The sequence below is a fragment of the Physella acuta genome, unplaced genomic scaffold (assembly GCF_028476545.2).
Source record: "Physella acuta isolate Inbredline_101_S28 unplaced genomic scaffold, ASM2847654v3 ptg001070l, whole genome shotgun sequence".
NCBI lineage: Eukaryota > Metazoa > Mollusca > Gastropoda > Physidae > Physella > Physella acuta.
In genome coordinates, this window is record NW_026732587.1 from 18,347 (window position 1) to 160,301 (window position 141,955).

The 141,955-nt window shown below is 37.8% G+C and overlaps 10 protein-coding genes and 1 long non-coding RNA gene across 15 annotated transcripts in view; 8 read left to right on the forward strand and 3 right to left on the reverse strand.

Moving 5' to 3' along the window:
• The first annotated feature begins 4,689 nt into the window (after positions 1–4,689).
• LOC131955506 (interferon alpha-inducible protein 27-like protein 2A) lies at positions 4,690–6,916 on the forward strand. The gene is made up of 2 exons (XM_059319652.1): positions 4,690–4,958; positions 5,682–6,916. The coding sequence occupies exons 1-2, from the start codon at positions 4,802–4,804 to the stop codon at positions 5,873–5,875; spliced, it is 351 nt and encodes a 116-aa protein (XP_059175635.1). The 5' UTR covers positions 4,690–4,801; the 3' UTR covers positions 5,876–6,916.
• Positions 6,917–8,157: 1,241 nt separating this feature from the next.
• On the reverse strand, positions 8,158–14,207 carry LOC131955511 (uncharacterized). The gene is made up of 4 exons (XM_059319658.1): positions 14,141–14,207; positions 10,881–11,081; positions 10,636–10,773; positions 8,158–10,294 (listed from the first exon to the last, which is right to left on the reverse strand). The coding sequence occupies exons 1-4, from the start codon at positions 14,204–14,206 to the stop codon at positions 10,160–10,162; spliced, it is 540 nt and encodes a 179-aa protein (XP_059175641.1). The 5' UTR covers position 14,207; the 3' UTR covers positions 8,158–10,159.
• Positions 14,208–14,418: 211 nt separating this feature from the next.
• Positions 14,419–37,404, forward strand: LOC131955505 (intraflagellar transport protein 172 homolog). 2 transcript variants are annotated; one of them, XM_059319650.1, is made up of 50 exons: positions 14,419–14,593; positions 15,168–15,311; positions 15,649–15,761; positions 15,871–15,976; positions 16,231–16,310; positions 16,457–16,544; positions 16,730–16,944; positions 17,079–17,202; positions 17,555–17,650; positions 17,842–18,054; positions 18,296–18,399; positions 18,530–18,615; positions 18,796–18,860; positions 18,996–19,043; positions 19,199–19,264; positions 19,483–19,584; positions 19,744–19,880; positions 20,125–20,232; positions 20,342–20,426; positions 20,553–20,645; positions 20,766–20,843; positions 21,053–21,133; positions 21,283–21,378; positions 21,605–21,676; positions 22,547–22,625; positions 22,916–23,036; positions 23,149–23,293; positions 23,523–23,612; positions 24,410–24,507; positions 24,996–25,131; positions 25,331–25,447; positions 26,476–26,618; positions 26,962–27,120; positions 27,500–27,680; positions 28,064–28,173; positions 28,686–28,700; positions 29,909–30,044; positions 31,031–31,129; positions 31,241–31,350; positions 31,459–31,522; positions 31,737–31,826; positions 32,033–32,149; positions 32,489–32,599; positions 32,763–32,978; positions 33,546–33,605; positions 33,983–34,081; positions 35,491–35,644; positions 36,743–36,834; positions 36,987–37,064; positions 37,101–37,404. In XM_059319650.1, exons 1-50 carry the CDS (start codon positions 14,555–14,557, stop codon positions 37,110–37,112), a joined length of 5,271 nt encoding a protein of 1,756 aa, XP_059175633.1. In that variant the 5' UTR covers positions 14,419–14,554; the 3' UTR covers positions 37,113–37,404. The 2 variants fall into 2 exon arrangements, with proteins under 2 accessions (XP_059175633.1, XP_059175634.1); XM_059319651.1 differs by lacking the exon at positions 28,686–28,700 and having other exon boundaries at positions 36,987–37,404.
• A 9,622-nt stretch (positions 37,405–47,026) lies between these two features.
• On the forward strand, positions 47,027–53,016 carry LOC131955510 (uncharacterized). The gene is made up of 9 exons (XM_059319657.1): positions 47,027–47,127; positions 48,699–48,798; positions 49,386–49,599; positions 50,079–50,169; positions 50,528–50,576; positions 50,803–50,931; positions 51,524–51,604; positions 51,983–52,073; positions 52,724–53,016. Exons 1-9 carry the CDS (start codon positions 47,118–47,120, stop codon positions 52,850–52,852), a joined length of 894 nt encoding a protein of 297 aa, XP_059175640.1. The 5' UTR covers positions 47,027–47,117; the 3' UTR covers positions 52,853–53,016.
• Positions 53,017–56,064: 3,048 nt separating this feature from the next.
• LOC131955492 (poly [ADP-ribose] polymerase tankyrase) lies at positions 56,065–81,985 on the forward strand. Its single transcript, XM_059319622.1, has 57 exons — positions 56,065–56,149; positions 57,672–57,740; positions 58,927–59,146; positions 59,281–59,646; positions 59,762–59,916; positions 60,043–60,175; positions 60,496–60,579; positions 60,715–60,792; positions 61,176–61,284; positions 61,493–61,610; positions 61,934–62,106; positions 62,270–62,357; positions 62,545–62,667; positions 62,855–62,980; positions 63,716–63,793; positions 64,144–64,307; positions 64,619–64,728; positions 64,918–65,021; positions 65,168–65,324; positions 65,533–65,741; positions 66,131–66,230; positions 66,498–66,625; positions 67,083–67,133; positions 67,701–67,814; positions 68,039–68,200; positions 68,342–68,437; positions 68,563–68,676; positions 68,862–68,937; positions 69,080–69,285; positions 69,417–69,514; positions 70,462–70,625; positions 70,842–70,938; positions 71,217–71,345; positions 71,484–71,658; positions 71,996–72,072; positions 72,375–72,505; positions 72,931–73,010; positions 73,164–73,256; positions 73,532–73,696; positions 74,016–74,133; positions 74,382–74,487; positions 74,704–74,829; positions 75,009–75,153; positions 75,268–75,487; positions 76,278–76,540; positions 76,874–77,046; positions 77,290–77,395; positions 77,656–77,825; positions 78,242–78,386; positions 78,533–78,657; positions 78,859–78,955; positions 79,058–79,235; positions 79,800–79,913; positions 80,249–80,436; positions 80,593–80,676; positions 81,099–81,243; positions 81,342–81,985. Exons 2-57 carry the CDS (start codon positions 57,729–57,731, stop codon positions 81,461–81,463), a joined length of 7,488 nt encoding a protein of 2,495 aa, XP_059175605.1. The 5' UTR covers positions 56,065–56,149; positions 57,672–57,728; the 3' UTR covers positions 81,464–81,985.
• A 3,328-nt stretch (positions 81,986–85,313) lies between these two features.
• On the forward strand, positions 85,314–93,481 carry LOC131955493 (uncharacterized). The gene is made up of 14 exons (XM_059319624.1): positions 85,314–85,503; positions 86,685–86,880; positions 87,492–87,562; positions 87,829–87,918; positions 88,278–88,487; positions 88,704–88,819; positions 89,317–89,437; positions 89,785–90,010; positions 90,467–90,531; positions 90,886–91,020; positions 91,584–91,829; positions 92,101–92,207; positions 92,349–92,487; positions 92,930–93,481. Exons 1-14 carry the CDS (start codon positions 85,383–85,385, stop codon positions 93,085–93,087), a joined length of 2,001 nt encoding a protein of 666 aa, XP_059175607.1. The 5' UTR covers positions 85,314–85,382; the 3' UTR covers positions 93,088–93,481.
• On the reverse strand, positions 86,747–95,489 carry LOC131955494 (uncharacterized). 2 transcript variants are annotated; one of them, XR_009388865.1, is made up of 8 exons: positions 95,388–95,489; positions 92,974–93,093; positions 92,092–92,251; positions 90,830–91,055; positions 88,729–88,796; positions 88,255–88,460; positions 86,996–87,066; positions 86,747–86,863 (listed from the first exon to the last, which is right to left on the reverse strand). It is a non-coding gene; the product is annotated as an uncharacterized LOC131955494 (long non-coding RNA). The 2 variants fall into 2 exon arrangements; XR_009388864.1 differs by having other exon boundaries at positions 86,996–87,936.
• A 1,032-nt stretch (positions 95,490–96,521) lies between these two features.
• On the forward strand, positions 96,522–104,055 carry LOC131955498 (uncharacterized). 3 transcript variants are annotated; one of them, XM_059319632.1, is made up of 9 exons: positions 96,522–96,682; positions 96,754–96,969; positions 97,206–97,398; positions 97,837–97,907; positions 98,959–99,042; positions 99,701–99,778; positions 100,230–100,368; positions 100,848–100,967; positions 101,142–104,055. In XM_059319632.1, exons 2-9 carry the CDS (start codon positions 96,912–96,914, stop codon positions 102,346–102,348), a joined length of 1,950 nt encoding a protein of 649 aa, XP_059175615.1. In that variant the 5' UTR covers positions 96,522–96,682; positions 96,754–96,911; the 3' UTR covers positions 102,349–104,055. The 3 variants fall into 3 exon arrangements, with proteins under 3 accessions (XP_059175615.1, XP_059175613.1, XP_059175614.1); XM_059319630.1 differs by having other exon boundaries at positions 96,789–96,969; XM_059319631.1 differs by having other exon boundaries at positions 96,536–96,644.
• On the reverse strand, positions 104,005–110,145 carry LOC131955497 (26S proteasome non-ATPase regulatory subunit 1-like). The gene is made up of 5 exons (XM_059319629.1): positions 110,001–110,145; positions 105,756–108,256; positions 105,184–105,336; positions 104,940–105,077; positions 104,005–104,827 (listed from the first exon to the last, which is right to left on the reverse strand). Exons 1-5 carry the CDS (start codon positions 110,029–110,031, stop codon positions 104,624–104,626), a joined length of 3,027 nt encoding a protein of 1,008 aa, XP_059175612.1. The 5' UTR covers positions 110,032–110,145; the 3' UTR covers positions 104,005–104,623.
• A 9,446-nt stretch (positions 110,146–119,591) lies between these two features.
• LOC131955504 (neurogenic locus notch homolog protein 1-like) lies at positions 119,592–126,166 on the forward strand. The gene is made up of 7 exons (XM_059319649.1): positions 119,592–119,666; positions 120,486–120,655; positions 121,952–122,142; positions 122,998–123,193; positions 123,652–123,747; positions 124,020–125,879; positions 126,127–126,166. Exons 2-7 carry the CDS (start codon positions 120,594–120,596, stop codon positions 126,164–126,166), a joined length of 2,445 nt encoding a protein of 814 aa, XP_059175632.1. The 5' UTR covers positions 119,592–119,666; positions 120,486–120,593.
• An 870-nt stretch (positions 126,167–127,036) lies between these two features.
• Positions 127,037–141,955, forward strand: part of LOC131955496 (uncharacterized) — a 15,052-nt gene continuing 133 nt past the window's right edge. Inside the window, exons 1-16 of the mRNA XM_059319628.1 lie at positions 127,037–128,602; positions 128,729–128,815; positions 129,219–129,279; positions 129,434–129,687; positions 130,102–130,162; positions 130,785–131,047; positions 135,129–135,207; positions 135,780–135,985; positions 136,486–136,537; positions 136,684–136,913; positions 137,027–137,093; positions 137,263–137,513; positions 138,559–138,631; positions 139,055–139,214; positions 140,664–140,749; positions 141,876–141,955. The exon at positions 141,876–141,955 is cut by the window's right edge and continues 133 nt beyond it. Coding sequence (XP_059175611.1) covers positions 127,051–128,602; positions 128,729–128,815; positions 129,219–129,279; positions 129,434–129,687; positions 130,102–130,162; positions 130,785–131,047; positions 135,129–135,207; positions 135,780–135,985; positions 136,486–136,537; positions 136,684–136,913; positions 137,027–137,093; positions 137,263–137,513; positions 138,559–138,631; positions 139,055–139,214; positions 140,664–140,749; positions 141,876–141,955 — 3,562 coding nt within the window. The 5' untranslated portion in view covers positions 127,037–127,050. The remainder of the gene's footprint in view (positions 128,603–128,728; positions 128,816–129,218; positions 129,280–129,433; positions 129,688–130,101; positions 130,163–130,784; positions 131,048–135,128; positions 135,208–135,779; positions 135,986–136,485; positions 136,538–136,683; positions 136,914–137,026; positions 137,094–137,262; positions 137,514–138,558; positions 138,632–139,054; positions 139,215–140,663; positions 140,750–141,875) is intronic.

A 141,955-nucleotide genomic window follows, 5' to 3' on the forward strand; every position in this document is an offset into this window, starting at 1 on the left:
ATCTCTTTACATTCTGGTTCTTTACATGACGTATAACTGATATTTGATTTCAGTTTTTTGTCTGTAAGTGGGGCATTGGGTTTTAACTGGGGCAGTGGGTTTTAACGGTGGGTTTTAACTGGGGTAGTGGGTTTTAACGGTGGGTTTTAACTGGGGTAGTGGGTTTTAACGGTGGGTTTTAACTGGGGTAGTGGGTTTTAACGGTGGGTTTTAACTGAGGTAGTGGGTTTTAACGGTGAGTTTTAACTGGGGTAGTGGGTTTTAACGGTGGGTTTTAACTGGGGTAGTGGGTTTTAACGGTAGGTTTTAACTGAGGTAGTGGGTTTTAACGGTGGGTTTTAACTGGGGTAGTGGGTTTTAACTGGGGTAGGGGGTTTTTAATGGAGTAGTGCGTTTTAATGGTGGGTTTTAACTTAGGTAGTGGGTTTTAACGGTGGGTTTTAAATGGGGTAGTGGGTTTTAACGGTGGGTTCAACTGGGGTTGTGGGTTTTAACGGTGGGGTTTAACTGGGGTTGTGGGTTTTAACGGTGGGGTTTAACTGGGGTAGTAGGTTTTAACGGTGGGTTTTAACTGGGGTTGTGGGTTTTAGCGGTGGGTGCCCCAAAAGATTTTAATTTGACACTAGATTTTTGAAAACTTTTTAGAAATGTTGAAATATTATAATACGTGTAAACATTTTAACACTAATTTTAGGAAAAGCATTTCGGCAAGTAAAATATAAAAGTTGTAAAAATATTTTCGCAACGTGTATGAACACCTAAGCCTCTCGTTGCTAGTAAGGGTGATTATTAGGAGCCTGATTAGATAGAATAAAAGGTTTATTTTAGAATCGTAATTAGCATCGGTGTAGTAGGCTACATGTTTAGAGTTGTAAATGTAATCGTATTGTCATTTGTGTGTATCTATCTATGATTCACAGACCCCTAGTGGTAAATAAGGTTTTATTTCAATTCTCAAAATATCTGCCCAGTGTCATTTGTTGATTATATCAAACTGAAACTCTTAAACTTATCTGGGTTGGCTTTGGTAGAGAACCGGACATTCTAGGGTTATAAAATGTACGGAGAGAAGTTTTCCAACAATCCTTTAACACAAAAGACTGTGGAAAATGGACAAATGCTCGGTAAACCATGTTGAAAACTTGGCCTCTACTAGGTAAACAATGTTGAAAACTTGGCCTGTACAAGGTAAACAATGTTGAAAACTTGGCCACTACAAGGTAAACAATGTTGAAAACTTGACCTTTCCATGACCTTTGAAGTTGTTATCAAAGAGGAAGTGAGAACGTAAAGAGGAAGTCATAACGTAAACGGATTAACGTGGGCTACATAGATCTGATTACGGTATCTCCTATCAAAATCTACATACATCTGTCAGTGGTTGGGGTTTTGGACAAATCTTGTTACTCTTTTTGAACCTCTCTAATGCAAAATGAACACATGTAATTTTTTTTTATGCCCATACCACTACAGTGTTTGTTGCTTTTGACAAGAATTCAAATTTCAATATTTCGTGTTCAATAATAATTCATTTCGGAGATGTTGGTAGAGAATACAACTAGTAGTCCCTAGCTATATACAAATATATCTAAGTTATCATAAGTAATATTTTTTTTTTAAATTTTTTTTAATACTTTTATTTGCAATTAAAACAAGTACATCAACATCACATTTTTTACATAGTTTCAAATGAAAAAGAAAGGTTTTGAACATGTACATAATGAATATTTACATGATGTCATGTATATGATTATAACAAAAATTACAAAAGATGGCAGTAAAAGGGGTGAAGGTCAAATAAAAGTGTCAGAAGTCTGGGTGGGGAGTGGAAAGGATATTTTTCCGAGAATGACAAAGGGCCAGTGGAGCATTTTCTATGTAGGGAAGCAAAATAAGTTGACTAGTTAAAAGAGTGTTTATTTATGTACTGGTCGCATTGAGTTTTCAAAAGGTTGCTGTGTAAAAAAATGAGGGGAAAGAAACAAGATTTAGAACTTTAAAAAGTAAATGAATAGATAAGTAATATCGCATGAAAATCTAATATATAAAGCTCAATTCTGTATATATGTTTGTAAAAACAAGTTAGTCGTTGAAATACTTCTATGTGTTTAAGTGTTAGACTATTATCGTGCTCATAGTCTAAATTTATAAGTTAAAAAATTACTGTTGAAAGTGTTGGGAAATAATTTTAATTTTTCAAACTGATAGTAATAATTGTCGGCATGTTCTTTAAACACAATTTTAAAAAAATAACAAAAATTCTAATTATGTCTGAAAATTATTGATATTTAGTCCTTTGGCACTTACTTCCCTTTGATAAATTAGGAAAACACAATTACTTCCCTTTATAAAACATTCCATTAGTGGAAAAGAATTTACTTTTTATTACTTTGTTTTGGTGTTGGGAAAAAATAATTACATAATTAGCGGGGATTGATCAAGTGCAAATGTTGTAGGTATTTTACGAATAAGCTTGGAGTATTATAATTGTTCATTTGGTTTGATTTGGCACCTACGTTCGTTTAAGTGAGTGCAAAAGACTATGAATAAGTTGGGGTACTATAGTCGATTATTAAGCTGAAACAGGCGATTCTGCCCCGGCCCCCGGGCTAGACTGTGAGCACTTTGCGTTTATGTTCGAGTTAGTGTTTTCTTTGTGTTTAGGTTGGGTTTGCGTTAGTGGTTGCGTTTTGATTTGGTTCGTTTTTGTTCTTTTTTTTTTTTCGTTTTCGTTTGTGTTTTTTTCTTTGGGTTTGTGTTTGTATTTGTGTTTGTGGTTGGTTTTGCGTTTGAATTTGGTTTGTTTTCGTTTGCTTTTTCGTTTGTGTTTTTTTTTCTTTGTGTTTGTATTGGTGTTTGTGATTGTGGTTGGGTTTGTTGTTAGGTTTTTGTTTTCGTTTGTATTTGTAATTGTGTTAGCGTTATGTTTGCGTTTTGTTGTTTTGGTTAGTTGTGGTTTGGGTGGGCAATGCCGGGTTTATGATGATTACTAAACACACAGGTAATGGTCTTTAACAGAAAGTTTTTTCACAGAAGCCAGAGCAGGGCCTAGTCGGGACGGCTAGTATTGATATAATGAAATCGATCAATATAATCCTCGAACTGCACCTGTTTGGCTTTACTTCACGCTCCAGTGATCACCCCATTGGCTCCATGCCATTAAAGTAAGGTATTCTGGTTTAACCCCGGGGCTAGAACTACACAACATTCACATCTAAAAGGTGTATGAAATCATATGTCACGTCATCTACACATAAAACATGTGTGAAATACACGTCTAGATCATAACACCATAAATGTATAAAACGTGTGTGAAATACACGTCTAGATCAGAACACCATGAATGTATAAAAAATGTGTGAAATACATGTCTAAATCTCAGCATCTCCATGTAGAAGTAGCAGATGTGAAAATACGGGGTTTTTAGCGTAATTTCCATTCTGGAGAATTGCGTTTATTAACTCGTCATTTCTGGGAATGGATGGATGGATGAATGAATGAATGGATGAATGTGTGTCCGGGCTTTAAGTCGTATCTCCTCCTCAACGAAGCAATATCGATGACTAGTTCCAAAAGCAATTATGTTAAGCAAGTTACGAGAATGAGCATAGGCCATAAAAATTCCGGGTTTCTTTCATGTATTTCCCGTAAAAGCCAAAAAACCTCGAAAAAAATGCAGTTTTTTGCCCATATCTCGGCAACCAGACCACTTAGCGACTTGAAACATGTACCAATCGATTCCTGCCATAATTTAGAACAATATTGCCGAAGAAAGTTTTCAAAAATATCCTCTCGTTCGGTAACAAATTTTAAAATTACATAAACACCTACAAACCGATCGCTCTTCTAGCTTGAACGCACCCCATCATTATACGTCAGAGCTATTTTTAGATAACATAAGGAAATTGCGCATAAATGTCACTAGACTTTTTTAATTAACTTGCGCGCCTACTGAACGTGATGGCGCAGCCATGGAACGCGATGACGCATCTATTGAACGTGATGACGCGTGTGGTGTGGTTGTATATACATGCCGGAAGTAGAGATCTATCATCTTAATGATTATCATGTTGATAATCAAGTTCAACTAACCAATGGTTTTAATAACCCTGCTCTTGATTTCAAGGTGCTTAGTTTAGTTAGTAGTTAGGTTTATTTAATAAAAAACGTTTTAATAACTAACCAATGGTTTTACTAACCCTGCTCTTGATTTACGCTACGACAGAGCTATTTTTAGATAACATAAGGAAATTGCGCTAAAATTGTCACTAGACTTTTTAATTAACTTGTTTGTTTGTAAAATCAAACACTTAAAGAGCTCAAAAAGTAGTTTAATGATTGGCGTAAACAAAGGTATGTATGAAAGGAAAAGTTAATGAATGCTATCAGCCAATCTGTAAGCTGTAGACGAAATATCGATTAACTCACACATTCACTCAGCAAGGTGTGGAAAATGTCCAAAATATTTAATTCATTTTCTGTAGTTGTTCTTTTTATTTTATTTTAGAACTTTTTATAAATTTTACCTTTTTTTTTAAGTCTAAATATAACACAGCTTATATTAATTCCCTATACACACAACATGCCAGTTCTTGCTATGTAAATCAGAACACGTAATATTGATTGAAAAGGAAATTAGAATTCCAAGAAAAGTTACATCACGTGTTCCTTTTGGTGACGTGTAACTTGAAACAGTAGCCTATAAATACTGGAGCACAGTGCCACGCCCTGTAACAGAGACTGTAGTGGTTCAAGCTGCACCACACCTATGATCTAGACACTTACAGACTGACACATCAACATGTCGAGGAACAAATTTTTCGCTTGCATGTTTATACTGATGCTCTTACCATTTGGTACCAATTCGTTCTTGCTGGAGGCGGTGGGCGCACTGGTAGGGGGAGCCGCAGCTATTGCTGTGGCGCCCATTGCGTTGTCGGCTGCTGGTTTCACTGCAGGTAGGATTTTGTATGCTAATAGAAATCAATAGATTCAAAATTATTGTCTCAACATAGTTAGAAATCAAAATAAATGCAACATTATTGTCTCAACATCGCTATTAGTCGCTACAGATAAACAATTAATGTCTCAACAATATGAGAACTTTTAACACCAACCATTCCTAATCCTCCATGAACAAATAGCTTATTCATGTAACTGAGATTGTTGCTTCTCGAGACAAAGTATTCTCGATAGGATCCGTCTAGAAATTTCTATATTGCAACCATTTTGGATCTTGTCCAGATAAGCCCAGCCAAAAAAAAAAAAAAAAACGCCATTTATAAAATATATAAAAAATAGGATATATAAAACATAACACTTGTACTACTAGTTTTAAACCAAATGGAATTTATATAGAGAATATATACTTTTAACAGTGTTCGCCCCTCCCCCCACCGGAAATTTTAGTCCCCCCCCCCGAAAAGTTAAAGTGCCCCCCTCCCCCCCCCCCCCTCAGAAGACAATCAATAGTCGGCAAGAAACACTGGTCACGGGACTTACCTTGGCATGATACTCCATTTTCATCTATTCTATAGTCATCCGCTTATAATGTGCATGGAAGGCCCCTCTCGTCAACATCGTTCTAATTTTGGTTTCGGCAAATTGAGTGGAAAAAAGTGTAGGCTATGTTTCTTGATGATTAGAAATGTTTAAATATGAAATATCTCGGTGTGTTTCAGCTGGTATCGCTGCTGGCTCGTTGGCTGCCACGGCCATGTCCACGGCAGCAACTTATGGAGTTGGTATGGGAGCCGTGGGAGCTTTACAGGCTGCTGGAGCTGCAGGCATCGGCATGGGGACGGTAGCTGTGAGCGGCCTGGTGGGTGGCATCGCTGGACACGCTGTTAAGCGTGCAATAGATGAGGACGAGTGAGGCCTCAAACTTTTGACCCACGCTGATTCCAGAGGCGTAGCGACCCTTCCCTGCGCCCGGGGACAAACTTTCAATTTGGCGCCCCCCCCCCCCCCCGGAGGAACGTTTATTTATAATACAAAACTGCAGCTAAAATGAGCTTTTGATTTTTTCCAACCCATTTTGGCGCCCCCTTGGGTCGGCGCCCGTGGACATATGTACCCCCACCCTTTCCTCCACTCGCTACGCCTCTGGCTGATTTTTTTTATTTTACACCACTGTGGGTCACAATTTTCTGTTGTTTATAAATAAGCTTAAATGTACTTGTATTTTTTTTTATAATATAGATCTACTCTGTACATCTAAATCAATTAATTTTCAAGTGTAACGTGATCCATTACAATGAAAATTTGAACTCACCCAACAAAGAGTTCAATGTCAAGGTTATGATATAATAACAGAAGATCGAATACGTCCTGGAAGAACTCCGTGTTTCCGGTGCACTACTCATTACATTGTTCATGTCCGCATGAGCAAAGTAATGAAACTACGTGCACTCAGTAACACAGGGAAAATACTTTCTTAACATTTTCGTACACACGAAGATGCAGAAAGGATTTTTTTAAAAAAATTAAATAGATCTATGTTTTTGTATCTAGATACTAATTCATATAGAACAAGAGGCTATAATTGATTTTATTTGATAAAAACATAAAGTTTGTACTTCAAAACTTAATTATTTCAACAAACAAATTGATTTTTAGAAAACTACTTTGAAAAATATTGGCAATAATTTTTTTGAAATTTGTATTAAGCACTTTAAAAATATTTAGCTTTTTGATTTTTGACAATAAACAGGTTTTCTCATTATTGTAACCAAATCCTCTATTACAACACAACTATGTACAATACAATTATGTTTGTGTTAATTAAGTACTCCGTTCTTTAATACATGTATATCATTTCAAAAATATAAAGTCGGCAATAGTTTCCAAAATACTTTTGCTTTAGTAGTTATAAGCATGTGTAATGAATCTATTATGTAGCAAATTAAAGATATAAAAAGACCCATTTTGTTAGTCTACACGTTATTGTTTAAGCCTGAACGTTGTACCGGTATGCTGGTGTCTGTTGCTTAAGTTAAATATTTTCACATTCCTAACTTGACGTGTGTTATTTGATATCAGTGTTTTGCCAGGCATTGGGGACAAAGCTCCGGATATTGTCGGTTCAGTGGTTTTAACTGGTGTGGTGGTGGGGGGTTGGATGGTGTGATGGATTTTAATTTTCCCAGTGTTGGCTGGGGCAGTGGGGAGGAAATGGGGGGGGGGGGGATGTAGAGGATAAGCCGATGGAATATGAATTGTTTTACAATAGGTCGCCTCAATTCAGCGAACCACAACAGTTACAATATGTGCTCAGCTCAGAGGCGTAGCGATGGGGGGCAGGGGGGTACATATGTCCCCGGCCCCCGGTAGCCAAAATGGGTTGGAAAAACAAATTAAAATGTCATTTTAGCTGCATTTTTGCATTATAAATAGTTTGAGGGGGGGGGGGCGTGCAAATCGAAAGTTTTGAGGGGGGGGGGGGTTGCAAAACAAAAGCTTGAGGGGGGGATGCAAATTGAAAATTTTCTCCCGAGGAGGGCGCCAAATTGAAAGTTTGTCCGGGCGCTGGAAGGGTCGCTACGCTCTGGCTCAGCTGGTGCGGTGGTTGTTAGATGGTGTGATGGGTTTTATTAAGCAGGAGGGTTGGTGGGTTTTAGCTGACACAATGGGTGTTGGCTGTGACACAGGAGGAGATCTGGGGGGGGGGGGGAGAAGTGTGTAGAGGATAAGCAGATTGTATGGTGTACTGTTTTACAGGAGGTCCATGTTTGTACTTTCGCCTCCATTCAGCGGACCACAACACATTTACAATCATAGGCATATTTGCACAACTGTGCTTTTTGTTGATCTAGTTTTGCACAAGTATTCAATGCTTCGTAGCTTATGGTGGAGATTACATTTTGTGAGATATTTTTCAACGAAAAAAAAAAAATTCCCGTTAAGTAAAATCAGTGATAAAACATGGACAATTCAGCTTTGATTTCTAATAGGAAAACTGTGAGTAGAACCGGACCTCTGGGGTTAGTAATACAATGCCAAGCAACAAAAGTTTTGTGTCGACTTGTCTAATGAAGATTACGTCACCCCTGATTAGTCTGGAAGGCTCTATGAAGGCATACACCTAAACCTGGTGACATATATCACACACTGTGACATCATAACATGTTTCTGACTCACAAACAATTTGATGTAACATACAAGACTTTATTGTTGATCAAAATTGTAAATATAAGATTGTTTCAATGTCATTACAAACAACACATTGAGATTTTTAAAAAATTAAGTACAAGAGATCAAAGTCCTAAAACAACAAAAATTTGTCAATAGAAAAACATGAAAATATTGCACAGAATCAGAAATGCTTCAGGTATTATAAAAATGCTGATGGTACAAACAAAACAAGTTGTGTTTTGTTCTACAACTTCAGAATGTTGTACCTGTTGTGTAGGTTTTGTTAGTCTTGTTGTATGTAGGTCTGTAGATTTTGTTGTCATACAACTTCAGAATGTTGTACCTGTTGTGTAGGTTTTGTTAGTCTTGTATGTAGGTCTGTAGATTTTGTTGTCATACAACTTCAGAATGTTGTACCTGTTGTGTAGGTTTTGTTAGTCTTGTTGTATGTAGGTCTGTAGATTTTGTTGTCATACAACTTCAGACTGTTGTACTGTTGTGTAGGTTTTGTTAGTCTTGTTGTATGTAGGTCTGTTGATTTTGTTGTCATACAACTTCAGACTGTTGTACTGTTGTGGAGGTTTTGTTAGTCTTGTTGTATGTAGGTCTGTAGATTTTGTTGTCATACAACTTCAGACTGTTGTACTGTTGTGGAGGTTTTGTTAGTAGGTCTTAAGATTTTGTAATTAAGATGAGGAAGTAAAAACAAGTACACCTTAAATGTAACACTGCAACTACTAAAAAATGGAGCAAACAATGAAGCTAATCAAGAACCTCTGTAACACAGTGCTGGAGCTATGTCAGGAGTTTTAACTTTGGTACTTCACAGATTTCCATGAAGGAGAAAACTACCATGTTAAAATGTCTCTATGGTTGAAATCATGTCCTTAAGATCCAGCATATACTTCAGCCATTTGTTGCTGGTCTAGAGCTTCTGGAAACATTTTATACAGATTAAATGAACAAAGGATAGGCAGATTTATTTCAGGACAGTGCTGGAAGTAGAAATGCTAAACATAAAATATTTTATCCTACATGACAATGCTAGATAGATAGAAAAGCTATACATGAAAATATATAATAAAAACATGGAACATTTTATCCTGAGACATTTTGTCAAAGTAACTTGTGGCTAACTTGCCAGCCTGACTGTGTAGATATGGCATTCAGTGAAAGGTTTGTTTACACTTTGTTGTTAAAGATTGAAGTTTTTTTTAAAGAACATTAAATAAAGTCATAACAAAAACAGTCAAGTGTTACATTACACCTCAGCCTCTAGGTAGTAAATATCATGAGTATCATTTAAGATATAACTCAATAAAGAGCATATATAACATGTTTGATGGTACAGCATACGTCTAATGTACTATTGTAACAGTACACACAATACTTAAATAGTGCAAACTGAGATATACAAACACTGAAGTGGCATCACAAAGGTGTGATGTTCACAGTAACAGATCTATTTATGAAGGAGCTAAAATACTACATCAATACAAAGAAAACATTCAAGTTAAACAGGAACTATTCAATAAACAGTTGTGAATTTCTATAAAAGCAATATAGCTAAATAGTGAGGTATATGTTTTTTACACATTTTTTAGCAACAAAAAATTGTAAATAGAAACTAATTATACAACATAATTATCTCACAGGGAATATGTATACATGAAAAAAAATCACTTTGATTATTTAGCTAAAATAGTTTTGTATATAAACTAATATAGACCAACGACAGCATCACTGCGAGAGGCTAGTCAATGGTGTGATTTAGCAAAGGATATCTAGAAATCTAAACTAAAAATGTTTTAGTGAACTGTCTCTGCCTAAAATAAAATCTTGTGTTTTAAGTGTATTGTAAACAAAGTTTTTTCAACAACAAAAAATTAATGGTACAAGTTTTGGCTACTCCTGACTAACAGGGATGTTAGACAAACTAACTAGTTAAATTCCATGATGATAATATTGTGGCATAAATTTTTTTTTGTCTTTATATATTTTCAGTAACTCTATCTTCAATGTTGCCTCACGTAGGTATGTCATCAGGCAGGTCTGCCATATTCCTTGGGTCACCCATCATCATCTCATTTTTCTTCTTGTAAAAGCAAACAGCAAAAGCTGCACTTACAGCAAATAATAAAGCTAGGGCGATTCCAAAAACCTGGCAAAGTAAGAAATAATTTTTTTTATATGTGCACTAAAGTAAGTAATAAAATCTATTTTAAAATATTGTGTTGCAAATTATTGACTTGAATGTGAGCCAATTTACAAAAAAAAATAATAGGTACACGATGACCTTGAATATAACAAACAATATTTTACTAAAGTTTTTAGTTTATACATTTCAATCAATTCAAATGGATTTAAAACACTCCTTTTTGGGCAATCAACCTTAATGTTAGTGGCTTGTTAATCAGTCATTGTAGACTCCAAAACATTTAAACTAAATAAAGAAAAGAACAGAGCAAAAAAAAAATATTCCTAAAATGAATAAGTGGTTACCAGAGCTGACTGGAGGGCACTGAAGTTTAAACCTGCTTCCCTTACAGCCAGAGACTTCCCCAAATTGGAGAGGGAATGTGCCAGAACAACAGATGCGATGAATGTGAGAAGACTCATTGAACTGCTAATTACAATGTCCTAAAAGATGTTAAGATGAAATCATCATATTTTATTATACACATTTTTTGGAGAATATTGCTCATTGAACAGGCATATGTTGTATTAAAATATAAATAGAATCCTACCAAACAAGGTGAAAAGACTCGTGGGATCCACAGCATGGAGTAGATAATCACACACAGCAAGAAGAGAAGTGACACCATGCCAATCATCATAAAGAAAACAATGTTACCACCTTGATCATAGTCACCACTATTCAAATCGGAATATTTTACACCTTTGTCTTTCCATCCAAAGCATATAGAAACTATGATTAATGCAAATAGCTGTGGATAGCATTAAAAGAAAACAATTATTAAGCATTAAGAAATATATAGTTGAGATAAACAATAACATAAATTAACTTGCTATTTAAGGCAGTTTAAAAAAATATTTTGTAATTAACGTAAAAGAAATGAACAATATCCTAATTTATAAAAGCCCAATGTGCGCACATCTCTCTCTCTCTCTCTCTCTCTTTCTCTGTCCGCAAAAAATTTTCGCCGGACATCACGTCAGAAACGGCAGCGATATATCGAGAATTTTTTACGGACTTTTGTTGAAAATAATATGTTAGATGTTTTAAATGTATAACCACAATTTTACTTAAAGAAGAAAAATAAAAATTTAAGGCGTATTCGAATGTAGAGAAACAGTATTATTTATGCAACCGGAAAAGCATTAATATATGTGAAAAAGAACGCATAAAACTGTGACGTCGCTATTGCTTATACATTAACTAATGACGTCATCTGCCGTGTTAAGAATGAAAAGAAATGAACTATTTCATTCAAATTTGATTTAGATCTACGTACACTATGAAATGTATACAATACAATTTTTCCGGCCTAAACTCATAAAATTTATTTTATGTATTTGGATTCTAGATCTAGAGATTCTAGATCTAGACTAAATCTAAATCTAAATCTACGCAATAACTAGATCTAGACGTAGACGCTAAGATCTAGATTTAGACTCTAACTTCTCTAAAATCAATTCCAAAAATAAATGTCTATATTAGGACTAAACTATTTCAAGACTTATTTATTTTATACAAAATCTTTGTTTGGAACTGGCTAATTTGGGATAAAAAATTAATTTGAAAGAATAGGCATATTCGCGTAAGTTAAGATTTTAAAATACGTGTTTCATTCTCCGTATTTTATAAGGTGCCTAAATAGCGGAGATGTTAGTGTACATTAAACCACGCAGGTGGTGCGGGTTCGAGACACAGCAAGTCAACTTGGTTAATGTATTCTTTTTTATTATGCTCGGGCTAAATTTAAAAAAAAAATTCTTTTAGGAATCTAGATCTAGATCTAGATTGTCGGGTGTCCGATAGGGCACTTCCCGGCGCCGCAGGCGCTTCAAATTTGGCATGATCTTGCCTTGGTGCGACAGAACACGGGGGCCGGTTGGCCGAAAAGTCTACGATGTGGGGGTCAAAACTGACCTCGACTGACCGGTACCTTATATGAGCTATAAATCGAAAAAAAATGTCCACGGAGGAACCTCTTCATAACTCTTGAGGTCGTAGACCGACCTTCGGGCGAATTAATTAAGCATTCAAATTCTCAATGTTTTCGAAAGCCTAAGCGAAGCTGGGCAGCATGCCTAGTGATAACAAGAATGAAGTGTGCCTCACTGCCAAATCCAATTTTATATTATTGATCAAACCTGACAAATTTCTTTTTCATGTGTACAATAAATGTTAACAAAGAGCAGGCTGTTATGAATCAGGTTTCTTCCATTTCTTGACTTTGTCTATTATGATTGTAACGATAAAAATGTGCTATCTAAAAACAGTGTTCTCCCAGCACTCCCAGCACCAGAGGCGTAGCGATCCTTTCCAGCGCCTGGGGACAAACTTTCGATTTGCACCCCCCCCCTCAAGCTTTTGATTTGCACCCCCCCTCAAACTTTCGATTTGCACCCCCCCCCCTCAGGATTTTGATTTGCACCCCCTCTCAAACTTTCGATTTGCACCCCCGTCAAGCTTTCAATTTATTTTTCCAACCCATTTTGACGCCCTCTAAGGTCGGCGCCCGGGCCTCGCTACGCCTCTGCACAGCACTAGAAATGTATATTTGTATTACTGTATATAAAGAATCCAGTGAATGCCGAATGTTACAAACCATGTTTGTTGGAACAAGGTGTGTTGAATATTTTAATCTTTAAAGGGAATTTAGTTAATCATTTTCTAGCTTTATGAAACTACATTTTTAAAAGCATGTACTAGATTCTAGATCTATATCTATCTGATATTGATTTACTTTATTTTTAACAGCTGTGAAAACTCATGAGTTTTTTGTTGTTGGTTTTTGAGGGGGTGTGGGGGTAGCACACTGCAACATGTACTTAATTTTTGTATTTCAGGACAGTTGTCATATTTTTAAAAAAAAGATCAGCATAAATGATAATTATTGTGACATCATTCTCATGATGATTCTGATTCAACTAGAATTCCTAGAAATAGAAGTTCGGCTGGAGGTCGAGTTCAAATTTGAAATGGACACGAGCGAGAAAACTCTCAAAGGTATTTGAGAGGTGTATAAATTCATTTAAAAATCATGCACAGCGTAGTTACAATTAATATGGTTATAAAATCCTGTCTATCTGGTTTTTTTCGGACTTTACTAAAGATTGGATGTATTTGATGTTTATAATATTTTCGGTAACTAAATAAAAATTTAAAAAAAAGCAAAAACAATTTGGTTTTCACGTGTAATGGCGACATAAACAATGGCATCCTGCTATTGGATAGGCCGCCATTGATTTTATTGTACACATTGTAAGCTAAAAATAGAAAACTAGGTCATGGGGTTTTAAATTTGCATTATTATTTAAAAACTTGATCTGCAAAGTTTTGTAAACAAATAGTTATCGATCACTAAGTTACTGTACAGCCAATCAATATTTGTCTTACGAAAGTGAAACATCCGGTTATAACTTAGGCTTGATGAAAATAAATAGAAATGTAGCCTTAAACTCAACAAATTATTTTCAAGTTCTCTGGATTTGCAACTTTTATAGCATTTATTCTAAAAATATAAAATTTCTAAATTAATTTTAGGCTTAAGTTTTTATTTATTTTTTTTTTTTTTACGGTCTAAATCTAAAAAGCACGTTTTTATTCCATGTCAACAACATTGGGGACGGAATCTCGTCAACTCGCTCGCCTCCATTAGATCTACAGTTTACTGAACTGAGTTCATTTTTAGTTGAGTTACTTGATTCTGAAGTGACATAATGTCAAATTAACCAAAACATCAAAAACTTAGATTCTAATTGATTGTTATTCATGTAAACTGCTTTAAATAGGAGCGATCGTAAGTGAACTTAATACCATCTCAACCACTCTAACTGTATTTTCGGGAGTAAAGAACAGACGCATTCTTCCACAGGCAGCCATCTTTAAACAATTAATATTGTTAAGGAGATTGGAACTTTTCGAACATTTTATAATGTCCTTATTATTTTATTTTTAAAAATCTATGAAAAATCTTGATATTAAAATTAATAAATATCTAACGCAAATATAATTTAAATGTCAAGATTTATTATAAAGAATAAATAATGTACATTCATAATATACGAAAACAAGGCTAAAGTTAAATGACATCCGTTGCTAACATTCCAGCAAGTGCGCGTCTATGTGAACTAACGTTTAAGTAAACTTTGTGAAATTTTCAACAACAGCTAGATCTAGCTGGATAACAATTGTTATTGTCCGTTATAACGGACTATCAACACTTTCAGAATGCAGTTAAAGCATATGAAAACCCTTTTAACGCCCATGGTAAAAATGTAGATTGAAACTTAGACAAGACAGAAACGTTGATCTAGATTCTAATTCTAGTACTAGATCTAGATCTAGTAGATTGTAGATCTCTAGTTAGATTAGAACTGAATAACTGAAATAAAATTTTAAAACCTAGATTCTAGATAGTAGATACTAGATAGATTCCTAAATCAAATTCTAGATCTAATTACCAATATTACTACTAGAACTAGATCTATACGTTGTAGACTTTTGCTACACTTTAGATCTAGTGGTGTAGTAGATCTAGAATTTCATTGAAACTGAGCTACACTAGGTTTAACTACAGATGTGTCAGATGGATGTACTTGTTGGAGATCAAATTCTAGAGTAGACTAGGACTTATTAAGTTGTTGTGTTGTATACCTATTTAAAATTATTTTTAAGTTGTTTCTGTTATTGGTTAGATCATTTTTTTGTTAACTTTAAAGGGGTTATTGCTTTAACCAGATAATCCACTGCATAGTAAAAGTATGTATGATGTAGTAATATTATTATTAAGTAACAAAATTAGATATTTTACAAATTTAAAACTCATGATATTTTTTTCCAGGATGGTGCAGCCAAAATATGTGCAATAGCATTTTCTCCCAACAATCAGAAGTTAGCTGTGTGCACCTCAGACAGAGTGATTTTACTGTTTGATGAACAAGGAGAGAAGAGAGACAAATTTTCTCTAAAACCAGCTGACTCCAAAGTGAGCATTGATTCATGTTGCTCTATATTGATTGGTGGAAGATAAGCTATTAGTTTTTAAAAATTATTATTAATTGTTTCAATCCAAAGTCTCTTAAATGCAAAATCTGAATTAAAAGTCGCAAGGCCTACTGCTCTATTTCTAAAATTGTTTTTGTTAATTTTTATCAATTAAATTTTTAAGAAAACTTATATTTTAACTTAAACCTGCAATAATAATAATAAAAGTAAATTTTATGCTAACAGTATACTGCATATTTAAAAATATTTACAATAAATAAGTTAGAATATTTCAATTTCTTTTAAATATAATGTACTCTAAATATCATTGTATATAGTATGGAAAAAAAAGCTACACAGTAAAAGGATTAGCCTTTTCAAGTGATTCATCAAAAATTGCAGTTGGCCAAACTGACAACATTATCTATGTTTACAAGATTGGTGATGAATGGTAAGTAGTTATTTTGTTTTCCCTTAGATAGAAATTAGTAGGCTTATGTTACATTATTTTTCAAATAAATGGTATTAAATTTATTTATATTTATTACTGAATTCTATAGGGGAGAGAAGAAAGTGATTTGTAACAAATTCGTACAGCAGAGTGCAGTGACTTGTTTGATTTGGCCACCAGACCAACTGATTATTTGTGGTCTGGCTGATGGAAAGGTGAGTCATACATTTCTAGAATTCAAAGGTCATATATACAAATGGGTCATATAAAAATGTTTAATAATATAAATATTTACTACAAACATTCAGTCTTATATCAATGTGTAATGTTCTTTAATTTTCTAATGTGTTAGAAACTGGTAGTAAAACTTGAGACACTTTTTTTTTTTAAAATCATGATTCAAACTTTGTTTGCGGTGGTGTTTTATGAGTTCTATTTGCAGTCTTACAAAAGTAATTTGATATTATAGGTACGTTCAGCAAACATTCGAACCAACAAATCAGCAACAGTATATGGCACAGAATCTTATGTTGTTTCCCTGGCCTGCAAGTAAGTTGATGTTGGTCACTTTATATCTTATTGTAGGCCTACACGGTACTTATTTAAATCACCTGAAACCATTCTGGTGATCATTCATTATATGATCTTGTTTGTATAGCTGGATTTTTTACTTATCATGTGTGTATCTTTGGCAGCCCATCTGGAAAAGGAATCCTTTCAGGACATGCTGATGGCTCAATTATTCGTTACTTCTTTGATGATGAGGGAACGGGTGATTCTCAGGTACATCATTTTATGACAATAAAACTCATTTATGCTTGTCATTCGAACGTGTAAAATCTAAATAATTTCTTAGTTATAAGGGTTTGATTTATTTTTTTAAAACTTAAACATGTATATACCATTCTTTAATGCTTTATTGTAAATATTTTTATGTACTAATATGTTTTATTACATTTTCTGTCTAGGGTAAAATTGCCACCCACCCCTCTCCACCATATGCTTTAGCATTTTCCCAGAATGCAATAGTGGCAGCAGGCTGTGACAAACGTATCATATCATATGGCAGAGATGGGCGAAGTTTTCAACATTTTGACTTCAGCAGGGACTATGATGAGCATGAGTTTACTGTGGCTGTGTGCTCACCCAGTGGCCAGAATGTTGTCATTGGGAGTTTTGACAAGTAGGCTGTCTTAAACATTTTAAACATTTATACGGTAACCTGTCATTGATGACTGAGCTTTTTAAAACATAAGATTATACATGTTTACTATATTGTTGCAGCTTTTAATTTATGTTTTTATTTTTACATTTCAGATTGAGAGTACTGAATTGGAGTCCTCGTCGACAAGTGTGGGAAGAGCCAAAGTTGAAAGAAATCCCAAATTTATACACTGTTACAGCTCTGTCTTGGAAGAAAGATGGATCCAGAGTTGTTGTGGTAAGTGTTGCATGAAACAGGCCAGTTTTTAGGATTTACTGAGTTGTTGAAGCCATTTACACATTGTTGTTTTAAATTTTAGTAATTTAGTATTAAAAAAGATAATCTTATTTATAAATTCAACAGTTGCTCCAGTGCAACTTATTCCTCTGAGCCAATAGTTTCATAAGTTTATGTTTTTTAATACAGGTATTAAAGTTAAAATTATTTTCATGATAATATTTTAATTTTCAAAGAATGTTTTTAAAAGCAATTATTTATTTTTATTTGTTCAGTACCAAAATAATTATTCCTAACTTATTTGTTTGCTCAATTAAAACCATATGAATAATATAATGTGTATTGCAACCAGGGTACTCTCTGTGGTGGCATTGAAATATTTGACTGCTGTTTGAAGAGGACGTTGTATAAAAACAAATTTGAAATCACCCATGTGGGAGCAAGTCAAGTAAGTTGTCTTTCATCTGGTGAACATGAAAATTATTGCAAGCTTTTCAAAAGTGGAATTTTTTACTATGAATGGTTTTTTAATATATTTCTTGTTATACAATTCTGAAAGTGTAAAAAAAAATATTTTATAATATCACTTAATACATGTAGATGAGATCAAACAATTACCAGCTTGTATGTTGTATCTAGGCCATTGTGAGGAACTTGTCCAACAACACCAAAGTCATGCTCAAGTCTCACTATGGTTATGAGATTGATGAAGTCAGGATTATGGGTAAAGACCGCTATCTGGTGGCTCACACATCTGACACACTTCTGCTGGGCGACATGATGACATCCAAACTGAGTGAAGTCCCTTGGCAAGGCTCAGGAAGTGAGAAGTACTACTTTGATAATGAAAATGTGAGTGACCATTTTAATTTTAAATCTTCTACCTGTGCAAAATCTGTTTTATCAGGAACTCAAAGACAGTAGCTACTGTGGTCTAGATAATACTGATACAATATTTTTAAAATATAAACTTTTTAAAAATATGAACATTACGTTTATAAATATTAATTTAAAAAAAAAATACACTTAAAAAATGTATACATTAAGTATATAAATTAAGTTGAATAATGTTCAATATTTTATTTTATTTTAGGTCTGCATGATTTTCAATGCTGGAGAGCTGGCTTTGATAGAGTATGGTGCTAATGAGGTGCTAGGGTGTGTCCGCACAGAGTTCATGAACCCTCATCTCATCAGGTCAGTCACATGACTTAGAGCAGCTGGTTGTTTGATAACTCTAGCTAAACAGTTGTTGAACCTCACACATCATCTAATCTGTTATCTTCTTGTTTATGTATGTTTAATGTTTGTGCAACTATCTATACAGCGTCAGACTGAATGAGAGAAAACAGAAAGGTGTCCAAGACAACAAGAAAATGGCTTACTTGCTGGATTTAAAAACAGTTGCAATAAGTAAGTTTTTTATTCAGAAACATGTCACTTGCATCATGATGGCTTTTGTCACAAGCATTGTATTAGCAGCATACATTTTAAACATACATCACAAACTATTTTAATTATACTATTATGAGGGTAACAAAATGTACACTATGGTAGGAGGCCGTTGACATATTTTAAAATGTTTATCAACAGTTGACATAGGAACTGGACTAAATATAGCACAAGTTAGCCATGACAGCAGGATTGATTGGCTTGAGGTAAGTCCTTGTTTTTTCTCACGTTCAGTTGTTTAATTGATATCATAATCAGTTTAAACAATATGTGAATATTTAATTGATAGCAGTATATTATAATATATCCTTATAAAATGTTGCAAATTATTTACACTTCAGCTGAATGAGACTGGAAGAAAGTTGTTGTACAGGGATAACAAGCTTAAGGTAACTTATCAATCTGCATGTTATTTTTCTTATGTTGTTAAAATGATGTTAAAAACTTAAGATTTTAAAAATTTAATCTATTAATGTTATACCTGCCTAAAATATATGTATGATTAAAAAATTATATGCCTACTTTTCTTTTTAAACTATTTCAGTTACATCTGTATGACATTGACACACAGCAAAAAAACAGTATTTTGAATTACTGCACCTATGTGCAGGTGAGCTTTTTTGTTTTGATATTTTGTTAGAGAGTAGTTTTGTTGTTATTTTCATACTGTACTGTTTAGCATGATCAAATGGAGTTATAATGAGAGTAGCTATGTTTATCTACACTCTGTACTTTTTACTATCACATGATGACATTAAAATGAGGGTATTTTTGTTTTTGTCTATACTCTACTGCTCACCATTTCATGACCCTAACTTGTGTCACCAGTGGGTCCCAGGCAGTGATGTTGTGGTGGGTCAGAACAGAGGCAACCTGTGTGTGTGGTACAATATTGAGTCACCTGAGAGGGTCACTATGGTCCCTATCAAAGTAAGATTTCAAATCTATCTACTCAGCTAAATGGGTCCAAAAATACAATATTTTTACTGATTACTTTTTAATCATGTACATGAAATGTTAAGCTACTTTTGTTTTTCATGCTATGATTGTTGTCTTCAAAGAACTAATGTTAAAAATGTTTGTGGTTAGGGAGATGTAGTAGATCTAGAGAGGAAGGAGGGGAGAACAGATGTCCTCGTCAGTGAAGGTGTGAACACAGTGGCCTACACTCTGGATGAAGGACTCATTGAATTTGGTACTGCTATTGATGACGGAGATTATGCTAGGTTGGTTTCTGCTGTCAAAACTGTCCAGTTGTATTGATGTTCATTAAATTAAAATTATTTTTCCATCGTAAAGATACTGCAATTTGATAATTATAAAACCTTTGAAACTTAATTAACTCTCTCATTGAAGAGCTGCAACCAGATAATTATAAAACCCTCTAAAACTTTATTACCTCTATCATTGAAGAGCTGCAACTAGATAATTATAAAACCCTCTAAAACTTTATTACCTCTGTCATTGAAGAGCTGTTGCCTTCCTGGAAACCCTGGAGATGTCTCCTGAGACTGAGGCCATGTGGAAAACACTGAGCAAGATGGCGCTTGAAGAAAGACAGCTTCACATTGCTGAGAGGTTTAGTTCTATCTTTTTAAGAATACTTGCATTTATTTCATCTACTCTTATACTATAAATGGTGTAATAGAAAGTTTTAATCCAAAGCTTTTTGTCCTGAATATTGTAGATGCTATGCTGCACTGGGCAATGTTGCAAAAGCCAGATATCTGAAGGAGACATTGAGGATTGCTGAGGATGTTTCCAGACAAGTGGTGGGTACATTGGTTTATTTGTGTAGAGGAACTAAACACACATTCATTTAGTGTAAAAGCATGAACAATTTATATTTTTTTTGTTTTGAAAATAATAATAAGCAATTAAATTTTTGCAATGTATAGGGAGGCGATGGCATTCAGCATTATAAAGTCAGAGCAAGACTTGCAATCTCAGAGAAAAAGTTTAAAGAAGCTGAGTACATTTACTTGGAAGGAGTAAGTTTAGTACTTGTATACAAAATTATCTCTAGGCTTATATTACTAATTGTAACTATTCTTGTTGAATGTTTGCTAAAAATCATGTGATGGTGATTAGCCTTGTTGAATGTCTCTTAGAATCATGTGAATGAAGCCATTGAGATGTACCAGGAGATGCACATGTGGGATGAGGCTATTGAGGTGGCTGATGTTAAGGTAATGAACTCTTTCAGTCTCTAAATTGACAACTAAAGTACAGTTTTTAATAGCTTTTTTTAATGTGAAATATTACATAAGTTACTGCATGACATAACAAGCCTCTAAGAATATCTCATGAAAAATTCCCCACCATTTTACCATAAGTTACTGCATGACATAACAACCCTTAAGCCCTTCTCATGAAAAATTCCCCACCATTTTACCAGAGCCACCCAGAGCTTGAGACCCTCAAGAAGAGTTACAACCAATGGCTGATGGAGACTGGGCAGGAAGAAAGGGCAGGGGAGGTAAACGCTGCTAGTCGTATTTTAATTTTCTATTTTTTTTTATTAGAAGATTGAGTGCTTATGAATTGTGTTTGAAATTGGATAATTTAAAATAGTTATTTGATGTTGATCATTTGCTTGTGTGATAAATTAAAAAGTAATATTTTTAGCTGAAGGAACGTGAAGGAGACTACATGGCAGCCATTAATCTTTATATGAAGTCTGGACTGCCTGCAAGAGCTGCGCGATTAGCTTCTAGTCGGGAGGTAAGTTTTTTAATGCTGGGAGGTGAATTTTTACATTTTTATGTCAGGAGGGGAGTTTAACATTTTTATAACAGTATTATAGTTTTATGTTGGGATGTTATATTTATAGCTACAAGTCATTAGATGACAGTGGTGGTAATATATGATACCTCAGCATAACATCTGATGCTCTCCTTGACTTTAGTTTTAATTTAATTAAGGCTCGTTAATATTTTTTGTTGTACAGGAACTAATGACCAACTCAGACCTGATAGCCAGGATTGCAGGCGCCCTCATCAAGTCAGAACTTTTTGATCGGGTCAGTGCTTAGATCACTTTAAGATGTGTGACCTACAGTGTGGTCAGTCCTCTGTTACACTGTGCTAACAAAATGCTTAGATCACTTTAAGATGTGTGACCTACAGTTGGGTCAGTCCTCTGTTACACTGTGCTAACAAAGTGCTTAGATCACTTTAAGATGTGTGACCTACAGTGTGGTCAGTCCTCTGTTACACTGTGCTAACAAAGTGCTTAGATCACTTTAAGATGTGTGACCTACAGTTGGGTCAGTCCTCTGTTACACTGTGCTAACAAAGTGCTTAGATCACTTTAAGATGTGTGACCTACAGTTGGGTCAGCCCTCTGTTACACTGTGCTAACAAAGTGCTTAGATCACTTTAAGATGTGTGACCTACTGTGTAGTCAGTCCTCTGTTACACTGTGCTAATAAAGTGCTTAGATCACTTTAAGATGTGAGACCTACAGTGTGGTCAGTCCTCTGTTACACTGTGCTAACAAAGTGCTTAGATCACTTTAAGATGTGTGACCTACAGTGTGGTCAGTCCTCTGTTACACTGTGCTAACAAAGTGCTTAGATCACTTTAAGATGTGAGACCTACAGTGTGGTCAGTCCTCTGTTACACTGTGCTAACAAAGTGCTTAGATCACTTTAAGATGTGTGACCTACAGTGTGGTCAGTCCTCTGTTACACTGTGCTAACAAAGTGCTTAGATCACTTTAAGATGTGTGACCTACAGTGTGGTCAGTCCTCTGTTACACTGTGCTAACAAAGTGCTTAGATCACTTTAAGATGTGAGACCTACAGTGTGGTCAGTGTTACACTGTGCTAACAGAGTGCTTTAACCTCTTTAAGCCCTGTGTCTGACACCCTTTAAATGACTACTTTCAGGCCGGGGACTTATATGAGAAAATTAGAGACTACCAAAGAGCTATGGACTGCTTCAAGAAGGGGAAGGAGTTTAGACGAGGTACAGTGGTTGATCTTACAGCTCTCACATTTTGTACTGCTGTCTTAAACTCTGTTCATGATTAGTCGGCCACATATTGACCACAGAGTTGTTTTTTCATATAACATTAATTTTTGCTGTTTATAAAATTCATGGTGATAACATTCATTTAACTTTTGATAAAATACATTGGTAAATTATTTTGTAGAAAAATCAGCTTTTTAATGTATTTAGCTAAGACCAGTTAGCATTAAGTGCAGTAAATAGAGTGAATTACACAATTATTTGAAATAAAAACTTTAAAATTTCAGCCATTGATTTGGCACGTCATGCCTTTCCCAGTGAAGTTGTGAAACTGGAGGAAGAGTTCGGAGACTACCTCGTGCAACAGAAACAGCTGGATGCTGCCATTAATCATTTCATTGAGGCTGGGTAAGGCCACTTTCTCCTTTTTTGCAATGCTTTTTAATGTGACCTGCATTAAGATGTAGCCTTTTAAATAAATGTTTTGTAACAGATAAAATAAATAATTTCCTATGTTCAGTGCGACAACAAAAGCTGTGGAGGCCGCCATCAACTCTAGACAGTGGGCCAAGGCTGTACAGATACTGGAGATACAGGACTCGTCTATGGCAGCCAGATACTACAAGAAGATTGGGGAACATTACGCCTCTATAGGAGAGTATCAGGTTTACATTTTCTTCTATTGTCTTGTCAAATCTAACTTTTTTTTTTCACTGCCAAGCTAATTTTAAAAAGTAAGAGATCATCTTTCAATTCCCTTTGTTCCCACTACTGCACAAATGTTATTTCTTGGTTTGTTGTTTGGGTTGTTGAGTCTTCATTGAGCAGCTGACTTGTGTTTGTTGTTTGGTTTGTTGAGTCTTCATTGATCAGCTGACTTGTGTTTGTTGACAGATGGCTGAGAAGTTTTTTGTGGAGGCGGGCTGCACTAGAGAGGCTGTGGACATGTACAACAAGGCCGGCCAATGGGAGCAGGCACACAAGGTAAGTGTTGTCTCAGCTGCTGTCTTAGGGGTGTCTGTCAACTGCTGTCTTAGGGATGTCTGTCAACATCTGTCTTAGGGATGTCTCTCAACATCTGTCTTAGGGATGTCTCTCAACATCTGTCTTAGGGATGTCTGTCTTCTACTGTCTTAGGGATGTCTGTCAACATCTGTCTTAGGGATGTCTGTCAACATCTGTCTTTGGGGTGTCTGACAGCTTGTGTCTTAGGGGTATCTCTCAACATCTGTCTTAGGGGTGTCTCTCAACATCTGTCTTAGGGGTGTCTGTCATCATCTGTCTTAGGGGTGTCAGTCAACATCTGTCTTAGGGATGTCTCTCAACATCTGTCTTAGGGATGTCTGTCAACATCTGTCTTAGGGATGTCTGTCAACATCTGTCTTAGGGATGTCTGTCAACTGCTGTCTTAGGGGTGTCAGTCAACATCTGTTTTAGGGATGTCTCTCAACATCTGTCTTAGGGATGTCTGTCAACATCTGTCTTAGGGGTGTCTATCAACATCTGTCTTAGGGATGTCTGTCAACATCTGTCTTAGGGATGTCTGTCAACTGCTGTCTTAGGGGTGTCTGTCAACTGCTGTCTTAGGGATGTCTGTCAACTGCTGTCTTAGGGGTGTCTGTCAACTGCTGTCTTAAGGATGTCTCTCAACTACTGTCTTAGGGATGTTTGTCAACATCTGTCTTAGGGATGTCTGTCATCTTCTGTCTTAAGGATGTCTGTCATCTATGATCTAGACAATTGGAAAACATTTTCCATGATAATAATTTGATTCCACCCAGTTGGCTGCTAGTTACATGAAAGGAGAAGATGTATCAAACCTGTACATTGCCCAAGCCAAACAGCTGGAGGATGAAGGGAAGTTCAGAGAGGCTGAGAGGTCAGTGGTTTCTTGGGTTGATGTACAGGAAAACTTTATACTGAGGGGTCAGTGGTTTCTTGGGTTGATGTACAGGAAAACTTTATACTGAGGGGTCAGTGGTTTCTTTGTTTGATGTACAGGAAAACTTTATACTGAGGGGTCAGTGGTTTCTTGGGTTGATGTACAGGAAAACTTTATACTGAGGGGTCAGTGGTTTCTTGGGTTGATGTACACGAAAACTTTATACTGAGGGGTCAGTGGTTTCTTGGGTTGATGTACAGGAAAACTGAATTCTATCTCCAAAAGTAAAAAGTTATCTATGCAGGGGATGTAACTGTTGTTGACTTTCAGGTTGTATGTGGCAGGGGATGTAACTGTTGTTGACTTTCAGGTTGTATGTAGTAGGGGATGTAACTGTTGTTGACTTTCAGGTTGTATGTAGCAGGGGATGTAACTGTTGTTGACTTTTGTATGTGGCAGGGGATGTAACTGTTGTTGACTTTCAGGTTGTATGTGGCAGTCGAAGAACCAGACCTGGCCATCACTATGTACAAGAAACAGAGAATGTATGGCGACATGATCCGACTGGTTAAAGCTCACCATGAAAGTCTAGTCCCAGACACCCACCTTCATTTAGCCAAGGTTGGACTCACATTTTGTTGCATTGTTTTGTATTTGGTACAGTGTGGTTGAGTAGTAGAGCACATTGTGAATACCTTGAAAGTCTTGAGTTCAGTTCTGGCACTCTGGTCCAGCCAGATCTGATAGGTTGGGGAGAGTAAAGCTGGCTTGTGATCATTTTAACTAAGAAGACATTTTATTTGGTCTAAATTTTGTTCAGGAACTTGAAAGTGAAGGAAACTTCCGGCAAGCTGAACATCATTTCCTGGAGGGGGGAGACTGGAAGGCTTCAGTCAACATGTACAGGGCACAGGATATGTGGGACGAGGCTTATAGAGTAAGTACAGGATATGTGGGACGTAAGTATAAGATATGTGGGATGAGGCTTATAGAGTAAGTACAGGATATGTGGGACGTAAGTATAAGATATGTGGGACGAGGCTTATAGAGTAAGTTCAGGATATGTGGGACGAGGCTTATAGAGTAAGTACAGGTTATGTGGGACGTAAGTATAAGATAAGTGGGACAAGGCTTATAGAGTAAGTATAGGATATGTGGGACGTGGGTTATAGAGTAAGTACAAGATATATTGGACGTGGGTTATAGAGTAAGTACAAGATATGTGGGACGAGGCTTATAGAGTAAGTTCAGGATATGTGGGACGTGGGTTATAGAGTAAGTACAAGATATATGGGACGTGGGTTATAGAGTAAGTACAAGATATGTGGGACGAGGCTTATAGAGTAAGTACAGGTTACGTGGGACGTAAGTACAAGATATGTGGGACGAGGCTTATAGAGTAAGTACAGGATATGTGGGACGAGGCTTATAGAGTAAGTTCAGGATATGTGGGACGAGGCTTATAGAGTAAGTACAGGTTACGTGGGACGTAAGTACAAGATATGTGGGACGAGGCTTATAGAGTAAGTTCAGGATATGTGGGACGAGGCTTATAGAGTAAGTACAGATTACGTGGGACGTAAGTACAAGATATGTGGGACGAGGCTTATAGAGTAAGTACAGGTTACGTGGTACATAAATACAAGATATGTGGGACGAGGGTTATAGAGTAAGTTCAGGTTATGTGGGACGTAAGTACAAGATATGTGGGACGAGGCTCATAGAGTAAGTATGGCATGTAACATAAATAAGTATAAAAGGTATAACATTAGTAAGTATAATATGTATAAGATATATGGATGAAGCTATTATAGTTATTAATTTAGGCTCATCCTATGTTGATGGTTAAAAATTGACATAACTTAATAGTGTTGCAGTGATAACAGTTAAGCTAGGCTGTTTGAACTATAACTGTTGTCTGTGTAATATAGAGGTCAGTTAATGATTGATGTGTGAACTCTACAGGTGGCGAAGGCTCAAGGTGGACAGCAAGCAGCCAAACAAGTGGCCTACCTGTGGGCTAAAAGTTTAGGAGGGGATTCTGCTGTCAAACTTCTCAACAAATTTGGCTTGCTTGAGGCTGCTATAGATTACGCTGCAGAAAACTGGTGGGTTCAGAAGCACATGCAGTTCAATAGCTCATAGCTCATACAGTAGCTGATAGCACATACAGTAGATAGTATAGTAGCAGGGTGGTATGGTCTAGCAGTAGAGTGCACGCTTGCTGACCCAAAAGTCAGTAGTTTGGAACCCTGGCTTCTCAAAGGTTGGCTGATTCTTGACCCAACTGCCCTTCATGTCCAAACCATGAAGGGGGGGGGGAGGTATTGCTGGAGCCAATATGACCATATACCAGTAGAGTAGCATGTAGCACATGTAGCAGATGGTAGCATTGAATTGACTAGTTAACTGTCTAAATGATCTGACAAAATGGTTTATCTGTCCAATTAGTGCCTTTGACTTTGCCTTTGAACTGTGTACCATTGCTATGAAAGAGAAACTGCCTGATGTTCACCTGAAGCATGCCATGTATCTAGAAGATGAGGGGAAGTTTATGGAAGCTGAACAAGAGTTTATCAAGGCACATAGACCAAAAGAAGCTGTACTCATGTAAGTTTATAGAGAAGTCTGGTTGGTTTACAGAGAAGTCTGGTTGGTTTATAGAGAAGTCTGGTTGGTTTATAGAGAAGTCTGGTTGGTTTATAGAGAAGTCTGGTAGGTTTATAGAGAAGTCTGATTGGTTTATAGAGAAGTCTGGTTGGTTTATAGAGAAGTCTGATTGGTTTATAGAGAAGTCTGGTTGGTTTATAGAGAAGTCTGGTAGGTTTATAGAGAAGTCTGGTTGGTTTATAGAGAAGTCTGGTTGGTTTATAGAGAAGTCTGATTTTAGTTAGAAATATAACAAGCATTTATTTTATCTAATGACAACACTTTATTCCGTACTTTACTAAACACGTAATGCATCTAATGGTGTTTACCAAATGTTTAGGTATGTTCACAATCAAGACTGGGACTCTGCCCAGCGTGTGGCGGAGTCACATGACCCTGACTCTGTGGCTGACGTTTTGGTTGGACAAGCTCGGTTTGCTTTTGAGGAAAAAGATTTTGCTAAAGCTGAGTCGTATTTGCTGCGAGCCCAGAGGCCGGAGTTGGCTGTCAAGTTCTACAAGGTGGGCCCCCTACACCAGGCTATCTCTTCCTTACTTCCTGGGTTTTAAATCATCCTGGCTTCTGCGCTTCCTTGGACAGCTCTTAAGTGTTTCATGAATACAATCAGTGACTCACTAGACACTTTTAGCTTCTGTAAAAAAATAAATGTTTATTTTAAGAAAAACTTTTTTTGCTTCTAACTTATTTTGGGATAGTTTTCTCAGGAAAAATTTTGAAAAGTTTTGAAAAATTTAAGCTCTTAAAATATTAAGTTTTAATTTTTAATTAAGATTTAATTTTGGATCACTTTATAAAAAGTTTTGAATGGGTTTTACGAATCTGGGAGATTCAATGTTCAAATGACACGGCTTATGAAGTCAGATGTTTTTTGTACCACTACCAGGACTGTGGGATGTGGCAAGATGCTCTACGTGTGTGTAAGGAATATTTGCCTCACAAGTTGCAGCAGCTGCAAGATGAATATGACAGGGAGGCGGTCACACGCTCTGGCAAGTAAGTCAACATTGACAGTGCTAGAAACTTTAGCTGGCAAGTATGTCAACATTGACAGCACTAAAAACTTTAGCTGGCAATTATGTCATCATTGACAGCACTAGAAACTTTAGAATACTTGGCAAGTATGTCAACATTGACAGCACTAAAAACTTGAGCTGGCAAGTATGTCAACATTGACAATGCTAGAAACTTTAGGAAGTATGTCAACATTGACAGCGCTAGAAACTTTAGCTGTCAAGTATGACAACATTGACAGCACTAGAAACTTTAGCTGGCAAGTATGTCAACATTGACAGCGCTAGAAACTTCAGCTGGCAATTATGTCAACATTGACAGCACTAGAAACTTTATATGGCAAAACAAAACAATTTATAAAATTTGTTGCGCTAATGTGAAACAGCTTGTTATATATTTGAGCCCACAATGAGCCACTAGTTTTGTGCTAATGTGAAACAGCTTGTTATATATTTGAGCCCACAATGAGCCACTAGTTTTCTTTGCCCTACCAGATCACAGGGGGGAGGGTGAGTATCGGCTTGCTGTGTTCTCATCATAATCTATGCTCATTTTTTTTTTACTCTTTGTAACATTGTATCTCTAACTTTTAAAGTTTTAGTTATATACTTAAACTAGCCTGTCCATATTATTTATTTAAACTAATGACAATGTTGTAATACACTTCTATTTTATTTATTATATACTTGAAGCTCTTTTTTTTTATGCTTACTCAGCATTTGAACTAGAATAGCACTATCCCCTGCTCTGTTGTTTTAAACTTAGTTAATGTCATAATATCAAGTGATCCTACTTTTTGTTTGTTACTTGTTTTTTTTTTGTAAAAGCCATGTACATATTTATTTTTTAATGTTGATAAAAACTTTATTGCAATATTTTTTTCTACACAGCTTTCACACACAATTTGCTAAACTCTAATATTCACAAAATGATCATCAGCCCATATAATATGTCACTGTTAACTTTATAAAAGCTTTACAATATTTATGCTTTATTATTTGCTATTTACAGCTGCTTTATAAATAGATAAAATTCTAGTGAACACATTTGAGATTCAAGCAGCAAAATCTATTTCCCTTTAATTAGAAAATTTAAATACTATTAAATACCATCATATCTATAAGTGTAGTTTCTTTTTCTAAAGGAGGTTACTACAATTATCCAATGTTATTATAACTGTTGTTTATCTTTTTTACTTTTAGAAATTTAATACTGCTAAAGCAAATATTTCTTACCCCTGAGATTAGACAGAATATATGCTTAAATATATTTAAATAAATAATGTGTGGTACTGTCTGTCATAATTTATCCTTCTGTTGTCACGTACTGTGTAACTAAGATTTGAACCAGTGTTTCTGTTGTTACGTACTGTGTAACTAAGATTTGAACCAGTGTTTGTTTCTGTTGTCACGTACTGTGTAACTAAGATTTGAACCAGTGTTTCTGTTGTCACGTACTGTGTAACTAAGATTTGAACCAGTGTTTCTGTTGTCACGTACTGTGTAACTAAGATTTGAGCCAGTGTTTGTTTCTGTTGTCACGTACTGTGTAACTAAGATTTGAACCAGTGTTTCTGTTGTCACGTACTGTGTAACTAAGATTTGAACCAGTGTTTCTGTTGTCACGTACTGTGTAACTAAGATTTGAGCCAGTGTTTGTTTCTGTTGTCACGTACTGTGTAACTAAGATTTGAACCAGTGTTTGTTTTGTCGACCAGAGGGGCGGAGGCCATTGTCAGACAGGCTAGGGAGTGGGAGGCCTCAGGTGAACATCAGAGGGCTGTAGAGTGTTACCTGAAGGTCACACCTGACACAGTGCCAGACCTGAAGATTGTTGAGAAATGTCTGATGAAGGTATGGAGTCTTTACCTGGTCCTGTGTCTCATGTGTGTAGAGTTTCTTATGACTTGTGTCCTGTGTTTAGATCTACTTGCACATTGTGTCCTGTGTTTAGATCTACTTGCACATTGTGTGTCTTGTGTTTAGATCTACTTGCACATTGTGTCCTGTGTTTAGATCTACTTGCACATTGTGTCCTGTGTTTAGATTGACTTGCACATTGTGTGTCCTGTGTTTAGATCTACTTGCACATTGTGTGTCCTGTGTTTAGATCTACTTGCACATTGTGTCCTGTGTTTAGATTGACTTGCACATTGTGTGTCCTGTGTTTAGATCTACTTGCACATTGTGTCCTGTGTTTAGATTGACTTGCACATTGTGTGTCCTGTGTTTAGATCTACTTGCACATTGTGTCCTGTGTTTAGATTGACTTGCACATTGTGTGTCCTGTGTTTAGATCTACTTGCACATTGTGTCCTGTGTTTAGATCTACTTGCACATTGTGGGTCCTGTGTTTAGATCTACTTGCACATTGTGGGTCCTGTGTTTAGATCTACTTGCACATTGTGTCCTGTGTTTAGATCTACTTGCACATTGTGTGTCCTGTGTTTAGATCTACTTGCACATTGTGTCCTGTGTTTAGATCTACTTGCACATTGTGTCCTGTGTTTAGATCTACTTGCACATTGTGTGTCCTGTGTTTAGATCTACTTGCACATTGTGTCCTGTGTTTAGATCTACTTGCACATTGTGTCCTGTGTTTACATCTACTTGCACATTGTGTGTCCTGTGTTTAGATCTACTTGCACATTGTGTGTCCTGTGTTTAGATCTACTTGCACATTGTGTGTCCTGTGTTTAGATCTACTTGCACATTGTGGGTCCTGTGTTTAGATCTACTTGCACATTGTGTGTCCTGTGTTTAGATCTACTTGCACATTGTGTCCTGTGTTTAGATTTACCTCCCAGAATCTTACAGCTATTATGTCTTGACCTCCCTAGGCTGGTGACATTGCCATCAAGTTTCTTGACAACCAAAAAGCTCAAATGGTGGTAGAGGTTGTAGGACCTCGTTTGGCAGAGATCAAGTGCCATGCCTCTGTAAGCTTTTCTGTTTTATTTGAGCACTGCTGTATGTAGGTACCTATTCACTGTCATAGGCTTCATGTGTTTTATTTACTGAGTATTTGAACATACACCAACCATCCACAGGCAGCTGAACTGTTTCTAAGTATAGACATGGTGAAAGAAGGAGTAGATATGTTGATAACTGCTGGAGACTGGAATAAGGCTAAAAAAGTGGCCAAAGAAATGGACCCTAGGTAATTGTCTCTTTTAAATAATTGCATCTTTTATAGATGCATTAATATATACAGTGAATGTATCAAGACAAATATAAACGGAATACATACCAAGAAGTTATATTTCAGATTTGAAAGTTATGTGGATGAAAAGTACAAAGAATTCTGCCGTAATCAAGGAAAAGCTGATGATGTGTGTATCAATATTCTTTCCTTCTTTAACTAAAATAACTGCCTTTTACAGTTTTTGTGTTTTGTTACATAAATCATTTCGCTTGTCAGTTTAACAAATAGTTTTACAACTCTAAAAAAATGGTTCCTTTAAAAATTTCCCTGTTCAAAGAAAATCTATTGTCCAACATTTGTACACAACTTTAAAAATGTGTATTTGTTAATTTGAACCTCAGCTGGTGACAGTGGACATCATTGGGGCACTGGACATGTTTGCAGAGAAAGGAGAGTGGACCAAATGTATCCAGACAGCTGAACAACAAAAGGTAGCAGATGCTTTCTACCTCTCTGACTGGTCAAACTAACTTTGGTGGAAAATAAATATGACCAACATTTGGCTATAATAAAAGTTTTTAAGTAAAGTAAAATAAACTTTTTAAAAAGTGTTTACAACTAAGCCAACAAGTCCACGTTTAAGTCAGGTATCTGTTATAATGTTTCCAGATTTTACATGTTGCTGCTCTGGTTTCAGAACCCCAAGATTCTCCATAAATATATTGCACTGTATGCTACCCACCTCATCAAGAACAACAACTCTTTAGCTGCCCTTGACCTTTTTGCTAAACATGGAACACCTGCCAACTCACAGGCAAGTTTGAAATGGTTGACTAACTGATGCTGCTAAATTAATGACCAGGTTTTTGCAACAATGTTGCCAAAAAATAACTACAACTTATTTAATTGTATGTGGTCCTTTGCAACAACTGTTGTGCTATAAATTAAAAACAATGTTTGTTCTATGTGGCATTTATATCAATCTATCAATCCCATAACCCACTACTATTAATTTTCTCTTTCTGAAGTAAAGGACGTTTTCTGCTCAAAATGTACTAAAATATGCAATGGTTAACCCATATTTGAGAATATTTTAATACAATTCATTTGGTCTCAGCTAACAGTAGTATTATAAATGTTATTTCTTTCACAGAACTACAACATATACAAAAGGATATTTACAGATATTCTAGTTAAAAGGGAGATGAGTAAGCCTGAAGCATACAGGTCTTGGGCAGAGTTAAGGGACATGCTGTATGATTTAGTAAGGATATTTTAATTTAATTATACGCAGACAAAAATCAACCTTTTTCCTCATGTACTGCATTATACAAGTTTTAATAACAAAATTGTTAATAATTTAATTGCCATATTGACGATAGAGACTTTTTCCCCTCTTGAAGTGTTGACACATGTTGTTGTTTTAGTGTGAAAACATCAGCAAGACATCCGAGGCCAATGGGCCGTACCACGAGGAGTTTGAGAAGATGCTGCTCATCTCTCACTACTACGCTGTGCGGTGTGCAGCCCAGGCCCAGCCCTCGCTGGAGAGCATCGCAGGCAAGCTGTCAGTCTCCCTGCTGCGTCACACTGACGTTGTTCCTGCTGATAAGGCTTTCTATGAGGCAGGAATGATGTGTAAGGTAAGCTGACCTGTCTGATAAGGCTTTCTATGAGGCAGGAATGATGTGTAAGGTAAGCTGACCTGTCTGATAAGGCTTTCTATGAGGCAGGAATGATGTGTAAGGTAAGCTGACCTGTCTGATAAGGCTTTCTATGAGGCAGGAATGATGTGTAAGGTAAGATGACCTCATCTGTCTGATAAGGCTTTCTATGAGGCAGGAATGATGTGTAAGGTAAGCTGACATTTGTTTAAGAGTGTTAGGAATGCTGCAACTTAAATTAAATATTGTTTTTAAAATTATGCATTTAAGTGTTGAAGACTGGTAATTTTTAAAAATAAGCCAGGTTTGTATAAGATGATAGATTTATGAAACTGATTTTTTTAAAAAAAAACCTTAATGTGAAATAAATGTTTGTAGGAAATAAAATTCAAAATATCTGTGAAATTTTAAAACATATTATATAGTTTGAAATGTTTGAATGAAATTTCAAATGTTTATATAAAATGTCAAATGTTTCTATAAAATTTCATTTGTCTATATATAGTTTGAAATGTTAACATGTGGTTTGAAATGTTTTACTTTCAGTCTCTAGGATGGGAGAACATGGCCTTTGTTTTCCTCAACAGATACCTGGACATCAGTGAGGTGAGACCCCCATCCTCTAGCCACTAGTTTATTGGAGCTTAGATTTGTTATCAGGAATAGTTTTGAGCTAAAGAGACTACTTACACCATTTATTATAAAGCTCCACACAAAACGATAGTTCTACTGTGTTCTTCAGAGGCATGGGTGAAGTAGAAAAAAATCAATTTTTTTAATTTTTAAGATTTAGCCATCTTTGAAACATTATAAAAATACCTGGCAACTGTACTGACTACACATAAAGTGACGAGAAAAATTTACTTTTCACCTTTGCAAATGATCAGCTTGTTTGAAGGGTGTGGGGGTGGAGGGTAGTGACTCAATGGTTGTATCCATATGATGATATCCCTCTGATATAAACATGCTTGATGCTCTTGCAGGCCATGGAAGAAGGAACACTGGACATGCTGGACCACAGTGACTTCCAGGAAACAGACATTCCATTTGAGATCCCAATTCCAGAGAAAGCTTACCTCACTGTAAGTCTGCTGCTGTTGACTAGCTGGGCTAGAGTAGGTTGCTGTCTGGGCAGGGAAAGCTAATTCCGTCTGTTTTTATTGACTGATATTTTAACCCCCATTGCTATCAGATTTTAACACCTTCCCCCAAAGCCAACCTATAAATAACCCATGTTTTAAACCATCCCCCCTCCCCCAATGGCCAACCACTATATGACCCGTGTTTTGAACCCCAAGGGCCAACCAGTAAATGACCCGTGTTTTGAACACCCCCCCTCAAAAAAAAAAACTAACCAGTAAATAACCCATGTTTTGACCACCACCACCACCCTCCCCAAAAACAAAACGAACCAGTAAATGCCCCATGTTTTGACACCCCCCCCCCCCCCACACACACAAAAACTAACCAGTAAATGCCCCATGTTTTGACCCCCCAAGAACTAACCAGTAAATGCCCCATGTTTTGACCCCCCAAGAACTAACCAGTAAATGCCCCATGTTTTGACCCCCCAAGAACTAACCAGTAAATGCCCCATGTTTTGACCCCCCAAGAACTAACCAGTAAATGCCCCATGTTTTGACCCCCCAAGAACTAACCAGTAAATGCCCCATGTTTTGACCCCCCAAGAACTAACCTTTAAATGCCCCATGTTTTGACCCCCCAAGAACTAACCAGTAAATGCCCCATGTTTTGACCCCCTGAGCCAACCTTTAAATGCCCCATGTTTTGACCCCCTGAGCCAACCTTTAAATGCCCCATGTTTTGACCCCCTGAGCCAACCTTTAAATGCCCCATGTTTTGACCCCCTGAGCCAACCTTTAAATGCCCCATGTTTTGACCCCCCAGAGCCAGCCTTTAAATGCCCCATGTTTTGACCCCCTGAGCCAACCTTTAAATGCCCCATATTTTGACCCCCCAGAGCCAGCCTTTAAATGCCCCATGTTTTGACCCCCCAGAGCCAGCCTTTAAATGCCCCATGTTTTGACCTGAGCCAACCTTTAAATGCCCCATGTTTTGACCCCCTGAGCCAACCTTTAAATGCCCCATGTTTTGACCCCCTGAGCCAACCTTTAAATGCCCCATATTTTGACCCCCCAGAGCCAGCCTTTAAATGCCCCATGTTTTGACCCCCCAGAGCCAGCCTTTAAATGCCCCATGTTTTGACCCCCCTGAGCCAACCTTTAAATGCCCCATGTTTTGACCCCCCAGAGCCAGCCTTTAAATGCCCCATGTTTTGACCCCCCAGAGCCAGCCTTTAAATGCCCCATGTTTTGACCCCCCAGAGCCAGCCTTTAAATGCCCCATGTTTTGACCCCCCAGAGCCAGCCTTTAAATGCCCCATGTTTTGACCCCCTGAGCCAACCTTTAAATGCCCCATGTTTTGACCCCCTGAGCCAACCTTTAAATGCCCCATGTTTTGACCCCCCAGAGCCAGCAACACGAGGAGGTGAAAGAATGGGTGCTGGCTGTGTCTATGGACAGGAAAGTGGAGCAAATCCTTCCTAAAGATGAGAGGGGGACATATGAGGCTTCTCTGGTTGCCATGGATACAGGCATAAGGTCTATGCCCTGCGTCGTTACAGGTGGGTCATAATTTTGTTATGTGTCGTGATGGGTGGGTCATAATTTTGTTCTGTGTCGTGATGGGTGGGTCATAATTTTGTTCTGTGTTGTGATGGGTGGGCCATAATTTTGTTCTGTGTCGTGATGGGTGGGTCATAATTTTGTTCTGTGTTGTGATGGGTGGGTCATAATTTTGTTCTGTGTTGTGATGGGTGGGTCATAATTTTGTTCTGTGTTGTGATGGGTGGGTCTTAATTTAGTTCTGTGTTGTGATGGGTGGGTCATAATTTTGTTCTGTGTCGTGATGGGTGGGTCATAATTTTGTTCTGTGTTGTGATGGGTGGGCCATAATTTTGTTCTGTGTCGTGATGGGTGGGTCATAATTTTGTTCTGTGTTGTGATGGGTGGGTCATAATTTTGTTCTGTGTTGTGATGGGTGGGTCATAATTTTGTTCTGTGTTGTGATGGGTGGGTCATAATTTTGTTCTAACTGTCGTGATGGGTGGGCCATAATTTTGTTTTGTTTTTCAAGGTTGTGCCATACATGTTTCCCTTGCTTAGCTAGTAAATTAACCTTTCACTGTCTGCAGGTTATGTTACACAGCTAGTAAAATTAACCCCTTCCTATCTGCAGGTTATGTTGCACAGCTAGTAAAATTAACCCCTTTCTTTCTGCAGGTTATGTTGCACAGCTAGTAAAATTAACCCCTTCCTATCTGCAGGTTATGTTGCACAGCTAGTAAAATTAACCCCTTCCTATCTGCAGGTTATGTTGCACAGCTAGTAAAATTAACCCCTTCCTATCTGCAGGTTATGTTGCACAGCTAGTAAAATTAACCCCTTCCTATCTGCAGGTTATGTTGCACAGCTAGTAAAATTAACCCCTTCCTATCTGCAGGTTATGTTGCACAGCTGGTAAAATTAACCCCTTCCTATCTGCAGGTTATGTTGCACAGCTGGTAAAATTAACCCCTCACTGTCTGCAGGTTATGTTGCACAGCTAGTAAAATTAACCCCTCACTGTCTGCAGGTTATGTTGCACAGCTGGTAAAATTAACCCCTCACAGTCTGCAGGTTATGTTGCACAGCTAGTAAAATTAACCCCTTCCTATCTGCAGGTTACCCTGTGTTGAGGAACAAACTGGAGTTCAAGAACCCAAACAAAGTAGCCAACAAAGAAGACTGGAACAAGCTCCTCATGGCCACCAAGGTAAGGCTTGACCAGGAGACACCCTTTGTAACATTTCATTTTCATAAATATTTTAGCACTTGTTGCAACTGTGTTTGTGACAAATGTGACAGCTGTCAGGGTGACAGTAATGTGACACCTGTCACTGACCAGGACAATTTCTCTACTTGCAGGTGTCCCACAGCCCAGAACTACAAGACACCCTCAAGTTTATTGGCAACTGGTGCGGGGCCACACCCAACCCAAACTTTTCATTCCAGTAGGGGGCCACACCCAACCCAAACTTGTCATTCCAGTAGTCCATTCAACCCACCCATTCCCTCCAGTAGCCCCATAAAGGTGGCCACTACATTGTAAATTACTTGTACAAGTCAAACATCTGTGATAAAATATCCGTCCCTCTCCAATATTGTTATAAAAAATTTATATTGTTTAATGTTCTCTAACTGTTGGATTCACCATTTGAATGTCACGTTACCCTAAACCAGCCACAGAACAGATTCTTGTCTAAAGGTTAATGAGAATAGTTTTGTTGAAACATTGCTTTGGAAACGTTTTTTATGTTTGTACATTTATTTAATAAACTTGAAAGAAAATGCTTTTACGTTTTTGGTCGTATTTTATGTCTCGTTGGTGTGGAAAGTGAATTGTCTAGAGCCCCAGCTCACCTTAGAAAGTGAATTGTCTAGAGCCCCAGCTCACCTTAGAAAGTGAATTGTCTAGAGCCCCAGCTCACCTTAGAAAGTGAATTGTCTAGAGCCCCAGCTCACCTTAGAAAGTGAATTGTCTAGAGCCCCAGCTCACCTTAGAAAGTGAATTGTCTAGAGCCCCAGCTCACCTTAGAAAGTGAATTGTCTAGAGCCCCAGCCCACCTTAGAAAGTGAATTGTCTAGAGCCCCAGCTCACCTTAGAAAGTGAATTGTCTAGAGCCCCAGCTCACCTTAGAAAGTGAATTGTCTAGAGCCCCAGCTCACCTTAGAAAGTGAATTGTCTAGAGCCCCAGCCCACCTTAGAAAGTGAATTGTCTAGAGCCCCAGCTCACCTTAGAAAGTGAATTGTCTAGAGCCCCAGCTCACCTTAGAAAGTGAATTGTCTAGAGCCCCAGCCCACCTTAGAAAGTGAATTGTCTAGAGCCCCAGCTCACCTTAGAAAGTGAATTGTCTAGAGCCCCAGCTCACCTTAGAAAGTGAATTGTCTAGAGCCCCAGCTCACCTTAGAAAGTGAATTGTCTAGAGCCCCAGCTCACCTTAGAAAGTGAATTGTCTAGAGCCCCAGCTCACCTTAGAAAGTGAATTGTCTAGAGCCCCAGCTCACCTTAGAAAGTGAATTGTCTAGAGCCCCAGCTCACCTTAGAAAGTGAATTGTCTAGAGCCCCAGCCCACCTTAGAAAGTGAATTGTCTAGAGCCCCAGCTCACCTTAGAAAGTGAGTTGTCTAGAGCCCCAGCTCACCTTAGAAAGTGAATTGTCTAGAGCCCCAGCTCACCTTAGAAAGTGAATTGTCTAGAGCCCCAGCCCACCTTAGAAAGTGAATTGTCTAGAGCCCCAGCTCACCTTAGAAAGTGAATTGTCTAGAGCCCCAGCTCACCTTAGAAAGTGAATTGTCAAGAGCCCCAGCCCACCTTAGAAAGTGAATTGTCTAGAGCCCCAGCTCACCTTAGAAAGTGAATTGTCTAGAGCCCCAGCCCACCTTAGAAAGTGAATTGTCTAGAGCCCCAGCTCAGCTTAGAAAGTGAACCGGTGCCTGTGTGTGACAAATGTAGGCTGTATGTTTCTGGTCTGTGAATTATGTAGACAAGTGTATGGTTGCTGGTCTGTGAATTATGTAGACAAGTGTATGTTTTTTGTCTGTGAATTATGTAGACAAGTGTATGTTTGTTGATCTGTGAATTATGTAGACAAGTGTATGGTTGCTGGTCTGTGAATTATGTAGACAAGTGTATGGTTGCTGGTCTGTGAATTATGTAGAAAAGTGTATGGATGCTGGTCTGTGAATTATGTAGACAAGTGTATGGTTGCTGGTCTGTGAATTATGTAGACAAGTGTATGGTTGCTGGTCTGTGAATTATGTAGACAAGTGTATGTTTGTTGGTCTGTGAATTATGTAGACAAGTGTATGTTTCTGGTGTAACGTCCCCTATCTATCAGCCAGATAGAAGGTGAACGTCCCCGGATTCTTTTTTCGGGGTCATATGCAAATGCCTTACGGCCTAAATGGATGAACACTAACACAACGACACACTAGGGCTCGAATTCGATGTCTAGGGAAAACTAGTGATACTATTGTAATTAACACTCATCCAATCTACATACAACCTTTAATAAGCGAACACAGTTGTGGCAGAACACAAGGTTAAACTAGATAAAATATTTAATGTATAAAATATCAAAACCCAACTTACAGAGTGTAGGAAAAAACACTATCACAGATTTCTACACTGCCTAAAAAAATAGCCACAGGCCACACAACACTGCTATAGCTTCAAGAATTACTTGGCGACAAGTAATATTATACTAGAAGACTAAATCAACTTAAGAAAGCGTAGCACACACAGGACTTAAGTTCTCTCACGTTCAAATGGTCAGAATCTATTGCCGGACAATATGGACGGCCTGGTATAGACTGTTTGATCAAGGTAGACGGCCCGATCAAGGTAAACTGCCACGTGTGGCGAGTGTGCGGTGCAATTAAAGACTTCTGCCACAGGGGAGATTATCCTCCTCTCATGTAGCCATTGGTTGGGATAGTCATCTGACCAGAATCATTCAATCAGATCTTAATGGAAAATTTCTATGTCTTAGACCCCTTAATAAGTCAGCGGAAAAACCCCGGTTGTTGCACAATCACTCCATATAAGGTATTATACAATGTCAAAATAAAAATAGAACCTGACTCGACCTAAGTAGGTCACATCCCCTCCCTTTTTGGAAGTGACAGATAGGTTCCACAAAAACATACATAAGGAACCAATCTGGCAATGAAATAAAAAAAATGTTTTACAAATGTAGGCAATCAAAATCATAATACCAGATGAAAATATCCCTGAACATAAAAGGGAAGTAACTCCAACTTTTACAATTGGTGAAAGGGAAGTAACCCTTCAAAAGGTAATTATACATCTAAATCCCTCAAAAAAGGGTATTACAATATTTCCATGTGGATATTAAAAGTGGTAAACCCGCCAGGGTAAGACCTTTATTTCAATGACTAGCTACAATATCAATTGAGTCATCTGAGACATTTTATTATAAAAGATTACATAGAATCAAAAACCACCTTTAATTAAGGTTCACCTGAAAATAAACAAAATATTCACTAGAATTGGAATTTTCAAAAAATCAAAAATCATACCACTCATTTTCATGTGAAAACACAACACTAGTGTATGGTCTTAATGAACCACAAAACATGTCACATGATCAATGTGTGCAATAAGATTTTACATCCTTGACAAACAATCAGCCACAACATTATCACTACCCTTAATGTGTGAAATTTCCAGATTAAAATTTTGGAAATATAAACACCATCTCAATATTCTTTGATTTGTCTGTCCGAACTTAGAGGTAAATTTCAGGGGATCATGGTCAGAAAACACTCTGACTGGATTGGTTGAAGAAGAGACATAGACTTCAAAATGTTGTAGTGATAAAACCAAAGCTAAAGCTTCTTTTTCAATAGTAGAGTAATTCTTTTGGTTCTCATTTAACTTCCTGGAAAAAAAGGCAATGGGATGGTCAATTCCCATGTTGTCTTCTTGAAATAGGACTGAGCCAATGGCTAAGTTGCTAGCATCAATGGCAAGTTTAAAGGGCTTGCTGAGATTTGGTGCAGCCATAACAGGAGCATTAGATAAAAATGACTTAATGGTTAAAAAAACTTCTTGACATTTATTTGACCATTCAAACTCAACACCCTTTTTTAATAATGCAGTAAGAGGTTCAGCAATAGCTGAAAAGTTTTGACAGAACCGCCTATAGTAACCAGCCATCCCAAGGAACTTTTTGATCTCTTTACAATTTTTGGGAGGTGGTAACCTTACAATAGCATCTACTTTAGCTTCAATGGGCCGAACTTGGTTCGTTCCCACTTGGTAACCCAAATAGGTAATTGAAGCTTTACAGAAATCACTTTTATGTAAGTTTACAGTAAAATTCACTTCAGACAATTTTCTAAAAAGGTTAGTCAACTGAACAATATGTTCTTCAAAAGTATTAGAAAATACAACTATATCATCTATGTAGGCCTCACATTGGTCTATGTCAGCAATGACAGAGTTAATGACCCTCTGGAAAGTTTGACCAGCATTTCGCATACCAAAGGGCATACGTTTGTATCTATAAAAACCATTAGGGGTTACAAAAGCAGATATTTCTTTTGCACGGTCAGATAAGGGGATTTGCCAGTATCCTGAAAGTAAATCAATTTTGGAAATTATCTTAGCCTGACCAACTTTATCAATAACGTCTTCTATCCGTGGTAATGGATAGGAATCAGCTTTGGTGAGCGCATTTACCTTCCTAAAGTCGGTCACAAACCTGAAAGATCCACCGTCTTTCGGTACTAGGAGACATGGGGAACTCCAGTTGCTGAAACTGGGCTCAATGATATCATTCTTGAGCATATAATCAATTTCATCTTTTATCAAAGCAGCTTTTTCCGGGTTAACTCTATAGGGGTGTTGTTTGATGGGTTTTGCGTCACCTACGTCTACATCATGAGGTGGAACCTTCGCTTCTTTGGGGACATCCCCAAAAATAGAGGGAAATGTCTCAAATAACTGAGACAATCTATGGCTTTCCTCTGTGGACAAATGCATAAGGTGGACATTCAAATTATCTAAAAAGGAAGAATTTACCAATTTTGGGGGTTTCAATTTATCATGTATCACATCATCAGAAACATTTGAACATACAGGTAAAGTAATTTTGGCTGTGGAATGAAAATTGTTACAATTATCATAATACTTTTTCAGTGAATTAACATGATACACTGTCTGTTTCTTTCTTCTGTCGGGCGTATTGACAACATAGTTCAAATCACTTAATTTTGAATGCACAGTAAAGGGTCCACAATATCTCAAGGATAACGCATTGTTCAGATTAGGCACTAGCACAAGAACTTTGTCGCCTGGATTGAATGTTCGTTTACAAGAACTCTTATCATACAGTCCTTTCATTCTCACTTGGGCCCTTCTTAAGTTCTTGTGAGCCATTTCGCACACGGCTTTCAGTCGAACGTGAAAATCATCAAAGTTTTCCACAGGATGAACGCTGGTACCTGTCCACTGTTCGTGGATCAGCTTCAGGGGACCTCGGACAGAATGTCCAAACACAAGTTGAAAAGGAGAGTAGCCTAAAGAGTCCTGGACACAGTCCCTCGCAGCGAAAATAATCCAAGGAACAGTCTCATCCCATTGGGTGTTACTGTTAGTGAACGTTCTTAGCATGGTTTTGAGGGTTTGGTGGAACCTCTCAAGTACGCCTTGAGACTGAGGGTGGTAGGCTGAGCTGGTGATGTGGGTAACGCCTAGCTTGGCTAGTGCTTCCTGAAAATGGTGACTGGTGAAGTTGCTGCCTTGATCTGTTTGCACGATTCTAGGTAATCCAAAGGTAGTGAAGAACCGGGTCATGGCTCTGACTACAGTCTTTGCCTTAATGTTCCGTAAGGGAATTGCCTCGGGAAAACGGGTACTTGAACACATAAAGGTAAGTAGGTACTCGTTGCCCGCCTTGGTTTTAGGCAAGGGACCTACACAGTCCATGACGATTTTAGAAAAAGGTTCTTCTAATACAGGAATCGGACTCAAAGGGGCCTTAGGAATTGTCTGGTTTGGCTTTCCGGCCAACTGACAGTTTGTGCAACTTTTACAGTAACGCGACACATCATTTCTCATTTTGGGCCAAAAGAACAGTTCTTTGATCTTCGCCGTCGTTTTAGAGACTCCTGGGTGCGCTGACATTGGATGGTCATGTGCCAGCTTAAGTATTTCATGCCGATAAGGTGGAGGGACCCACAGCTGGTTTTTACCCAACCATGGTTCGGCTGGTGAGGCATTCACTGGTATAGCGCGACGAAGGAAGAGGCCGTTCTCGGAGAAATATTCTCCATCGTCAGATGAGAGAGATTTTTCGACCGTTGCTTTGAGTTCCGCGTCGACTTGTTGAGCTTTAATGATGTCTTCCTGAGATATTCTCAGGGGTAAGCCCAGGCTTGTGTTTTCTGGAAGCATAGACTCCAGTTTGGGAGTCGAATTTCTTGACGATGATGGTAGGTGTGGTTCAGACGTTGTGTCAGCCAATTGTTTGGTTTGGCTTCTTGTCACCGCGCATGCAGGATACAGTTCATTATCATTATCTGGAACTGTTGACAAAGGGTCTGAAACCGTACAGGGGTATACTTTGCTTCCCGCAAGGTCATTCCCTAGAAGTAGGTGTACTCCTGGGACAGGAATACTATCTATCACACCTAAAATGACCTCACCTTCGACGAGATGATGTTTCAGGGCAAACTTGTGTAGAGGGACGACAGTAGATTTTGTCCCCACTCCCTGGATTATGGAAATATTTCCGGTGTTCGTCTCTGGTGTAATGTCCATTGAACTTTTCAAAAGAAGTGATTGTGACGCTCCTGTGTCTCTTAGGACGGTGATATTCCGCTGAGACAACGGATCACCTGGTTTGCTAATGATGGCTTCGGCAATAAAAGATGAAAAGTCAACTTTTCTCGATCCCTCGAGATCGGTAGACTCTGAAGAAACTGGATGGTGGCGAGAACAGTCAAAATGTGACTGCACATAATATGTGGAGATTTGACTACCTTCTTGCGGACACTTAGGGTTAGAGTCCTTTAGAATTCTAGAGTTCTTAGTTGAACTGGCTGCTTGAGGGGATAGAGCATAGTGCGCAGAAGTACGCACCACCTCTCTGTTATATTGACGACGTTTGTAACAGTCCTTGACAAGATGACCAGGTCTTTTGCAGAACTGGCATACCGCTCGACGATTGAGAGTTGATCTTGGGTTCTCTCTGGACTGTGATGCCTTCAAGTGTTGGCCAACAGGAGGATTGCTGCCAAAAAGGGGAAGCACGGGGTTGAGGCGGTTTCCTGACACTGGTGGTTTCTTATGCACCAACATATATGTGTCAGCCGACTCAGCAGCCTTCCGGATGTCAATTATCTTGTTATCCAGTATGTGTAGTCGTATCTCTTCAGGCAGGGACGATAGGAATTCTTCCCTTAGGATAAGTGACCTGAGTTTCTCAAACTCAGAAACTTCCTCCGAGTGTAGCCACCTTGAAAATATTTTCTCCTTTTCAAAGAGAAATTCCACGTATGATTGAGTGGGTAACTTGCGGAGTGTTCGGAATTTTGTCCGATAGGCCTCAGGCGTCAGCTCGTAGGCCTTCAAAATGGCAGTCTTGACCAAACTATAGTTATTTTGAACGTCGTGAGAGAGTGCCTGGTATGTTTTTGCAGCTTTCCCAGTAAGGACCGAGCTCAATAAAGCAGTAATGGAAGTTTCGGGCCATTCACATGTCTTAGCTAAACTCTCAAACGAGTTAAAGAAAACGACCAAATCTGTTTCATCAAATTTAGGAACTAATTTCCCGAATTTGGCAATCACTTGCCCTACCGACAACTTTTTTGGATCTACCAGAGAAGTAACATCACTAACTTGACCAAATTCTGATTCCAACCTCCTCCTATCTAAAGCAATTTTAACCTCTAACTCCTGTTCTTTTAATGCCTTCTCTAAAGCAACTTTCTCCTCCCGGAGTAACACACCAGCCAACAAACTTTCATCAAATACCCCTTCATTAATAAAATGAACAACAATTTTATCCCTCAACACCTCTGACTTCTGCGTAACAGAATAATCCAATTTCAATTCCTTAACAACACTAACCAAAACTTTTCTACTCAACTTCTCTACCTGCTCAAAAGTGGGATTAGCCAAAAAAGACTCCATAACACTAACTTTCAAATCACAACAAGCCTAGGTTCACTAACTTAACACTGAGCGTTGGGCCGTGTACTTGACCTCTTATCGTGACACGTCTGGCTGTTGACCTAGATACCTCTAGGCTTGCGCGCGCTGTAAGAACACGGCGCACTGGATAGAAAAACAACCAAATCAAACTAAACTTAGTGCTTACTGATATAACCAACAACTGGAACGACAGATTAAATCCCGGACGAGCCCCCACTTTGTAACGTCCCCTATCTATCAGCCAGATAGAAGGTGAACGTCCCCGGATTCTTTTTTCGGGGTCATATGCAAATGCCTTACGGCCTAAATGGATGAACACTAACACAACGACACACTAGGGCTCGAATTCGATGTCTAGGGAAAACTAGTGATACTATTGTAATTAACACTCATCCAATCTACATACAACCTTTAATAAGCGAACACAGTTGTGGCAGAACACAAGGTTAAACTAGATAAAATATTTAATGTATAAAATATCAAAACCCAACTTACAGAGTGTAGGAAAAAACACTATCACAGATTTCTACACTGCCTAAAAAAATAGCCACAGGCCACACAACACTGCTATAGCTTCAAGAATTACTTGGCGACAAGTAATATTATACTAGAAGACTAAATCAACTTAAGAAAGCGTAGCACACACAGGACTTAAGTTCTCTCACGTTCAAATGGTCAGAATCTATTGCCGGACAATATGGACGGCCTGGTATAGACTGTTTGATCAAGGTAGACGGCCCGATCAAGGTAAACTGCCACGTGTGGCGAGTGTGCGGTGCAATTAAAGACTTCTGCCACAGGGGAGATTATCCTCCTCTCATGTAGCCATTGGTTGGGATAGTCATCTGACCAGAATCATTCAATCAGATCTTAATGGAAAATTTCTATGTCTTAGACCCCTTAATAAGTCAGCGGAAAAACCCCGGTTGTTGCACAATCACTCCATATAAGGTATTATACAATGTCAAAATAAAAATAGAACCTGACTCGACCTAAGTAGGTCACACTGGTCTGTGAATTATGTAGACAAGTGTATGTTTGTTGGTCTGTGAATTATGTAGACAAGTGTATGTTTCTGGTCTGTGAATTATGTAGACAAGTGTATGTTTCTGGTCTGTGAATTATGTAGACAAGTGTATGGTTGCTGGTCTGTGAATTATGTAGACAAGTGTATGGTTGCTGGTCTGTGAATTATGTAGACAAGTGTATATTTTTTGTCTGTGAATTATGTAGACAAGTGTATGTTTGTTGGTCTGTGAATTATGTAGACAAGTGTATGGTTGCTGGTCTGTGAATTATGTAGACAAGTGTATGGTTGCTGGTCTGTGAATTATGTAGAAAAGTGTATGGTTGCTGGTCTGTGAATTATGTAGACAAGTGTATGGTTGCTGGTCTGTGAATTATGTAGACAAGTGTATGGTTGCTGGTCTGTGAATTATGTAGACAAGTGTATGGTTCCTGGTCTGTGAATTATGTAGACAAGTGTATGGTTGCTGGTCTGTGAATTATGTAGACAAGTGTATGGTTGCTGGTCTGTGAATTATGTAGACAAGTGTATGGTTCCTGGTCTGTGAATTATGTAGACAAGTGTATGGTTGTTGGTCTGTGAATTATGTAGACAAGTGTGTGGTTGCTGGGGTCGGCGTGGTCGAGCCGGTGAAGCCTCATGTTCAAAACCTCGGGCAGATGAGGCTCAACAGCTGAGGACAGCAACTCTTCTAGGAGAGACAACTCCAAAACTGCTGCCTTGTAGTTTGTTCTTGGTTGAACAAAGGCTATGGAGTCAACGGCCTAAATGGTACATAACCCGTTGACACGTATACTTAATTGTGTTGGGGGGGGGGGGGGGGGGGGAATCCCGTTCAACACTAAAATGAAGAAGAAAGTATGTTTGCTGCTCTGTGAACTTTGTAGGCAACTGTGTGTTTGTAGGTTTTGAATTATTTAGACAACTATGTTTTCTGGCCTTTTGCCTGTGAATTATGTATCACATTAAAGTTTGGCTGTCTTACACGACTAAATTGGGCGACACAGAAGATCACTAACACGTAACTATGACGATCACAATAACTTTCACAATAGGGCTAAGATAATAAAAACTTATCACAGTGAAAACACCACATTGGACAATGGGGATTTGATATCATGTCTGTTGTATGCGCGTTTTCAAGAACTTCTACTCACCGATACCAGTGCAAGCTTCGCGCTAATGAACACATTTAATTAAGTAGTCACTTCCTTAATTTCCCCCGCTATTAGTCATAATTTTATTTGGGGGCATCAAATTAGCAGCTTTCATCTTATCATTCATCATGTCAGCAGGTGATATAAATTATATTATCTCATTTGAAACTTACATTTTATACGTTACCCTTTTTAGCAGTTATAAAGTGCGGACACTTTTATAACTACCCCCGAACGAAATAGAATTTATATAGATCTAGATCTAGAAGATATATACTTTTACCAGTGTCCCACCCCCAACTGGAAAATTTAGTCCCCGAAAATTTCAAGTGTACCCCCCCCCCAGAGAAAAGATCTGAAAGAAACACTGAGTGATAGCTAGTCCACCCACTTCCTGTATATAGATCTACTGTTTAAATAAAGGGTGCACTGGCTACTTACTCTAAGATTGTTGCGTGATGATTACTTTAAAGTAAGCCCATTTGGAATTATTGTACGATGGTTAAAGGTAAAACATTTTGGGATTATTGTGTGATGCTGTAAGTAAGATAAATATAGGTGTGCTATGTAGCACCAAGGTGCTGGTTAAATGATACGGCTAATATAGAAGTGCTATGTAGCACCAAGGTGCTGGTTAAATGATACGGCTAATATAGAAGTGCTATGTAGCACTAAGGTGCTGGTTAAATGGTACGGCTAATATAGAAGTGCTATGTAGCATCAAGGTGCTGGTTAAATGGTATGGCTAATATTGGTGTTCTATGTAGCACCAAGGTTCTGTACAATTGTAGTATAGGCTAAACACAAATTATGTTGAACTAATTTTATGCGTATAAAAAAGACACAAACACCGACAGATACATACACTCACGCACACAAACACATACATGTGTATATAATGATGCTCACATACAGCGCACAACCCTGATTGTTTCAGTAACAACCCTGATTGTTTCAGTCAGTAACAACCCTGATTGTTTCAGTCAGTAACAACCCTGATTGTTTCAGTCAGTAACAACCCTGATTGTTTCAGTCAGTAACAACCCTGATTGTTTCAGTAACAACCCTGATTGTTTCAGTCAGTAACAACCCTGATTGTTTCAGTCAGTAACAACCCTGATTGTTTCAGTCAGTAACAACCCTGATTGTTTCAGTCAGTAACAACCCTGATTGTTTCAGTCAGTAACGACCCTGATTGTTTCAGTCAGTAACAACCCTGATTGTTTCAGTCAGTAACAACCCTGATTGTTTCAGTAACAACCCTGATTGTTTCAGTCAGTAACAACCCTGATTGTTTCAGTCAGTAACAACCCTGATTGTTTCAGTCAGTAACAACCCTGATTGTTTCAGTAACAACCCTGATTGTTTCAGTCAGTAACAACCCTGATTGTTTCAGTAACAACCCTGATTGTTTCAGTCAGTAACAACCCTGATTGTTTCAGTCAGTAACAACCCTGATTGTTTCAGTCAGTAACAACCCTGATTGTTTCAGTCAGTAACAACCCTGATTGTTTCAGTCAGTAACAACCCTGATTGTTTCAGTCAGTAACAACCTTGATTGTTTCAGTCAGTAACAACCCTGATTGTTTCAGTAACAACCCTGATTGTTTCAGTCAGTAACAACCCTGATTGTTTCAGTAACAACCCTGATTGTTTCAGTCAGTAACAACCCTGATTGTTTCAGTCAGTAACAACCCTGATTGTTTCAGTCAGTAACAAACTACGACGGGGGAAATCCGCCAAGTTTGTACAGAGCACATCCTTCACTGCAGTCTTCAAGTCTACAACAGCGACCAGCACAATCAGCAGGTTGTTAACAATACATCATCGCCATCATCATCATCATCATCATCATCATCATCATCATCATCATCATCATCATCATCATCACCACCATCACCATCATCATCATCATCATCATCATCATCATAATCATCATCATCATCATCATCATCACCACCATCATCATCACCATCATCATCACCACCATCATCATCATCATCACCATCACCATCATCATCATCATCAACCACCATCCTCACTTTCATCAACATCGACCAGCACGATCAGCAGGTTATTAACGATACATCATCACCATCTTCATCACCATCAACCACCATCACCATCATCCTCACCTTCTTCAACAGCGACTAGCACAATCGGCAGGTTATTAATGATAATTCATCACCATCATAACCACCATCACCCATCACCATCATAACCACCGTCATCACCACGATCATAACCACCATCACCCATCACCATCATAGCCACCATCATCATCACCATAATCCTCCTCACCTCCTTCAACAAATCAGGAGGTTATTAACATTAGGTTAAAACGATACATCATCACCATCACCACCACTACCACCCTCACCCTCAACAACCCCCAGGGGTGTAGAGCTACGATGCTACAAGTTCAGCCCGCGGGTGGAGCACCCCAAGGTACAGGACAGCATCGAGCTGTACGAATACGAGGCCAATGCCTGGAGGGAGGCGTTCAACACGATGGGGCGCTTGCAGGGGCTCAACTTAAAGGAGGCCACGCCCTTCACGACACTCAACAAGGCGCCATACCATTGCTCGTCTTTGTCGAGGGAGTTTAATGTAACTCACCACACCATATTAATAAATAAATAAATAAATAAATAAATAAATAAATAAATAAATAAATAAATATATATATATATATATATATATATATATATATATATATATATATATATATATATATATATATATATATATATGTGTGTATCCTATATAATATATATATATATATATATATATATATATATATATATATATATATATATATATATATATATATATATATACATATACACACACACACATATACATGATGAATTTTAATAACTATAGGTGTGGTTTTAAAATACAAAGACACCTTTAAAACTGCAAAAATGTTACATAACTGCTAATCATGTGTGTATGTGTGTGTTTATAAATACGCTTCTTTGTCTCTATCTTTATGTTTACCCGCACTTATATATGTATATAAAATCCTCTTCATGTATGTGTGTGTATGTATCGATGACTGCACGCTAACATCCATCCACCCACAGGTCGCCTACGGGAAGATGAGTCAAGTGGAGGGTGCCTCAGTCAAAGGATCCTTCAAGCCGAAAAAAGAAATCAAAGTCTCTTTCTGTAACTGTAAGCGTTTGCTGCCACGATTATCGTATGATGTTATAAATGATACGGCTAAGATAGATGTGCTATGTAGCACCAAGGTTCGGTCACTCTAGATAATAGGGCTAATATAGAAGTGCTATGTAGCATCAAGGTGCTGGTTAGATGGTACGGCTAATATAGAAGAGCTATGTAGCACCAAGGTGCTGGTTAAACGGTACGGCTAATATAGAAGTGCTATGTAGCATCAAGGTGCTGGTTAAATGGTACGGCTAATATAGAAGTGCTATGTAGCACCAAGGTGCTGGTTAAATGGTACGGCTAATATAGAAGTGCTATGTAGCACCAAGGTTCGGTCACTCTAACCACCTTTACTCTGCAGGTATACTCTCGTCAAACTTGATGAGGTTGTCGGAACGTTTGCCGCCAGGGTAGGTGGTAGATCACTTCGTTTCTCCTAAATGTTATCTCTCTCCATTTCTCCAAGCATCTTCAAACAACAGTACTGTCCCCAACTCTGTACATTTACATTTGTCTAACCATCTCTACTTTTACCTACCATTTCTACCCTCCCCTACCGCCTCTACCGTCTCTACCCTCCCGTGCTATCTTTAACCTGCCTACCATCTCTACCATCCTCTACCATCTCTCTTCTAGAACCATCTCGCCCCATATCTTGTATGGTTGTGCCAGAAAAAGTGAGCACTACCTGCCGCTGTCCGCAGTTCAGGTCAAGTTTGACAACAAATCTTACGACGTGGAGACCATCTGTGAATGGCTTCAAAGGTAACACCAATCATGTACAATCATTTCACAAAGCTAACACCTCACCAATCATGTACAATCATTTCACAAAGCTAACACCTCACCAATCATGTGCAATCATTCACTTCGGTTACACATCACCAATGATGAATAACCGCAGGTAACATCTCACCAATAATGTATCATTAAATATAACGCTTTGCCAATAATGTAAAATCGCTGTACAAAGGTAATATATCACCAAAGATGTCTAATCAATTCAAAAAGGTAACTAGTCACCAAAGATGTAAAACCACTGCACTAAACTTGCTACAGATGAAAGAATTCATACACACAAAACAACTTCAATTCCATCTCCGAGTTTCCCTACATTAATGCGTTATATCTGTAGACAAGAGGAACAACTCCACTCTCCTTAACAACATCTATAAATAGTGCATGATGATGTCCTAAGTAGTTTGTTTTTTTAAGTATCAACAAAATGGCAAAATATTTTTTTTTTAAATGCCGTGCCGAGTCAATGTTTTTGCTTATCTTTTCACCGAACGTTTTAAATTCCTCGGTTAGTGGTTAAAGCTGTCACAAGAGTTTATTTTTCTGTTTTATTTTTCAGATTCGGTCCCTTTGTTTTCACCATAAGAAAGGGAGATCACACATTGATCGTTGTCTTTGAGTCCATGAAATCGGCGTACACGTTAGTATTGACGGGAACATTTACATCGACGTTAGTTTTGACGGGAACATTAACATATTCGTAAGAATCGGACGGGAACATTCGATGTGATAATCTTAGGGGAACATTACCATTAACGTTAAAATGTGACGCCAACATTAAATTTGATAAAATGACGGCAACATTACACATTAGTTTTGGCGGGAACATTAACATAGACCTTAGATCTTGATTGGATACACGCAACTGACATAAATTACTGATACTAAATTTTACCGCAAGCACTAATTCTAGACGTTGGGTGAACTTGAAACCAGTGTATCTAGTTGGTTAATGAAATGATACTGAAATAAATTAAATTATCATGCCCCCCCCACCCCACCATTTGAATGTATCCAGGGCTGTGGTGACACCTTTACCTTTCTCACGAATCGTCATCACCTGGATCAACCCCAAGTTTTTCAACTTCGGTCACTACATTGCTTACAAGGTAAGCGGATAGGTTGTCCTTGAATAAGATCAATTTCTTACAAGGTAGGCTCATGGGTTACTGCTACATGGGGAAGGAAGAAATATGACATAACAAATAGTTTTTAGCTTTAAGAACGAATATGATGAAAATTTAAAGTGTGAGGTGTGACAATTTGCCACGACGTATAACATGAGGGTAGAGAATACAAGAAGGTTAAAAATAGCGTGACGTCTTTTGTGGAGAACTTTTTTGTATAAATGAGCCTTGTTTTAAGTCACTTTATTACCTTTCTTCTGTCGATTAAAATGATTTTTTATTTTTTTGAAACAAACATTAAGTCTCGAAACACAATATTTTTATATTTAAACTATTCTGTGGGCTACCATAGCCCTATGAGATACTTAACCCAAGATGAACTACGTAATATCTCAAGGTAGATTTCCATTCTGCCCCCACCATAAAAAACATCATAAAGAGAGGAGCTCCAACCGCAACATTAAATACAAGTTTTATCTCTATTTTAATGTTTGTCCACAGTATTACATGTTTTACCCCTGGTGTTAGAGATTTTGATATTTGTCCACAAGTTTTACCCCTGGTGTTAGAGATTTTGATATTTGTCCACAAGTTTTACCCCTGGTGTTAGAGATTTTGATATTTGTCCACAGGACTACACCGTTGAGGGTGACGCGACATGGCAAAAACTGCTGGCTCAGCTCATCATCCGCGAGAGGGGCATTATGAAGATGAACAAGCCCAACTCTTCTGCCGGAAAGAACTTAAAATTCGAAACTTAATGAAGATGAACTACTTTAAGCAATTGTGCGAAGCATGATAAAGATTCAACAATGCTGCTCTGCTAGAGAGAGAAAAAAACATAACCGGCAGTTAAACCAAAGAAATAGAAGTACACTTTGTCACAAATATTTAATGAAATAAAACATCAAGTAGCAGATTCATACGCCGAGCGTTGTTTCCATAGTTACACATCAAATGAGAAAAAAATGTTATAGCCTCTAATGTCTAATATACAATTCACCGACTTAATTTCACGACAAAAACAATTAGGCAACTCAAATGTTTGCTAGATACAAAAAGGCATGTATTTATGTATACAATATTTTTTTTATTAACAAGTCAGTATTAACAGGCAAGGCTATACATGAAATCACAGATACACAAAAAGTGTGAGACTCCAAAACGACGGTCATAGACACATTAAGTAATAAGTGAGACGTTGAATTAGGCTAAGAAGGTCAATATGTGCAACATGACAGTCGTGTGTAGGTCTATGTCATGTGAAGGTCTATGTTGTGTGTAGGTCTATGTCATGTGTAGGTCTATGTCGTGTGTAGGTCTATGTTGTGTGTAGGTCTATGTCGTGTGTAGGTCTATGTTGTGTGTAGGTCTATGTCATGTGTAGGTCTATGTCGTGTGTAGGTCTATGTTGTGTGTAGGTCTATGTCGTGTGTAGGTCTATGTTGTGTGTAGGTCTATGTTGTGTGTAGGTCTATGTTGTGTGTAGGTCTATGTTGTGTGTAGGTCTATGTTGTGTGTAGGTCTATGTCATGTGTAGGTCTATGTCGTGTGTAGGTCTATGTTGTGTGTAGGTCTATGTTGTGTGTAGGTCTATGTTGTGTGTAGGTCTATGTTGTGTGTAGGTCTATGTCATGTATAGGTCTATGTCGTGTGTAGGTCTATGTCGTGTGTAGGTCTATGTTGTGTGTAGGTCTATGTTGTGTGTAGGTCTATGTTGTGTGTAGGTCTATGTTGTGTGTAGGTCTATGTCGTGTTTAGGTCTATGTTGTGTGTAGGTCTATGTTGTGTGTAGGTCTATGTTGTGTGTAGGTCTATGTTGTGTGTAGGTCTATGTCATGTGTAGGTCTATGTTGTGTGTAGGTCTATGTCATGTGTGTAGGACTGTAGGTCTATGTTGTGTGTAGGTCTATGTTGTGTGTAGGTCTATGTTGTGTGTAGGTCTATGTCGTGTGTAGGTCTATGTCGTGTTTAGGTCTATGTTGTGTTTAGGTCTATGTCGTGTGTAGGTCTATGTTGTGTGTAGGTCTATGTCGTGTGTAGGTCTATGTCGTGTTTAGGTCTATGTTGTGTTTAGGTCTATGTTGTGTTTAGGTCTATGTTGTGTTTAGGTCTATGTCGTGTGTAGGTCTATGTTGTGTGTAGGTCTATGTTGTGTGTAGGTCTATGTCGTGTGTAGGTCTATGTTGTGTTTAGGTCTATGTTGTGTTTAGGTCTATGTCGTGTGTAGGTCTATGTTGTGTGTAGGTCTATGTTGTGTGTAGGTCTATGTCATGTGTAGGTCTATGTTGTGTGTAGGTCTATGTTGTGTTTAGGTCTATGTTGTGTTTAGGTCTATGTCGTGTGTAGGTCTATGTTGTGTGTAGGTCTATGTTGTGTGTAGGTCTATGTCATGTGTAGGTCTATGTTGTGTGTAGGTCTATGTTATGTGTAGGTCTATATGTTGTGTAGGTCTATGTTGTGTGTAGGTCTATGTCATGTGTGGGTCTATGTCGTGTGTAGGTCTATGTTGTGTGTAGGTCTATGTTGTGTGTAGGTCTATGTTGTGTGTAGGTCTATGTTGTGAGTAGGTCTATGCTGTGTGTAGGTCTATGTCGTGTGTAGGTCTGTATGTGGACCATGACATTCGTGTGTAGGTCTGTATGTGGACCATGACATTCGTGTGTAGGTCTGTATGTGGAACATGAGTCTTTGTCGTGTGTAGGTAGGTCTGTATGTGGACCATGACATTCGTGTGTAGGTCTGTATGTGGACCATGACATTCGTGTGTAGGTCTGTATGTGGACCATGACATTCGTGTGTAGGTCTGTATGTGGACCATAACATTCGTGTGTAGGTCTGTATGTGGACCATAACATTCGTGTGTAGGTCTGTATGTGGACCATAACATTCGTGTGTAGGTCTGTATGTGGACCATAACATTCGTGTGTAGGTCTGTATGTGGACCATAACATTCGTGTGTAGGTCTGTATGTGGACCATGACATTCGTGTGTAGGTCTGTATGTGGACCATGACATTCGTGTGTAGGTCTGTATGTGGACCATAAAATTCGTGTGTAGGTCTGTATGTGGACCATAACATTCGTGTGTAGGTCTGTATGTGGACCATGACATTCGTGTGTAGGTCTGTATGTGGACCATGACATTCGTGTGTAGGTCTGTATGTGGACCATGACATTCGTGTGTAGGTCTGTATGTGGACCATGACATTCGTGTGTAGGTCTGTATGTGGACCATAACATTCGTGTGTAGGTCTGTATGTGGAACATGACATTCGTGTGTAGAGCAATTACTGCTTAGTGTAAACATGCACATACACTGATGAATAACACAACAGCTATGAGGTGGAATGGGGGGGGGGGTACTTTTTTACTCTCCACTGTCTTCTCTCAAGTAGTTGTTTTAACACCCCCCCCCCCAGCAAATGTCTACTAGAACTATAAGGTTACTGTGTAATAGCCCCGAGCAATAGATTCGCTCAGCAATATTACTTATTAGCCTACTTTTTAATTTAGGTTTTGATTGAACAAAGATCTGTTTGATTGCTGTAATGTATTCTCTTTTACCCCAGTCTGACAGAAGTATTGAGCCAAATGTACCAGTAATATCGAGAAGAAGATCAATAAGTGATCGATTCAATGTCTTTGTATAATTTAACTTTTTACTCGTACCCACTGACGTGTTACGGCTTGTATGCTGTCAAATCGATTCTATATTTAGAAAATTAATCATTCTTCAGATCCGCGAAGCAAAGGGGGTTGTATTTATTTACCAATGTTTAACAAATCGGTTGTTGCTTAAAATCTTAATCTTTCATTAATCTAAAACAAATCTTACAATTACTTTTAGCGTGTTAGAATGGAGAAATAAATATTTCCCATAGAATATTTTAAAGACATGTTTTAAGCGCTAAATAGACAAAATAGGGTGAAGGTCAAGTATTCTATCTTGTTTCCGCGAAGCATTCGTAGTCACCGCCTGCAGTTGCCGGTAGGTCTGTATATAAATATTGCGGACCTTGTTTTAAATCTGGCACTTAAAGCAAGTTCGTCAGAAAAGTAAGTTTTTACAAAAATGTATAACTTAAGATTAATGTTTGTTTTCTGTGGGGAAAAAGGGGTGTTTATGTGTAAACGTGTCAACGTAGCATTTGAAATTTTAGGCCTTTAGTGCCCCTCCCACTTTAGTATTATAGGCCTATCAGCTTCAGCCTAAATGTAATTTACTGTAAATCAGCAAGAATTAACTTATTATATAAAGCATACTAGCTGAATTTCCCGTTCTTCGGTGGTGTGGGATATTTCCTCTATCTTGAAAAATAATTACTATGACAAAAACTGTAACCATCTGCAAAAACTTTTTAATTAATTTTATTTTATTATTATTTAATTGTTACAAGTCAATTTGAGCCTATGTGTGTAAAAAAAACCAAACAAAAAAAACCGGAATATTTGATAGTTAAGCCAAATTCATTAAATAATCACCCCCCCCCCACCCCACAATTAAAGAAATACCCCTTACCCCAGTGTTTCTTCTAGGCATCTCTTCACCCCCCCCCCCCGAAGAAAGTCTACCTCCCCCTGCCCCCAACAAAATTTATATAGAAAACATACTTCTACCAATGTCCACCCCCCCCCCCCCCCACGAAAATATCAGGTGCCCCCCTCCCTCGGAAATAAAAATCTGGAAGAAACACTGCCCGCATACGACCGTTAACAGAATAGCTAAGCGTGAGCAAACATTTCCTTAGTGTCGCGTATAAAATTGTCAGACAAGACTCCGGCTCTATGAGTAAAAAAAAAAACACATCCATTTTTCCTTAGTTGCAGTGTTTCTTCCAGACTTTTTTCTCCGGGGGGGGGGGGGGGCACTTGAAATTTTCGGGGGGGGGGGGGGCGGTAAACTTTCTTCGGGGGGGGGGGGGCGGACACTGTTAAAAGTATATATTTTCTATATAAATTATATAAATTTCATTTCGTTCGGGGGGGGGGGGGGGTAAAAAAATTTCGTGGGGGGGGGGGGGGGGGGCGAAGAGATGCCTGGAAGAAACTCTGATTAGTTGGGGTATATGTCAGCCTAGGCCTACTCGACAAACAGGTGACAGATAAACTTTTTAGCAGGAATAATTTTTTATTTGCTTTTTACTGAGAGATGGTTACTGACGCGTGCCTTTAACTTTTAAGAAGTACTGTCAATGTTTCTTTCAGACATTTGTTCTCCGGGGGTATTTGGTCTTTTCGGTGGTGGGGGGGGGGATGTTGGCCAACAGACCAGGCTGTTTGCTTGTGTTGGCATTAGAGATTTATAAGAGCTTTTTTTTCGTGTCAATTGATCGGCAATTTATCAGAAAACTAGAGTTTCTTTGAGTTATTTCTCCAGTGGAGGGGGGGGGGGGTGGGAAGAAGCGCCCCCTCCCCCCGCCGAAGAGATGCCTTTAGGAAACTCTAGTTACTGGCGTATACTTACTATCGTTTTTATTATTAGTTTTTTTAACTGCAAGTATACTTGCAATAGGTTAAACGCTTCTCATTATGATATCTATATTGTTACTAAATGATTATCTTTATAATGTATCTTCAGACTACACAGCGGCAGTTTGGAAGCCACATTGCTGCGCAGTGATTACAATTTTTAAAAATGTTACCATTTGTAAGTAAATCAAATTCGTTTTCCAGCTTAGGGGTCATCCATAAATGTAAAAGACGCCTAGATTCTAGATCTAGAACTATTACATAAAAGCTTGTTATTAAAACGTTTTTTTATGACATTTTTTTCTTATGTAGGCTATAAGTGGTATTGCCAAAATATTTAAGCATTATTATTTTTTCTTGTCTATATCTATGTGGGGAACAGGGCATTTCCCCCCTGTCAATTACCCCCCGGATATTTCCCCCCCGACATTACCCCCCAGAGTAATTACCCCCCTGTCAATTTCCCCCCTGTCAATTACCCCCCGCCCAGTAGGACATTACCCCCCCCCCCCCGACAGGGTTAGGTTTAGGGTTAAGTTTAGGGCTAAGGCCAGGGCTAGGGCTAGGGCTAGGGCTAGGGCTAGGGCTAGGGCTAGGGTTAGGGTTAGGGTTAGGGTTAGGGTTAGGGTTAGGGTTAGGGTTAGGGTTAGGGTTAGGGTTTGGGTTAGGGTTAGGGTTAGGTTTTAGGGCTAGGGCTAGGGTTAGGTTTTATGGCTAGGTTTAGGTTCAGGTTTAGGTTAAGGTTTAGGTTTAGGTTTAGGTTTAGGTTTAGGTTTAGGGCTAGGGTTAGGGTTACGGGCTAGGGTTAGGGTTAGAGCTAGTTTTAGGGTTAGGGTTGTGTCTAGCTTTGGTTTTGTGTGAAGTTTAAGGCTAAGGTGGATGCTTAGGTTTTGGTCTTTTTCTTAAGGTTTGGATTAAAGTAGTATATAAGTATAAAATTCTAGTTAGAGTTAGGATTTTAACTTGAGAGGGGGGGGGGGGGGTAATTCCCCAGGGGGGTAATTGACAGGGGGGTAATTGCTCCGGGGGGGTAAATACGGGGGGGAAATGTCCGGGGGGGGGGAAATATCCAGGGGGTAATGTCCTGTAGCCATCTATGTGTCATGTGACTTATATTTTAATGCGTATATTGAGTTCAATTTAGAATATTAAAATTGTGGAATCTGATTTTGCTGATAAAAAAAAAATTACCAGTTGTCTCTGATTTTAGATTACCTCCCATGTTTTCAGATTTTCGCGCAAAAAAAAAAAATAATTAAATAAAAATAGCAAAGGATATTTGTAGTAAGGATTTCAGAAGTCTCGAGATTTAATGCAATTTTGGGTATTCTAAAAAAAACAACCAATTCTATTATTTTTGCTAGCTCAAATCTCTGTCCAGCTCGCTGTCATCCAGCAAAAAGTCGACAGACGTGAGTAAAGTGCCAGAAGCTGAAGCTGAAAGCAATGCAGAGATATCCAGCCTCAGGAGACAGTCCACACACGAACTGCTGCAGGAGAGTCTGGCTAACTCAAGGAGAAGTTCCCGTACCAACACAGGGAACTCTGGGAAGCTTTCAATACAGCAGAAGTCTTCTAAACAAAGTAGGTCATAATCAGCTAATTAAAATATCGAAAATTAAAATTGAAACAATCTTTAATAATCAGCTAATGAAAAAAAATTAAAACAATCTGTAAACTTCAACTACAAAACAAATGTCTTTAATTTTATTTTAAAGGAAGCAGAACAAGTTTAAGAAATTCGGTTTCTGGTGTTTCCAAAGAAAAGTCGAGGAAGACCTCAGAAATAATCTCTAAACAGACCAGTTTATTAAGGAGTGCATCAACTAGGGCTAAATCAGTTTCTAACAGCCAGACAGATCTTACAAAGGCCCCATCTAAAGCTTCACTCCATAAAAATAAATCTGTCAATGCCTCTAACAGCCTGATAAATATTGCCAAGTTGCCATCTAAAACTTCACTACAAAAGTCTAAAAGTGGAGATAATGCTGAAACAAGACATTCAAAATTGTCCAATGGAAACACAACTGAAACAAAGTTATGGTTTCCTAAAGCAGCAATTTTAGCTGTCCGCACTGAAAATGGTAAATTAAACCTTTTTTCTTTCATGTTGTTCTAAATGTAAGCACTTTTACAGATTAAAAATTGTAATTGCTTTTACTATTTTTAAAATTAAAAAACAAACATGGTGCATTTCAGCAAATGAGTTTTATCTCTGTCGCACTTGGAGTAATGTTTACAACTATTCAAGGGAGGTAAAAATCAACTGGCTGACACAAGGTAAAAAAGGGATTGCCAATACATACAAGATCACGTACAGAGATACAATAGACCCAGCATGCATTCTTTTAGAGGTAACACACTATTTTTTGTTAAATCAACAGTTGATTTTATTTTTTGTCAAATCTTTTTTTTTTTTAAATAAAATGTTTTAATCAGTTACTTTACAAACTTGTTTATGATAATATGGTTTTGTTTAGGTCAGTCTGAACCAGTTGTCTTCTGTGACTTATCAACTACCACCAGATCAGCTGACTGAGATTCAGAAACTTTTAAAACTTGCACAGGATGTGGAAACTGGAAAAGCATCTCTGGCTGATGTGGATGATGATGGTAATGTTGTTATAGAGAGCAGAGTTACTTAAACATGATATCTCAATGTTCAAAGTTTATTGAGATGCTAAAACTTAAATGTCTCACATATATAAACCAAACATTTAAACTTATTTAACAATATTCCTTAAAGATTTATTGAGATTTTCTTTGTTGTTTAAATGTTTTTTTCGGATTCAAAGATTCTCTACCAAATTGTATTTAATTGGGCTTATTATTTTAAGTTTCAGATTAAACAAAACGTAATTAAACACAGGAAATAATGATAGATTGATAAATAAATATTTGTTACACTGGCATTTTTTAAAATTTGTTGACAGTTGAGGAAGTTCATTTTATTGAAGAGCCAGTTGTCAAAAGGGCAAGACTACAAAAAACTCCATCCCAGAGGGCATCAGACAAAAGTATGAGTTTTACCTGTATCAGTCTTTAATATCTAAATCATGTGCATTCCTATTAAAGTGTATCTGCTTGTGCATTTATAGCCTAAATAAATGTTTTTTATTGAGCGTATGTCTATGGTCCTCTTATGTCAACAGTTAAAAGAAATGCAAGGAAAAAGATTAGTTCAAGCTCAGGAACAAAGAAACTGGCAAAAGTAAAATGTGCTCAAGCTTGTGAGTTTTTATTCTGATTTCTTTTTAAAGTTTAAATTTCACCTTATTGCAGTATTATTTAAACATATCCTAATAACTTTTTAAATAGTGTAGGGCCTACTTGAATTTTAGTAAGTTACTTTTATCAGGAAAGCAATGTAAATATTGTTGTGGATGGAAATTTAATGTTACACCTCATTTACACTTGCCACATGTATACTATAAATGTTGAGCAAATTAATGTTATATGAAAACATTTACCCTAAAGAACAGATATACTAACTAGCTGCGAGGTTTTTTTTCTTGACTTGTAAAGTATACTTGTCACAAGTGCAAACACTGTATTACACTTCTAAAATAATTCTGTCAAATAATTTTTATAATATTCAAATTCAATTCATTAGCAAAGACAGAAAGAAAAAGAAAATCTGCTCCAAAGAAGGTTGCAGACCTTGAGCTACATCCACGACCTGACATTAAAGTGCTGGAGCTTGATCCTCTTTTTGAATCCAGGTGAATAATTCAAAACATAATTAGCAATACTTTTATTTACTCTTTCCTTTAATCATTTCAATTTATATTACAATTGTGAATAACAGAATAAATATTTACACCTGTATATTTGATACATCACATTATAAAAAATATAGTTTTACATCCTGTAGAATGATAATTTATGCCACAGATGTAAAAATAAATAAAAAATTAAATTATTTCACAGAGAACCGATGCCATATATTTCTAAAGTAGCCAACTCTAGATTGGTTTTCAGAGCCATCTACTTAAAAGATAATAAACTTTTGACCAAGCTTCTGAAAGATGGTAACAAAATATATCAGGTAATTCCTTTTTTAAACTAGTTTGTTCTCTTTACTTTGTGTTATTTGTAGCTCAAAACCTCTCCAAGCTTTGTAAATTTAATTATCTAAAGAATGTTTAAAATGAAGTGTTTGACGATATGGAAAAGGAAATTTTTAAACTATGACGAGTTGGCCTAAAAAATATTTTTTGAGAAAAATATTTAAATGCAATTATTCAACTATTAAATATGTGTGGTCCTTATACATAAAAATATATCCCTCCACATCTACAAGTATTCTTGTCTAAAATGAATTTAAAATGAACCCTAATCATGTGAGTACATAACTCTGTGTATCCTCAGCTGTATCCCAAGTCACTGGACAACCCCCACACCCCCTACCACGCAGCAGCTCAGGTGCAGGACATGGCAGTGTTTCAGACGATATTACAGGAGGTCTGCGGCACAAAGTTCAGTGAGAGACGGAGTCACAATAGGGAAGACAAGACTATGATAAATAAACTCAACACAGGAAAGTAAGACATAAAAACTGTTAAATGCAAAATTTGAGTGGGTAGGTAAAAAGAATTAGTTGACTACATTGTGAAGCTAAAATCATAACTGTGTTATATTTTAGAATAAAAATATATAAATATTTTAAATAACTAAAATGTTTTGAAACTAATAAATTTTTTACAGCTATAATCGACGATCATTAGGAATTCATTTCATTCGTAAAATAACAGCCAGTCGAGGGAGCCGGGAAGGAAATAATGCTTTAACAAAAGTATGTAATATGTTTAAAAATCATTTATTGCTCAGTCTAATAACCAAAAGAACTACTTTTTAGAATATTTATGCTGATTAGTTTTTTTTTAGTACAAGTGATGAATGCATTTTCCTTAAATACTGCAGTTCTTTTTTTAATACAAATATACTTTGCATCTAATAATTTTTTCTTTGTATCTCTTTAGACAGAAGATCCCATTGATTATTATGACAATGATTATGCAAAAGGAGTTACCAGTTTTGACCTAGACCCAGCTCTGCTAGCCTTAGTTGAAAAATTTTTCAAGGATGACAAAAGAAACTTTTATGTAACTATTTGAAATATTTTTTTAAGTTTATATTAATTGTATGTAAATAATATTTTATATTCATAAAACTTAGCTAATGATAAAACTATCTTTCATGAATATATCTGATGATTAAATATAAAAGCTTTTCAATTTTATACTTGCTAATATTCTTTAATGATTTGATTTTAAAAATTTTTTAACACAGAGGGATGTTTTTGATCCTCAAGATGTTCATGAGCTGCTCCTGAAAGGAAAACATCAAATTGCAGGAAAAGTAATTGAATCTTACCTCAAGGGTTATTGCAGATTTTTCAATCATCTTTACAGAGATGTAAGCAGCTAATAATTCTTTATACTTTATTACAGTGAGACAGTAAATTTTTATTTTATATCCATGTTTACTTTGAAATAAAAGCATTTCTATTCAATAGTAATTTAGTGTGATTTATATCTATCTTTTTTATTATTCATTTAAATAAATAACCTTACAACTATTTTTTGATAATTCATCCAACTAAATAAATAACCTTACAACTATCTATTTTTTGATAATTCATCCAACTAAAGGAATAATCTTACAACTATTTATTTTTTGATAATTCATTCAAATAAAGGAATAATCTTACAACTATTTATTTTTTGATAATTCATCCAACTAAAGGAATAATCTTACAATTATCTATTTTTTGATAATTCATCCAACTAAAGGAATAATCTTACAACTATTTATTTTTTGATAATTCATCCAACTAAAGGAATAATCTTACAACTATTTATTTTTTGATAATTCATCCAACTAAAGGAATAATCTTACAACTATTTATTTTTTGATAATTCATTCACCTAAAGGAATAATCTTACAACTATTTATTTTTTGATAATTCATTCAACTAAAGGAATAATCTTACAACTATTTATTTTTTGATAATTCATTCAACTAAAGGAATAATCTTACAACTATTTATTTTTTGATAATTCATTTAACTAAAGGAATAATCTTACAACTATTTATTTTTTGATAATTCATCCAACTAAAGGAATAATCTTACAACTATTCAATTCGCAGGTTCTCCTCTTTACAACAGAAGAACTTACTGGATGTTCACCGTCAACCATCAGATTTGTTAGTAAAAAAGTTTACAAGGTAGGCAATTGCTCTCGGGTAATTTAAACCCAGGTTCTAATTTTAAACATCTTTCCTGTTTAAAAACCATAGATATCAGTGCTAAAATTACTAAATAAATATGAATTTTAAAAAGTGAAAATAAATTTTCTAAAGACCAAAATTTATGGATGCTCAACATCTTTACATATTTAATAACACATGTTCTTGAATATTTTTACACTATTTTTCACTATTTTTATGTACAATTATGTAGTATGAGCTGGTGTCTGTATAATTTCCCATTTAAGTATTATGTCCAAATATGAATATCACTAAAATATAATTGTAACTCTTGTACTTAAAAGTCTAATATATCTCTTTCTTTAAAGTTGACTCCCATCCACTGTGCTGCTGCCAACCCAAACAGCAAATATCTAGAAAAACTACTTTCAGTATATGCTGACTTCAATGCTGTTGATGCAAAAGGAAATCGACCAATCCATTTTGCAGCAGCTTGCAGCTCAAGTTCCAACCTAAAACTTTTGCTGGAAAAGTGAGTTATCGTTAAAAAACGATATTTTTCTAAACACTGTATCTCCAATGCTGTCAAAAATTTAAGACACCTGTATGTCTATGATATAAACCATGTTAAAAGTTTTAAAACCAAACACTGAAACTTATTTAACAATATTCCTTAAATGAATTATTAGAATTTTTGTTGCTTAAAAGTTCTAATTGGCTTCAAAGTTTTTATTCCAAACTGTTTTTATTGGGATAATAAAATCTCTAGATTCTAGATTAAAAAATAATTGTTTTTTTATTTTTTTATTTAAATTTTTAAAAAAATAATTCTTTTTTTTGCAGGGGAGGAAATCCCAATGATACAAATGGAAGCAGGCTTATCCCTCTACACTATGCAGTTAAAGCAAACAGGCCACAGAATGTTGAATTACTTCTCCAAGAGGCTCAGAAAAGTATTTGCTTGTTAAACATTACAAGTTATTGTTTCTATATAAATGTTCAACATTACAAGTTATTATTCTAAATAAATTTTGTATCGAATGCCTGTAATATACAAGCCATGTTTTATAAATTACTAAACTTGAAGTTAAACTTAAAATATAATGCAAGTGAAATGTAGCCAAAGTATTATCAAATTTTAGATCAGACGGATCCATTTGCTGCCCAGTTTGGGGTGGGTGGAGTGAACCGTAGAGACAATTACAATAAAACTCCTCTTCATCTGGCAGCAGAATATCAGTTTGTGGTTAGTTGTTCTTCTTATTTTTGGCTCATCATTTTTTATATGGTCTACTTTAATTACATTAAAATAAGACAAAAATAATTGTAAATTCCTTTATTTTGCTTAAAATCATATTTAACTTACTTTTTACACATTGTTTCCATGTAAAGGAAGTGGCTGAAATCTTGTTAAAGTATGGAGCAGATGTCAATGCTAAGTTAAATGTATCAAAAAATCAGACAACTCCTTTAATGATAGCTGCAGCTCAAGGAAATTTGAGAATGGTTCGACTTTTGGTTCAATATGGTGCAGTAGTGGAACAAAGAGGTGAGCAAGCATAACTCTTGTCGGGAGGGGAGACAAATTGTTACTGATTAAAATTGTCAGAACTTGTTACTATATAAGTACTTGATCTTGCACTGATAGACTGGTCAATTATCTAATACATAGCTTATTCATTTTGACTTGGTTTTTAAAATCTGACATTGTAGAACTATAAGTTATAAGTAAACTGAGTTCTGTTTTGGTCCCCCAGATCGAATGGAGCGTACAGCAGTCACCCATGCTTGCATGAACGGGGCCACCAGCGTCCTGTCCTACCTGCTGAACATTGGGGCCAGTGGTGAGCACCCTGACAACTCGGGCAACTCACCCCTACACTACGCGGCTGCATATGGCTGGTTCTTCACCACCAAACTTCTCCTACAGTCAGGGGTCAACCCAAATGTCAGCAACATGTGGAAGGTTGGTTTCACAGTACATTCAGACAATTTTAGTAGTTTTCAAGGTTTGCATTACCTCTGCTGGGTACAATTTTGGTTGGTTTCTATATTTGAATCAACTCAACAATCTACAATTTAAAAAAAAATAAATTACATAAATTCTTTTCCGATTAAAATATTTGTCTTAGATAACTTGATATCAACTGTCAAGTAACATTTGAACTACTGATATGTATCATTAAATATGTAAATAAACTTTCAGTTAAAATGTCATGTATAAGCATTTGTTTATAAATTATTACTTATTAATTTTATTTCATGGAAATTACATTTATATGACATTAAAATAATGTTTCTCAAAAAACTTGCAAACTTGCAAGCATTAATGGAGTAAAAATTTCTTTTATTTAGTTAACACCTGTCAACATTGCCTACCTGAAGGCCCAAGTTGGGATTATGCAGGAGCTGTTATGCCATGACAAAGTAGACATCAATTTTACTGATGATGATGGTAGATTGTTTATATATTTGTTTATATATTTGTTTATATATTTGAGGGTTTTTTAAATTTCAAGCAATAGATGGAGAATGGTTTTCTTCTCTAGTTAATTATTTTCAATAAAGTCTATAAACTAAATTTTTTTTTTAAAGTTAAATTTTTTAAAATAAAATAAAAACATAGGCTAAAGAAACATTAATTTATTAATAATTAAAATACAATTTTTCGTTTAAAAGGATTGAAGAAAATTTTTTAATAAAGAGCAATTTCCTTCTTCAGGTGTGACCTTGATTTTTCATGCTTGCTCAAGTGATCTCACACAGAAAGACCTTTGGGATCAGATACAATATATGATTGAAGAGAAGGGCGCTATCTGCACGCTCAAAGATAATGAAGGGCGTACTCCAGTACGTTTTGTCATAAATACGTATTTATCAAATGTAAAGTAAAAAACTGAGACTCTTTATTTTTCATTTTTTTTGTAAATTGTTTGCTTGCTTGTAAACTAAGGAGATACTACTTTGATTGTTTTCAGTAGTTTAAAAAAAATATTGTTGTAGCAATACAGGGCAGACATATTGACTGATCCCACAGAAAAGTTTTGTAAAATCCAAAGATAATCAACACATCTTTACGATATTACCATTTAAATTAAGTTATACATAACTAACTTGTAATCACACAAGTGACCTTCCAAATATTGACAACTAAAGGTTTGATAAAAATGGTCGTCTCAAGTTGTAATACTATTTATGAGATTGGGGACATTTTTGCTAAAACCACATTTCATCATTTACAAAAACTGCTGTAAACTAATTTTTCAACAAAATTGTTTGTAATGCTGAGATAATTTTATTTATCTAGCTCCACTATTTAGCGGATGCTTATGTTGATTCTGAGGAAAGTGAAGTAAAGGTATGTTTAATTTTAGATTTCAACCTTTGCACTTCTTTATTATCATTAGATTTTTAAAAGTACATTAATATACCTAAATTTGACCTAATTTAGTTAATATTTTAAATAGAAACCTCTATTTCATAAAAACAACCAATTGGCTGGAGGTGTAAGACTCAGGTGTAACATGAGTGACATCACCTCAGGGACAATGTATGATGAAGGGGGTAAAGGGGATGTAAAAATCTTCAAATTGAAATCTTTTATGGATGTCCCCTTAGTAAAAATAATGAAATGTAATGAAATATAAAAATAAAATAATTTTGCAACAATCAATTTCAGTAAAAAAAAAATTTAATTTTAAAAAAAAAGTCAAACATTAACATGATGTTAGGCTAATTAAAAAAAAAGCTATTAAAACACAATATTAAGGAAATAGTAAACAATAAACATTGCAGGTTAAAGTAAATTTTAATTAGTCCTAATCAAATGTCTAAAAATGTGCCACCAGTTGATATTAGCAATTAATCTAATTTTAATTTAATATTTTGAAGTATTATTGTGTTTATTATGTCATTTCTAAACCAGGCACAGGCATATAAGCAAAGTATAGCTATAGCTGAGCTTCTGCTAAAGCATGGCTGTGACCTTCATGCCGTTGATAAACAAGGCAACACAGCTGTCATGATAGCTTTAACATCTGTAATTTTTTCCATTATTATAAAATTAGATCTTAAATTGTTAGTTTAAAAATAAATTTGTTACTTTGGTTCTGATAAAACTGATAAAATTTTAAACTGTTTTTGAGATGTAAAATTCAAATTACTTTTAGCTTAATTTTTAATAAAACTCTAACATGATTTTTTGTAAAAAAAAAAGAAGAAAAGAAACAAATCAACTAATTATTTATTTATCTGTCCACACAGGTGAGGAACCTTCCCCTCTATGACTTTCTCCTGTCTAAAGGGTGTCAGATTCTAGCCCCACCAGCAGGAGACCCCTCTACATCTGTGTTGCATGAAATAGCAAAACATATTTGGTTAGATCCAGCCAATTTGGATAAATTATTGAATTTAATTAAAAAATATGTAAGTTGTCTAGATTGTATAACTCAAATTTAAATGATGTGTGTGGTTTAAGCCATCATATTAATTTGTCATAGGACAGATTTCTTGCTGACATCTATAGGCTCTGATATCTCTACCAACTAATTTTGTTATCTACAACAGAAGTTCACAGATGTAGCCAAGACAATGACCAGATATGTTGACTGCAATGGCTTCACTCCCTTGCATTTAGCCTGTCGAGTAATCTCTGAAGGAAAGGTATTATATTTTACCAAATAATCTTTTTAAAATTTCACATAGTATACATAAAAAAATTAATGCTGTTTATTAGTTTGGGAAAAAAATGTGTCTATCATTGCTATCATATTTTTAAAAAAAAACAGACTTCAAATGACCCAGAAATTGCTGTCAGAAAAAATTTGAAAGCGAAATGGGACAATGTGAGATCTTTCATCAAAAGATTAGTGGATGAGTTTGATGCAGATGTAAATGCAAAGGTAATGCAGATATTTTCAAAATTACAAATAAAACCTTATATAGAAAACAAATTTGAAATAGTGCAACATTAAGAAAAATTTTGCATTATAATTGTCATATCTTTAAGAAAATTAACTTGATATTACAAAGCAAGTTAATTTGTTACTTCTAATATAATAAAATGATTTACTTTTAATTGCTGTAGGTTCAGAAAAAGTTTTTCAATGAAGAAGATGAGCCTGAAGTAAATTCTTCTCTATGGTGGGAATCACAAGATACTGGTAACTAAACTTTTGGATCAGTTTCTTACAGAGAGTAAAACAATTTTTAAATAAAATATTTTATTCACTTGTAAAGACTATTTAACTGTTAAAAAATATTATAATTTATAAATCAGATAATTATTTTATATTTTTTCATTAGCTGGAAAAACATCTGCCCACATAGTGATGCTGAAAAAAGACCCTCTCTTTGACAAAGATTTCAACATTATTGAGCCTGCACAGTCAGGGCAAATTTTTAAAGAGCTAGTCAATCGTGGTGCAGATTTAAACTTGGTAGATGAATATGGAAACACACCACTATCCACTTGCATCCAGAGTTACCAATCCAGTCTTTTTGACTTCATGGTTAGAATCTTTCCTAGTGTATTGAACTTAGATTTACAATGTTTGAAACAGATTATATATGGACGAAATTTAGCTTTCCCAAATATGATTGCTTAGGCATTTCTTAAAATAAGTTATTTATTTTGTTTTAGGCTGATAAAGGCAACTGTGATTTTAATCAGAACATCAGAAGCATAGTTAATGAACCTGATGGGGAGATGGTTAATCCCCTTATGTTTGCCAGTTTGAGGTATGTACACAAATTTTAAGAACTTTGGGGAAGAACATCTATTAGTATTATTTACTAATGGACACCAGCGAGAAAAGTCTCAAAGGTATTTGAGAGGTGTATAAATTCATTTAAAAATCATGCACAGCGTAGTTACAATTAATATGGTTATAAAATCCTGTCTATCTGGTTTTTTTCGGACTTTACTAAAGATTGGATGTATTTGATGTTTATAATATTTTCGGTAACTAAATAAAAATTTAAAAAAAAGCAAAAACAATTTGGTTTTCACGTGTAATGGCGACATAAACAATGGCATCCTGCTATTGGATAGGCCGCCATTGATTTTATTGTACACATTGTAAGCTAAAAATAGAAAACTAGGTCATGGGGTTTTAAATTTGCATTGTAATTTAAAAACTTGATCTGCAAAGTTTTGTAAACAAATAGTTATCGATCACTAAGTTACTGTACAGCCAATCAATATTTGTCTTACGAAAGTGAAACATCCGGTTATAACTTAGGCTTGATGAAAATAAATAGAAATGTAGCCTTAAACTCAACAAATTATTTTCAAGTTCTCTGGATTTGCAACTTTTATAACATTTATTCTAAAAATATAAAATTTCTAAATTAATTTTAGGCTTAAGTTTTTATTTTTTATTTTTTTTTACGGTCTAAATCTAAAAAGCACGTTTTTATTCCATGTCAACAACATTGGGGACGGAATCTCGTCAACTCGCTCGCCTCCATTGGAGCCTTTTAAAATAAAGATCTACTGCTGTAGCATATTTATTAATGAAGTTCATGGCTGCAGACCTCTATTTAAAATTTAATTTCAGGGACAAGTCATATTTTAATATCCAATATAATGTTTCATGTTTAATGGATACAAACATTATAATAGATGTTTCTGTTTGTAGTTGCAACTAACCAACTTGTTATGTTATTTATTTCTATAATTATAGGTTTGAAAATCCTGTATCTTACAATGAACAGCAAAAAAAGAATGAAACAGAAATGATCTGCAAATTGATTGAGTTAGGTTGTGATACCAAGTGTGTCTCTAAGAAAAACAAACAGACTTTCCTGCATATTCTTACCAAACAAGCTCACGCAGGGGCTAGGGAAAGTAAGAAATATTTTTATATTTTAGGTTTGAAGTTTACTTTTGGCTATTACATTCTTAACTTACTTTCAGAATATTATTGAATGATTTTTTAAATATTTGAAGCCAGTAGATTGCTTACCATAAATAATATGGCTAAAAACAAGAACCAGTGCCATTAATATAAAAATAACCCTCTTAATTAGTTTGTATAACATATAATTTAAATTTGTTGTTTAGATCTACTAAAAATAGTCAGAAAACTTCAAGAAAAAAAAGATTTCAATTTCAACACATTGGATGAGAAGAAAAGATCAGTCCTGCATTACGCTGTCATGTAAGTGTATGCTATCATAACTGTATACTGTTGTGTAAGTGTATGTAGTCATGGAAGTGTATGCTATCATATACGTTAACTATATATGCTGTCATGAAAGTGTATGCTGTTAGTTATTTACATGTATCCTTTCATTTAAGCGTAAGCTTATAAAAAACTTAGTCACACAACTAAATCTTTTAAATCATTGTAATATTCATGTTGTGATAAATGACAATCTATGAAATCATTGTACTGTTCATGTTATAATAAATGACAATCCATTTTGTGTCATTCAGGGGAAACAATGGTGCTCTAAACCAGAGTCATGAACTTGAGGTCAAGTTCATCCAGCTGGGTGTAAATGTCGGATCAGCTGATATTTATGGAAGGACAGCACTGCATTATGTTTTTAAAAAAGGAAAACGGTAATTGCAGTGTAACAAGCAACATTTTTTTCTAGTAATGTTTACTTTCTTCTTTAAATATAATAATCGTAAAATGAAATTAAAAAATGAAGCATTAATTTTTTTAACAAATTAAAATAAATATTTTTATTTAAACAGCTACTCAGCAAATATTTGGAGAACAAATGAAACTAAGGATCCTGTTGAATTAGTCAAATTAATTGGTCGAAACATGAGCCAAGAGGAGATCAATCAGCAAGACAGACGTGGATTTACTGCCCTTCATTATGCTGCCCAAAATGGAGCAACAATGTGTTGCATGTATCTTACACTGGTAAACCCACTTGTCAAGTTGAATCTGTTCTCTTTAAAAATATCTGTTCTTAGTGAAGAAAATTCAAACCAATCTCAACATTTGGTTTTTGGTCATCGTTTTTAAATTAATTTATTTTGATAATTCTGTACAGCTGATCTCTCTGTTAAATGACAATTTTAAAAAATTAAAGTCTCTGTGATGTCACTATGTCGGGTGTCACCTGGTGTGGATGGCGGCACACTTGTGTGATGCTACTGTCAGAATATTTTTTTATAAAAGCATTAAAACTAAAGATGTACAATTGCATAAATGCAGAGATACATTGAAGTAACATGTTGCAATTAAAACTTGACAGGTTTTCTTATCTGTAAACCTAGAAGATAAAGATGGTAACTCTGCACTATCTTTAGCAGTACAAAATAAACATGATGGGTTAGTCATCTAGTTTTGCTTTCATTTCTAATATAGGTAATATAGGTATAGCCTACATCGTTATTTACAATTAACTGGAAGAAAGTTAAAAGAAAATGCCAATGATTTTGTAAATTAAAAATATTTTTTTCAAATTCTCATGATGTATTTTAATTAGAGAAAGACTTGGCATTTAATCAACATTGACATTGTTTATCTAAAATTTATATTACCTTCAATCATGAAATAATAGATAAAATATTTTCTTATTAGCTGTTTAAAATCACTTCTAACTTCTTAGCTCATATTTTTTATTTCCAAAGTTGTGCTACAACATTGATACAGTCTGGTGCCAATCTGAAGTCTAAAGTTGCAGTTATATCTTCACAAGAACTAGAAAAAAGAAAAATTCAAAAGAAAAAGCTCAAGGAGAATCAAGCAGATGAAGAGGAAGGTAACTACAATTGTGACCCCCCCCCCCCCCCCCATGTAGGGTTTGATCTGGAAAAAGCATTTTCTTCTAAATATGTTTTTCATTTTTTGCCTTTTGTCATCCCCTAAATGGTGTCATCCAGTGCCCCTCCTCCTGTGTAAGAATCATAATTTTTTAATGAAATTAAATAATTTGCTATATTTACTTTAAAAGTTCATTTGTGTATGCTTGTTTTAAAAGAATGCATTAAGTGATAAAGAATACATTTTTTACTTACTGATCCAATATCTGTTGTTAAACACCACTTGAAAAAAAAAATGTTACTAGAAATTGTGTATTACTACAATTTGTTGCCTTGGTAACACCTATCTATAATTATTATTTACTTTCTTGCTCTGTTAGATGTTAAAGTGTTCTAAAAATAGGTGTCCTGATTTGTATTTTAGCTGAAAAGGAGATATGGAAGTGGAAGCCTGCTCTAAATGTGTTGAAAGAAGAAAGTATAAAAACTTTGTCACTTTATCAGGTAAAATTATTACTTTCTTTTTCTCTAATGCATGTAATTGCTTATTTGAAGACAGAAACTTTATTCTTAAATTTGAAAAAGTTATCAGTTAATGTGGATTCAAACCTCCAAATTTTATTTGAATTTTATTTTTATGTTACACTGTTCTTTTAGGCTGCCATTGAGAACAGCCTGAATGGTGTGGCCATGTTTGTTACTGAAGCTGATCAAAGCAGATCTGGGCTGAGTGAACTGGATGCCATTGTTGTAAGTCCTAGGTTATGGTTAGATGCCACTGTTGTAAGTACTATTTTAGGGTTAGATTCTACTGTTGTAAGTTCTAGGTTAGGGTTAGATGCCATTGTTGTAAGTACTATTTTAGGGTTAGATTCTACTGTTGTAAGTTCTAGGTTAGGGTTAGATGGCTTTTTGTAATACTGGCCTAGGGTTAGACACCTTTGTTACCCTTATTTTGGCTAGATTATGTTGTTTAAAAACTAGCTTATGTGAACAAGATAACATACACCTATTTCTTGTTCCAGATTTGCATAAAATCCTGCAAGTTCAATATTGCTTTGCGACTGCTGTGCACTACAACCAACCTGAGTATTCTGACAGAGCTTAGAGAACACGAGCGCAACTTGCTGCATGTTTTAGCTCTCAGCTGTGAAAATGTTGCAGTGAATGATGCTCCTGTCATAATAAAGGTTCTAACTATCTCATAGTTAATCAACTAACATAATATTTAAAGGCAATAGTTATAGGGGAAAAAATATAAGCCCACTTCTATATTTAAATAAAGTATTTTTAAAAACCTGATGCTTAAAATATAGTTGTTTTTGTTTAAACTTATGGAATATCTTTTTTTTTAAACTAGTAGACAATTTGGCTTAAACTATATAACATTTTACTTATCTAATAAAGTAAAATATCAAAGTATTAACTATTTACTTTGATACATAAACAGGCTGCTGTGATAAGTATGGCTAGTGCTTTATTTTATGACCATTGTTTCTACTGTTCCAGATTGCTGAGTTCCTAGTACTTGCAGGTGTTTCAGTGAAAAAGCCTGACATGTTTAACTGCTCTCCCATTCTTTATGCTGTCTTGAACAGAATGTTTGCATTAGCTGATTTCTTAGCAGGTATAGGTTACATAATACTTAATCATTTAATATTAATTATTTATATTAATTATGTATATGTTACATAATACTTAATAATTTAATATTAATTATTTATATTAATTAATTATGTATATGTTACATAATACTTAATCATTTAATATTAATTAATTATTTATATTAATTAATTATGTATATGATTGGAGTGTAAAAAAATATTTGGTTTTTGCCCCAATGCTTATAGACTAAAATATTTTTGCTTCATTTAGAAAAGGACAAGGGGTATAATGTAAACTACACAGATGGTTTTAAGAGGTCATATTTAGCAGCTGCTCTATGGAAGTGCCAGTCAAAGGGGATATGTGGACCTACATGGTAAGTCTTGGTACATTTAATTGAAGAAAATAACTTATTAATACTACAATGAAAGAAATTATTGTGTCTATAAATTATATGTAGTAATTAAAATATTACCTAAAATGTTACAAATTACAATACAAAATATTAACATTGTAAATAACTGTGACTTTTTCAGTTTCTTTTTAAAATATGCCTGATTGACAAACTTTCTGTTACTAACTTATTGTTCAGGAACTTTCTGGAAAAGATGATTAAAAATGGAATAAACATTAACCAGCATATTGACCTCCCCTTAAACCCAGAGTTTGCTTCCCTTGTTAGTGGAAACAATAAACTTGATCCTGACTACTGGCAAAGGTTTGTACTAGATTTTTTTTTATGCCAATGTTCTTTATCTTGTCATTTGTTTGATATTCTATAAAAAGTTTGATTTGATTAAGTTATAACTTGAAATATGTTATGTCTTAAATATAAATCTTTCAATGTAAACATTTACTGTGGTGGTAACAGTTTTATGGCTTAATTCTTTCCAATAGCTATCCAGACAACAAGACCACTGCACTTATTGCAGCCATATCTTGCAACTGCTTCACAGTGTCACAAAGTTTGTTGAAACTAGGAGCCGACCCCAACAAAACAGATGGAGACGATATTTCTCCACTCATGCATGCAGTTATTCAGGTAGGTGTCTACCGACCAATCAAATGTTTAAATGAAATTTTCTATTGTTTCATCAAAAACATTGAAAACACTTGAAAATATTAACTGACCTATTTTCCCAACGTTCATGCACAGGGTAAAGTGAATCATGTCAAGCAGATTTTGAACTATGAGTTTGACCCAAATAAACCAGAGGAGACAAAGACAGCTGCCACAAAGAAGGTCAAAAACTGGAACAAAAAAGCTGCCTTCAAGCTAAAGGTGACCGAGGAGAGTAGTGAGAGCAGTGAGGAAGAGGATGAGGAAAGTATGGATGAAGATGAGCAAAACAGCGATGATGACCAGAAGAATCCAGGTGAGTGGTTTTCTAACCCAGGTGGTTTGATGTTAAAGACTTGAAATAATTTGTGATACTGTAATTATATTTCTACTCGATAATGAATAGTAATTATAACATTGGTTATAAAAGAAAATATAGATGAAGATGTGGATAACAGCAATGTAAGTTAAAATTATTTCATAGACCATACTTGTTGGTCCCATATGGATGGATTCAAAATAAGACAAACAAGCCGACCCGCGGCATATCATACGCCGCTATTTAGTTGTTTTATTTTCTACTTTTCAGTAATTCATAATTTGTGAATTTGACAGAACCAATGCTGCCACTGAAAATATTTGCTTTAAAACACTATCAGTAGGTCGTTAAGGACGATACTACCCCTACCCTACACCCCCCCCCCCTCGTGAAAGCAGCCTCTTCTTAGTTACCTCCCCATAGTTTAAAATCGTTTCAAACTAAATTATCTGCCCCTAATAGCCGTCACTAAACCCAGCTCTGCTTGTAAACAGCGTGAACCACAGCTCACCAGACCATGTAGGGGTGGGGAGGTAGGGAGCGCGGTTACAGCTTGTTTTCTAGCATCTCCCAGAAGAGAATTATATATATAGATGCTTATACGTGGTAATTTTATATGCAAAATTATCTTCCTACAGTGACTTCATTGGCAACAGACCTTATTAATTATTGCTTGCTGCTTCCTTAAAAAATAATTTTTGTTTATAATTCTTTGCTCATTTCCTTTTTTAAATATTTGTACCACAATAATGACTGATTTATTAATAAAATACTGTTTCCAATTTAGAATTTAGGCCAGTTAAGAAGACAAGCAATGTAAACCTGGCATACAAAGATAACAAAGGATGGACAGCACTTCACTACACCTGCAGGACACATGCCACTGGCACTTTTGATAATGCTGAAATTGCTTTTGTGCTGGTGAAGGCCGGTGCTAAACTGACAGTAGATTTCTCAGGGCTAAACCCCTATCAATTGGCACTGAAGACAGGGGCAGATAATGTGGCTAATGTATTGAGAATGCATTTCAATTTAACACAACAAAACAAGGTAAACAAATTTACTGAAGTTTGGTTTATTAAATAATTTCTCATTTGTGAAGGAGTTTTATTCTTTTTTAATAAAATTTATAAAAGTTGAAATTATTTCCATCTTTAAAAATTATATTTATGTTGTTAGATAAATGATTTTAAAAATTAAATATTTTATTAATAGGCCTAATAATAATGTATTTATTTATATTTCTTTCTTTTAAAAAAATAATAGCAGATTAATTGTGCTTGGGTGAAACACAATAACACAGCAATCATATTGTTTTATAGTAAAATTCTTTGTGTTTTTTCACATTAAAAATGTATCAGAATTTTAAAATTTTATTTACAGAAGGCAAGGACTGAAAGAGACTCTCATATAAAGGATAATTTACCTCATTCACTAAAAAATGTACCAGATTTTAAAGATGCTGCAGACAAAGTTTTACAAGTGCATGATTTAAATATGGATGTGGACGACACTGAACTCCACCTAGTGGATTCTAACTGTAACATCAAAAATGGGTTTGTCAAGAAAACATTTTCTAACTTTCACCTTTTACAACTATAAATATGATGGAATGAATATTATTATAAAATTATAATTTATAAACACCTAATCTATAGTTTCAGTATTTATAAATTGAAATAATTTTTTAAAAAAATACTTAGTTTCAAAGTTTTATTTATTTTAGCTATTTTTTTAAAAAATGTGTTTGATCGTATTCAAAACTTATAAAAAAAAATTCCAATTCCCTCTGTTTTCAGGGAGCTTGTTAAAGATGAACAGCTTGGGTTATTCTATGATGTTCTTCTGACAAAAGTTGATGTCAAACAAGGAGAATGGGGTCTATACAACTTTTATCAAATTCAGGTGATTTTTTTTTCTGTGTGCTTCAATGTAGTTTTGAATAGCCAGTATATTGTGCATCGCTTTTACTATTAGCTAGATCTAATTAATCATCCAATTATCTACATCTGAAATAAATGTAAAAAAATTTGTATAATGTTACTAAGATGGCTGTTATAAAATATGTTTTCCTGTTTAACCCATTTAAAAAATATTTCTTCTCTTGTTATTTTTAAAACTCAATTTAGAAAATCTAAAATTTTAAAAACTCTTTCTTATTTCAGCTTGTATTTCAACCCAGCAAATCGTTGTATATTTTGTTTACAAGATGGGGTCGCATAGAGGACAAAGGTCAGTTCCAGCATACACCATTCCCTGATAGGGAACAGGCGGTGAAGGAATTCATGAAAATATTTAGAGAGAAGAGTGGGAATAAATGGATTGACATCAAGAAGTGAGTACATTTTAGTAGTATAGTGACAATATTGAGAACATTTTAGTAGTATAGTGACAATATTGAGAAGATTTTAGTAGTATAGTGACAATATTGAGAACATTTTAGTAGTATAGTGACGATATTAAGAACATTTTATAGTAAAGTGACAATATTAAGAACATTTTAGTAGTAAAGTGACAATATTAAGTACATTTTAGTAGTATGGTGACGATATTATGAACATTTTAGTAGTTTGGAGACAATTTTAAGAACATTTAATAAGTTTGATGACAGTATGAATACATTTTAGTAGGTTGGTGATAATGAAAGTATATTTTAGTAGTATGGTGAAAGAATAAGTACTTTTACAACAGCTGTTTGTTATGTATAAGTTTGCCTGATGTTTTGTCAACATTGTATGAAATTGTGTTCAGCTTTGAAAGAAAACCAAACAAGTACAGGCTTGTTGAAGACAACGCCAGGAAAACTCAACCCCCACAGAAGGACCTTGACATTGACCTCACTAGCAGTACTCCATCAGTTCTGCCCAAATATGTATATCAACTCATCAAAACTATGGTAAGCCTTGCTTTATCAGCTCATCAAAACTATAGTAAGTCTTGCTATCAAGTTTAAAAACTTTTGTGAAGTTTAGAGATTATTCCATGATATGACACAAGTTTAGAGATTTTCCATTAAATGACTTTATTTTATTGTTTATTTAGATGAACCCCAAGGAGATGCAGCTGTCTGTCAACAAGACCAAATGTCTGAACATTCAATCACAGACATTTGGCAACTTGAACAAAGAGACCTTACTGCGAGGGAAAGAGCTTCTAGAACAAATAGAGTAAGTTAAAAACTTTGACTGATTTCAATAATAGATATAAAATTGGTGGGGTGAAAGATCTAAGTTTTTAAAATCGCTTCGAAAACCTCATGTTGATTTTGTTTTATTTGTGCTCATAACAAAAAGAAACAACATAATCCAGTTATTTTAAAACAAATTATAGTTCTAATTCTATGCAGAAAACTTTATTTATTATTTCAGAAAATTTGTTGACAAGGTAGAAGAATTTAGGTCAGCACCACACTCAGAGGTTGAAAAGAAGGAACTGAGGGAAGCTTACCAAGCAAATTTAGAAAAAGTAATATCATAAATATATTTATTTTAATTATATATATTATAAGCCTATTATAGAGGAAGATGTGAGAGAGAGTAACCATTTTTAACCAATATCTGTCCTCAGATAGCAGAACTAAGCAATGAATACTTTCATCTGCTACCCTGTAAAAACTTTTCTTATGAGAAGATCCGACCTTTGGACAAACGTCAAAAACTGATGGGCCAGATGTACAGCATCAGCAACCTCCTTGATTATGAGGTGGCCTGTAAGATGCTCTTGGCAGCCATGCACTTTAAAACAGGTCAAATATTGTTTGTGAATTGTCAACACAGATCAAACTATTTCTTCTTAATGTGTTTTCTATCTTTTTAAAATTATTTTTGACCATCCCCATAAAATTTTCTTGGTTTAAAGTTACACTTTTGTTGGCTGGTATCCCATTCACTCCCCCTCCCTCCTGTTTTACCAATATAGCATAATTTCAATGTCACAGTTCTGTGGGGCCTGATGGCATGTCAGATTCAATTAGTGATCAGACATGAACACATATGCCCTTCCCTCTCCGGTCACTCTAGGTTACATGCCAGGCATATGAAATGGAGGGGAGCTCTGCTTGTGCAGTTGAAAGCTAGTCTAAGGATGAGGTAGACGTGTTTAATACAGCATACTGCTTAAGTGTGTAGTTGGTTTGCTGAGGTTTTGTAAACCTTCTTGTCCAAGAAGGATGCACAGATAATGAGAACAAACAGTGAATAACAACTGTAATCACCCTCAGTTCTCCCATAACACATGTCTAGTTAGTTCCAGCATTAAGCTATTGTTAAGCCTCATAAAGACAGTGTCTGAATATCAATTTTGTTCACAGAGTACAACCCTGTGGACTACGTGTATGCCAGCTTGGGTTGCCAGGTGGAGATGATGAGCCAGGATGATGCCATGTCTCAAATGATTCTTAAATATATTTACCTAACTGGTCCAGGTATTTTATTTTTCTAATTTTGTTTCCTTGGATTTTTCCTCTAATTTTTGCATGTTTTTATTCTGTTTTTGTCTACTAGAGTAAAATACAAATTAAAATTGCTCTCAAATGTATCCATTAACTAATCAGGCCAAAATAAACTCAACTGTTTTGTTGTTCTTAAACTTAAATAATGTCTGTTTAGATGATACACATTTGAATCATATTGGGTAGGAAATTACTTAATTTAAATATTCCCTTTATTTACGCAGAAAAGTTATCAATTTTCTTGGTTTCAATTTAAGTTGTTTTTTTACAGACTTATGAATAAATACCAATGTGTTATTTTACTCCAGGTTATAAAGTAAACAGCATTTACAAAGTACACAGACAAGGTGAGGAGCAAAGGTTAAAGGCTACTGGTCTGGGCAACAGGCGTCTACTGTGGCATGGGAGCAACACTTGCAACCTGCTGAGTATTTTAAACAGAGGCTTGCTGGTGGCTCCACCTGAGGCCAGAATGTCTGGCTGGGCCTACGGAAAAGTAAACAAACTTTACACATTTAAAACTTTATTTTAACTGCGCTTTTAAAAGTTTAAGTTTTAGTTTCCTCATTCTCACACAATATACACACTTAAAAAAAATTGTACATGTATTGTTTAATATGTGAGGATAGTAACGGAAAATTTATTTTTCCAGGGCATCTACTTGTCAGATTCATTCAATAAAAGTGCCAGCTATGTGTGGTCAGATTCAGGAAACATGTATATGTTACTGTGTGAGGTATGTGTAGATGACATAATCACTTGCTAAACGTAGCTTAAAATTTGCCTTAAAATAACTCAGTAGGCTTATTAGGCAATGGTAGAAAATGATCCACAAAGTGCAGAGTGTCTAAAAACTTTTCTTACAAATAGACCTCACGTTTGACATGTGTTAGAATTTAGCCAATCCACTTTTAAACAGTACCCAATATTTTGTATCTATTGATACCAACCAGCAAAATTTATTTGCCATTTGATCATTGAAATAATTTTTTTTTCTCCATTGACTGAAGAGCAATTTAAATTAACTGAATCATAGCAGTCAGTTTAAATTTGCCAAGATCAAAATTCAGTTGCAGATAGAAATTTGTGATTAACTTTCTATTTTAAAAATATTTTCACCATTATTTTTAGTCAACTTACATCACTTTAATGTAACAGGTAGCTTTAGGGGAAATAAAAGACTACTATAAAGAACAAAGGGCAGGTAATGCACAGAAAAACAGTGACAAGTCCTACAACTCTGTTGTTGTCCAAAGTCATCCATATTGCTTCAGTCCATCGGATTGGTTCATCTTACCCTCAGGTAACTTCACCCTAGTCTAACTGTGCTCGTAGAATTAAATTTTGATATTAATTTTTTTAAAAGAGTTACACATTTACTGAAACTTTCTTTGATGACAGGTGTGAGCATTGCCCAAAACTCATCGCAGGCGAGTCACATAACAAACAGCATCATGACGGAGTACATTGTTTCTGATCCAGCACAAGTCTGTTTACGTTATCTTGTGCAGTTTAAAAAATAGTTTCAACAACTGCATTCTGGGACAGCAGCAACTAAACAATGTTAATACCATTTTGAATGAAATAATTTAATATTGATCTCCAAGTTTTAGTCATGTTATTTGCTCATTTTATTTGAATCATAACTATTATATGAATTTTAAAGCTCTTTTAGTTTTTCTGTAGTTGATTGTATAAAGTAATAAAGCTTCTAGCCACAGATATTCCTCTGTATATCTCTGCACGACTTTTGTAGGCCAATAGGTTGGTGTGGTATATAGAGTGATGCTCAACAACTTGCTACAGCTGAAATTATTTGTTTGATACCAGCTTGGTTTAGTTATTACATTTTCAGTCTGTGATTGTACTGTGTGATGTAAAATGCGATCCATTTTGTAAAATATGTGGTCTGCTACAAATTGAGTGATGTAAAATTGTATACATTTTGTAAAATGTGTGGTGTGATGTAAAATGTAAACAAATTGTTTGATGTGATACAAATTGTATTTTGTAAAAATTTGATAATAAATGTAATTACAGCAGTAAGCTGAAATGATTGATGGTTATTCATGTTGTATTTTATTTTACTTTTTAATTTTTCCCCTTGAAATAAAGCCATTTAAAAGTTGCTGCACTAATCACAGAAGAGCTGTCTGGTTCTCATTTTCTAGAAAGTGATGGGAAAAGTGTGAAACAATGTCTCTTAAAATGTAGCCAACTTCACTGACCTCAGAAAATACTTTGGATCATTTCTTTTTTTCTAAAATTTCCTTACTCAATGGGAACTATCTATTCACAATGACAAAAAATTATAAAATATGACTCTTGAGCTTAATGACATGGAGAATCGTTTACTAATTATATGCAGCTAGATGCCCACAACATCACAAAGAGCAATACATAAAACTCTAGATATGTAATGTTTAAGTATCAGTGACTGTTGTTACGGCCAGATAGATCTAAAATACTTTACAATACATACAAGTTACTATCAACATCGTTAGTTAATATTATTGTCGACATTTTATTAACTGCCATAGTAGAGAATCTAGGATTTATCGCCTTCATTTTCAATGATGGTGACAAGAATGACAAGTGAGCATAATTATAAGAAGAGGCATACAATCTATTTCATTATTTTTATCACAGTATTTACTAGTTGCCTGCCATCGGCTCTCGTATTAGAATTAACCATATCACTGTATCAGCAAACATTGATGACCAAGAACGATAATCACAATTGAAGTGGTGATGGCCAAGAACGATAATCACAATTGAAGTGGTGATGACCAAGAACGATAATCACAACTGAAGTACTTATGATCATGCGATTTGTCTTTGTTGCAATAATTGCAAATTAAAAAAAACACATTATATAACTGATCATTTTGTTGATTAATTCTCTGTTGTTGTCCAAATCTTCACATAGTTGTTATAGCACATCTACACCTAGGTGGCTCGCCCTACCTGGCTTGCTCACGAACACGTGGCCGTTGAAGTTTATCTGAGAACTCTTGCGCCCTGGCCGGTGACCTTTACTGGAAGGTCATACACCCAGTGATGCCGAGTTAGCATCAGTGGTTTAATTTTAGAGTTTTCTCTCTTAGATGAGTTGCTGTCCCCAGCTATCGAACCTCATCTGCCTGGGGTTTCGAACTCGGGATGTTTCGTGTTAGCACCTATAAGCTATACCGACCCAACTCGCAGACCTCCTATGGTACATACACTGAACCTGAACAACAGATCTTAAGACGAATCATAACTCCATTGTTGTGTGCTGGTTACATTCGCCGCCTCAGTCTGCGTATATTAAGCCACTTTTAACTGTGTCTAGTGAACAGCCATAAAATTAGCTAGCAAGCCACGTCTTACTGTAGCTAGCTACCTCCCCCACCACTCAACTGCGTCTAGCAAAGACCTCTAACTACAGCCCTATGGCCAGTCCTAACCCGAGTTACCAAGCCATAACTTCTACCCATTAGCGTAGCGAGGTTGGGTGTCTCCCGGTGTGGCACTTAATGGTGTCACCCTGCTATTTTTGCCTTGGTGTCACCCCCCTAAATGGTGTCACCCGGTGCGGTCCGCACCCCGCCCGTCCCCCCCCCCCCCTCGCTACGCCTCTGCTTCTACGGCTATTTAGTCTCAATGGAGTAATACAATTAATGCTTACATCCCTAGATGTTCCCGACTCTTCAAGCCGTCCAATAGAGCAGCGCGTTCAGTTTTTCGTTGAGAGCGAGCAAGCATAGGCCCGACCTATGGGTTTCTTGTATAGCAAATAAAATAAAATTAAAATTAACTCATTAATTTGTTAGTTCAATCTTTTTTTTTAAACATGTATAGGCCTACACGCTGATAATAAGGCGGTGGTTGACACGGAGAGCCGCTTTGGTCAAATTCAGGGTTTTTTTTTTATATTATTATATCGTAGCAGGACATTACCCTCCCTGTTATAAATTACCGCTCGTCAATAGCCCCCTGTAGCCCCCCCCCCAGTAAATACAATAGAGCATTACACCCCGCCAATTACCACCCGCTCACCTAGAGAAACTGATAAGGATAGGTTAAAGATATAACGATATCACACAAACGTTTTGATAAAGATGTTGTAGCAAGATCCGCCTACTTGCTGCTAAGAATGACATGAACGGGGGGGGGGGGGGGGGGCGTACTAAAATTTTCTAGAGGGGCGGTCATAGTTAAAAGTATATATTTTCTAAATTAATTTCATTTCGTTGGGGGGGGGGGGTGGGGGTGGCGGTAGACTTTAAGAGATGCCTGGAAGAAACTCTGGACATGAATCAGAAGTGAATATCCGTTCCGTATTGCACATAGTACTTCATTTTAAAGTCACGAAATACACATAGAGCAAGAAATCGCTTGCAGTGTTTCTTCCAGACTTTTTTCTCCGGGGGGGGGGGGGGGGGGGGGACACTGTTAAAAGTATAGGCCCTATATTTTCTATATAAATTATATAAATTTCATTTCGTTCGGGGGGCGGTAAAAAAATTTTCGGGGGGGGGGGGGGGGGGGGCAAAGCCCCCCCCCCCCCCCCCCCGAAGAGATGCCTGGAAGAAACTCTGATCGCTGGGGGGCTGAGCAGTCAAGAGCGGGGGCCCGGGGTAACCGCCCAATTTGCCACCCAAAACACCGCTTCTGGAAATGTGTTTGTAGGAACCGAAACAAATTGAAACAAAAACCTTAAAAACAAAGACTCCAAACACTCCGTCTTTTATTTTATTAATTTAAAAAATATCAGATGAGATTTTTTGCTTTTAAGTTAGGCCTACTTATCAAGTTACTTATCAACAGTGTTTCTTCCAGGCATCTCTTCCCGCTCCCCCCCTCCCTACCCCCGAGGAGAGTCTACCCGCTCCCCCCCCCCCCCCCCCCCCCCCCCCCCCCCCCCCCCCCCCCCCCCCCCCCCCCGAACGAAATGAAATTTATATAGAAAATATATACTTTTAACAGTGTCCGCCCCCTCTCCCCCCCCCCCCCCCCCCCGGAAGAAAAGTCTGAAAGAAACACTGCTTATCAAGTAAACGGTTATTAGGCATACGTATAATAATTCGCGAAAAAAATTATATTAAACTGTAAAGTTGTATCAAAACTAGATTAGTGCGCAATATACTGTAATGTTTATAGATCTAGTTATTAGCTGTCTTTTTGCCTTTATTAAAGTTTCATACAAATAAAAAAAAACAAACTAATACTAACATTAGTTTTTATTTCTTAGTTTCTCTTAATCCTGTAGGCCTGCGTTCTCACATTATTATTAAAAGAAAATACTGTTTAGGTTTTAAGTTTACATACGACATTTAGATGATTTAGACCAACATTATTTACAAACCAACCGCCGACCGTGTAGGATCGGCTGGCCGACTACAGTTGCTCTTGTGTTTCAGAAGGAATTATTCAACTGGAACTGTGTCACACACCTGAATGTCAGCCTCGGTTTGGCGACAGGGGACACGGGGGAAAACTTTTAAGATGGCGTCAACAGCGATAGGTACCGTGTTAGTTTTCACGGTGCTGCTGGCAGGGACTGTTAGAATTTCTGAAGGTATTTGTTTCATCAACTGTTTTTGCACTGATATTTAGTGTACTTGCTGTTTTTCTGGGTATCTTTTCGTAAGATTTTAAATTCTTAAATTATTTTAAAACACTGGAAACAAAACCCGGAAATAACCAAACAGTGAGAACGAGAAGCTCTGAGAAGCATCATAAAAAACTCGGTCTACTCAGGTAGATCTAGATTTCAAGTTAGAGGCCTAGGCTTACAAATATAAGGAAGTATTACTTATGAACTGAACACTATAATTTATAAATTATATTTTTTCCCCCTGTTTTGCCTAGAAGGTAGGGGGGGGGGGGGGCGCACAACAGATGCCTGAAAGAAACTCCTCTGTGCTCTACCTGTACTGTACTAGATTTCTATATCTACTAATAGTGGTAGATCTAGATCTAGATATCTAGAGCCAGTTAGTCTTATTAATATCGTGTGTGAGACAAGAAAAAGAATAATTGTATTCTTTTTTACACATAAATAAATTCCTTTACAAAAATAATTGCAATGGTCTAGGTCTCTAGATCTAGATCTCTAGACCTAGATCCATAACAAACTTCAAACTTAAACAAATCACTGCCAATCATTCTACAGACTCGAGACTGCATTTTCCTGTTAAGTCAAAAACAGAAAAAACTGTTTTGCAGAGGCGTAGCGACCCTTCCCGGCGCCCGGGGACAAACTTTTCGATTTGCACCCCCCCCCCTCAAAGGTTCGATTTGCACCCCCCTCAACTTTTCAATTTATTTTTCCAACCCATTTTGGCGCCCCCTAAGGTTGGCGCCCGGGGACATGTGTCCCCCCGCCCCCCTAGCTACGCTACTGGTGTTTTGTCTATAACATCCCCAATATCGGTTCAGTAGTAAGCATCATTTATGTTTCAAATAAGAATTATGAAACTAGAAATAGAATGGTTGTGTTTTGATAGCCTTTGATAAGTCATGGGGGAGTATGCAGCTTTGGCCAGTGAAGAGTAATAGAGAACAATTATAGGCCAAACATATCTGTCTTTAAACCTAACTCTTAAATTTAAATTATAACTTGAAAATGATTTAACACTAAAGTAATACTAGAAATATTTAATGTTTAGTGTTCTAAGTGCACAATTTTTAAACCTACAGAGTACTACACATTGATTACAAAGATTAATTTGTATGCAACCATTTCTCCTCCCATAGCTCAATCAGCTGCAGGATGTCCAATACACGATTCATATTTAGGAGATTGGTACTCCATGGAAACTGGTGCCGATGTGTTTACTCCAGTTTCCAAAGACCGCTGGGGTGACATGATCTGCCTGAAACAGTACCAGCATCCAATAGAGGCCCAGTTTGTGGAAGGTGTCAACATGACCATGCTGATGAAGAAAGCAGTGTAAGGCTTCATGTTACATTTTATTTTAGTGTTGCTTACTTAATGTAAAACTTAAATATATGTATAAACTTAGGATAACAGATATTTTATGGTGCACAGGTGATAAAAAGCTTACTGTTTTGGCCTCCTTAGATTCCTGGAAGTCTACTGTAATTTACTGATAAGCCAAAAATTCTGGGCTTTTCCCTGAAATAAATGAATTATTTTCAGAAATATTAACAATTGACTTTATTGAGATGGGCAAAACAACATAGAGGATCAATCTGTTTATTGGCTTAGATTTACGTATTCATCATTCATTTAAGTCTCGAGTTCAAACCCACTCGCAGATAAATCTCGATCCCCTTCAACACTAATAATTAAGAACGAAGAAGAAGAAGAGATCATTCATTTAATGTCACTTGATAAATCTGTCTTAACGAAGTAATAAGTAATAATTTTAAATAGTTTTATTTTATTTAAATACTATTGTAATATTTTCATCCTTCTTAAAGCTGTTTAAAGAATGTTTGGCTAATTAATCTTACACAAATAAATGATAATCCAATAGTTAATAGCACTTCATCATATGGAGAAAAGCTTTAAGATCAATTGTTTGTTTTTATCTTCAGGGGGGGAGACAACTGTCTTATGTGTGTTGATATTCTATGGAGAACTCCAAATATTCTTCAGTACAGGAAGAGTAAGTGTAGTATCTAAATTTGACTGTTTTCAAACTTAACCAAACAAAATGTATGCAAGAGTTGCATTGTCTTATATCTAATTTTAGCTGTGTTTTTTTTTTTTTTTTTTTTTGCTATTTTAATTTTAAATAAGGGCTAATAGGTTTTGTTAATAATTGAGAAATGTTTTGATTTAGATATGTCGACATAGTATTCTTGTACATTTTTTGGCAATGCTAGAGATAAGAAAAAGCTCATTAGCTAATTAACTGCCACGTTTATTCAGGTAGCTGCTTCACAACAGAAACTGACTTCAAAGTCATGTGTAAAGGTGTCAACCAACTTCCATCTCAAGACCAACTGACAACACTTTTCCGTAGGTTCATTTTTTTTTCTTGAAATAGAGCAGAGAATTATTTGCTTTAATAGCAAGAAATCATACACATTAAACTTCATTAATATATACTTAGTGCCTAGTATAATTATTTATTTAGTGTTATATTCATCATGTTAGATAATTATTTTATTTAAACGGATAAGCTATTTTTAATTTTTTTTATTTGCACTAATTAGTTTTGTTATTTAATTAAAAAAATAGTTTAAAAATAAACTCATTGTGTGTGTTTTAATTCCCTAGAAGTTTGTATCCTTATGCATGCAATTTTTAAGTTGACTGGACAGTTGACCACTATACATAACCACCTCTACTCACCTGGAGACTTGTTTTATTTTTAGGTCAAACACTAAAGACTGTGAACTGTATTGAGACTTGGGAAGGCGTGTACCAGTTCACGTATGAAGTCAGCTGGGGCGGTGGTGGTATCTGTGACAACCCAGACAGTGTCCTCAAGGCGTGCCAGGACCCAGGGTCAGCATATGTTGACAACCAGGTGTTTTTGATCACATACGCCAGGTGTCCTAGTGTGCAGACTTCAAGATCTCAAAGTAGGTTTTTATACAAACCTTAAGTAGGTTTTCACATATAGACTTTATTTAGGTTTTTATTCAAAATTTAAGTAGGTTTTCATATATAAAATTTTTATAGAGTTTTCATACAAATGTTAAGTAGGTATACTTTCAAACTAAATATTTTATCTCTGCATTATTTTATAGTTTAAACACCACAGTTGATGGTAATAAGTTGTAATGAATTACTTTCAGCTATTCGCTACCAATGTATGGGTACCTGGTTTGCTGTTATTGGAAATACAGGCTACACATTTTCTGCCATTGCTGATACAGTACAGAAGGATACTAGGGAAAAATACAAGTGCATGGTAAATGCAGTAGAGATTACATGAGCAATTATTTTCTCCTTATATTTATTTGGTAAAAAGAGAATTATATAGGTGAAAATCATGCGAGAGTATAATAAAATCTTGTGCCATAATTTTGTAATTTTTGTTTTACTGTGTTTGTGCACAACCTGTTAGAGTTTTTGCTTAAATATTGTTTTAAGGCATTTAAATACAGTGTACTAGATTTGATGTTTATCAACTATTGAAAAGCAATCAAAACATAGTAAAGTTAATTTATCAAGTGATGATGATAAGGTTCGGGGATTTTAAAATTCCTTCTTTTAGGGTTGGTAAAATTGGGGCAGTTGAATTTCAGGGTGCACTTATAAAATGAGTGGCACTTCTTTCATCAGCTTCTCTTTTTGTCTAGTTAAAGTTTCATTTGAAAATTCTTTTTTTATTGTTAATTTACATTGTTAGATTTTGCTACTTTTAATTTAAATCAATAAACTACATATTAAGTTCCTGTTTTCTAGATGACAAATCGAGATCAAAAGCAAGCAGATAATTCTATTAGGTGGGCTATGTCCAGATTTGCTGACTGCTCATCCCTCAACAGCTTGTATGAAGCTCCAGTCAGAATTGTCCTCAGAAGAAGTAATTTTTTTCTCTCTTTTTTTTTAAAGATTACCTATTGTAATCTTGCAATTATTGTAACTGACAAGCCAGGCTAATCCACATTTGTTTAATTTTGTATTTTAGATATTTTTTTAATTACATCTGTCAGAAAAATCCTTAATTTGCTTATTTGAAAGATTTTTTATTTTATGTCCTCACCTTCATTCTAAGAATGAAAAATATACATAAAATGTCCTTATAATACCCAACAATCTAAGTTACAGGTGACTTAAAAAAAGTTTCAATGCATCTTCTGTTAACCTAATATTATATCAGATAGAAAGTTTCAGTGAGATAATTAAATATTTTTATATGGACACTTTCAGTCCCTCCCCTGACACCATACATCACACCACAGTGCAACCTGCCGAGGAATGTGTCAGGTGAATGGTACACCCAGGGGATCCAGTTCATGTCCCGCGTGGTGGTCAATGACACCCACATCCACTACTTCACCACCAAGAATGAGTTTGAGTTTGAAGAGACGTATCTCTCCTGCCAGCAGACTCTAGGGACCCGTTACCTCATGACCAAGTACATCGTGGGCAAATGGTCAGTTTTATCAGATACACTTACTTTTTATTCTGGTCATGACCAAGTACATCGTGGGCAAATGGTCAGTTTTATCAGATACACTTACTTTTTATTCTGGTCATGACCAAGTACATCGTGGGCAAATGGTCAGTTTTATCAGATACACTTACTTTTTATTCTGGTCATGACCAAGTACATCGTGGGCAAATGGTCAGTTTTATCAGATACGCTCTCTTACTTTATAAGTTTTATACTGGTCATGGCCAAGTACATTACATGGTCAGTTTCATCAGATACGCTCTCCTAAAGTTTAAGTTTGTTTGATTTAGGCCTACAATGTTTAAGTACTTTTATTACTTATTCTGTTTTCAAATCTTGATAAACTTTTAGCCTGTTATGAAATCTTTATACACTTGAAACATTCTGACATTTAGTGAGATTTGTATGTTTAAACTATAAATTTCTGTCCGTTAGTGAGGTTGACTTTGTGTGCTATGATATCCTGCCCAGACACCATGGAATTGTCAGGTACAGAGTTGGTGAGTTAAACATATTTTGTAGATATTTACTTGACTTTGTAATACTATTACTATTTGTAGTCATTTAAATTAATTTATAAGTTAGTTTTGCTATTAGCTTAGTGGATGTTTAAGTTCACAATTGAGTGTTGTAAAATATTCTGTGGCCATGGCTAATAACTTGTAATGCTCACCTGACTTTTAATCAATTTATTCTCAAAAAACTTCTATTGTAAGAAACAATTTAAAAAATTGAATTTCTCGTGGTGGGAAATACATTTTTTGTGTTTCTGTTTATTATTTATTAACAGTTCTTTACCTTCTAAGTTAGTTGTCTCCCTTGCCATAACTTCTTGTTTTGTTTGTCCACCCAAGGTAAGCCTTCACGTCTAACACCAGAAGAAATAGCAGACCCGCAGTTCATGACCAAAAAGTTCCGTGAAGTTTGTAGTTGGCAGTCGTTCACCTTTAACCGTAATGATACAGACTGGAAGTATGAAGTCCTGATCAGTAAGTGCTTACACGTTCAACTTTATGTAAGCCAACTGTAATATAAACCTTCAGATTAGTCCATTTTACTAGTCCAAATAAACCAACAGTAATGTCAAACTTCAGATATTAAATCTTCATAGTATTATTGTACAGTGATAGTGTTCTACTAGCCTTAGTTAAAATCTTTTTCTTTAGATTGCATTTCAACGTATTGTTTTAAAGCTAATGATTATTTTCTGTACCTTTATGCTTCAAGTAATTATATACTTATAGACTTAACCATTGTGCAGTAGTTTATTATATGACTTAAAATCTGTATGCAGCTTGTCATAATTAGACCAAACCATTCCCCTGGTTATCAAACTATTGAAAAACTTGTGTCTAGCTAGTCATAATTAGACCAAACAATTCCCCCCTCTGGTTATCTAACTGTTGTAAAACTTGAATCTAGCTAGTCATAATTAGACCAAACCATTCCCCTGGTTATCAAACTATTGAAAAACTTGTGTCAGCCAGTCATAATGAGACCAAACCATTCCCCCTCTGGTTATCTAACTGTTGAAAAAACTTGTGTCTACTAGTGGACCCACCCTCACCAGTGTCCTGCCCTATTGGGGGCAGGTACAGCTTCATCCAGAATGCCAATGGTGAGCTAGAGAAATACAAGACCAGGATCCGTGGTGTCACTGACAGACCTCGTAACTCCATCAACTGCAGGATCACTGTCTCAGAGTTCAAATCCTGCAGCCAGGACAGGTCTAAGATTGAGGTGGATGAGGAGTACTGTGAGAGTGTTGATTACAGGGGCAGGCCTCTTGGAGAGTATGGTAAGTGTCTGAGTCAGTGTTGTGGTTAGGGCAGGGGAGAGCAGTGGTGAAGTGGGTACATACAGAGGATAATGGGATGGTCAATACGGTTATTGCATAACTCAGCATCAAATTGCTGGAAATTTTAGTAACCACCCTGGGCATTGTAGACGCACCTTACCTTTAATAGATTCAGTTTTGATTACATTTTTATGAGTTGATTTTCGCCCTGAGTACATTTGACTATGGTCTGTTGTGAATGTAACATCAACAATGAATTTACCTTGCACAGATGAGCCTGATCACATTTTGACCTGTGTGGGTTTCTGGATGGAGGACATGAAGTCCTACCTGGTCACATACGATGAAGAAGACGCCATCTCAAGATTCCGTTGTTGGGTAGGTCCTGTCTAATCTTTTCATAACTTTTGGTGGGTCTGGATCTGGTTATAAGAGGTTTTTTTATGTACAGCTCAAGATAACTCTAACCAAACAATAATTTGGTGCTAACATACAATGATGTCATATCATTCATGCCAGGTGTATGAACGTGTGAGCTGGACCGACCTGTCTCTGTCCAGAAGTCAGACTGCCCGCTGCAGACGTGAGCAGAACTCCCAGAGCTACATGATAGAGGGCACTGGCCTCAACATGAAGCTCACAGAAAGTGAGAGGCTATGTGAGTACAACTTTTCATACAAACAGCTCACTTCAGTTGTGCCAAACTTCACTAGTCCATCAAAATATCTCACTAACAATAGTGGTACTCTAACAATAGTTGTCTTAAAAATTTGTAGTACACTTAAAAATCACCATTAAGAAATATGAATTTCTTAAATAGCCAAGAATATTATAACTAAACAAAATTATAAATAGTTTGAAATGTAATGATTTTTTAAAAGTTTTATTGTAATACAATTCAGTTTAAAAATAAAGTTTTTACAATTTTATTTAAAGTGTAGTTAGTTTAAAGCAAATTATTATTTGCTATAAAAAAAATAAACTTTTTAAAGCATTAGGCCTATATTTTTTTTAATGTTCTGTTTAGCCGAATCAATAGATTACATTTAATTTCCATTAGTAAAACTGATTGTAAACATTTCCTCTCAATAACTTCCCAGATGATGATTGCCCCCAGAGGTTTGACCCAGGACTTAACCCTTACCTAAAGCCCACTGTGATCTATGTACTCAGTGGCAGCCCAGCTAGAATGGTACCTGTAGCTGTTTTGTTGAATACTCTCATAGTTCTGCTAGTCACACACATCTTGATGAAGTGAGTCTAGCTAGAGTGAGTAAATGTTTGAATTACATGTGAGATTGGTAAATGAGGTGTGGCTGGCAATGTGTGTAAAACTCTGAAGTGTGAAAAAATTTGGCTCTGATTCAAATAATTGATCTGGCTACTTGAGTGCAGTGAAATTGACCAAATCAACAATTTTATATCACCTGTATTACTTATATGAAATGTAAATAGGTGTACAGTCACATACGTGTACAATCTTAAGCTGGATTAGATCTGAATTTTGTATATAATTATTTTTCTATTAATATTTTTAAGAAATTAATTTTTCCTTGTGTAATCATCCATTAACATGCAAATGTTTTCATGTGTGAGAGAGATCTTTTTCTGCCACTCACTGTGTCTGTAAATATTGATTCCCCCCCCCCCCCCCCCCCACCCGCCCCCATCTGTACCATCCATGTGCTCAACTGTCAGTACCAATGGATACTCATTCATCACCATGTTTTGTTATCTCCAACACACTACAGCATACCTGACATGACTTTATGAATTCAGTCTTTACTAGATGTAAATAAAGGCAGTTAACTCCCCTTGTTGCTATAAAATACGTTTTGATCATTGTAATGTAAGCTCTGTACAGTAAACTAAGGCTAAGAATAGCTTGAGCTGCTAGGTCAAGGTTCAAGTTCATTGAGTTTGAAAAAGTAACTACCACAATTTAAAATTTGATTTTAATGTCAGCTGCTCCACTTTGTCTGGTGTAAATCTTATCATCTTAGATATTTTTTTAAACATTGGCTTGTAGACATTTTATTCTTGATGGTAGAGTTGCTATCAATATGTGATGAGAAGAATTTGTGCCTTGTTTTTTGTTTGAATAAATGAGTGTTATAATGTGTATATAAAATATGCAAATCTTTGTATGATATCCCTAAATGTTGTTAGGGGTTATCTGTAAATGTCATGCATATTTTTATTTTTTCCGCCCATCCACAAATACACAAAAAGTCTAAAATTTTGCTGTCAGAATTATGTCCCTTTTCTCATATGCTGTCAATCAGCATTTTAAGTACCTCGTTCAAATAACGTTTTCTTCAAAAACTGTTCAAGGTTGGTTCAGTTTTAATACAATCAACATTTGGATTTTAAAAATGCGTTATCTTTTCAAAAATATATTTTGTAAAGTTTTTGTTCTCTTAAACTGAACTATTCGTAGCAATTTTTTATTCTGTTACTATTTTTATGCATAATGAGTTTTGAGAGATATTCTACCATCAGTTAAAACCCCCATTTCAAAGCTTTGTTGCAGCAAATGTTCTGGTATTTTGTATGATGGTTTCTACGGTAACTAGATTCAAAGTTCGCATTCCATATCATTATAATGTTTTTAATACATATTTTACTGAATAAAGTTATGTAAAAGCTACAATATGCTGTTGGTTTTTTTTTGGTTACATAGCATTTTAACAGTAACAGGTTAACAATTCTAAAGTACTTAAGTACATTGTTATGTCAACATTGACACAAGTTTTATGACAGAAGTTAACAATTACACCAATAGTACTATCGTAATGTCAACAAGTTGTACTTGACAACTGCTTTCTTTTTTAGCTGTTGTCATTTGAACATGCCTTTTAAGCTAATGACATAATGTCTGACAGAACCTCCGTGATAGACAAAATCAGTCCCAACATGTCTCATAGAATCGCAATGCTAACATATGTCTAATATATCATGTTTTAGTTTGATGTAGAGATATTAAAGACAGCTATAAGTTTTCTGACCTACCTTAATCACTCATGTTAGAAATGTTTTAGTTTGCAGAAAAAATCTTTTAAAATACTAAGATAAGTTTTCACCTAGCTAAATCGCTCATCCTTTTAGTTTGATGTCGAGATATTAAAGACTGCTATAAGTTTTTAGACCTACCTAATGTTTTAGTTTGATGTAGAGATATTTAAGACTGCTATAAGTTTTCACACCTACCTAATGTTTTAGTTTGATGTAGAGATATTTAAGACAGCTATAAGTTTTCAGACCTACCTAATGTTTTAGTTTGATGTAGAGATATTAATTTATTAAAGGCAGCTATAAGTTTTTAGACCTACCTAATGTTTTAGTTTGATGTAGAGATATTTAAGACTGCTATGTTTTCAGACCTACCTAATGTTTTAGTTTGATGTAGAGATATTTAAGACTGCTATAAGTTTTCAGACCTACCTAATGTTTTAGTTTGATGTAGAGATATTAAAGACAGCTATAAGTTTTTAGACCTACCTAATGTTTTAGTTTGATGTAGAGATATTAAAGACTGCTGTAAGTTTTCAGACCTACCTTAATCGCTCATCCTTCACCAGTCACTGATGATTGTTGCTGAAACAATGAGCACACGCCAAACCACATCCCACTGGTCAGTACTTGAAGTCCTTAACCTCGTTAAACATGGCGCTTTATCTAGAGGTTACTGTGTAGAGATAATGAGTTGTTTTTTTTTTTTTAAACTTTGGATAAAACAGTAGTCATTCAATTTGGTGTGAGGGGGAGGGGGGGGGGTCAAGTCAGTGGTTGGCTAAAACAGTAGTCATTCAATTTGGTTGGCGCGGGGGGGGGGGGGGGGGGGGGGAATCAAGTAAGTGGGGTAAAACAAGTCGCTCACGTTAGATTAGTTCGTGGAGATGGGCTGGGGTCAAATTCATCCAAAGCATACAATTTGATCTTGGGTTGATTGTAGTACCAATGTAAGCAAACAAACTGTCAAAGCGGTCAGGGTGTTGGACTTGTTCAATAAAGGGCCAGAGAAACCTAAAAACTTCGGGAAAACATCCAATACCAGCGAGAATGCTTGAGCTTTAGCTGGAATACCAGCAAGAATGCTTGAGCTTTAGTCAGAGATATTTGAAAACTTTCACTCGGTACATCCATGTCTATCTGTCAAGTAATTACCATCAAGATGGTCCAAATATTAAAGAACCATGTTTTTCTCGATGTTCATTACACGCAAGCATCATCATTGCAACTCAACCAAGTGTACCATGTTTGTTTATATCTCAAGGGACCTATTCTAAAGCAACAGCAGAGACAGTGTTGTCTGGTTCAAATTCTAAAGACTCATCTCATTCAAGAAACCGAAAACCGTATTTTGTTATAGGAATCCAGCTCTATATCTGAAAATTACCGTTAGAATTAAATCTAATTAATTAAATGATGGCTACAACTTTACTATATCGTGTATATAATTTGTTGGGCTTGAAATAGTTACACGAAATATCAAGAACTAGCTGGAAAAAATAATAGCCTAGCCAGTTGAAATGTGTTTCAATATCTCCAGTTGATGTATTTAAAAAACTAGCCCCGGCCCCCCGACACTATTATGATTTCTAATTGGTTTTATCAACACCCAGGGGTCAACAGGCCAAGATATGATTTTATCTTTAGCACACGTTGGCCAAGTTTAGTAGCGTGCATAATTTTTTCCTTTGTTATCTGTGGTGATTCAAACGTTAGTTGGATGTGTAGATTCAAACGTTTGTTGTTGAATGTGTAGAGTTGTTGAGAGGGAAAAACAAAATGGCAGGCTGACTTTGATAAAAGGTTGTCATTGGTTTGTATTCATTAGGCCTTAATTTGAGGTGAGTACAGAAAGGCGCGGGATTTTTAGAGCAAGTCGCGAGACATTATATTCTCATCTTCTGTTCCCCAGAAGACCTTCGGTGATTTATTCTCTTTTTGACCAAGCTAACAGGCATTAGGTGATTCATCTTCCGTTTGACTAAACTAACAGACATTAGTTTATTCACCCTCTGAAGCCAACAGGCAACACAACAATGTCCCATTGAGAGGGAACCTGTGGAACTAACCATGAAGTTGACCAGCGTGATTTCCACGGTGATTCTCAGTGTTTTTCTCCAGCTGCCAGGTAAATATGTTGTAATTCGGCTAAAAAAATATTGAAAATCTTCAAAACTTTATAACTGTTTAGTACACTGAAAAAAAAACTTCCTTTAAAAAAAAAAAACTAAAAAAAAAAACTAAAAAAAAAACTATAAAAATAATAAAAGCATTTATGGCTCATGAAATCTGTTACACAAATTAAACATGTAGATTCTATAAATAGAAATCGAGTCCAACTGTAAATAAACACCGTGATTTCAGCTGCCGTGGGAGTGTGCCAGTTCCCCAACTACTACGACGGCTCCTGGTACCATCGGGATTCCGGCACGGACACCCGTCTGATCATCAGTGCCACCTCCGGCACGTGGGGGGAGGGCGTCCAGTGCTACCAGCAGATCCTGCACAAGCCGGAAGTGGTCAGTGACGGCGTCAACGCCACCATTCTGTTAAAGACGTAAGTATGTGTTTGTTCAAGCAACGCTTAAGGTATCATGTTGTGTTATGGGTAGGATTAAACAATGTATTGTTGTGTGTGACACAACACATGCACACACATATAGGCATATATATATATATATATATATATATATATATATATATATATATATATATATATATATATATATATATATATATATATATATATATATATAGTGATTGTTAAACGTCGCACCACAAGCAAAATCAGCTACTGCACCACTATCCCTTAACATACAAAAAATTGGTGTCACCCAAGTGGTGTAGAAAACAGTTAAATCAGCCTGTAAACCCCCCCCCCCCCCCCCCACCCTTCCCTCTCCCCCCACCCACAGTGTCTGAAGTAGATATGAGACATATCTTTTATCTGTAATCAAACGTTTTAATTAATAACTTTTTAATGTCTTTTCCCCAGAACAAATGCCAACTGTTACATGTGCCTGGATGTTATTTACAGATCAATATACATCTTACAATATAAACAAAGTAAGTTTAAACGTCATTGTTTACATATTAATATACATCTTACAATATAAACAAAGTAAGTTTAAAACGTTATTGTTTACAAATCAATATACATCTTACAATATAAACAAAGTAAGTTTAAACGTTATTGTTTACATATCAATATACATCTTACAATATAAACAAATTAAGTTTTAACGTTATTGTTTACATTCGATATACATACAAAATAAACCGGGAGTGATCTCCCCTAAACTTTCTCGAATATTCTTATATAAAATAACAGGGGATGGGAACTCGGGCTATAGACATGATTTTTAATCCATTTTAAATACTTAAAGTTTTAAAAATAGAATAAAATCTCGTAGACAAATTAATTGCACACCAAGTGAACGCCAAATAAAAAAGCGCATAATGGTGCGCAATATTATTAGTACTTTTAAAATTTACATTAGTTTTTTGAGAAATCGGAAGTAGCGTAAATTACTACTTCCAGTCAACGGAAATTACTCAAAATTTAACAGAAGGTAGAGAATTAGATCTTTTACTTACATTTGAAATTTCATTTATCTATCTGAAATAGTACTCAAGTTATAGGCTTTTGAAAAATTCAAAGTAGGAAAAGTACCACTTCCGGTTATCGGAAATCGCTCAAAAGTTGATACGGATCTACGATTTTGATAAAATACTTATATATGAAATTTCATCAACGTAGCTGTAACGGTACTCAAGTTATCGTGTTTACACACGGACAGACAGACACACAGACACACAGACAGACACACAGACATACGGACAAGATTGCAAAATTATGTTTTTCCGTATCAGTGAGGTGTAAAACGTCGAGATTTGTAAAAATCTCGATTTTTTTTTTTTGCACGATTACAAGACTTTCTCTATACTTCGTATATACGAGAAAGTAAAAAATACGTTTTAAAAGTTCATTGAAACATTTATGTCAATGTTTTTAAAAAGAGGCCGTTACACGGCTTAATATGTGTATGATTTAACGTAGAAAGAAGCAACGAATGAAATCATTATCAAACAATTATTTGACTGCGCTATGTTCCAGGTGACTGCATGACTGAAGCAGACATCAGCAAATGTAGCGAAATCAATGAAGTGACTGAGCACGCTGAGTTGGTCACCATGTTCAGCAAGTCATTTTTTACATTTTTTTTTCTTAAATCAAGTCATTCTAGGCCCCCTCCACCAGCCCCCCACCCTTGCATTATTATAGACACACGTATCCCTGGTGTTTTTTTTAGAGTTTTTTTTTCTCCGGAGGGGGGGGGGCGCTTGATATTTGGGAAGGGGGTGGCGGACTAATGTTCCGGGGGCGGACACTGGTAAAAGTATATATTATTTTCTATATAAATTCCATTTCTTTCGGAGGGGGGGGGGGGGGGGAATGCCCCAATCCCAATAGATGCCTTGAAGAAACTCTGTCCCCCAAACTTGTAGCATTAAAGGCACCAGCGTCGAGAAAATCCACGGGTCTAGCGGGTGGTAGAGTTGATGAGTGTGTCTTGTCAAAGTACGGCTCGAGCGGGTGGTAGAGTTGATGAGTGTATCTTGTCAAAGTACGGTTCTAGCGGTCTGGCAGCATGGGTGCTGGAACAGCCCAATTCTTCGTCCTGTTGCCGTCCGCCTAGCTTTTCTGGAAACGGTTTTTCACGTAGGATAATATGAGTGGGTGTCCATTTATATATTGGAGTATGCATTTATTGCTGCCTACATTTATTTACAGTATGTTTATTGCTATTATTGCTTTTTTTTTTTTTTTTTTTTTTTTTTTTTTTTTTTTTTTGCAGAAGAAGTCAGTCCTGTCATGGACTGCATATCAAGTATTGAAGGACTTTTTCAGTTTTCTTATGAGATCAATGAAAAAGGCGAGTAACTCTATTCAACTGTATGCCCTGTATGTAAGGTGAATTATCTTTTCATGCGACGATGCATAGTAAATCAACGATTTAGGGCCAATATCGCAATGGTTGTCTTTGCCTAACCTTGTTTTAAAACAAATGTATACCATATTGTCTTTTTGAAATTTTTTTATTTTATTTTGGCTTGAAATATTTAAATTTGTCATTTATATCACAATACGTTTGCGTATCCATTTATACATTAATTATGAGTTATGGAGGTTAGAATAGAAAGTCCAAAGCAAGCATTCAGATTAGTGGCTTTTATAATAATGCCAAACAGATTGTTAGACTATACTTCCATAAAAATTAAAAAATAGGAATGCTTGGCCTAAAGTCATGGGCCTGACCCCCTCCCCCGGGTCGAGTTAAGTACCACACTGTTACAGAGATGTCTAAATATAGCCTTGCCCCACAGGGGGCGGGATCTGCAACAACAGCGAGAATCTCCTCCAGGCCTGTCAGACCCCCGGCTCACCAAACTACGACAACAAAGATTTCCTCATGAGCTTCAGGATCTGCCCAGACGTCCAGACCAGCTTCAGGCAGACGATCAGGTAAACATCCCACCTACTCACGCGATATTTACAGTAAAAAATGAGAAAATACGTGCCAACTACATTATTTTAAACACAATGTATTAGCCTACTTGTGTAAAATACGTCTCTTAATATAAGTCAGCTTATGTACAAAGCATCAAATCGAAACAGCAATCGTTTTTTCCACTCTAATAATGACGGTGAAGTATAGAATAAAATCATTAGGATATTTTTCATAGATTTGCTATATTCACAACGGAGTATGTAGGCCTATATGAATATTTCAGGAATTCAAATACATGCAGATTTTTTTTTAAACCGTTTTATCATAGAAAAAAGAATAAATGGATATGTATGAAAAATAATATTGGGGTTTGGGCTTTCTCCGCTAAAAAATCTTGGCTTACAGTAAATTTCTCGAGGTCTATGTAGGCTGTCACCGTCTTAAGTGTTAAGTTCTACACTGTACCGGTACTTACCTCTTATGTTCTACTCAGGTACAAATGTATGGGCACCTGGGTGGCGTACATGAACAACAACGTGTACACCTTCGTTGGACTTGTACATGATGAGACAGGTGTCATTCAAGACAAGTACAAGTGTCTCATGACCCTCAGGTAAAATCTGTGTTACAGTCGTACATACATACATACATACACACATATATATATATATATATATATATATATATATATATATATATATATATATATATATATATATATATATATATATATATATATATATATAGCTGTTTATATTAAGCGAGTACAAATGGTTATCTTGTCCAGGGACCAACACACTACAGACAACACGATACGCTGGGGCCTCAGCAGGTTTGGCGACTGCAGAAACCTCAAGAGCCTGGAGCAGTCTCCCATCAGGATCGTACTGAGGCGGGTCCCGCCCAAGACCAGCTTCACCTTCCCACAATGCACCCTGCCCAGGAACCTGACAGGGACCTGGTTCACCCAGGGGATCCAGTTCGCGTCCAACGTGTGGATCAACGAGAGCCACATCTACTACAGGACCATGATGAGTCAGTTCGACTACGAGGAGACCTGGTTCTCGTGTCAAGCCAACCTTGGCACGCGCTACCTCATGTCCAAGGTCGTCGTGGGCAGGTGTGAGATCAGTCTCGTCTGCTTCGATCTTGTACCGCGGCATCACGGGATTGTTCGATACCGCGTTGGACGATCAGTCAAACTGCCGTTTAATTTAGACGAACGAAACCGCGATAAAGATTTCCTGGTTGATTCCTTCAAGGAGACCTGCAGCTGGCAATGGCTGACTTTTTCGCGAGACAACGTAGATTGGAAGTACGAAGTTCTCATACAGAACCCCCCGTCTCCCGTCATCTGCCCGATAGGTGGCCGGTACTCGTTCAGGCAGTACTCGAACGACTTCTACCAGCTGTACGATACCAGGATTCGCGGTGTGACACTGAGTCCACGGAATCGAATCAACTGTCTGCTGAACGTGTCCGAGATCAAATCGTGTGACGGCGACCTGAGCAAGATCGAGATCGACGCCTCCTACTGCGAGACGGTGGACTACAGGGGGCGGCCGGTTGGGGAGTACGACGAGCCGGATCACATACTGACCTGCGCGGGCTACTGGCTGGAGGACATGAAGTCCTACCTGGTGACGTACGACGAGGAGGACGCCGTCTCCAAGTTCCGATGCTGGGTGTACGAGCGGATCAGCTGGACGGACATCGCCCTGTCCAGAGCCGAGACTGCCCGCTGCCCCAAGAACCAGAACTCGAGGAGCTACGAGATCGACGGGGCCAGGCTCTACCTGGAGCTGACGGAGACAGAGAGGCTGTTTGATGACTGCCCGCCCAGGTACGACGCCGGCATAGCGCCCAACAGGAAACCCAGGACACTGTACACGCTATACAGCGGGGCAGGCAAAGCTACATCGTCCACTACAGTCATCATGACACTGTCCAGTGTGCTGGCTGTCACCTTGGCAATGCCACATCACACACCATAAGATGCTGGCTGTCACCATAGCAACACACCACATCACACACCATAAGATGCTGGCTGTCAGCTTGACCATACCACATCACACACCATAAGATGCTGGCTGTCACCTTGGCAATGCCACATCACACACCATAAGATGCTGGCTGTCAGCTTGACCATACCACATCACACACCATAAGATGCTGGCTGTCAGCTTGACCATACCACATCACACACCATAAGATGCTGGCTGTCACCATAGCAACACACCACATCACACACCATAAGATGCTGGCTGTCAGCTTGACCATACCACATCACACACCATAAGATGCTGGCTGTCAGCTTGACCATACCACATCACACACCATAAGATGCTGGCTGTCAGCTTGACCATACCACATCACACACCATAAGATGCTGGCTGTCACCATAGCAACACACCACATCACACACCATAAGATGCTGGCTGTCAGCTTGACCATACCACATCACACACCATAAGATGCTGGCTGTCACCATAGCAACACACCACATCACACACCATAAGATGCTGGCTGTCAGCTTGACCATACCACATCACACACCATAAGATGCTGGCTGTCAGCTTGACCATACCACATCACACACCATAAGATGCTGGCTGTCAGCTTGACCATACCACATCACACACCATAAGATGCTGGCTGTCACCATAGCAACACACCACATCACACACCATAAGATGCTGGCTGTCAGCTTGACCATACCACATCACACACCATAAGATGCTGGCTGTCAGCTTGACCATACCACATCACACACCATAAGATGCTGGCTGTCAGCTTGACCATACCACATCACACACCATAAGATGCTGGCTGTCAGCTTGACCATACCACATCACACACCATAAGATGCTGGCTGTCAGCTTGACCATACCACATCACACACCATAAGATGCTGGCTGTCAGCTTGACCATACCACATCACACACCATAAGATGCTGGCTGTCAGCTTGACCACACCACATCATACACCATAAGATGCTGGCTGTCACCATGGCAACACACCACAAGAACTATTGATTTAGTACTATCTGCCTAAATGTAAATACCTGTATCACATATTTCTCGTTAATTCTAAATACTGGACAGCCAGGTGTTGACTGGCTGTATCCAAGCAGAAAATCATGAAAGCTCTCTCTCTCCCTACTTAAACTTTCATACTGTGTTTTTTTTTCATCAAAGACAACACTGAAGTCTACCAAGTCACAGGCCATTTTACAAAATATAACAAATTGACTAACTGGAAAGATTAATTTAAAAAACACATTTTCTTAAAAATCCAAGCACTAATAGGCCAATTTCAGCACCATTCCTGACGGTTTACAGGAACTTTGCCCTGTGTCCCTGTCCACCATGACAGTAATGACTGTGGCAGAGCTTAGAGGTTGATACACCTGTCCTACAACTTGACGGTTTAAGATGGTTGTATACCCTAAATAGGTAACTTGTTACTTGTATACCTCAATTGAAACAAGTTTTCCATAAAACCTAATGCTATAGAAAAAATTTCATCGAACTAACCTACTTGTACATGTTCAATCTTGATCACAATGTCACCACTAAAATATCTTAAATGACAATTGTAACAATTCAATCATACTTTTCATCTCACACTTGTACAAAATTAAACAGCTTTTGCTTTTTAATCTTTTTTAATACAATCAATAAACATTCTGGTAAATTGACTTGAGTTTTGTCTTAAGCAATGTATGACAAAAGAGGCTGACCTCATACAATTCTACTAAGACATGTTTGAATATTCAGGTTTTTAAAAAAAAATGAGAAGAGCATACATAGTATAAACAACAAATAGGTATAATCCTCATTAAGATGGTAGCACAACTACAACCCATTCTAGGGACAAAATGTTGGTATTCAACAAAAACAATGAGACTGAATGAAAACAATACTAAAATAAATGACAGCTTTAGATCATCTGAAATAGGAAGGATAGATCATCTCCACTCTAGATGTAGTCACAGCCTACCCCTAGAGGCTGACATACACTTAGACCCAGTACTGAGGATCTACAACTAGTATGACAGAATTAAAAGTTTGAAATAAATACAATTTTCTCAGAACCTTATAAGCAACCAACAGAAGCTGAGCACAAGACCAATCAATTGCCTGTAGTTTTATTGTCTCCAAAACAGCCATAATGTAAACAAAATATTCAATGGACATGATATGAGCCCAACAGGGATGTATGCTTGAAAATAAAACCAAAACTGTAAAACTAAACACCCCAAGCACCTAATCCTCTGTCCACTCAAATGCCTCTGGGGGTTCAGGTTCTTCCTCTTCCTCCTCAGCCTTAGGGCCGCCCGCCTGCACTGTCTCCACAATGTCCTCCTGCTCCCCTGGCTTGCTGTTCTTCAGCATGATGATGCCACCGTGGGACAAGTCTTTCACCACAGAGTACCTGAGGGTGTCCAGTGTCAGGACCTTCAGCTGGGCCTGCAGACAGATGAGGAGTGTGAGACCATCAACAGACTAATGGTGGTGGTTACTTTACATTGGTTTAATACTTTACACTGGTTCCATGAAATGTGGACAACACCAAACCTACCTTCATAACCCTGGCTGGGTTGGAGAGAATCTCAAAAGTTGGTTCTGGTTCTTTCTTTTCTGTGATAGATTCTGTGAGCAGAGATTCTGATGATTCGTCCTCTCCTGCATTTTTGTTTTTATCTGAGGATGTGGCTTCCTGCAAGACATACAATGATTAACATAAAAAAATTCATTAATTAAAATACATAAAGTTTTTAATTGTTCTGAACAAGGCAGTTGAGAAATAATTATCTTCAACACACCTTCTTTTTATCTTTTTTATCTTTCCCAGCAGGCTCCTTTTTAGATGAAACTTCATCAACATCCATGCTATCAACACTGGTCTGAGAGTCTTTCTTCTTCTCTAAATCTTTCTTCTTCTGTTTGGCTGTGATGGATAAAACTGCTGTTTCTACCTGTAACGTATAAGTAAAATATAAACATTCAAAAGCTTGATTGAAAGAAAAAAAAAAAGATATGTAGCCTTGCACTTTGCACTTGATCAACAAATAAGTGGAAGAATTCAATCAGGTAATATTTTCAAGGAATTCAATCTAAACTGACTGACTGTGGTGTATACATACAAGAAAAGCCAATTTATCTTGGCATAATAAATTTTTATAGAATTGTAATAGTTGCAGTGTGACCAAGTGTTATTTTAATACATAAAACATCCTTACAACACTATGTAATACAGCTACAGTCTGATGAAAAGTCCATTTATAAGATTTTTGTAAGAAGCAAAACTTGACACAAACATAACTTTAAAATGAGCTACAAAAAATAAAGATTTGAAAATTCTCTATTAAATTCTGTTAATAAGAAGCCTACATACCTTTTCCTTGGCTTTATCCTTCTTTTCTTCAAGAACTGGTGGGTAGGCAAACATGGATGGCTTGGCGTTGGATTTGAACTCAACCTTAGGCATCTTGAGATCAATATTCAGTCCAATAATGCAAGATGGTTTAAACGCAAGTGAGAGGAAGTGGGTGAGTGGGTACCAAAACCAATGCTGACAGAAGACCAACATACCCACCACTGCTTCCATGTTGGTGTGGCCTGTACGAGACAGCAACGAAACTGTGCAGTTGCGGCCGCCAGCATCTATGATACCCTGGGCCAGAATGGAACCAAATTTGGCCATGACATCCTCGTGTTTATCCGCAATAACTTTAGCATACAGTTGACGGAAGTGGGTTACTTTAGGGCAGGTAGACTCGTTATGCTGGATCAGGATAAGAGCTGATGCAATAAGTGCTCCTTGGCGGACATAATTAATAGGATCATTGGTCATGGGCTCAAGAAGTCCAATAGCATCCTTTAAGCCAGTGCCAGCACAAGCAATACCCAGGGCCATGGCAGCACCAAAACGAACATGAGGATTGTAGCTCTCAGACAGAAGGGACACAACACTGGGGCACTGCTCTGGGGTTCTGTACAGGAGGAAACCCAGGCAGGTGACGGCTACCCTGCGTACATCATCATTGACATCACTCACAGCGACATGCAGCAGTCTGCGAATGGCCTGGTTGTTTCCAGTCCCGCAGTAGGCCATGGCCAGGGTGTACATGCCTGACCAACGCAGGATGGGATCTTTATCCCTCATAAGTGACTCGATCAGCGCGTCAGCCTCTTCCAGGCGACCATACATAGTGAGGGCTATGCCAACAGCTAAGCCTCTAAGGATTTTCTCATGCTGGGTTTCCTGGGCATACTGCACCATATCAGTGATAGCCGTAGAGGACTTGGTGCCTAACATGACCAGGCCCATAGCTAGACCAGCTGCTTCTCCTGTTACAGCATCATCTTGAAACAGGTTGAACTTGAGCTGCTCGTAGATGTCATGCCTGGCTGATCCCATGGCAGCCAACCCCAACCCCAGACACCCACCGTGGCGGACCATGTCAGTGGAAGCTTCTTTCAGCTGGTTTAGGAGATAGTCAGTTATCTCCCCTCCATGGTTTGCATGGATCAGACCTAGAGCATACAGCCCTCCACCCTCAGAGTATGATGACCCTGGCCCCATATCTTTAGGCAGATACTGTGACATCAAATTTAGAGCTTCCTTCTCATGGCCCTTATGGATGACCCCCAGGCTGGCCGTGGCCGAGAATTTGGCCCAGTTTGTGGCTCTTGCCAGCCATTCGAGGTTGTCTCTCAAAAACTGGTCAGATGTTGTTCCACAGTGCATGAATGAGTTGGCAATGACAGTAGCAGTGTGGCACACAGAGTTACGGACACCGTCCTTGGTATTCTTTAAGATTAGCATATCTGTTTTGTTGTTTTTAATTAAAAATTGGAGGCGGAGAAAAATACTAGTCTCCCCTCCTAGAATTGTGTGCAAGCGTTCAATGCGCTCCTGTTGACGCTTTTCATCTTCAGTCAAAGTGCTCAAATCTTTCACTGGCTTAGGATCTGGGCTCACGCTACTCTCGTCAGTCTCCATTGGGGTCTCTGTCTCTTTCAGCTCTGTGCTGCTGCTTGGCTTCTTTGTATTCATAGCAGGAGGGGCAGATATTGGAGCAGGGGCGGCAACCCGCAGGGCTGCCTGCACGCGCTGAAGGAACTGCTGGGTTGCACTTTCATACAGATCAAACCCAATCTGATAGGCCATGAGCACACTGTCCTCATTTCCCTTGGTGAGCTGCACTAGGATATGGGCAACAGCCTGAGCATCATCCAAAAAGATGTAGCACTGGCAAACATTGATGTAGTCTGGGGTACCAAGTCCCATGTACAGATTGGTTAAAACACGAAGGATGGTATTGCGGAAGTGGCGACTTTGTATCAAAGACATGCAGACTTTGAAGGCATAGGACAGCATGCTGGGTACGTCATCAGCCAGAGTGATGGCCTTCTCAAAGATGTCTATTCTTCTTGTTTCCAGGGCTATGCCCACCGCCTGCTTGAACTGTTTGTCATCAAGGCACCGCTGAAACATTCTATTTACAACAGCTTCTAGTCTTGGATCAATCTCCTTTTTATCAGCTTCATTAGTAACTTCTGCATTGTGAACTCTCATTTTAGTGTAATGGTCAATACATTTAGAAATGATGGTTTCAACAAATTCTGATGTATCATTTACATTGAAAAGGGGTCCAGCGCCGAGGGCAAAGGTTAAAGATTCCTCAAATGCTCCCAAGTGGTAGTAAACTTTAGAAGCCACTAAGGCTGCGAGCTGGTGGGATATGAAACTGGCATCCTCATAAAGAACTTCAATTTTGTCAACATTCTCTGAAATTTCAGCCCAAAAGACATCAACAATGTTGTCTAACTTATTTAGAGCAAATGTTTTTAGATGTGGCTCAGGTTCATCCAGAAGAGATATCACCCCGGCTGAAAATAAAGTTTAAAAATGTGTAAGTTAGACAACTAATTAAATAATCAATACTTGTCTCTTGAGTGCAATAGATTATCTTGGCAACTTCATGAACAGCTAAATCCAAGCTAGGAGAGGCTAGAGTTTCAATAATTTTTTGGTTGGGAAGAAATATACTCTTATGAAAAAACAGGCAGATTAATCAAATGTAACAACAACAAAAAAAAAACCCACTGTATTTTAGAGTAGTGGTTAAATTAACAACTTTTATCCCATTGATTCTTAAAATAGTAGGCTACATTTTAAAACAATTTTCAGCTTAGGCCCATGAGTTAAATTTTTTTTTTGTCTGCTATTAGCGCACTTTGACAAAATATTTTTTTTTCCATGTCAACAACAATAATGGAAGGATTTTTAACAACCCAACGTCCATTCTAGTTTCCAAGTCAACGGTTGATTGATTTGATGCAGTCTATTGTTAATTTGTGAATTGTGTAGATTAAGCAAGAAACCCTAGATTTTTTAAGGCATATAGGCTATATTTTTTAACGTGGCAATTTTTTTCTTAGTCATTACCTCAAGTTTAACTTACTAAAACAGTAAATCATCATATAGATCTAAATTACAAACTAGAGCGGTGGTTATTAACCAAGGATTATCTCAGGGGTTCAGCGGAGGTCAAAACAGACACACACAATTCACACACCCATCTCATATCAAATGACTAACAATTGGATTTTGTGGCGGACAAAAATAATAAAAATATTAAGAATAAGAAGGATTTGGTGAATGTGCATATGAAACTGGTGGGGTTTGGTTGCTCGTAAAGGTGAAGAACTACTGATTTAAAGACTAACTCAACAAAACAAAAATAAAAGAGTTAAATAAATACTACACTAGATCTAGATTAGATTTGTCCAAGCTAAAGACTGTGTCATCTTTTGACATTTTGGTCCAGTGACAACCAAGCCAAGAAGTGGAACCAAGCAAAGAAGAAGAACCCTAAATGGACACGAGCGAGAAAAGTCTCAAAGGTATTTGAGAGGTGCATAAATTAATTTAAAAATCTTGCACGGCGTAGTTACAATTAATATGGTTATAAAATCCTGTCTTTCTGGTTATTTTTGGACTTTACTAAAGATTGGACGTATTTGATGTTTTTAATATTTTCGGTAACTAAATAAAATTTAAAAAAAAAGCAAAAACAATTTGGTTTTCACGTGTAATGGCGACATAAACAATGGCATCCTGCTATTGGATAGGCCGCCATTGATTTTATTGTACACATTGTAAGCTAAAAATAGAAAACTAGGTCATGGGGTTTTAAATTTGCATTGTAATTTAAAAACTTGATCTGTAAAGTTTTGTAAACAAATAGTTATCGATCTCTAAGTTACTGTACAGCCAATCAATATTTGTCTTACGAAAGTGAAACATCCGGTTATAACTTAGGCTTGATAAAAATAAATAGAAATGTAGCCTTAAACTCAACAAATTATTTTCAAGTTCTCTGGATTTGCAACTTTTATAGTATAGATCTAGATCTAGCATTTATTCTAAAAATATAAAATTTCTAAATTAATTTTAGGCTTAAGTTTTTATTTTTTTTACGGTCTAAATCTAAAAATCACGTTTTTACTCCATGTCAACAACATTATAGAAGGAATCTCGTCAACTCGCTGGCCTCCATTTATGATATTAGGCCTAGATTCTTCATTTTTAGATTAGATTAGCCAACATCTAGAAGAATAATGTAATTACCAGCAGAAGTTATGCTCATCGTGGCTGCCATTTTATAGGTTTAACGAATAACAAATTTACAGCAACAATAAAATGTTTTGTTTAATTTATAGAAGCAGTCAACGGAGGTGAGAAAGCAATTTTGGACTTTCCTACTTCCGCCGGTGAATTTGGGTTATATAAAAACCATAAATTGATGTACGTGAACGTGAAACAATATTATAAAATAGGTGCTTTGTATCTAGTAAATGGACCGTAATTAAAATATGAACAAACTTTTTAGTTTAACCACAAATTTTATTTTATCCTTTTAGGGGTGTGTTATTTTTATTGTACGCTCATTTTTATTGAGATCTAGATCTATCAACAGCTTTTAATCTCAATGCCAAAATAGGCCAACTCAATCAGCTGATCATGCTAGACTTAGACTGCTTAGGCTTAGGATACATTTTAAGTCTCTACGGAATTTTTATAAAACAACAAAAAACTATAGGTAGTTAGGCCCATATCAATTTACATTTTATGCTTATAAACATGTTAATTTTCACAGTTCATTTCACTAGTAAGGGGTCGTCCATAAATGACGTCACACTCGTAGGGGGAGGGGGGTCCGTAATTTTGTGACGGTGTGTGATGACGGGGAGGGGGGGGGGGGGGGGGGGGGGGGGTTCAGATGGTGCGTCGTCACACTTTTGCATTATAAAAAAGCAATGTTAGAAAACGAATTTTAGACGTTATTTCGCGTTTTAGAAAACTGTTTTAAAAAATTGTAGATTCTAATAGGAATTGATTAAAATACTCTATTTTGACTGAGTTTTAGACAAGATTTTGGAAAAATATAGAATGTTTAAAAAAAAATTCAACTGCATTTTTGAGGGGGGTTGTAGGCTGAGGCGTGACGTCATTTTTTTTGGGGGGGGGGTCTGGCTTTTTGTGACGGTGTGTTATGGATGGGAGGGGGAGGTAAAAATCGTCCAAAAAAGCGTGACGTCATTTATGGACGACCCCTAACATACAACACAACATACATTAGTGAATCTTATCTGATATTTCTGGGGATTAGCAAGTCTCTCTCTGACCAACCGTTGAGGGAGAAATACTGATAGTGTTGTAATTTTCTCTAAACCAAAACCAAAGTCACCACCTCAATTTCAAATTTAACCAGAAACGAAAATTGAAATTGAAAACGGATTTTTATCCAGAATTGGAATTTTGGCCTGATTTAACCTTGATCTATACGTAGTTATAGCACATTCATACTAAATAAAGTCGTAGTCATACCCTTAAACCTTGCACCAAAGCTCAAACTTGACAAAAGTCGCATTTAGAGTCTCTTTTAGGCAACTATTCCTAGGGGGGGGGGGGGGCTAAACCACCCGAAAATTTCAAGTCGTCCCCCCTCCAGTGGTCGGCGTGGTCGAGTCGGTAAAGCTCATGGTTGCTATACCAAAAAAAGTCTCGAGTTCGAACCCTCGGCCAGATGAGGCTCGTTAGCTGGGGACAGCCACTCTTCTACGAGAGACAACTCCAAAATTAAACAACTGCTGCCTTGTAGTTTGTTCTTGGTTGGACAAAGGCTATGGAAGCAAATCCAAAAAGAAAAGCAGGCTGAAATCGGAGTCAATGGCCTCAATGGCGCATAACCAGTTGACACGTAACGCTTAATTGTGTTGGAGACGTGGTCGAGTCGGCAAAAAGCTCATGGTTGATAAATTCGAACAAAGTCTCGAGTTCAAACCCACTGGCAGATAAATCTCGATCCCCTTCAACACTAATAATTAAGAACGAAGAAGAAGAAGAAGAAGAGTCCCCCCTCCTCCGGGGAAAAAAGTCTGAAAGAAACACTGGTCGGATTTGTAGATCACACAGGCTAAAGTTTGACCCTACTTCTATTATATAGACCCTTTTCCTATGTTTGGCCGCTAAACCTCAACCATTCAGATAGTGTTTCTTGCAGACTTTTTTTTCTCCGGGGGGTGGGGAGGGGGGCGCGGGGGGGGGGGGGGGGCACTTGAATGATTTTTTTGAAGGGGGGAGGGCAGATTTTATTCTCCGGGGGAGAGGTAAAAGTATATATTTTTTATATACGTTGTATTTCGTTTGGGGGGGGGGGGGGATGTTATTGTATGAGGGTTGGGGATGGGTTAACTTAGTGATGTTCTAGTATGAGGGGTGTGGGGCGGGTGAACTTTGTTATTTTATGAGGGGTGTGGGGTGGGTGAACTTTGTTATTGTATGAGGGGTGTGGGGTGAACTTTGTGATGTTATTGTATGAGGGGTGTGGGGTGGGTGAACTTTGTTATCGTATGAGGCGTGTGGGGCGGGTGAATTATTCAAGTAATTAATTATTTAAAAAATGATTGCATTGAAGCACTGAATGACAGAGAGCAACATCACCAGATTCGACACAATCTTAGTGGAAATGTTTGTAAAAAACAATTAATAAGATAATATTGTTATATATAGGCCCTGCATGTAGCCTACTTGGTTAAGTTAATACATGTTATGTACATGGACTTAGGAGGGTATGCTAATTTAGTACGTAGGATCATATTTTTATGTTAATTATGTAATGAGCTGTTGCTCCTATGTCTTTAGTGCCAGCATTACAAAGGCCCAGCCGTCTACTCAAGTAGCCATTTGAGCCTTGTTCGCGGGGATTCGAACCCAAACTCCGTAGAACTATTCGTGGGCTTTGCTTCTCGACCACGCCATTCCATGAGTGATATGTAGCTGGGAAATACTATCAATGTACTTCTTTCCTAAAGTATGACATGAGATATTGTCAGCGCATAAAACATTGACAACAATATACAAATACAAATTTCGCAACATACATTCTGTGTTTATTGTATTGTGTACAATAAACATCTTGATACGTACTGGAGTGTAGCAGTGAGTTATTAAAAACAATTGTAATTTAAATAGGGTAATTTAATATTGAGACTGCGTGGTGGGTTGTTAGAGCGTACGACTGCAAACCCGTAAATCTTGTGTTCAAATCTTAGTCCTCAGTCTGAGTCCACAAAGCCCTGATGTTAGCCTACGTTAGTGAAAGTAAAGATGGCTGGGCATAGCTCTGACTACCTATCTATTCATATGACTAGGCCATGTTCGAAACGTTAGCTTATTTACTTTTATAATTAATTTGGTTAATAAAACGAATGTTTTCACAAAAGCTACCAAGGCATCTTGATTTTACTGACATCATTGTAAATTTTCGTCTCTTTTAATTTACTGAACGCGTCACTTTATTATTTTTCTACGAAAAATATTCAGTTTTGTTTGAAATAAAATATTTCAAAATATTTGGTGATGAAATTCCCATATAAAAATACGCTTATAAATTTCAAATAACATAAATTTCTACCAATAAAAGATTCAGTTTAATCAGTGGCGTCAGATGACTTGAGTTCAGTGAAAGCTCTGTTCATATTGTAACTTTTGAAAACTATTGACACTGCGCTTAGAGATTAAAAATGTCAGTGGTGGGTAAGCTCTTACGTTCTGATCGGCTTGTGGCTAATCGCTGCAAATTTACACAGTGTGGGTTAACCCACGAACGGGCCTGTTAGTATGTGTAGGTTTTATGTGTGTGTGGGGGTGGGGGGGGGGGTGGTATGACGTTTTTAGCAGACTCGTTCAAATACTGGAATCAACACAAAGACAAACTCAGCGCGCATCCTAAAATAAGAATGTCAATTTTTAAACTGCTTGTTCACAAAGTTGTGAAATATTCGCATTGTAGAACATGATTCTGGCATTAACTTTTGGAGGGTTGGGATCAGTTTTTGCTTAATGGTGGGGGACGTGGGGGGGGGGGGTAGAAACAAATACTATTACTGCTTCAGAATATGTAAAAAAAAACAAACAACACCGCTTCTTGCAGGCGTATATTGTATACAATTGTATATATGTTTATGTTTAAATCGACTGATAGGAGGGGGGGGGTAGAGAATAGAAAAGCATTAATGCTTATAACCGTATCATGTGGGAGGGGACCTCTCCTTGTCAGTATGTGGGGTGGGAATTGACCATCCTAGCTGTTGTTCCAGGGAGCGGCGTGTAAAGGGACCACGCTTTCAGCCCATGTGCACCGATACATCCCGGATACCTCCGATTTCACGCCCGTTGGGGGGGGGGGGAGGGGGTTTATAACGGCTTGAAGACAGTGGGCTGTTGACAGAGGAGCCGAAACAGCTACTTAGATAAACACCTTGAATTGAACGCCATCGATGAAAACGTTTAGGGTAAAGAACGCGGGACAGGCCGAGCAAGAACCGTAACTCTCACGATTTTTATGAGACGCGGGTTGTGTAAAGAGGTTATAGAGACGCACCATTTGTTACCCACACGCCTTGCGTTGGCAGTTGGCAATAGTCGCAACTTAATTAATTTAGGAGCCTAATTAATTAACTAATTAACCCAAACAAACACATTTTTTGGGGTAGAGTATTGCCTTAAATAAACGCTTCTTAATGTGTTTAGACTTACTATTTGCAAGTATTCTAAAAATAGATTGACTTATACAATTCTCCATCTTAATTAACGTTATTTAATTTAATTAAACATTTATTAAAAAAAAAAATCAAATTCCACTTATAAAGAGTTGCTTCATTCTACCACGATAAGTTAACATTTGTGTAAGGATCTTAGCAATAGTTTCGAAATTTAATCAACAAATTATGCCCATATGCGGTTTTTGTCAACTTGCCCCGTGACTTTTGGACCCATCTTTCCCTATATATATATATATATATATATATATATATATATATATATATATATATATATATATATATATATATATATATATATATATATATATATATATATATATATATATATATATATATATATATATATATATATATATATATGCGCGTGTGTGTATGTGTGTATGTATAAATCGACAGCAAGTCTCACAGAGAAAGAGGTGCAACCAATGTATTTAAATAACAGATTATTTGCGCACCCCACTGCCTGTCAGTGAACAAATAGCTACCTGACTAAGTCAACGACTGAAATAAATTTAGACAACGGGCATACCCGAACAGGTGTATTGGGCAGGTTCGATGACAGTGAACTGTCTAGACAGACACATTGTCTACACACATAGATACGTTTATGTTTTTTTCCATAATTTTAATATTGTGTCGAATTCATGTAACCAATAAATGTATTAATTTTTGCGTCTTCACGTGTTCACATTTTTTTTTTACAATAATCATACACGAACTTTACTCACACACATAGACATATTGTTCAGACACAGTGGACACACACAGAGACACAATGCTCATTGACACACACACACAGACAAACGAACCTTTAGCTAACAAAAGCGAAGGAGCGTCACCTTGCGTTCGTTTTGCTTTCCCATTAACGGGAGATGGCGAAAAATAAGCACTTGGTACTACTTTGTGACTGCACTTATTTGTCTTTGGATTAGAGATTAATGCGCCAGCACATGGATACATGACATTTGTATAGACCGTTTAGCGTGTCGGTATATAAGGTGCCGCTAATATCGTGAACATACATGAGAAATGTTTTCTACTTTTTAGTTTAAAAATTTAAAAATAGTTAATTCAGTATAGAAAGTGAATTTATTTAAACATAAATTAGTCGTTTTTAAAAGTTAATTATTGCTGAGTATTTGAACGTAATTTATGCAGACTTATGTAATTGTGAGATTCAGGCGATTGCTGTAAATATTAATTCAGGATTCCCAACTTTCCTGATAATAAATTGGGAAAACTTTCTTGTGACTTATATACCATGTTTCCTAGAAGTTTTACTTCGCCAAATGTCAGGATTAAGAGATTTATGTGGATAATCCTCCCGCTTATGGTCGCTATACTTCATGTAAGTTGTCGAGTTTTGTTATATTTAGGGTTAGGTCCCAATTACTTGAATTTAGGGTTAGGTCCCAATTACTTGGATTTAGGGTTATGTCCCAATTACTTGGATTTAGGGTTAGGTCCAAATTACTGGGGTTTAGGTTTCAATGGTAAGACACTAACCATGCAGTGATTAAAAATACAGTGTTTAGTTAAAGCGCCATACATTTTTACTTTCTCGTATATACGAAGTATAGAGAAAGTCTTGTAATCGTGCAAAAAAAAAAAATCGAGATTTTTGCAAATCTCGACGTTTTACATCTCACTGATACGGAAAAACATAATTTTGCAATCTTGTCCGTATGTCTGTGTGTCTGTGTGTGTGTGTGTGTGTGTCCGTGTGTAAACACGATAACTTGAGTACCGTTACAGCTAGGTTGATGAAATTTCATATACAAGTATTTTATCAAAATCGTAGATCCGTATCAACTTTTGAGCGATTTCGGATAACCGGAAGTGGTACTTTTTCTACTTTGAATTTTTCAAAAGCCTATAACTTGAGTACTATTTCAGATAGATAGATGAAATTTGATATGTAAGTAAAAGATCTAATTCTCTACCTTCTGTCAAATTTTGAGAATTTTTCGTTGACCGGAAGTACTTATTTACGCTACTTCCGATTTCTCAAAAAACTAATGTAAATTTTAAAAGTACTAATAATATTGCGCACTATTATGCGCTTTTTTATTCGCGTTCACTTGGTGTGCAATTAATTTGTCTACGACATTTTATTCTATTTTTAAAACTTAAAGTATTTAAAATGGATTAAAAATCATGTCTATAGCCCGAGTTCCCATCCCCTGTTATTTTATATAAGAATATTCGAGAAAGTTTAGGGGAGATCACTCCCGGTTTATTCTATTTCAGCATTTGTCGAGCCAAACTTCCGTCAAAATTATTTTATATTTTTTTATTTTCATGAAAACCATTGGCCTCGACATGTTCAGAGAACTTTACAAATGTAACAACCCTTGATTGTTATATAACCACAGTAGAAACACACTTTTTATTGTTATATAACCACAGTAGAAACACACTTTTTATTGTTATATAACCACAGTAGGAACAAAAAAAAACCCGGAAAGCTCGACTACCTGAAAAATATAAAATATTTAATAAAAATAATTTGAACAAAATTTTCAACAATATCGGCCACTTGGGTGCTATGACATTGAACTTAAAGCTACGCATTAAAAAAAAAGTATATATATTCCTTTTTTACTTTCCCATATATTCAGAATCGGAGTGAATTTTGAAATCGTGCAAAAAATTTTTTTTGAAAAAAAAAACCCCCACCATTTTTGCAATATTGTCCGTATGTGTGCGTCTGTGTGTGTTTGTGTGTGTACTTCATAACTTGAGTATCGTTTCATTTCGATCGTCGAAATTTCATATAGAAGTATTACGTCCTGTGCGTGTGTTTATGTCATCTTTGGAGCGATTGCCGGGAAACACAAAACTAGTACTTTATTTCAGGTTTCTAAAACACCTTAAGAATTTGATAATTTTATATATTTTGATAAAGCTGCAAATTCTCCGAACCTTTCGCCTCTATTGCCACAAACTTTATATTCAGTTTCCACCATGTAAGAATATGTAAGACAGTTCAGTTGAGCTAAATCTTGCTTTATTCTTTTTTTTTTTAATTGATTTAAAATTTATTAAGTCGTTCGGTTATTTCAATTGAGTTTTATTAAATACAATTTTTTGTTTCAGTGTCCTCTGGAGATTGAAGGTTCCGCGAAGATTTCTTTAAAATTCGATCAGTATACGAACCCGGGTAGTCTGCAAGAAGACGGCACTTGTTGCGACGGCGAGCTAAGGGAGGCAAATTGCACCAAGGGATGCGACTACAGCATAACCGTGTGTATCGGGGAGGGGTGAGTGGTCTTTAGACTTTTTTCTCATAAAAAATCTTGTTTTTACCTGCATACATTTGAATTAAATTATTTTGATTTTGGAAGGGAGTGAATTTATTCTTGTGAGTATAACAACGATTTTTAAAAAGAAGTGCATTTTTGTACGCTAACCACACCGTTTAAAACATCAGAGTAATTTTATATTAAAAAAACTCATTATTTTTGCTAATAATTACGCTAGCACTTATGCAGCTAATCTTGGCTTTTTTGGCCATTAACAAAGTAAAAAGAAACTTAAAGAAATAAGAAAAAATTTAATTAAAGAAAAGAGTTGAAGTTAGTTATGGGAGGATTATGTAAATTTTGTGATTTTGGAATCTGCGCCAACCCGAACCCCCGCTCAGCCTATAGGGAATGCAAGCTCAGTGAACCAAGCCTCCTGGTCAATATGCACGCACAGGTACAACCCCCGACAAGCCTAGAGTGATTCACTCAACCATCACGTGACCCCTCCCCAACCCCCTGCGCAAATATGGCGGCCATGACGTAAGACAAATAGAATCTGTTCAAACACCCCTGACTGATTTTAAAATAAACCACAACCACCCCTCTAATCCGTTGCCTCTGGTATGTGTACTAGTCTATCTATTTATAGCACGGATGGGATTTTAAACTGCTGGTCGTGGAATCCATTGTTTCACGGAAACGTTTAGTACATAGGTCCTTAAATACAACGCACATGTAACACAACTTGAAGTTTATGAACGTTTTAAAATGTAAGGACTCAAAACTAAAGTAACCGGCTTGACATATTACATTTTAACTGCAGTCTAAAAATCTTAGCTACTCCGTGGGCGGTCTTAGGTTTTTGTCTTCCTTTAACAAAGAAAATGTATTTTAAATTACTTCCATTGATTAATCCAACAAAGCCTCACGACAAAGTACTATCAGTGTGGTGGGTCACTACTTTAAAACAAAACATGCGCGGAGTTAAAAAAAAAATAGTCCCTATTAATACTCATGTAGTGCCCAATAAAGGGAACTAACTCAGAATGTTTTAATTAAGGAAGACAACTCGTGCAAGATTAAGTAAAGCTTTTTCTTCAGTTCAGTAAAAAAGGATGATCATAAGAAGCGACATACGACGTAGATTAGTACTGATGCACTGAAACCAAACATGAATCTTAACCAACTTTATCTGTAAAATTGTAAAGAGAATTTAATACAGGCGAAGTGAAGTGACAGACGTACGCCATAAGGAACATTAGTATGCAAAACAAGTAGCGCTGTATACAGTGGCTAAAGGAGGTTTGCGTTTCTCACCCATTTTAATACTTGTCAATCAGCTTATTTTTTCTTGTGTGAATCTTTTCATTCTGCATAGATGGGTTCTATGTGTGTTACTTTAAGTAGGCTAGTCAGAAAAAAACATTTGGACCGAGACCCAACCAGGTGTAAGTTGAAATTACTTAGTTAACATCATATGCCTGTATTTTACAAGAACTGCCCCGTAGAAGCTACTGTTGAATCACACACAAAAAATTGCCAAAAACTGCCCGAATTTATCCTGCCCAAGTATTTAAATAAGAGATGCTTAATTGCACTAAACGTTTCAAAAAAAAAAATTAAAAAAAAAAATAAAAAAATAAAAAAATAAAAAAAAAACAAGAAAAAAAAAAAACAAAAAAAAAACTGCCCACTACAAAAACTGTTCCCATTACAAAAACTACCCATGACGAAAATTGCCCCATTACGAAAATTGCCACATCATGAAATTGCTTGTTTGTTCTAGAGCCGGCGCGCCTTGCAGTCTAGCGGAATTGAACCTGGGTAGCCTCGAGACAGACGAATCGTCTTTTAGTTTTCCCACTATCTTTCCTGATGGGTACAGCAATCCCGCCCTCATAGGGGTAAAAAGATGGCCGGTAAGTTGGTCAAAAGATGGCCGGTAAGTTGGTCAAAAAATGGCCGGTAAGAGGCCGGTAAGTTGGTCAAAAGATGGCCTGTAAGTTGGTCAAAAGATGGCCTGTAAGTTGGTCAAAAGATGGCCGTTAAGTTGATCAAAAGATGGCCGTTAAGTTGGTCAAAAGATGGAAGGTAAGTTGGTCAAGATGGCCGGTAAGTTGGTCAAAAGATGGCCTGTAAGTTGGTCAAAAGATGGCCGGTAAGAGGCCGGTAAGTTGGTCAAAAGATGGCCGGTAAGAGGCCGGTAAGTTGGTCAAAAGATGGCCGGTAAGTTGGTCAAAAGATGGCCGGTAAGTTGGTCAAAAGATGGCCGGTAAGAGGCCGGTAAGTTGGTCAAAAGATGGCCGGTAAGTAGGTCAAAAGATGGCCGGTAAGTAGGTCAAAAGATGGCCGGTAAGTTGGTCAAAAGATGGCCGGTAAGTTGGTCAAAAGATGGCCGGTAAGTTGGTCAAAAGATGGCCGGTAAGTTGGTCAAAAGATGGCCGGTAAGTTGGTCAAAAGATGGCTGGTAAGTTGGTCAAAAGATGGCGGGTAAGTTGGTCAAAAAATGGCCGGTAAGTTGGTCAAAAGATGGCCGGTAAGTTGGTCAAAAGATGGCCTGTAAGTTGGTCAAAAGATGGTCAAAAGATGGCCGGTAAGTTTCTGCTCCAAGATTGATGTTAAAGAGAAGTAGACACAGATATTTAGATGATCTCAGTTTATTATTTCATCATCCTGCAACATTACACCTTAGGTTCCTCTTCCCCCGTCCAAGCTGAATGTTGTGTCCAATGTTGCAGGGCACAGTGCTGACCACCGTCTACGTGTACGACAAGGACACCCAGAGCAATCAGCTGGTTGACACGCTCCAGTTCAACTACACCCTGGCGTCCCCTGCTAGAGACAAGATGGCCCCCACGGGCTTTACACAGTTCAACGTCAACGGTAACAGGAGAATCCTGCCGTCCAGGTAGGTACAAGGTAGCAAGGCCGTCTAGGTGGGTAGAAGGTAGCAGGGCCGTCCTGCCATCCAATGGATCAAAGTCTGGATAGGTTTTCAGTGTCCAACCTGTGGCTGCCTCTAGTGGCTGCAAGTGGTGGAGAGGGCTGGGCCTGGGATTGTAGGAAAAAAAAGTCACAGGAAAAAAAAACACAGGAAAAAAGTCATAGGAAAAAAAAGTCACAGAAAAAAAAAAACACAGGAAAAAAACACAGAAAAAAAACAGAAAAAAAGTCACAGGAAAAAAAGTCACAGGAAAAAAACACAGGAAAAAAAATACAGAAAAAAAGTCACAGGAAAAAAGTCACAGGAAAAAAGTCACAGGAAAAAAAAGTCACAAATATATATTTGCATGATATTTATTAATACTTTTATGTATAAAATATTTAGATACTGGAAATTAAATTAGGATTAATTAAATGTAATGTAATGTGTGTAGGCTGTATACGCATAGGAATTTTTATAATTCATCTAAAAATATTTACTATGAAGTATGTAGATTGTAATTATGTTAAACTTAAGATTAGTAGCATTTAAAAGAATGCTTTAAAGTCCACGGTTTTCATCGTGTTTTTTTTTTAATACCAATATTAAATTACCGTGAAATGTTAAGTTCATCTGACTTGCTGCCCTCAACTCATGGCAACAATAGTTATGTTTAGTTCAACCACCTTTACTGCCCGCATTTATCACGCTCATTATATAACAAAGCATGGGATCAAAACAGAAAGCCGACAATGTTCAAAGGCTGTCTTTGACACATAAACGTCAACAATAGACAATATGCTCGGATAATGCCTACTGAGGAGAGGCCGACCATAGAATAGCCTACGGCAAAACATGCAAAACACAAAAATGTGCCTAAATTTCTTTTATAATTAACTTCTCTACCACGTATTTAACTAAATACGTAACGGAAGTTGAGATTGTTGTGTAATTATCTTGGAGTATTTTTTCTTACAATTGTTATAAACCATAATGCTTTTAACGTCTATAAATAATTTATGCTATAAAAAATACAACCCACAACAATAAACATATAACATTTTACAATTCTTAACAAATAAATCAAAATATTTCTTAAACGATTTTTGTGACTTTTTTTCTGTGACTTTATTTCTGTGACTTTTTTCCTAGCAAAAACTGTGCCTTTTTTTTTTCCTGTGACTTTTTTTCCGTTCACCGGGGGGTGGAGGGGAGACAATCGTGTCGTACCGAATACATTTACCTGCACTCTGTGTGTACATCTCAACTGATCTGACGCAGGCTGCAAGTGTCGGTAATGGCCAGATGTGACCTGTTCTTCTACAACGACACCTGTGACGTCAACTGTGTTCCCTCCGACGACTGCAGTGGTCACTACGGCTGTGACGTCATCACGGGAGAGAAGATCTGTCAGCCAGGCTGGGGAGGCAGATCTTGTGACGTCAAAACTAATTCGGACCAAGGTTGCTCTGGTGAGTTAGACCAAGGTTGCTCTGGTGAGTTAGACCAAGGTTGCTCTGGTGAGTTAGACCAAGGTTGCTCTGGTGAGTTAGACCAAGGTTGCTCTGGTAAGTTAGACCAAGGTTGCTCTGGTGAGTTAGACCAAGGTTGCTCTGGTCAGTTAGACCAAGGTTGCTCTGGTGAGTTAGACCAAGGTTGCTCTGGTGAGTTAGACCAAGGTTGCTCTGGTGAGTTAGACCAAGGTTGCTCTGGTGAGTTAGACCAAGGTTGCTCTGGTGAGTTAGACCAAGGGTGCTCTGGTGAGTTAGACCAAGGTTGCTCTGGTGAGTTAGACCAAGGTTGCTCTGGTGAGTTAGACCAAGGTTGCTCTGGTAAGTTAGACCAGCCACACTCTGGCTTAACTTACGACACTTCCATTGGTGTAGAGAAAATATTTTGACGTTTCAAGCATTAAAGCAAACACTAAACATACATCAAATATCAAAATGGGTTTTGATTTTGAAATGAAAGAACACATTACTCAACTAACCTCCTAGAGTACCCCAAGCCAATCTGCTCCCTTAACATCTACTCCTCCCCAGCTAACCTCTGCACCTCCCAAAGCTTATCTCTGTTCCACCCCAGCTAAACTCTACTCCTCCCCCAGCCAACCTCTGCTCCTCCCCCACCTAACCTCTACTTCACACCCACCTAACCTCTACTCCACCCCAGCTAACCTCTACTTCACCCCCCACCTAACCTCTACTCCACCCCAGCTAACCCCTGCACCTCCCCCACCTAACCTCTACTTCACCCCCACCTAACCTCTACTTCAGCCCCCAGCTAACCTCTACTTCACCCACACCTAACCTTTGCTCCTCCCCCAGCCAACCTCTGCTCCTACCACGGGACATGCGTCACCTATGGCAACCGGACCAGCTCCTACTACTGCTGCTGTGACGAGGGCTACACGGGCGACTTCTGCCAGCAGGACGTCAACGAGTGCTTGAGCTCACCCTGCCAGAACAACGGCGCGTGCGTCCAGAAGAAACCCACAGGGTTCACGTGCTACTGCTCCGAGAGGTCAGTCCGACATTAGCTCACTCAGACATTAGCTCACTCAAACATTTGCTCATTCAGACATTAGCTCATTCAGACATTAGCTCATTCAGACATTAGCTCCGTCCATCATTAGCTCAGTCCGTCATCAGATCTTTCTGACGTTATTGAGACCATTACAGTTGGGATTGATGTTATATGATAATCCAGAAAATCAATTTGCAGTCAAATAGTTCTATATCACTGCGATCATCGCGTGGATAGTTTCCAGCATTCAGCAATAGATACAATTTTTTAAAAATATTGATCTTGGCATAGGACTGGTCAGCCTCTCAATTTACAGTGTTGACTTAAAACAGATGAACTATCATTTTGACCAATTGACCTGTCCATGACATTAGTGTACAGAACTTACCTAGTTGTAATGTCTTGAATACTCCAGCAACGTCTTGAAACGTTTTCTTGTGGTTGTGTGTTGTCAGGTATGGCGGTGTGTTGTGCCAGGTTGCGAAGACGTGCAAGGACAACCCCTGCAAGAATGGAGGGACGTGTGTGTCTTTTAATCTTCAGAAATTCGAGTAAGTCATGTCCTTTTAGGTAACTGTGAGGCAATGCCATTTTAGTTAACTGTGTCATTATATGTGATTATATGCCATTTCTTATGCTTTTTTGTTATTTTAATTGACTTGAGGTCGTTTCATCTAACTGTCATTTAATCTAAAGATGTTATTTAATGTTACTGTCTTTTAATGTGACTTGATGGCATTTCATATCACCATGTTATTATTATGACAGTGTATTTAGCGCTGCTTATTTCCCTCTATCACCCGAGAACTGCTGTCTTCCGCAGGTCATTTTACTGTCGATGTGATGTCGACCGATACAATGGCGAGTTCTGTGAAATCCCCATCACCACCCCCGCCCCTCTGACGTCATCCTCGGCCGTCGCTCCCCGCTTCTGCTACGGCAACTATTACGGAGAGAAGTGCCAGACTTACTGCAAGCCGGCAGACGACTGTACCGGACACTACACCTGCGACCCGGCTACGGGCGGGAGGGTGTGTCTGCCCGGGTGGACGCAGGGGTCGGGGTGTACCGTGCGGGATCGGGTTGACCCCACCTGTGGCTGCGACAACGGGGGTCAGTGCTTCCTGGGCAAGTGTTGCTGTTCCGGCAACTTCACCGGCGACCGCTGCCGGACGCCGACACGGTTTTGTCCGGACAACCCGTGCCAGAACGGGGGCACGTGTCAGGAAGATGCCACCGGTGCCTTCTGCATCTGCCCAGAGATTTTTTCTGGAGAGTTCTGTGAGGTCATGGTAGCGCCGAACCGGAATTGTCCGGTCAACTACTACGGGCCCAAGTGTGAGGTCTTTTGCCGGCAGCAGTATGAATGCGGGGAGGAGACCGGTCAGTTCTACTGCAACGAGTTGACCGGTCAGAAGGTCTGTATGTTCGGCTGGTCGGGTCCGGACTGCAGCACACGTGACCAGACGGTCAGGCTGGATGTCCCCTGCCCCCGGAGTGTCTGCCGGAACGGTGGGGCCTGCCTGAACGCGACGTGCTGCTGCCAGCCCGGGTACACGGGCTCGCTGTGTCACGTGGAGATCCTGGAGTGCGACAGCAACCCCTGCCTTAACGACGGCGTCTGCACCGACCTCATCAACCAGTACACCTGCACCTGCAAGCCGGGATTTTCCGGCATCAACTGCGAGCAGGACATGAGAACCACCGTTGACCCGACCGGTCAGATGACCACTACACCCCTTCTGCCTATAGACCCCTGCGACATCGTCAGTTGTCTAAACCAAGGCATCTGTATACCAAACGGAACATCGGATGCCATTTGTTTATGTTCGGGTAATTTTATCGGCAAATTTTGCGAAACTCCCGTGTCAAGTAACCCGACTAACCCAAACTGCACAATAAACTTCTACGGCTTGAACTGTTCCGAGTTTTGTGTTGAAGAAAACTCCAACAAAGGGCATTACTTCTGCAACCCCGACTCTGGTAAAAAAGTTTGCATGTCCGGCTGGGGCGGTGCTGACTGTGACCAGCGTCTTGTACCAGCAGACGTGGACCCCGAGTGTCCAGTGTTGGGTGTCGTCTGCAAACACAACGGTGCCTGCTTCAACGGCACCTGTGTGTGCAGGGGCCCCTACGGCGGGAGGTTCTGTCAGGACGAGGTGCTGGCCTGTGCTGGCGCCCCGTGTGGGGAGTTCGGCGCCTGCTGGGACCAACCCACGGGGTACGTCTGCCAGTGTGTGGCAGGGTACACGGGTAAACGGTGTGAGACCCGCTATGGGGATACATCTTACGGTGTCGGATCTCAATCGCTGGGGTATCAAAATACCGTAACAGGAAGTCTAGCCAGTCAACTCATGACGTCATTGACAGATAACTCAAGGTCAGCATTTAGCATCATGGGAAGTCAAGCGACAGCCTCACATCTGGAATCGACCCAAGTTCAAGGCCTTATGTCTGTTTCTGTTTCTCTCCCATATGACTCTTTAGATACAACTGCAACAGTGAAATATTCGATCTCAAGCAATACAGCCGTCACGACAGGACAACTTACAACCACAGCAACACCACCACTAAACACCAACATTATTTCTGGCACCAGCATGGAAGTGAATGTAATATCATGGCAGACAATGATGTCATTACCATCACAATCAATGATGTTACAGCCACCACAATCTGGGATGTTACAACCATCACAATCAATGATGTTACAACCATCACAATCTGGGATGTTACAACCATCACAGTCTGGGATGTTACAGCCATTACAATCTGGGATGTTACAACCATCACAATCAATGATGTTACAGCCACCACAATCTGGGATGTTACAACCATCACAATCTGGGATGTTACAACCATCACAATCTGGGATGTTACAACCATCACAATCTGGGATGTTACAACCATCACAATCAATGATGTTACAGCCACCACAATCTGGGATGTTACAACCATCACAATCAATGATGTTACAACCATCTCAATCTGGGATGTTACAACCATCACAATCTGGGATGTTACAACCATCACAATCTTGGAAGTTACAGCCATCACAATCAATGATGTTACAGCCATCACAATCTGGGATGTTACAACCCTCACAATCTGGGATGTTACAACCATCACAATCAATGATGTTACAACCATCACAATCTGGGATGTTACAACCATCACAATCAATGATGTTACAACCATCGCAATCAATGATGTTACAACCATCACAATCAATGATGTTACAACCATCACAATCAATGATGTTACAGCCACCACAATCTGGGATGTTACAACCATCACAATCTGGGATGTTACAACCATCACAATCAATGATGTTACAACCATCACAATCTGGGATGTTACAACCATCACAATCTGGGATGTTACAGCCATCACAATCTGGGATGTTACAACCATCACAATCAATGATGTTACAACCATCACAATCTGGGATGTTACAGCCATCACAATCTGGGATGTTACAACCATCACAATCTGGGATGTTACAACCATCACAATCAATGATGTTACAATCATCACAATCTGGGATGTTACAACCATCACAATCTGGGATGTTACAACCATCACAATCTGGGATGTTACAGCCATCACAATCTGGGATGTTACAACCATCACAATCAATGATGTTACAGCCATCACAATCAATGATGTTACAACCATCACAATCTGGGATGTTACAGCCATCACAATCTGGGATGTTACAACCATCACAATCTGGGATGTTACAACCATCACAATCTGGGATGTTACAACCATCACAATCAATGATGTTACAACCATCACAATCTGGGATGTTACAACCACCACAATCAATGATGTTACAACCACCACAATCAATGATGTTACAGCCATCACAATCTGGGATGTTACAGCCATCACAATCTGGGATGTTGCAGCTTGTTACTGTCCACCCCACACTAGCCTCCACCGGACCCTCCAGCTCAATGACCCCCGGGTTCCCCACCCCCATCGTACAATGCGGGAACTTCGTCTGCTTCAACGGCGGGGTCTGCATCAACGAGACGCTGGGCAGCTTCTGCCTGTGCCCCCGGGGAAACATGGGCCAGTTCTGTGAGGTCATCGACACGGTCACCGGGTCAACTACCTTCTCCATTTCCATGCAGACGACGACAGCCAACAGGATGACAGGCCAGGTCTCGCCAATGTCAAGGTATGACATCTACATGACATATGACATGAATGACAAGTCCGGAGATAACATGATACATCCAACGTCAACGGCGATGACCACAGGGACAAGCTCTGGAACATTCGATAATTTGAATCCTTTATTCTCCTGGCACCAGGGCAGCTCGCTGCATGCAAGTGGTTACAGTTCGATGTACAACATGAATAGTATGGGAGCCGGTATGTCAGTAAATCCAACGGCTTCAATGTACAACATGAATAGTATGGGAGCCGAAGTACTACCTGGTATGTCCATAAATCCAACGGCTTCAATGTACAACATGAATAGTATGGGAGCCGGTATGTCCATAAATCCAACGGATTCAATGTACAACATGAATAGTATGGGAGCCGGAGTACCACCAGCTATGTCCATAAATCCAACGGCTTCAATGTACAACATGAATAGTATGGGAGCCGGTATGTCCATAAATCCAACGGCTTCAATGTACAACATGAATAGCATGGGAGCCGGTATGCCCATAAATCCAACGGCTTCAATGTACAACATGAATAGTATGGGAGCCGGTATGTCTGTAAATCCAACGGCTTCGATGTACAACATGAATAGTGTGGGAGCCGGTATAAATCCAACGGCTTCAATGTACAACATGAATAGTATGGGAGCCGGTATGTCTGTAAATCCAACGGCTTCAATGTACAACATGAATAGTATGGGAGCCGGTATGTCTGTAAATCCAACGGCTTCAATGTACAACATGAATAGTATGGGAGCCGGTATGTCTGTAAATCCAACGGCTTCAATGTACAACATGAATAGTATGGGAGCCGGTATGTCTGTAAATCCAACGGCTTCAATGTACAACATGAATAGCATGGGAGCCGGTATGCCCATAAATCCAACGGCTTCAATGTACAACATGAATAGTATGGGAGCCGGTATAAATCCAACGGCTTCAATGTACAACATGAATAGCATGGGAGCCGGTATGTCCTTACAAGCATCGGATCACGTGACTAGTATGACAGCTGTAGTGAACCCAACCATGCTGCTGCCGTCATCAACAATGACCACGCCTTCATCTATCTTGGCCACGCCCTCGTCCACATTAACCACGCCCTCGTCATCTTTGGCCACGCCCCTATCTTCCCTAGCACCAATTCCTGGGTCGACCACAGCCTCCCCAAGGCCCACACTCCTGACAACAACCGTACCCAAATCACAGCTGCCCATAACAGGTCAGTCCAACACTACTGTACCGTGTGAAAATCTAACCCAAGTCCTAACCCCAAGTCTAGCCTAATCTTTACCTCCTCGTACTGTTTCAACTTGAAGTTAACTTACGGTATTGCTGTGTGTTTCAGGCGAACTCTACTTCACCAGCCCCATCGCGGATCGCGAGCAGCTGTCACGGATGATTGAAAACAGCTTCAGCAGCCAATCAGAGCCAGGTGAGTTGTGTCCACTTGTGGTATGACGTCACACAACCAGTTTAGTGTGTCCAGTGTAGCTTTGTCGTCAGTTGAACCAGACTTATTTTCAGTTAACTCTCTTATGGTCTCTCTGTTATGGTTACTCTGTTATGGTTACACTATGGTTACTCTGTTATAGTCTCTCTGTTATGGTTACTCTGTTATGGTTACACTGTTATGGTTACACTGTTATGGTTACACTATGGTTACTCTGTTATAGTCTCTCTGTTATGGTTACTCTGTTATGGTTACACTGTTATGGTTACACTATGGTTACTCTGTTATGGTCTCTCTGTTATGTCTTTCTGTTATGGTCTCTCTATTATGGTCTCTCTGTTATGGTCTCTCTGTGTGGTCAACTAATTACGTCACATCTCCATAGGTGGAGCCTGCTGTTTCAAGTTTACCTGGGACGAGGAAGACAAATATTTTGGCGTCAACTGGTGTGTACTATATGTGTTGTCATCTCACTTCAACAACACATCTCCACATATTATCTGTGTATTAGTAAACTTTCAATTAACATATTTTAACAGTAACATACGAAGTGATGTAAATTAGTGGGGCAATTAAAATGTGTTGATTACCAAATTTCAGGCAACAACTAGTGAGGGTTGAGTACTCTTTTGTAGCAGGTCAGTCTGACCCAACGACAACCCGCAACAGGTTGGTAACGAAGCTCGACCAGGACATGACAACCACGCTAGCGTTCGGCGCCAACCGTGTCTACAAAGGTCGACCTTACGGACCGGAAGTTGTGTTTGACCTTGACATTATGAGTGTCGTGGAGACCGAGTCGTTTGGGGTGATAGGTCAAGTCATTGACGACGTTTGGCTAAATAGGAACACAGGTAAAGTCGCTTAGTGAAGATTACATCGAACTTTCTATAGGAAAACTACGGAAGACAAAGGTAACCCATCAAAACAGTGACAAATAAAGTCGCGACCAAATGCCTTTCAATTTAATAGTGGTTCGCTAAAAAGGACCCAAATTAAAACGGCTCCCATTGATAAACCACACCACTCTAATAAGCAACATTGTATCCATTTAGCAACAGTTTAACTAGGAAAGAGAGATGACTTTTGATTAAAGAAAAAAAGTCCATGATTTATATTAGCACTATGGAGAGTACTCTGGATTATCTACCCGACCTATGGGGAAAGGAAATCTAATTCATCTTCCCATACGTGTTTTTTTTCTTCTAGAAATATATAACTAATAAGTGAGCCTTGAATAAATCCATGTCAAATGTTTCTATTCGTAGGGTGTGGCTGCACCTACGCCAGCAAAGTTCTGCTAGGGAAGCGGTTCACTGGGAGATATGGGTAAGTTGGCATTGACGTGAAATACATGTCCTTGAACTTACAACCTTGCAATTTTTAAAATTGCGGTGATCCATATTAGAAGTCACACTTTTTAAGAAGACTCGTTTTCCTTACAATCCATTCGAAATGCCGAAACACCCCCCTGAAATAAAGGCAGTTTTTGTTTTTTAAAATATCGATTTTTTTTTAAAGATCGATTTCTTTCTAAAATAATTACTGAGCTAGGTCACCGGAGAATATATTAATCAGTTTCTATTTCAATTTAAAAAAAACAGTCGTAAAAAACGCGAAATAACGCCTAAATTTTGGCTAGAAAGATGCGGTTCCCAGAAAAATGCGCAACGGAAAGCTGCGCAGACAAAAAGCTGCGCAAACACAAACTAATTATAGTAAAACACTTAAATTTTGTCTTATTTCTTGAAAATATATTTTATTTTGCTACAGTGTACATGTAGTCATTCTATGTTAATGTCTATAAATGTCCGGTTAAAAAAAATACCTTAGCGCACTTTTTGTGCGCATTTTTCTGTTGCGCATTTTTCTTTTGCGCATCTTTCCGACAACCAAAGATGCAACAGGAACATTGCATCCTTAACTTACGACGTTTTTTTCTTCTGCACAGAACCCACGTGACGCGAATCTATTACGTCATGTACAAGTCCCAAGTCCTGCAGATGGTCATCTCTCCAGATGTCCCCTCGCGGTCCCTCTTCATGACGTCATTCAGTGACCGACGTGACGTCTACGGCCTGTATCCCTACGCTGACGTCATGCCGTTTTCCCTTCACTACGAAGTGTCAATCAACAGCGTCATAACTCTGACGTCAAAACAAGGCATCGAGGCTAAGAAGACAATCTTAAGTTTGTGGCAGCAGTATTTTAACAGTAAGTGCTGGGTGCTAGTCTATGTGGAGGTGAGCAGTAAGTGCTGGGTGCTAGTCTATGTGGAGGTGAGCAGTAAGTGCGGGGTGCTAGTCTATGTGGAGGTGAGCAGTAAGTGCGGGGTGCTAGTCTATGTGGAGGTGAGCAGTAAGTGCTGGGTGCTAGTCTATGTGGAGGTGAGCAGTAAGTGCTGGGTGCTAGTCTATGTGGAGGTGAGCAGTAAGTGCTGGGTGCTAGTCTATGTGGAGGTGAGCAGTAAGTGCTGGGTGCTAGTCTATGTGGAGGTGAGCAGTAAGTGCTGGGTGCTAGTCTATGTGGAGGTGAGCAGTAAGTGCTGGGTGCTAGTCTATGTGGAGGTGAGCAGTAAGTGCTGGGTGCTAGTCTATGTGGAGGTGAGCAGTAAGTGCTGGGTGCTAGTCTATGTGGAGGTGAGCAGTAAGTGCTGGGTGCTGGGTGCTAGTCTATGTGGAGGTCAGCAGTAAGTGCTGGGTGCTAGTCTATGTGGAGGTGAGCAGTAAGTGCTGGGTGCTAGTCTATGTGGAGGTCAGCAGTAAGTGCTGGGTGCTGGGTGCTAGTCTATGTGGAGGTGAGCAGTAAGTGCTAGGTGCTAGTCTATGTGGAGGTCAGCAGTAAGTGCTGGGTGCTAGTCTATGTGGAGGTCAGCAGTAAGTGCTAGGTGCTAGTCTATGTGGAGGTCAGCAGTAAGAGCTGGGTGCTAGTCTATGTGGAGGTCAGCAGTAAGAGCTGGGTGCTAGTCTATGTGGAGGTGAGCAGTAAGTGCTGGGTGCTGGGTGCTAGTCTATGTGGAGGTCAGCAGTAAGTGCTGGGTGCTAGTCTATGTGGAGGTCAGCAGTAAGTGCTGGGTGCTAGTCTATGTGGAGGTCAGCAGTAAGTGCTGGGTGCTAGTCTATGTGGAGGTGAGCAGTAAGTGCTGGGTGCTAGTCTATGTGGAGGTCAGCAGTAAGTGCTAGGTGCTAGTCTATGTGGAGGTGAGCAGTAAGTGCTGGGTGCTGGGTGCTAGTTTATGTGGAGGTGAGCAGTAAGAGCTGGGTGCTGGGTGCTAGTCTATGTGGAGGTGAGCAGTAAGTGCTGGGTGCTAGTCTATGTGGAGGTGAGCAGTAAGTGCGGGGTGCTAGTCTATGTGGAGGTGAGCAGTAAGTGCTGGGTGCTAGTCTATGTGGAGGTGAGCAGTAAGTGCTGGGTGCTAGTCTATGTGGAGGTGAGCAGTAAGTGCTGGGTGCTAGTCTATGTGGAGGTGAGCAGTAAGTGCTGGGTGCTAGTCTATGTGGAGGTGAGCAGTAAGTGCTGGGTGCTAGTCTATGTGGAGGTCAGCAGTAAGTGCTGGCTGCTGGGTGCTAGTCTATGTGGAGGTCAGCAATAAGTGCTGGGTGCTAGTCTATGTGGAGGTCAGCAGTAAGTGCTGGGTGCTAGTCTATGTGGAGGTGAGCAGTAAGTGCTGGGTGCTAGTCTATGTGGAGGTCAGCAGTAAGTGCTGGGTGCTAGTCTATGTGGAGGTCAGCAGTAAGTGCTGGGTGCTGGGTGCTAGTCTATGTGGAGGTCAGCAGTAAGTGGTGGGTGCTAGTCTATGTGGAGGTCAGCAGTAAGTGCTAGGTGCTAGTCTATGTGGAGGTCAGCAGTAAGTGTTGGGTGCTAGTCTATGTGGAGGTCAGCAGTAAGTGCTGGGTGCTAGTCTATGTGGAGGTCAGCAGTAAGTGCTAGGTGCTAGTCTATGTGGAGGTCAGCAGTAAGTGTTGGGTGCTAGTCTATGTGGAGGTGAGCAGTAAGTGCTAGGTGCTGGTCTATGTGGGGGTCAACAGTAAGTGCTAGGTGCTAGTCTATGTGGAGGTCAGCAGTAAGTGCTAGGTGCTGGTCTATGTGGGGGTCAACAGTAAGTGCTAGGTGCTAGTCTATGTGGAGGTCAGCAGTAAGTGCTGGGTGCTGGGTGCTAGTCTATGTGGAGGTCAGCAGTAAGTGGTGGGTGCTAGTCTATGTGGAGGTCAGCAGTAAGTGCTAGGTGCTAGTCTATGTGGAGGTCAGCAGTAAGTGTTGGGTGCTAGTCTATGTGGAGGTCAGCAGTAAGTGCTGGGTGCTAGTCTATGTGGAGGTCAGCAGTAAGTGCTAGGTGCTAGTCTATGTGGAGGTCAGCAGTAAGTGTTGGGTGCTAGTCTATGTGGAGGTGAGCAGTAAGTGCTGGGTGCTAGTCTATGTGGAGGTCAGCAGTAAGTGCTAGGTGCTAGTCTATGTGGAGGTCAGCAGTAAGTGTTGGGTGCTAGTCTATGTGGAGGTCAGCAGTAAGTGCTGGGTGCTAGTCTATGTGGAGGTCAGTAGTAAGTGCTGGGTGCTGGGTGCTAGTCTATGTGGAGGTCAGCAGTAAGTGCTGGGTGCTAGTCTATGTGGAGGTCAGCAGTAAGTGCTAGGTGCTAGTCTATGTGGAGGTCAGCAATAAGTGGTGGGTGCTAGTCTATGTGGAGGTCAGCAGTAAGTGCTGGGTGCTAGTCTATGTGGAGGTCAGCAGTAAGTGCTGGGTGCTAGTCTATGTGGAGGTCAGCAGTAAGTGCTGGGTGCTAGTCTATGTGGAGGTCAGCAGTAAGTGCTGGGTGCTAGTCTATGTGGAGGTCAGCAGTAAGTGCTGGGTGCTAGTCTATGTGGAGGTCAGCAGTAAGTGGTGGGTGCTAGTCTATGTGGAGGTCAGCAGTAAGTGCTGGGTGCTAGTCTATGTGGATGTCATCAGTAAGTGCTGGGTGCTAGTCTATGTGGAGGTCAGCAGTAAGTGCTGGGTGCTAGTCTATGTGGAGGTCAGCAGTAAGTGCTGGGTGCTGGGTGCTAGTCTATGTGGAGGTGAGCAGTAAGTGCTGGGTGCTAGTCTATGTGGAGGTCAGCAGTAAGTGCTGGGTGCTAGTCTATGTGGTGGTCAACAGTAAGTGCTGGGTGCTAGTCTATGTGGGGGTCAGCAGTAAGTGCTGGGTGCTAGTATATGTGGGGGTCAACAGTAAGTGCTGGGTGCTAGTCTATGTGGGGGTCAACAGTAAGTGCTGGGTGCTAGTCTATGTGGAGGTCAGCAGTAAGTGCTGGGTGCTAGTCTATGTGGAGGTCAGCAGTAAGTGCTGGGTGCTAGTCTATGTGGAGGTCAGCAGTAAGTGCTGGGTGCTAGTCTATGTGGAGGTCAGCAGTAAGTGCTGGGTGCTAGTCTATGTGGAGGTCAGCAGTAAGTGCGGGGTGCTGGGTGCTAGTCTATGTGGAGGTGAGCAGTAAGTGCTGGGTGCTAGTCTATGTGGAGGTCAGCAGTAAGTGCTGGGTGCTAGTCTATGTGGAGGTCAGCAGTAAGTGCTAGGTGCTAGTCTATGTGGAGGTCAGTAGTAAGTGCTGGGTGCTGGGTGCTAGTCTATGTGGAGGTCAGCAGTAAGTGCTGGGTGCTAGTCTATGTGGAGGTCAGCAGTAAGTGCTGGGTGCTAGTCTATGTGGGGGTGAGCAGTAAGTGCTGGGTGCTAGTCTATGTGGAGGTCAGAAGTAAGTGCTGGGTGCTAGTCTATGTGGAGGTGAGCAGTAAGTGCTGGGTGCTAGTCTATGTGGAGGTCAGCAGTAAGTGCTGGGTGCTAGTCTATGTGGAGGTCAGCAGTAAGTGCTGGGTGCTAGTCTATGTGGAGGTCAGCAGTAAGTGCTGGGTGCTAGTCTATGTGGATGTGAGCAGTAAGTGCTGGGTGCTAGTCTATGTGGATGTGAGCAGTAAGTGCTGGGTGCTAGTCTATGTGGGGGTGAGCAGAAAGTGCTGGGTGCTAGTCTATGTGGAGGTCAGCAGTAAGTGCTGGACGCTAGTAAATCTGGAGGTCAGAAAATAATTTCACAGTATGCATTGTGACATTCACCAGTTACCATGGCAGCCAGAGAGTTGCAAAATTAGGCAGTAGTTCGGCGAATAATATATTTTTTGACGAATAACTGTTAATGCAGTTAAATAAGGGGTGGGGGAACACCAAGGTAAAAAATAGAAAATAGTTGAATGGGGGGGGGGGGGTTACGGGGCTGGGTGACACCCCACCTAGTGACGCCACTGGTCTAATACCTAACGTAACGACTTTTCTCTCAGATAACCAGTGCCAGAGTACCAGTTCCTGTAATGTCGTCAACAGATACGTCAGACCAGAGCTACATTACACCGACAAATTGTGAGTTCGAAACCTAGTTAGACTCGGTTTATTTATTTTTTAAATTTCCTTGAGGGAGGTCTTCAATTTATGATGTCACAATAATTAAAATTATAATAAGTGGTAAGGGCCACGTTGTGTTCATGACATCTGTTGCTGTTTATTACTTCATTACTGCAGAGGTGCGGATCTTCTACGTGTAGATACTGTGGTGTATTTACCGCCTAGAGACTGCCTTTAAATATAAACACTTCTAATGCAAGCTTTGTGTACAATGTATTATTAAATATTTTGATATAGAAGTTAACATACAGACGTTCGTATGGACACTTTTTGAACCCCCCCCCTCCACTCCTAGTGTGAACTCGCCCCCTAAGCATTCTTAATATATTGTTGTAAAAGCGGTGTTAAAACAGAAAACACGCTGGAAAACAGTGTTCACACAGAAAATACCCCAGAAAACAGTGTTCACCCAAAAAAAAATTTCTGGACAAAAAACGGTGTCCACACATAAGGTATACCGGAAAACGTTGAAAGAAATACTCTAAAAACGGTGTTGACACATAAAATACCCTAAATATTTATTCCTCCAGCCAAGAGTTGACAAGCGTGGCCTACTACACCACATTAAATGGTGCCCTGGTCAACCCAGCAACCGTACGTGGGCCGTCTCAAGCAGATCTGGGCGGGGCCTTCAGTCCATGCGGGTGTCGGCACAGCCCCGCCCACTCCTTTTATGTGTATGGACTGGTCCCTTACTACACGCTGAAGACAATGATCCATGATATGATTGGACAAGGTGGGTGCAATTAATACCGTCAGGACCTATTGCTGTAGGGAGTCTTTTAGGTTAAAGACTGAGGTTATTAAAAAATATGTGAAGTTTCACTTCAGAACTTCTGATCCACTGGGCAGATGAAGTAGAGTTCCTATGTTTCTTGACCTCGGCGTATGAAGGGATTAGGGATAGTGTGGTCAGCACTATATCCAGCCGCCATTAATTCAGGTATCCATCAGAGCTGGGTGGACTCTGGGATGTCCTACAGTACAAGCATTATACTTTTATTTTAGTATTAACTATATTTGATTTGAAAAATCAGACTAAACTACTTTACCCATAGACACATACACCCGACTAAACTACTTTACCCATAGACACATACACCAGACTTAACTACTTTACCCATAGATACATACACTAGACTTAACTACTTTACCCATAGACACATACACCCGACTAAACTACTTTACCCATAGACACATACACCAGACTAAAATATTTTCTCTCTATGTATCTAGGAGACGACGGAGCAAAGATCCTCCTGAGAGAATACTACTATAACCTCTACGGGTAACCTCAGATTTGCAAACATTTACAAATGTATCCCTGTTTTTAGCTTCAGAACTTTATCATACATTCAAGGCAAATACTAAAATGTAGACTGCATCAATGTTTACAAATTTAAATAATCCTCATCTCAATATCTATTTCCTTAGATCGATCCTAACCAAAGTCTACTTCCGACCCTCACAATACGACGCCTTCGTCCCCCCGAAAACAAACAACAACTTCAAAAATGTCTTCGCCGTTCGCGACCTGAAGACATTGGAGGACGGCATGCCGGTGAGACAACAGTTTTCATTGGTGCTCCGTGGCGCGATATCCAATCAGACTGCTTCTCTTATACAGGAGGGGCTCAAGCAGGCGTGGTCACAGAATAACCCAGGTATGATACAGTAACTAACCTTAATGGACTAGCACAGTGGCAGGTAACTTAATTATAAACTGATGAAGCGTGCACATATCATTATATACCAATTATCGTTTCGTTTGTTTTAGACATTGACCCTGACGTCATGGGTATTTCCATATTCAAGATGGACTCTGAGAACTACGTCAGCCAATCGTAAGCTTGCTAGCACTCTCACTCATTTTTAATTATTTCTTTTCAATTCACATGACCTAGTTCTGCCATTTGTGTATACATTTTCTGATATAAAATGTTAAAAACCATTATTTGTTTTTGCCTTTTTAATGATCTGGTTAATTAAAAAAAGTCTACGCTGTGTTTCCAGTGGTGACGTGGTGACCCTTGTCCAGTACGTGGTCAGCGTTGACCGAGCAGACGCCAGCATCACGTCAGCAGAAGAGCCGCCCATCGACCGGCTCCTGCTGGCGCTGGGCCAGAGAAACCTGGCCGTCTGCAGCTGTCAGGTGACCAGCAAGTACGTCATCAGTTCCGTGGGGAACCTGGACCCGTCCAACACCACCCAGTTGACCTCAGTGGCCAGAGCTCTAGAGGAGGCCTGGAGGAAGGCTAACAAAGGTAAGGTTGACCTCAGTGGTCAAAGGTTGACCTCAGTGGTCAGAGCTTTAGAGGAGGCCTGGAGGAAGGCTAACAAAGGTAAGGTTGACCTCAGTGGTCAGAGCTCTAGAGGAGGCCTGGAGGAAAGCTAACAAAGGTAAGGTTGACCTCCGTGGCCAGAGCTCTAGAGGAGGCCTGGAGGAAGGCTAACAAAGGTAAGGTTGACCTCCGTGGCCAGAGCTCTAGAGGAGGCCTGGAGGAAGGCTAACAAAGGTAAGGTTGACCTCGAAAGGTCAAAGGTCGAGCTAGATAGGTTAAAGGTGAAAGTCAACATTATCTTCAGTTATGCTTGATAGATCTTTCTTCGTGACATCACACAGCTATTGGGAGGAAGGCTAACAAAGGTATGGTTGACCTCGAAAGGTCAAAGGTCGAGCTAGATAGGTTAAAGGTGAAAGTCAACATTATCTTCAGTTATGCTTGATAGATCTTTCTTCGTGACATCACACAGCTATTGGTGAACGAACTGAGGTCAACATTAAAGTTATCCTAGTCCCTCCCCCCCCCCCCCCCCAACCTCGTGTAGAAGTTCATCCTTTAACACCTGTAGTTTAATGTAGGTAAAGTTCCCTTTTCGAACCTCATGGTTCATAGGGCAAGTGAAGTTCACCTTGCAGTTTAAGGTCAACAAAGTCCTGATTTCCCAAAGGAAACTACATGCAGAGGACGAGTTCAAGCACCAGTATTCTGGTGTATGCAGTGTTTCTTTCAGACTTTTTTTCTCCGGGGAGGGGGGGGGGGCGGCGGCTGACTTTGCTAAAAGTATATATTTTCTATATAAATTCATTTTCATTCGGGGAGGGGGGGGGGGGTAGAAGCCCAGCGCCCCCCCCCCCCGAAGAGAAACTGGGTGTATGTGTGCTTTGATCTACCCTCACATGTCACGTAGTTAATTCATTTAATTAATTTCTCCATCAACTCCACTAATGAGTGTGTTCACTGTTCCAGATTTTCATTTAATTAATTTTCCCATCAACTCCACTAATGAGTGTGTTCACTGTTCCAGATTTCAATGGCACCATCCACGTGACTGTCCTGTCTGTGAATGACAGCAGACGAGAGTCTCCAGCACGGACAGGGTGAGTACATGTGTTGCTATGGGCGGGACTAGGGTGCTGGTGGGCGGGACTAGGGTACTGTTGATTGGGGCTAGGGTACTGGTGGGTGGGGCTAGGTGTGCTCCTGAAATTCAGGTTAGATTACAAAATATTACTTTATGTTGTGATTTCCAGTTTCGTTATTGAAGTTAGTAATCTTAAAGTTAATTTTAAATTACGAGCTTGGTTGAAAATGAGATACTCTTGCGTTGTCATTGGAAATTAATTAATATGAAAAATGTATAACAACGCTGCATAAAAAATGGATCTACGTGTAACCCACAGACGGGCATTGGAACTGAAGCCAAAGCATCTAATATAACAAAAATTAACATGAGTCAATAATACTGCTTTTCTCCGCTAAATTAAATTTCTGACTTTAAGTTTGGTACATTATTTTTTCAGAAACATTTCGTACAGCGTAACTCTTGATGGTGTCGATACAGGAGTTACAGCCCTTGATTTGACCCGCCCTAAAGGCGACACACTACGAACACAGAATGACGTCTCAGAGGTTTTGTTACTCCCAGAAGACAGCCAGCACAAAGGGGACGATGATGAGTTTGTAAGCTGAGTTTTGATTGGCTAACGTAGTTAGTTGGGGTAAACACATTTAAAAATAACTGCAGAACATATTTATCAGCCTCACATACGCCGATGGGGCAGACACATTTAAAAAAAAATCTATTTACTATTTCAAAATTAAAAATAGCCTAACTATATTTTCTTATAGTCTAGGGAGGGAAAGAAATATTAAAATATGAGGGCAACTTAATTTTTTCACTTTTTAAAACAAGTAACATTTGCACCATAAGATTGCCATTTTTCTGTCTCTATACTGCTGTATTTTTGGTCTCGTTTTGCTTTCTATTAATTTAATCTTTCAACTTTAAAAAAATTTAAAAAATGTTTTCGGTTATGGCATCTTTTGTTCATCAAATAGAATTAGAAACATAAAAGGAATAGAATATCAACAGACGAATCATTACATTATTTTTTAAAATAATTACTAGCAAACTTAATTAAGTTAATTAGAATTCAATAACTCATTCAGTGTTTCTTCCAGACTTTTTTTCTCCGGGGGGCGGGGGGGGGGGGGGCACTTGAAATTTTCGGGGCGGCGGTAGACTTTCTTCGGGGGGGGGGGGGGGGGCGGACACTGTTAAAAGTATATATTTTCTATATAAATTATATAAATTTCATTTCGTTCGGGGGGGGGGGGGGGCGGTAAAATTTTTTAGGGGGGGGGGCTTCGCCCCATTAGTTGTATTTAAAGTACCAAGCGAAAACAAAAGAATTCTTTGGGTATAACCGTTTAAATTGTGACATTATTTCTTTGGGTATAACCGTTTAAATTGTGATATTATTTCTTTGGGTATAACCGTTTAAATTGTGACATTATTTCTTAGGGTATAACCGTTTGAATTGTGACATTATTTCTGTGGGTATAACCGTTTAAATTGTGACATTATTTCTTTGGGTATAACCGTTTAAATTGTGACATTATTTCTTTGGGTATAACCGTTTAAATTGTGTCATTGTGCTGGACTGAGTTTCCTTATCCTAGCCAGGACCTAGTTACATGTGTGCACCCAACATTTGAATGAATGCACGTTTAGTTGTAGACTTATGGTTTAGACATCTAGTTGACCCTATTATGTGTGCTTAGATAACGTCCACACAAATTGTGTGGATAGTTGCATGTCGACCACCTGACCATCACAGACCAATAAGGATGCAAGGATCATTTCACACAATAGTATAAGTATGCCTATACATTATAGAGGCGCATTTTTCGTTTATCGTATTGTAAGTTATGTTGTGTATAACATCTGCACCCTTTTCCCTTGAAACAATAACATGTTAACATTCAAATGTTAAATACAAGCAAAATTTCAGAATTTAACATTTCAGAATGTTTAAAAACACACAAATCTTTTGAAATGAATCGCCCTAGTCTAGCAACCCCCTCCCTCCCCAAATTGCATGACGTAGCATGTTTTCTCCATTTCAGCCGTGGTACATTCCCGTAGGGGTCATACTTGCACTCCTTCTTATCACTGTCATAATCTTCGTCTTCATCTGCATCTTTAGGGACAGGTAGGTTTCAACCAAATGCACTTTTGGGTCTTTGTTTGCTTCTCTTGGCTTCGCTAATTAAAAAAAAACATTCCTCTTAAATTGCATGGCTTATTGTAGTCCTCCTGTTGTTCTCACTCTGGCTGATTATAAAATATATAAGTGTTAACGCTTTTATTACCAGCTGCATGATTTTAGCAATCTGATATTCTACTTTGGTGTTTTATTTTATTCTGGTAATTAGTCTAACCGCAGTTAAAGGAAAAGCTATTTTCTTGCATGCTGTTTCCCCTGCTTTAAATATTACACTGATATCATCGTAGTTGACCTAATAACCCACCACCAAATATAACGAATATAAAACTAACACGATTAGATTTAAACTCTAAAATATTTTTTTTTAAAATAGAAGGAACAAACGATAACAATTTCGTTTGCGACTGTAACCCAACTGTATGATTACTATGTATGAAACATAGCGAAGAAAAAGAACTTTTTCAATAATGTTTTTCATAAAAATATATAACAGTAGCTACTTAACATCGAAAAATGGCTTAATTCTATTCTAATTCTTGGTCCTTTGTCTTCTTAATTCTATTCTATCTTTGGGTCCTTTGTGTTCTTAATTCTACTCTAACTCTGGGTCCTTGGTCTTCTTGGTCTTAACCTGTCTCGTATCACAACCTTCTGATTATAATTAAAATGGTTTAGTCTTCTCTGTTTTATCAATAGCCTTCTAACACTGTTAACGATAGCGTTAACTAATTAACATTTTATTGGAATCATTGGGTGGTGGAAAAATGTTGCTTATATCTATATTAATGCCAAATATTGAATTTTTTACATTAGTTACATTTTCTTATAGTAAATAAATGTAAATTGTCTAATACTAATACGAAACTGTTGGTAATATAAATAAAACAACATCAAAACTAAAACAACTCCCAGCAGTGTAAGCAATGATCCAGGGCGTTTAAAGAAAAATAAAACCAGGAGGTAATTAATAATCAAGTCATTTTACAATGTGGATCTACACTTTATTTTGTTCAACATTGTCTTCATTTAAAAAAAAACCAAAAACAACCTCAAGCGCAAATTGAAATTGGGGTCTTCTGGTTCAACATACAAGATTATTTTTTTTTCACAGAAGAAAAGACTCAAAAGAAATCGATAACAATCCTGACGATTTCACGGAAGACAACTACGACAAAGAACATTTTACTATGG

Coding starts and splice junctions, on each gene's coding strand:
- LOC131955506 (XM_059319652.1), top strand. CDS start 4,802: ATGTCGAGGAACAAATTTTTCGCTTGCATGTTTATACTGATGCTCTTA. Junction 4,959..5,681: donor GGCTGCTGGTTTCACTGCAG/GTAGGATTTTGT, acceptor GGTGTGTTTCAG/CTGGTATCGCTGCTGGCTCG.
- LOC131955511 (XM_059319658.1), bottom strand. CDS start 14,206: ATGGCTGCCTGTGGAAGAATGCGTCTGTTCTTTACTCCCGAAAATACA. Junction 11,082..14,140: donor CAGTTAGAGTGGTTGAGATG/GTATTAAGTTCA, acceptor TGCTATCCACAG/CTATTTGCATTAATCATAGT. Junction 10,774..10,880: donor GAGTCTTTTCACCTTGTTTG/GTAGGATTCTAT, acceptor AACATCTTTTAG/GACATTGTAATTAGCAGTTC.
- LOC131955505 (XM_059319650.1), top strand. CDS start 14,555: ATGCAGTTAAAGCATATGAAAACCCTTTTAACGCCCATG. Junction 15,312..15,648: donor TAAAACCAGCTGACTCCAAA/GTGAGCATTGAT, acceptor CATTGTATATAG/TATGGAAAAAAAAGCTACAC. Junction 35,645..36,742: donor TATGCCCTGCGTCGTTACAG/GTGGGTCATAAT, acceptor TCCTATCTGCAG/GTTACCCTGTGTTGAGGAAC.
- LOC131955510 (XM_059319657.1), top strand. Junction 50,577..50,802: donor TCGGAACGTTTGCCGCCAGG/GTAGGTGGTAGA, acceptor TCTCTCTTCTAG/AACCATCTCGCCCCATATCT. Junction 50,932..51,523: donor ATCTGTGAATGGCTTCAAAG/GTAACACCAATC, acceptor TTTATTTTTCAG/ATTCGGTCCCTTTGTTTTCA.
- LOC131955492 (XM_059319622.1), top strand. Junction 72,073..72,374: donor GTACAAAATAAACATGATGG/GTTAGTCATCTA, acceptor TTATTTCCAAAG/TTGTGCTACAACATTGATAC. Junction 74,134..74,381: donor ATTAGCTGATTTCTTAGCAG/GTATAGGTTACA, acceptor TGCTTCATTTAG/AAAAGGACAAGGGGTATAAT.
- LOC131955493 (XM_059319624.1), top strand. CDS start 85,383: ATGTCAGCCTCGGTTTGGCGACAGGGGACACGGGGGAAAACTTTTAAG. Junction 90,011..90,466: donor AAGTACATCGTGGGCAAATG/GTCAGTTTTATC, acceptor TCTGTCCGTTAG/TGAGGTTGACTTTGTGTGCT. Junction 92,208..92,348: donor TCTCAAGATTCCGTTGTTGG/GTAGGTCCTGTC, acceptor CATTCATGCCAG/GTGTATGAACGTGTGAGCTG.
- LOC131955498 (XM_059319632.1), top strand. CDS start 96,912: ATGAAGTTGACCAGCGTGATTTCCACGGTGATTCTCAGTGTTTTTCTC. Junction 96,970..97,205: donor TGTTTTTCTCCAGCTGCCAG/GTAAATATGTTG, acceptor CCGTGATTTCAG/CTGCCGTGGGAGTGTGCCAG. Junction 99,043..99,700: donor TGAGTTGGTCACCATGTTCA/GCAAGTCATTTT, acceptor TTTTTTTTGCAG/AAGAAGTCAGTCCTGTCATG.
- LOC131955497 (XM_059319629.1), bottom strand. CDS start 110,031: ATGGCAGCCACGATGAGCATAACTTCTGCTG. Junction 108,257..110,000: donor GATGAGCATAACTTCTGCTG/GTAATTACATTA, acceptor CTTTATTTTCAG/CCGGGGTGATATCTCTTCTG. Junction 104,828..104,939: donor ACCCAGCCAGGGTTATGAAG/GTAGGTTTGGTG, acceptor ATCTGTCTGCAG/GCCCAGCTGAAGGTCCTGAC.
- LOC131955504 (XM_059319649.1), top strand. CDS start 120,594: ATGGCCCCCACGGGCTTTACACAGTTCAACGTCAACGGTAACAGGAGA. Junction 123,748..124,019: donor TTTAATCTTCAGAAATTCGA/GTAAGTCATGTC, acceptor TGTCTTCCGCAG/GTCATTTTACTGTCGATGTG. Junction 125,880..126,126: donor CAGCCACCACAATCTGGGAT/GTTACAACCATC, acceptor ATGATGTTACAG/CCACCACAATCTGGGATGTT.